The 126790-nt window shown below is 42.1% G+C and overlaps 1 protein-coding gene across 2 annotated transcripts; it reads left to right on the top strand.

Moving 5' to 3' along the window:
- Positions 1-26009: 26009 nt before the first annotated feature.
- Positions 26010-88853, top strand: CRB1 (crumbs cell polarity complex component 1). 2 transcript variants are annotated; one of them, XM_063426086.1, is made up of 12 exons: positions 26010-26245; positions 46460-46993; positions 52553-52748; positions 52840-52979; positions 62539-63477; positions 69074-69618; positions 69800-69965; positions 71367-72267; positions 72435-72479; positions 77749-77877; positions 78818-78944; positions 88397-88853. In XM_063426086.1, the coding sequence occupies exons 1-12, from the start codon at positions 26176-26178 to the stop codon at positions 88610-88612; spliced, it is 4008 nt and encodes a 1335-aa protein (XP_063282156.1). In that variant the 5' UTR covers positions 26010-26175; the 3' UTR covers positions 88613-88853. The 2 variants fall into 2 exon arrangements, with proteins under 2 accessions (XP_063282156.1, XP_063282157.1); XM_063426087.1 differs by lacking the exon at positions 72435-72479.
- Positions 88854-126790: the final 37937 nt, after the last annotated feature.

Below are 126790 nucleotides of genomic sequence, written 5' to 3'. Positions count from 1 at the left end.
GGTACCCAAGTCCTCTCCTCAGGACCATATCCCTTCCAGTCGACAAGATATTGTAACCTCCCTCGAGAGACCCGAGAGTCGATGATGGAGTTAATCTCGTATTCCTCCTGACCCTCAACCTGAACAGGACGAGGAGAGGAAACAGTAGAGGAAAATCTGTTGCAAATTAGCGGTTTCAGCAAGGAAACATGAAAGGAGTTAGGGATGCGTAAGGCAGGTGGAAGAGCTAGACGATACGCAACCGGGTTAATACGAGTCAGAACCCTGTAAGGGCCAATGTAACGGGGAGTGAATTTCATAGAGGGAACCTTTAAACGAATGTTTTTTGTACTCAACCATACCCTATCACCAGGAACAAAAACTGGAGCCGCCCTTCTGCGCTTATCAGCGTGTTTCTTGGACAACATGGAATTATGTAGGAGAATTTGTCGAGTCTGATCCCACAACTTCCTCAGATTGGCAACATGAACATCAACCGACGGTACCCCTTGGGAAGGAGATACCGAAGGAAGGATAGAAGGATGAAAGCCATAATTCATGAAAAAGGGGCTAGAACGAGTAGAATCACAAACAAGATTATTGTGTGCGAACTCCGCCCAAGGAATCAGACCGACCTAATCGTCCTGGTGTTCGGAAACAAAACTACGCAAATATTGTTCAATCTTTTGATTGGTACGTTCAGCAGCTCCGTTAGACTGAGGGTGATAGGCAGAAGAAAAATTCAATTTGATGCCTAGTTGAGAACAGAAGGATCTCCAGAAACGTGAAACAAATTGGGAACCTCTATCAGAAATAATTTCGGAAGGTATCCCATGTAAGCGAAAAATCTCTCTCGCGAATATCTCCGCCAATTCAGGAGAAGTCGGAAGTTTAGGTAAAGGCACGAAATGAGCCATCTTAGTAAACCTATCAACCACCGTGAGAATAACCGTCTGTCTTTTAGAAACAGGCAAATCCACAATAAAGTCCATAGCCAAACAGGACCATGGTTTCTCCGGAATGTCCAAGGGATGTAGTAGACCACATGGAAGCGTATGAGGTTGTTTAGTTTTAGTACAGACCTCACATGCTCCGATGAAATCCTTAATATCCTTCCGTAAAGAAGGCCACCAGAAATCTTTAGAGATCAAGGAATAAGTCCTGCGAATGCCAGGATGCCCAGCCACCTTACTCTCGTGAAAATACTGTAAGAGCTCCAGTTGGAGTTCAGGAGAAACGAAGTGTCTTGCCGCAGGAGTCTGTCTAGGTGCCTGATGTTGCAACTTCATGATCTGGGCAAGCAGCGGAGAATGGATTTTGAGACTTGTGTTAGCGATAATATTGCACTTGGGTACTATAGAGGACAAAACCGGCTCAGATAAAGCAGAAGGTTCAAATTGGCGAGACAGAGCATCGGCTTTGGAATTCTTAGAACCAGGTCTATAAGTGAGTATGTAATTGAAATGAGTGAGGAATAAAGACCAACGGGCCTGCCTTGAGGACAATCGCTTGGCCTCCCCAATATAGGACAAGTTCTTGTGGTCCGTTAAAATAGTAACAGGATGTAGGGTCCCTTCCAATAAATGTCTCCACTCCTTTAAAGCCATGATAACCGCTAGTAGTTCCCTGTCACCAATGTCATATCTGCTCTCAGGACCTGAAAGTTTTTTGGAAAAAAAACCACATGGATGTAATGGTTTATCCACACCTAACCTTTGGGACAGGATAGCACCTATACCCGTCTCTGAAGCGTCTACTTCGAGTAGGAACGGCAGAGTAGTATCAGGATGAACTAAAATTGGTGCAGAAGCAAAAAGCTCCTTGAGAGTCTTGAAAGCAAGGAGAGCTTCAGTAGACCAATTCTTAGTGTCAGCCCCCTGTCTGGTCATATTGGTGATAGGAGCAATAATTGAAGAGTATCCCTTAATGAAGCGCCTATAATAATTGGAGAATCCAATAAACCTCTGAATGGCCTTGAGACCCTTAGGTAAGGGCCAATCTAAAATGGACTGGAGTTTATCCGGATCCATCTTAAACCCTTCCCCAGAAATCACATAACCAAGAAAGTTTGTCTGGGATTGGTCAAAGCTACATTTCTCCAATTTGCAGTACAGGCCATGTTGAAGGAGCTTGCGCAAAACCCTTCTGACTTGTGCGTGGTGAGTCTCAATCTCTCTAGAATGTATAAGTATATCATCGAGGTATACAATAACACAGTCATGTTGAAATTCCCTAAGAACTTCATTGATCAGGTCTTGAAATACTGCCGGTGCATTGCAGAGACCAAAAGGCATTACTGTATATTCATAGTGTCCATATCGAGTGTTGAACGCCGTCATCCACTCGTGTCCCTGCTGAATTCTCACCAAGTTATATGCCCCTCTGAGATCTAACTTGGTGAAAATCTTGGAACCCTTTAAACGATCAAAGAGCTCGGTAATCAAAGGGATCGGATAGGCATTTCTAATGGTTATTGTGTTCAAACCTCGGTAGTCAATGCAAGGTCTTAGCGTACCATCCTTCTTTTTAACAAAAAAAAAAACAGCCCCGGCAGGGGAGGAGGATCTCCTAATGAATCCTTTGTCTAGATTTTCACGAATATACTCCTCTAGGACTAAGTTCTCTTTAGTAGACAAAGGGTATACATGACCCCTGGGAGGCATGTACCAGGAAGTAGATTAATCTTACAATCAAAGGACCTGTGTGGAGGTAAAGTATCTGCCTTTTTTTTGTCAAATACCGCCTTTAAATCCAGGTACAGGGGCGGTATTTGTACTTCTGTAGAGTCGGTAGAATTAGTTGGTGTATTAACTATGCAAAGTGGTGACACTTTCCGTAAACACCTCTCCTGACAACTCTGACCCCATGAGACTATTTCCCCTGATTCCCAATCAATAATAGGGTTATGTCTCTTTAGCCAGGAATACCCCAGGACTATGGGAACAGAAGGAGATGAAATGAGTAATAGAGATATCTCCTCCTCGTGTAAGATACCAGCAGTTAAGTTAACGGGTATGGTCTCACGAAAAATAACAGGCTCCACTAAAGGTCTACCATCTATGGCCTCAACGGCCAAGGGCGTCTCCCTTAACTGGGATGGGATAGCGTGTTTGGTAACAAAAACTTGGTCAATAAAGCTCTCAGCTATCAATGCCATAGTTTTTAGTATTCCCTTCTCCCACGTTAAAGAAACGGGTAGCAGAAGCCTGTGCTCTTTATAATTATGAGTAGAGGACAAAATAGAAACACCCAAGGCCTGTCCTCTAGAGAAACTTAGGTGCGAGCGTTTCCCGAGCGAATAGGACAAGTTAGGCGTAAGTGACCTTTGACTCCACAGTACATACACAACCCCTCCCTTCTCCTGTACTGTCTTTCCTCTTCTGAGAGGCGAGTATTGCCTATCTGCATAGGTTCTGGAAAAGGTGAGGTTTTGGTTTCAGGACTTTGAAATGATGGAGCTAGTCTAAAGGAAGGTCTAAGGTTCCTCTCTCGAGTGTTCTGTCTCTCTCTTAAGCGTTCATCAATGCGAGAAATAAAAGAAATTAAATCCTCCAAATTCTCAGCAAGCTCTCTAGTAGCTACCTCGTCAAGTATTACATCTGATAATCCGTTTAAAAACACGTCTATATAAGCCTGTTCATTCCACTTAACCTCTGCCGCCAAGGACCTGAACTCTAGTGCATACTCCACAAGTGTTCGGTTATCCTGTCTAAGGCGCAACAGTAATCTAGCTGCATTGACCTTTCTGCCAGGAGGGTCAAAAGTTCTTCTAAAAGCAGCTACAAAGGCATTATAATTATATACTAACGGATTATCATTCTCCCACAACGGATTGGCCCATCTCAGAGCTTTCTCAACGAGTAATGTGATAATAAATCCAACCTTCGCCCTATCTGTAGGATAGGATCGGGGTTGTAGTTCGAAGTGGATACTGATTTGGTTCAAAAAACCACGACACCTCTCAGGAGAACCACCATAACGTACAGGTGGGATAATTCGGGAAGAAGCACCTACAGTGGCTACCTCTAGACCTGAACTCACAGGAGAGATAGAAGTATTACGCATCTCCTCTGGTGGATTATTAGGGCGAGATAGTAACGCTTGTAGCGCTAGGGCCATCTGGTCCATTCTGTGCTCCATGGCGTCAAACCTAGGATCGGAAGGACCAAACTGACTGTTTGTACCTGCAGGATCCATTGGCCCTGTCGTAATGTCAGGATCGGGACAGGGATCCAACACGCAGAGTACAAAGAGTAGTAGATACGTATACTGGACCTTAGAATGGCTGGACTAACGTAAGGACTAAGTAGAGAATGGTCAGAGACAAGCCGAGGTCGAGGGAACGAGAAGACAGGTAAGCGAGAGACAAGCCGAGTCAAAGGGTAACAGAGAGAAGCAGGGTAATACAAACAAGCCGGATCAGAACCAAAGAGACAATCAGAATACAAGAGCACTGGGTGACTAGACTGGCTAGAACCACGACAGGGCAATGAGCAAATGCGGGAAGCTCTATTAAATACCCCGGTTCTAGGAGGTAATCACACCCCTGACGAATCCTGATTAGTGTTCAGGACTTGACTGACAGGTCGGGGTGGATTAGTCTCATGACGTCGGTTACTAAGCGTCGCGTCATAAAAGGACGTGGATCCCTCGCGGCCGGCGTGTAAGTGACCGGAGGAACCGCGAGGAACGGGAGAAACAGACCTTCTGGAAGGAAAAACGTCTAAGTCTCTCCTCTTATCAGAGGTAGAGACTACAGGTACCCTGACAGAGGGGGGGAGAGGGAGGGAGGAAATTTGAAGGGGGGGAGAGGAAGGACATTTGGGGGAGTGTGGGGGGGAGGAAGGACATTTTGGGGGGGAGAGGAAGGGAGGAAATTTGAAGGGGGAGAGGAAGGAAATTTGGGGGTGGGAGAGGAAGGAAATTTGGGGGGGAGAGGAAGGAAATTTGAGGGAGGGGAGGAATAGGTAGAAATTTGTGGGGGGGAGAGGAAGGGAGGAAATTTGAGGGAGGGGGAGAGGAAGGGAGGACATTTGAGGGAGGGGGAGAGGAAGGGAGGAAATTTGGGGGGGGAGGAAATTTGAGGGAAGGGAGGGGGGAGAGGAAAGGAGGAAATTTGAGGGGGGAGAGGAAGGAAATTTGAGGGGGGAGGGAGGAAGGACATTTGAGGGGGAGAGGGAGGGAGGAAGGAAATTGGAGGGGGGAGAGGAATGAAATTGGAGGGGGGAGAGGAAGGAAATTGGAGGGGGAGGAAGGAAATTGGAGGGGGGGAGAAGAAGGAAATTGACGGGGGTAGGGGCAGAGATTGACATCATCACACACACACACACAATGCACCCCTTGCACACAAAAAAACACACAATGCATTACACACATACACACATACACAAGCAATGCATCCCTTACACACAGCAACACACAATGCACCCCTTCCACACACTCAGTGCATCCCTTACAGACACACACACTGCATCCCATACATACACAAACTCACCTTGCAGCCCTTACACATACAAACACAGATTCACACAATGCATTCCTTACACACATCAGGACATCCCCCCCTCCCCCCCCCCCCACACACACACCCCTGTGAACAAACTCATTGGTGGTACATGAAGGTGGACCCTGGGACCCAGACCTTGAGCTGTGTAAAGGGCCCTCAAAAAATGGAGCTGCTTCCCGTTCTTCCAGAACATTGATTTTTGTGACCACAGTTACAAACCGCCTCCAGAGAGCGTGTTCTACACCAGACCAGTGGAGCCAGACGGCAGCTGAAGCCCATCATCATCCTCATCTGGTTGTAAGTAGGCAATCTAGTATATTATTCGTGGCACTAATCTCTAATTTACCTCACATTAAAGGGACACTATAGTCCCCAGAACACTGCAGCTTAATGTAGTGGTTCTGGTGTCTATAGCCTGTCCCTGCAGGCCTTTTATTGTAAACACGGCGGCACTGCAGCACTGTGTTAGTTAACATGGCAGATCATATAGGTGGGGCACTGTGATGTCACATGGGGGGCGGCAAACTTTACTTTTGCCTAATTTTTGGCAAACTTTACTTTTGCCTAACTTTTGCTTAAAATTTTGCCAAATTTTCTGATGGCAGCCCTGTGTGTAATGGTGGAGCAACAATATCACACGCTTTTCAGATCCATGTTCAAGTGGAAGAGTCGGGGCAAAAATCTTATTCACGCTACTGCCATACACAACACTGAGATCAGATCACGTCAGAACAATGGCTCAACATTTTCAACCAGTTAGAATTGACAAGAACACATTTTAATTATATATATATTTTTTAATGATTGAAGGAAAAAGATAACAAATGCAACAAATAGACAAAGTATTAATTATTATCTTTTTCATATTGTTCTGAATTTTAGGTTTCTCATATCTCAAATACTTGATTGCCTGTGAGCACCAGTGTTTGCAACCTATTGTTGTACAAATGAAACTACTGCAGTCTCTGACTGCTAGTTGAGGAGAAGCTCTATGAGTACTGGGAGAGCCTTTACGCATGCCTGGGTGAGCATATGACATACCTCTCAACATTTCAAACGGACAAAGAAAGACACTGTAATTTTAGGGCTGTGAATAGGAGTGTGGTCAAGGGCTGGACTGTTCTGCAAATTTTTAGGTGACTTAATAGCAACTTAATTTAATGTAATTTAGAACAAGATTTATAGTATCCAAGGGGGATGCACTCACGTAAGTCACCTCTTTGATGGTAACACTATGTTACAATTTCCGGAAATACAAGTTAAAGGAACACTATAGGGTCAGCAACACATACATGTATGCCTGATCCTATAGTGTTAAAATCTCCATCTAGCCCTCCTGGTCCCCATTGCCTCCCTAAATATAGTAAAATCTTACTTGTATTTCAGTCTGGTGCTGTTGCCTTTGAACTGCATCTGACCTCTGACATCATCAGAAGTGGTGGTCTGAGCCCATCGCAATGCTTCTCCATAGGATTGGCTGAGATTGTCAAGGAGGCAGATCAGGGGCAGAGCCAGCACAGCCCAAACACAGCCCTGGTCAATCAACATCTCCTCGCAGAGATGAATTTAATCAATGCATCTCTATGAGGAAAGTTTAGTGTCTGCATGCAGAGGGTGAGGACACTGAATGTTGTGATGCATACTAGGCAGGACTGCCCCAGGAAGCACCTCTAGCAGCCATCCAAGGAGTAGCCAGTGGAGTTATCACTAGGCTGAAAAGACAGTGTTTACAGCTAAAAGCCTGAAAGGGAATGATTCTACTCACTAGACCAATTACAATAAGCTGTAGTTGTTCTGGTGACTATAGTGTCCCTTTAAATACAACTTGCCCTTGAATGCGATATTTCCATACCTACAACTTAAATCCCCCTTATATCACGTGCTATTTATTACAACATGACATAGGCGACAACCTATTTAGAAAACGTCTGTCTGTCACCAGCCACCGCCAAAAAACTCTCCTCTATTTACCATGTAATCAATTCACTGGCCACCGAATACTCCTTTTTGTGCGCATGGCATAAAGACAAAGGAAACACCTTCTCGAACAATCAGTGGAGAAAGGCCTTTTTGGCTGACAGGGGGAGAACAGAGAACAGGTTGTGTTTCCTGGAACTTATGAGGAAGTTACAATATAGGGGGTACATGGTGCCAGACAGGTTAGCATGCATTTATCCACAAACAACTGATACGTGTTGGAGATGCTTGGCAGAGAGGGACACCATGTACCATACTTGGTGGACATGCGTCAAGATAAAGCAATTTTGCCAAATGGTTGAACAGAAAGTATTCCTGGTACTAAATTCAGACATGACACTTACACCAGAACTTAGCCTACTATTTATAAACATAGATGGACTCTCCAGAGCCGACTCTTGCTTGCTGTACCCTATATTGATTGCAGCTTATCTTCTCAAAGCCAGAGCATGGAAATCAACAGAAATTCCATCCAAAGGAGACCTAGTACACCAAATATCCCTAAGTTTAGATTATGGCACATAGACAGCTCTCTCCTAGGAAGCATGTTGTAGACGCTCAGGCCAAGTTGGACCAATATATACAGACTGAAACGCTTCACTGCTCAGCTGGGGCCAACAGATAATACCTCATACGAGACTGAAACATAGACGCTTCATTGTACAAAATACCGCACTGGTAAAAGCAATGGGAATAAATGAGGGAAGAAAAAAGATAACAAATGCAACAAATAGACAAATTATTAATTATTATCTTTTTCATATTGTTCTAATTTTTAGGTTTCTAATATCTGCATTTTATCCTGCAGCAAAAGACAAAAGGGCTGTATCTCATACCTATACACTACACTATCTTAGGACATTCAGCACCACATGGCAGGTCCACATATACGTTTTACCCACGTTTTCATTAATATGTTTTATATGTTTTAGCCATTACATAGATATTTTCAAATCCCTAGTTATCCCTACAACCAAAGTACACTTAAGAAAATGGAAAAAGATGTGGAGAGTTGTGGATGGCGGATGGTACAAGTCCAACACAGGAAATTATTACCACACCTTGCGCCTACTGACTGTTCTTAGAGCACATTGCATTCACACCACCCAAATCCATTAGATGTGACATTTAGAAAGATTCATACAAAGAATAACATCGTCCATCACAAATTACTATCTTAGCCACTAACAGCACTGGAGAGCACTACCCTCGTTCATGCTTCCTCGAGGCACAGGTGGCGAATTAATTAATAAATTGACAACGCAGGAAATCAAATTACTCTCACAAACTTTCTTCCCCTTGGTCGGCTGGAGTTTTGAACTAAGATGTTGTGAAACAAATTTCCACTATATAATTGTATATCTGAGAATGTACGCTCCTTTGACCTACACTTCTACTTTCCACGTGTATGCTAAACATATGGTAACTCTATCGCAAATGTATAATGATAAGGTAACTTGCAATGTAAGATTTTGATTGTACCTAATCTCAATATTGTTGAATACATTACTAAATGTCATATCCTACCATCCCATTTGCATCAATAAAAATTGCTAAGTTGGGGGCGGGGCTTGACCTCGAAGCTGTGAAGACGTGCATCACAACAGCTCCAGCTGAACGGGGCACTTTAAGCTTAATTTCACGGCCACACTGGCATTTAATCGAGGACACAAGGCTGTCAAGTGAGAGAGGGCATCGAGACAAACAGAACGACACCTCACGAGCGATAAATCGAGCCCAAATCATGAAGTGGCAGACGCCGGGGAGACGGCCGCTCCCCAGAGGCGACACCAGGCCGGGTACCCAGAGGTGAGCACTAGTTCCCCCCCCCCCCTGGACCGGTGGGGGTTATCCCGGTCCATCCCTACATAACCCCCCGGCAAAGCAACGAGCCAGCACAGGCTCCAAGGAGCCCCGAGCCCAGGGTCCCGACTGTCTCTAAAATGGTGGAGGCCCGCCGTACTGCCGACCCTTCCGACGCATGGCGGGAAACTGATACACGCCTAAGCATCATATTCGCGGCATTTTGGGAAAAGCTTGAGGCCCATATGACACCCTCGGTAACTAACAAACCGCCGCACTCACTTCCACAGAGTACACCCAGAGAGCTCGGGAAGGGCAACGCAGCAACCCCACATAAACGCAAAGCCCCGAGGGGCAAATATAAGCAGAGGTCCCTCTCAGGGCCAGTCCCAAGAAACCGCCATGAAAGATGGCAACAAGACCTAGCGACCAGGGGTAAAAAGAGGAAGCAGAGCCGCTCATCTACAAAAGCTCCAGCAATGCTGCGGAACAAGCGGCGTACCTCCTCCTTACGAAAGGCGGCATTGCGGAATATCCCTACCCGGCACAAAGCAGGACCAAAACACAAGCCTGAGGCACTGTGGGAATCCACGAAAAAGATGGAAGAATCGACCTACATACCGGCATCCCGGCACAAAGCCCTCCAATCGGCACCATGGAAGCCACTTAGAGGATTACAAACAAGGTCACAACCGCAGCAGGTGAAGGGGAAAGGGACCTCCCCAAAAGCGACCAAGGAACCGACCTACCTGCCCGTACCTAGGAGCTTTGCCATGCAGAGTGACTGCTCAAAGTGGGACTGCGCTGCACCCCTGGCTGGCATAGGCTGACCGGGGCTCCTGGACTGGGCTGTGAGTAGGGCCTTCGGTCAGCCGCTATCACAACTGGCATACAGAGCAGTGCTGAGGCCCATCACCTGTATATACTGTCGGACACTCCAATATCTAATAGGCATATCTAACACACACACACACATCTTACTGTCTATGATTATGCATTTATCCCTATGCCAAACAACCTACTAATGTCGAGAGCAGATGAATAGCAACACACCAGCATAGACTCACATTAAGACACACACGGTTACTAAATGCTAGGTTATAAACATAGGACAAACCTAGGAGAGATGCCTATATACCTCTACTAAATATAACTAATACAAAGAGTAACCACACTAGCCTGATTACCTACCTAACATTGCACACTTGCATTGCACGAATTGATACTAAACTACCACGCGCACTAACCAAGCCTGTGTACAAAGTAAAGTCGCTGTTCTAACATTAGCACATTTAGGTTATATGTTTATATGTATGGAACTGCCTGTGTTAAATCTTGCTTAACATACGACAGGTAGGACAGGCTATCTCCCTTGACGCGAGTGGTTGCATACAGCTGCTATAGCAGGGCAAGCCTTGATGCTATTCTTACTCGTATGGAGCCGACACTAACGTCATTAGCCCCAAACTGTTAAGTAGTGATTGTGCACACTTGTCTTACTCTTGTTTTAACCTGATACTGCAATCGTTAAATTGAGCTGAATAATTCTATAAAATGTGCGAATGCTCGTGCCACTTCCTCATGTAGGATACTATTACAGTACGCCGTTATAGCGCATGATTATATCTTATACCTACCAGCACATTAGAAATCAAGCGAGAATCTACACTGTCAAAACACTAACCCTAATAATTTAAAAATGTGCCTGACTAACCTATGTCACAACCTGTATTGAAAATGTTTTTTACGCTTCTCTTGATGTCGCTGTTGTGGCGCACCAGAGTCATATGTTACTATTGTGCACAACAAAAATAAAGAATTAAAAAAAAATAAAAAAAAAATTGCTAAGTTAAAAACAAAAAACAAAAAAAACTTTGAATTCATTTCAAGCAAGTCTCCCTTTAGTGAATAATCCTGTTAGTGTCACCAAAGATCTCCCTTGTAAGCATGTACACTATAATGTCAAGCTCGGCTAAAGTCACATTTTTTGATCTTCTGAGTTTTATTCCTGCAAAGAAACATTGGAGCTTTATAAAGACTTTATAGAATTTAATTACAATTGTTAGTTTTATTTATGCACAGTGTCAAAAGAAAGGGAATCCCTCTAATCTATGCTCACGGAAATTTGCCCAAACATAGATTAGAGGGATTCCCTGCTCTGGTGCATCATCTATGTTCAAGGAAATTTCCCCGAACATAGACAAGCGACCCAGAGCAGGGAATCCCTTAACTCCTCACTTTCCGAACAATTTGTTCTATGACCGGGTCGTAGGAACGGAACCCAGTCGGTAAGTGAGGAGTACCTGTACATCGAAAAGTAATTTATAGGTTGTCACGGTGGCGGTCCGGTGCCCGGGACCCAGACACTATCCGGGTGGCGGAGCAGACCGGGACCCAGTATGCCTGATGTTCAGAGTAGGAGTCACAGTGTGGAGGTGGATTAGCAGGGTCTGGTGCAGGGTAACCGCACGCCCCCTGGTGTTGAGCACCAGCGTTTCTGCAGCCACATACCAAGACCCTGAATCAGCTTAAGCGGATACCAGGAACTAGGAGCTTGGAAATTAGCAGGCCTCCCAGGAGCTGAATAGGGAGGCTCTGCAGCAAGATTGTATCCAGTACTAGAAACAAGGCAAGACTAGAGATAGACACCAAACATGAAAACAAGACAGAACTAATAGAACCCAGAACCAGAGAAGGATAGTAAGCTAAACCCAGAACATATATACAAGACATGAGGAAAACATGAACATAACATGGGCATGACTGGACAGGACTGTACATGGACTAGGTATACAAACTAAAACAAGACAAGATAAGATAGGCAAAACAAGAGGAGAAATAACTAAGTACTACATATGGAAATTATGGGGATTTAGTCACACTATATGATCATACATTGTATAAGCCTGCCAACAACGCCAATGTACCCCATATCTGGCAGGTCCTACACTGCCTAAAGTATGCTAAAACATCCCAAGACATATATAGCACTTACCTGCAAGAAAGGGCAGAAGCCTTGAGGAGCTGCCTGCAGGAACACTGAAACAGAGTGAATGATGGAAAACAAACGGGTGTAGCAACATAAAACAAACATTTAAATGAAACCTGGAGACTGGGAATCCCAGGGATGGATTACAGGAATGAACCCAGAAATCCCAGCATAAAGAAAACCAGACATAGAATAGAAAACCAAAAACCAAGAAAAACTAAACAAGAATTGTAACAAGAATACTGGATACTAGAAGCCAAGGCCAGACATCTCCACAGAACAGAGCAGGACGTGACATAGGTAAAAACAAGGGTTATAGGCGCTCTCTATAGTACAAAAGGTACGTAAGGGCTGCTGTATACAATACAAGGATTCCCAAAACCTTGTGTAATAGTGAAACAAGAAAAAGATATGGCGTATACTGAGCCCAAAATTATACGTACACAAAACTTCGAAGAGTATGGTGTAGAAAACCTCAGGATAATACAAAAAGAAAGACAATAATGGTACAGTACAATTTGATAAAGTGCAAAATAGTGAATATGGTGACTGTAGGAGAACCGCTCACATTTGGTAGAGCTATATTAGAGCTAATTTTTGAAAAAGCGTCTGGACAGGCGAAACGTGTCAAGTCGGACACACCTTAGGACATTTATATTGTTCCTATGTTTTTATGTTATTTTTTAATAAATAGTTATTAAAGTTTTGCTACCTGACATCATCATATACCAAGGTGGGGATTATACCACCCATGCTGTGAAAACTACAGCAGGCCTTGCTCTTAAAAATGTAAGTACATTACTTTTTGTAATTCCAGTTTACAGTACTTACTACACCATCAGAGTTTTTTCTGTTCTTCTACTTCTATATTCACCATTAATATCTGCATTCACATCTGGAGGACCAGCACCACTTATACCACCCTATATCCTTAGACGGGGATCATACCGTCCATGCGCAATACAGCAGAGCTCTAATATAGCTTTACCAAATGTGAGTGGTTCTCCTACAGTCACCATACCACTATTTTGCACTTTATCAAATTGTACTGTACCATTATTGTCTTTCTTTTTGTATTATCCTGAGGTTTTCTACACCATATTTTTCGAAGTTTTGTGTACGTATAATTTTGGGCGCAGTATACGCCATATCTTTTTCTTGAAAAGTAATTTATACAATTCAGTCAGCAAAGGTGATGGCTGGAAAAACTGGAAAAATGGAAACCTAATACATTTCCAGCACTGGAAATGAGCATTCAATACACAACACACAACCTAACTAGTAAATCAAGGATGCCCAAAAAGTAGATCACCAGATGTTTCAAAACTACAGCTTCCATAATGCTTTGTCATTGTAAAGGTATTCTATAGGCATGCAAAGGACCATGGGAATTGAAGTTCTACAACATCTGAGGATCTACCTTTTGGGCACCCCTGTCGTAAACTATAAAGTCACTAAACATATGTCTCTTTCAAATCCCCAGACTGCCAATCTGTGTAAGTTTCCACTTTGTATTCTATAACAATAGAAGTGATGTGACCATTAGCAGTTACCTTTATTTTTTTTTTATTTTGTATTTTTTAATTTTGAAAATGTCAACGAGTAAATTTATACAGTATATGTGAATATATTATCAACACAGGTATGCAGTGTATTCAATAGTACAATAAAGTAGTAACATAGTTATGCATCAACCTTGTAGTACCATCTATCTAGCACTGTGATTTGTGTAGTGGTGGAGCACCTCTATAATACCTTCATGGTAATGCGATATGTTTGAGGGTGCAGCATGGTTAGCGACACCAAATAAGTGTAGTAATGCCTGTTTTGTACTTTTGCAGGATCCACAGTGAGGGCCTGCATTGGAAATGCAAAGTGTAGTCAACGTGTACCTTTATGCTATATATACACGAGTATGCATTTACATAGTTAGGTATACCATAAATTTGGTAATGCACCTTCTCTCTGTTTATGAGTATAGTAACTTATTAGTATATTTATGCCGTAGACGTAGCGGTGTAGGGTATTTAGTAATACAGCCCGTATGATTGTGCAGCATCTCTGGCAGCGCAGTGTTTCTGGTAATGCAACAGCACAGTCAACGGAACAACTCTAGTAATGCGATAGCTCTGGTAGTGCAACATCTTCTGCAAATTAACCTCCCTAGTAATGCAACCTCTCTATTAATGCAACCTCCCTGGTTCCGCTACATCTCTGGAACTACTACAACTCAGGTACTGCAGCATCTCGGGTACCGCAACAACCCTGGTATTGCAGTTTCCCTCGTTCCGCAACACCTTTATAAGGTAACATCTCTAGATATGCGACATCTCCAGCAATGTAATATCTCTAGTAACATCATACTTAGTAAAGCTCTATTATGGTGGTGCCGTAATACATTGGCCTAAGATATTTAGTATCGCAGTAAATGCAGTGATGCATCGCATGCAGTTATACAACCTATACAAACATGTCACTTATTAGTAATGCTATGTTTTTAGGTGGGCGTTTGGATCTCTACGGGGTAGTCCATATGGAGCGTCCGCTAGACAGGTGGAGGGGCTTCAGGAGCTTGTCTTGTTTGTCGCTGTGTCGAAATGCATGGTCGGTGGCCGGTTTTTGTAGATCAATAGATTAAGTCAGATTACCACAGGAAGTCCCTATTAGTGATAGTGTTCTTTCTGTCCTTCTTCTCGGACGGTCTTGTTTCTGCGGCTCTGTGTGCAGGAGTCAGCTTCCTTATCTGGAAGTTGGGTGGGTTGCTCTTTGTGTGGTCAGTCCCACTGGGACTCTCCAGACATTCGGGACTCTTGGTGGTCGTGGGGATGTCCCGTGCCGGGGCCAGACCCACCTTTTGCAGGAAGGACTCCGGGTCATCCTCCGATGTCAAGACCACACTCTCTCCTTCTATTTCCGTTAGGAGTGTACCCTCCACTCCCCAACGGAATCTTATTCCCGAGTCTCTGAGTTTTTTGGCTGTAGGTGCCAGCTTCCTTTTCTCCGTGAGCACGGTGAATGGTAGGTCAGGGAATATAGCCACTTTGTGTCCTCCATGAATGATTACCCCCATTTCACGGGAACGTGCCAGTATAGATGATCTGATAGTGATATCTAGGGTCACCATAATAATGTCCCTGGGTGCTCCACTTGGGGCTGCCGCCGACTTCTGCACCCGGAATGCTGAGGAGAACCGCTGCTTGTCTTCCCCTCCCCTCACTCCCATGTGCGCTATCAGTTTGTGGGCATAGGGCAGGAGCTACTCATCGGTAATCGACTCTGGTACCCCACGGAGACGGAGGTTTTTCCGCCGGTGCCTTGCCTCAATTGTGGTCACCGATCGTCGCAGTTGCTGCACTTGAGAGGTGAGTTTGTCCAGTTGGACGTCCCTGGCCCTTCGGTTATTTTCTCCGGCCGTCTCACGGCTTTCCAGCGCCTGGACCCTTTGGTTCAGCTCCCCTACCCCAGCCTGGACTTGTTTGAGGTCCGCTCCCCATATGTTCCTCATTTCTGCGAGGAGTCTGTTAACGTCCCCTTTAGTGGAGGGTGTCTCGTCTTCCTCCATTTCAGAGAGGCAGGATGGGGTTTCAGACTGGGGGGAGGGTGTGGGATCCTCTTCGTCCTGCGAGGCCTCAGCCTCCACAAGTGTGCGGCGCGAGTCCGACGCCATCTTTGCGGCCTGTGAGTCCGTCGGCCGTGCAAATGATGTTCTGATATCTGGCTGGTGGGAACCCGCCGGTCCTTGGGCTTTCCTATTTATGCACCCCATATCTCTATAGGGGGGATGTCTGTGTTTTGGGGTGGAATCTCTGCTTTTTTTTGGCTGTTAATGTTGATTTTTTCTCAGGTCTGAGCGGAGCTCTGCAGAGAGACGTCCGCTCGGTATCGCTGTTAGCCACGCTCCCCAGTTACCTTTATTTTAACCTAGTCATCAGCAAAACACAATTGGGCATTCTACTTGGCCACTTTTTTCGGAATACCTGCACACCTGCTTTTTCATGCAAATAGCGAATCTGTCAATCATGTGGCGACGACCCAGTACATTAAAAGCATGTAGATAAGGTCAGAATGGGAGGAAATGTGATCTTATGCCTCGTTTCCACTGAGCGGATCGGTTCGGGTCGGTTCGGTACAGTACGGTACGCTACGCTGTTTTGAGTGTTTCCATTATGAAAGTGGTCCGTACCGCACCATACAGGGTCCTGCTTCAGATGTAGGGCCATAGGAAATGGTACGGTACGGTTAGGGCGGAGCTACTATACAATCCATTGACTGGATGACATGCTAGGCATTTTTTCTAAACCCCGCATGGCCCCTTAAGGTCTGACTTGCAGTGGAAACGCTCACCTGAAGAGGCTGGACCATTCTAAACCTTCCAAACTGTACCGACCCGAACCGTTCCGCTCAGTGGAAATGAGGCATAAGTGACTTAGAATCTAGAATGCTTGAGTTTGAGTATCTTATAAAAGTCGATCACCTGGGATTTTCATGAATATCATTCTTTAGAGTTCACAGAGAATAGTGTGAAAAAATGAAAAGAAAATACAGTTCTGTGGATGAAAACTCCATAACAATGACGCTATTGGTTCCAGGTAACAAGAAGGTGACATTAACTAAAATTGACACACATTACTACAGTGCTATGTAGAAGAGTATCTCTGAATGCCCAATGCAGCCTTGAAGTGAATGGGTTACAGCAGCTGAAGTCAAAACCTGGCTCTACTCCCATAATCTAAGAATAGGAAATTAAAGGCACACTCCCATCCCAAAATAAAATTCCGCTCTTTTGAGGCATACATTAACTGACTTCAGTCACAGGCAAAAAAAGTATATTCTTTACCTAAAAATGCAAATTTAAAAGGCTTACTCCAAGCACCATGCCATTTCATTGATTTGAAGTGGTCATGGTGCCTGGGGTCTGTATGTGCACCATTACACTTTAAAAACGCTGCACATACAGAGATTCACCCCTTTGCTGTCTGAGTTGGGAGACCACCTCCAGCATCGTCATTAGAAAGCCCAGAAAAAAAACATCTAATGCTAGCATGCTGACGTCAGACAGCCAGCAGCAGTATCTCCCTTCCTTTGTGCCTCTGTCCTCTCCTCAATCTGGCATCCCTCCCAGGGACGTTTTAGCCGTGAGGCAAACAAGGCATTTGCCTTGGGCGGCATTTTTCAGGGGGCAGCAAAAAAAGCTGCCCCCAAATGCCCAGGGCAAATGTCCAGGCAGGCGGGCACACACACACTAACACACACACACTAACACACACACTAACACACACACACTCACACTAAAATTCGGCGGGCGGCGCTGGCGAGGGAGCACTTTCCCCTGAGCTCTCTGCTCAGCTCCCTTGCTCGGCTCCCAGCATCACTCTGCGGCGCGCGAGGGAGCTGAGCAGACAGCTCAGGGAAAGTGCTCCCTAGCCAGCGCCGCCCGCCCAGCAACCACTGAACCCCCAGGGAAAGGCAGAATCCCCCCAGCATTCCCAAAGGTAAGGAAGCTGGGGAGGTTGAATTTAAAAAAAAAACACAAGTGGGTGTGTGAATTTTAGTGTGAGTGTGTTTGTGTGTTAGTGTGTGTGTTAGTGTGTGTGTGTTAGTGTGTGTGTGTTAGTGTGTGTGTGTGTTTGTCTGTTAGTGTGTGTGTGTGTTAGTGTGTGTGTCTGTTAGTGTGTGTGTGTCTGTTAGTGTGTGTTTGTCTGTTAGTGTGTGTGTGTTAGTGTGTGTGTGTGTGTGTTAGTGTGTGTTTGTCTGTTAGTGTGTGTGTGTGTGTGTGTGTCTGTTAGTGAGTGTGTGTGTGTCTGGGAGTGTGTCTGTTAGGGAGTGTGTTACTATGTGTGTGTCTGTGAGTGAGAGTGTATGCGTGTCTGTTAGTGAATGTGTGTGTCTGCTAGTGACTGTGTGTGTCTGTTAGTGTGTATGTCTGTTAGCTAGTGTATGCGTGTCTGTCAGTGAATGTGTGTATATTTAGAAGGCGGGGCAGGGGGGAAGGGTGGGGTGATGTGGGGGGTGGGGGGTGTGCCTGAGTTTTGTCCTGCCTAGGGCAGCACAAAACCAGGATACACCACTGATCCCTCCGGTGAGGGGGAGTGACAAAAGCCAAGGCAGATCTGGATGAGGGAGAAACAGTCAAGTTTTAGTTTAGGTTGTTTTTTTTTTTGTTTGTTTGTTTTATGGCTTTTGAGGAAAAGTACTAACACCGAAGAGTTACTCCAACAAAAAAACTGTTTACTTAAAACACTGTTTCTTTGGTTTGAGTAACCCTTTAAGAAGAGGCTTTGTTTTGTAAATGTTTAATATGTTTTGGGAATGTGATTTGTCTCCATCAAAGTAAAATACAGTGAATAAATAATTGACATTTGATGCTCTCTGTCTGAGGAGTGGCTCAATTAGCTGAAACACTGTTCCCAAAATGGTTATTTTCACCTAATATAATCATGTGCTTTACCTTGCCAAGGAGCATGTGATGTGTCACTTTGATGCTCACAATGTACCCAGCAGGCAGCAATTAGAAGCTTTCAAGCTGTTACCCGATTATAGCCTGAATCAACACAACTGAGTTTAATCATTAAAACAAAAATTGTGGAGAACTGACGTTGGAACTGCAAATCATAAAAGAAAGGTAAAGGAAGTCAAAATGGAAAATTTCTTCAAATGTCCCAAAAGTCCACATCTTTCAGTCTGATAAAAATGGGACCCTCAAGATTTTGTCGTATTTCATATGTCGTATGTTATCTATTTCATACTGTGGAAACTGACTATATTTGTTGATATGTATCTAGACTGTTGCATTAGTGTAGCGTTACTTACCTTGTCCGGGGGCCGGCCGAGGTCCTCTGTTCCCGGCGCACTGAGAGCGCCGATGGTGGCGGGTGCTGACCGCGGAATGCGGTCACGTGTCCCGCCTAGCTTTGAGAGCGCGCAGCGCGTCACGAGCACGCTTTTAAAGGGGAAGTGAGAGCCGAAAATCAAAACCGTCTCCCATTGGCCCCTGTCACCCCACACTCCCCATACACTCACACATTGGGGGCGTGGATATGACAGGGGCCAATCAAGAATAAGTTGAAGGTATTTAAACTTACCTCTCCCTTTACTCCCTGCCCTATCGTGGTTTCTGTTTCAGTTCCCTTTAGCGCTTGTTGTGTTCAGTTGTGTTCCTTCGTATTGACCATGGCTTTGTTTCTGACTATGTTATCTCTTTATCCTTATCTGTTCTGTTTGCCGGCTTGCTGTTTACTGTGTACCAGACCCCGGCTAGTCCTAGTTTACGCTGTCTCCCTGTGCCCTTGACCTCGGATCATTCCTGACTCTGTCTCCTCTCATATACGTCGAGTCCGGCCATTCTAACGTCCGGTAGACGTATCTCTCCTCTGTGTTGTCTTTTGTCGAGTTGAATCCTGCGAGTTGGGGTATATTTTCGTTACAATTAGATGTAGTTGACTATAAGGTGTAATACATTTTCCAATACATTTAGTGCCGCTATTGAAATTGTTACATCATTTGACCCTACGAAATTTGCTTTATTATTGATTATTATTATAATTGTTTATAAAGATGTTCATTGATTAAACTTTCCATATTTGAGGGACTTAGTTTGTTATGGTCCTAAACATTTGGATGAGCCATGTATTAGTGCTCTTCCAAATCAGTATTTACTATTTGTATATTAAATGTATTCTAGATAATAGGGAGCAATATACGTTAACAAATAAATGTTTTTTTTTTGGCACAGAGATCATGATGTTTGATGATTATGGATATAAAAGACACAAGCACATCCCCTTATCTTTATTCTCATCACATGATCCAAAGTTCCTACCTGAAAGTCTTTTTCAAACTACTAATCCACTTTCTTGTAGCATAGTTCCACAATCTTTGATACAGAATAATCTTCATGGATGGGTTGTCACCAGGATAAAGGAATTATTTAAGCACTAAAACAACTTTAGCTTAATAAAGTGGATTTGGTATATAGATCATGCGCCGGCAGTATCACTGCTCAGTTGTTTGGCTTTGAGTAGGAGCAAAATGACTTTGTTAATGCAGTCCTAACCATGCCTCTGTTGGCTGTGACTTACACAGCCTCCATGAAAAACACGTTTCATTTTAAAATCACTGTTTATTTACATTACAAGTTCTTATTAAATGTTCTGTTTATTGAACTTTAATCACACACACCCAGGAGGCTGCTGAAGGCTTTAGCAGGCAATTAACAGAGCACAAGACAAGAAATTCCAAATTAACACACTGTGCAACAAGGGATGCTACAAAAATTAGACTATTTTTTTAGGAAGTGTCTATAGAGGCTATGTGGGTCACATCTAGTGGAGGTGTGGCTTGTAATTTAACTCCTAAATATTACAGATCTTATCCTTGTAAAATAATAGGTTTTATTCTTGAGTTTGTTTCTTGTTCCAGACAGCAATGTGTTGATTCTTAACTCTTTCATTATATTAGACTATACCACCTCTGGTGGAAGGCTATGCTATGTGTCTACCACATATGCTGTAAAATAGTAGTCATTTGGCATTACGTGTAGTAGGCATCATTTCTCCTAAATGTCCAATTCTTCAGTTATAATTGAAACATAAAGCATTCAACAAGAAATGTTTCCCTAAGCTGTCTAAATGCATGAGAAATATAGCATATTTTAATTTCTCAAACGGTATGGACATATTACTTTTGTGAAGTTTGATATGATATTTACAAAGTTATAATGTTACAAAAGCATACTATTGTGAAGATAAGAGTGGTTTGATAACATGATATCCTAAATCTGCTATTGTCCTTCTGTCAGCTATTGTGTCTGCTGTCCGCCATTTTATTTGCTATAAATTGAATATGAACTTTTTTTTTCTGATAATTTTTACTTTTAAAGTCTCATTTTTTGCTTTAAAAACTTTGCTGGAACATTTTACAACAAAAGGGGCAACGTGTGTGGTTTGTGATGTATGTGTGAGTTGAGTCCAAATTACCATAGAACAGGAAGAGAGGGGGCCTGAATGCTAACAATCTCGAGCCGTCACTCCAATAGTCCTTAAAAGATTTGATAGGGTTCTATCTTAAAGCTCACTTACTTCATGCACATATATTTTGTAACTCTTAAACTGTAAGAATACTGACTGCAGCAGCAGAAGATACCATCTAGTCAGTGTTCCCCTATTTCTATGTCCAAAAAATTGTTAGATTTATGTTTCATGTCGGATTTTTGCATCTAAAAATGTCACCTTTATCACGGTTGCTTTGCACGGCCAATAAAACACTTTTTACTGAACCAAATCAGGTTTTTCATAAGCATGTTATTCATTGTACATCATAGCACGGGTGTATGGGAGCATATATCATTTGGTAAAAAGTAATAGAATCTGCACGGTGGTTCGCTTGCAAAGTGGAAATGTATTTAATAGATGTTATAGTGCATCTGAAAATCATCATCTCTATGCAGTTGCAGACCATTGAAAATTCAAGTGGCAGAGATAGAATTCTATTATCCATAAGATGATTCTATGTAGTTAACATGGTAATGTGTCATATAGTTACCCTTTCATTGCCTAGCAAGCCTACACAAATCAGTCTGCCTATTAATATGCTAATATATGTTTGTAGTGATATTGCATTTATTTAATTATATGTTAGCTTACAACACAGAATAGGGATTTCAATCTCTAGCTTTGTTTAATATTCATCTTTGAATTATGGGGTCATCATGGCAAGCAGATGTATTTTATACAATCTCAAAGGTACCTCTGTGATCAACTGATTTCTTGCTATAAACACGATTTGACTACTTTTCATGGGCGAAAATAAAGTATATTGTCAATTTATTAATGTAAAAAAAAATTAACATAAGACTTGAAGAGAGAAATTAGAGAAATTAGTTTGTTAGCATATCTTCCAGCATATTGACTATCAAAGATGGATGGAAGGATGGCAGGCAGGCAGGCAGCTTTGCTGCTAGGCTTGCCAGAGTCCATGGTTGTTTGTGGAAAATGCCCGGTCTGAGAATAGACCTCACACATGCTCAGAGTGCTTCTAGTACAATTGAGTGATTCACGTATGCTGGGGCCATTGGAACGTGGAAGTGAGAGGAAGGATCATGGTCAGTGCATTAAGAAGGTTTGCAATATTAAAGGATCACTATAGTGTCATGATAACAAACTCGTTTTCCTGACACTATATAACCCTTAGGTCCCCCCCCCCCCACCACCCTCAGGGCCCCCCTCCTTTGGCGCTGAAAGGGGTTAAAACCCCTTCAGTTACTTACTTTAATCCAGCGCTGGGCTCCCTTGGCGCTGGTGACCTCTCCTCCCCCGCCGAAGTCAGCTCCCAAGAGCCGCGCGCGCATTCAAACAGTCCATAGGAAAGCATTTCTGCACGCTGAATGCAATTTTCGCATCCAGCGTCGTAGAAGCGAATCTAGCGGCTGTCAGGAAGACAGCCACTAGAGGCTGGATTAACCCTGCAATGTAAACATAGCAGTTTCTTCTTCATTGAGCTGAAGTGGTCTGGGTGACTAAAGTGTCCCTTTAACTACTACTACTTTATGTTGCTGCCCTGAAGTGTATAGACATGTACATATCCAAAATTTCGTAGAGATTTTAATGCAGTGACAGATGGTTCTTTCAAATATCAATATTTATGGGTTGAATACTTACAATACAAGCAGCATCTTCTTGCAACATGACACAATGTGGGGCGTTTAAAATTTCCAGTAGCCCACTGGTCACTGACATTTGAAAAATAGCCAAGGTGGATAGAAATTCACCTCTATGGACATAGCGGGTTGGCAAGAGGAGACCAAAGTTATATCCCATGTTGTCTTTAGGTTGGGGAAGCAGGGACTCCTTTCTGCTTCCACCTCGAAACGCGTCATTACTAGGCAACAGGTGCCAACGGCATATCACTCTGCAACCACTGTACGTATAAGTGTTGAAGTTCTCTCCCTGCTAGACACAGGCAGAGGAGAATATTTTGTTAAGCAATAAAAATATATAACATGTCATAATAAAGATAAATAATATATTGAATTGCTTAAGGCAATATTTATTCAGTACTTACCTTCTTTTCAGAGTACCATGCAGCACTGCCATCAGGCGTTACACTATTAGGGTTTTTCAGTAAAGTGAAAATTCAAAGTGAATTTTAAATCTAAGGCCACAATGGTAGTGCAACGGAGCTCCCTGTACCCCGACTGTGTACTTCCGCCAAAGGACCGCTTCCTAGCTGGAACAGGGGACAAACCGCAGCACATCTGCCCACAGTCGCTTGACTGGGGCCCTGGAATCGAATGGGGAATTAGCTGTAGTCCTTTCAAGGACTTTCCCCGTTGAATCTCCTGCAAGCGGGAACAGCAGACACAGGAGCAAATCTTCTTTCCCTCCAATAACAGGACGAAACACAGTTTTGGAATGTAAGCAGGAATACCATTTTAATGGAGGCACACTGGCCTTTTATACAAGTTTCCCAACAAGGGCGACACCCGGGTGGACCTGGTTGGGTACAGGGACACAAAGTGAACAAACCAATAAAAACAGATTCATACAGTGAGACGCTCCCATACACAAACAATAGAATCCCTCCTCTGTGCTTGGGAGAGAATTGAATCAGGAACTGTCCTAATCTAACCTAATTATCTCCAAGCACAGAAAAAACATACAATTTTATGAAACCCCAAAAAGTACCTTAAAAACACACAAAACCCCATAAAAGGTTCAGGGGTTCAGGAATTTCCTGGAAGTCATAGTTTTGACCGACCGCAAGCATGGCCCCATGCCCAAAACAGTTCCAGGGAAATCAGTGCTAACAGTCGGTCAAGTTCGGTAGTCTTTTACAGGTTTCACTGCAGGGCCCGTAGTCTGTGGGCAGGAGGCTGGCAAGCAGGCTTCTCCGGGAGCTCGTGGCAAACTCGGGTTAAAAGGGGAGTTTGCCACAAGTAGTAACTTAAAGCACTGCCAAATTCCATAATTTTTTGTAGTTTACTATTATGACCCTATATGTAAAATTCACTTTGAATTCTCTCTTTAGTAAATAAACCCTTTAGTCTGTACCGTCACCCAGTGACCCATCCCCTCTTAAAGGGACACTATAGTCACCTGAACAACTTTAGCTTAATGAAGCAGTTTTGGTGTATAGAACATGCCCCTGCAGCCTCACTGCTCAATCCTCTGCCATTTAGGAGTTAAATCCCTTTGTTTATGAACCCTAGTCACACCTCCCTGCATGTGACTTGTACAGCCTTCCATAAACACTTCCTGTAAAGTGAGCCATATTTAGGCTTTCTTTATTGCAAGTTCTGTTTAATTAAGGTTTTCTTATCCCCTGCTATGTTAATAGCTTGCTAGACCCTGCAAGAGCCTCCTGTATGTGATTAAAGTTCAGTTTAGAGATTGAGATACAATTATTTAAGGTAAATTACATCTGTTTGAAAGTGAAAGCAGTTTTTATTTTTCATGCAGGCTCTGTCAATCATAGCCAGGGGAGGTGTGGCTAGGGCTGCATAAACAGAAACAAAGTGATTTAACTCCTAAATGACAGTGAATTGAGCAGTGAAATTGCAGGGGAATGATCTATACACTAAAACTGCTTTATTTAGCTAAAGTAATTTAGGTGACTATAGTGTTCCTTTAAGCTATTGGGAACACTCCTGAAGCAGGAAGCACCTACATCATGACCCCAACTCACAGGCTTCATTGTTAGTAAATCAGCTTTAGAACAGGGTGACATCTGTCACTTATTTCAATATTCTTCTGGCAACGCATTTGAGACATGCATGCCAGGGGATTACTCTTGCAACTATCGTACATGCACTGTAGTTACAGTGAAGCTTAGCTGTAGTTGTTGCATGACACAATTTTCAGCATAGGGAGCTACAATGTAGGCTCAGCCCACTATGCAGAGAACACTTAAAAATAACTGTTTGTGATATCCAGTGTTAAATAAAAATAATACACAGAAATAATATCAATAACACCCTGAACATAATTGAGACATTCCTAAATCCTATAACATTGGGGTGCAGGGTGTCTGATTTGTAGAACAGTGGAATAAATCCATTAAGGGCATGAGAGATAAGAATTGCAAACTCTGCCACATACATAACTTGATTATAAAGAATGTAGCAAACAAAACCATGATAGGCGAATCATAACTTACATAGAATTAAAAATCAGATTTTTTTAAGGGTGTATTGAATGAAAATAATTATGAAACATTTAACACCGAGTACCATTTAAGATTCATGATTAATTACTCTATATAACTGTTTATTCACTAATCACTAAAATTGCGGTAAAATTAATTTTTAAATTCTGGCTAAATTAGCCAAGATGTTGTGACTATAGCCAAGTTGGAGAATTTTTCCAAATCTGCTATTCCAGCCTAAATGTTAGATTCTGTTTTCCCTTCACTATCAAGCTCAGCCACTCAAGAACTATATTTATATGAGTAATACCCAGCAGTATGTGAGGGGAAGTGGGATTTACTAAAGTCAGTGTACCTAATAGACACAAATGGTGTGCCTGATAGGAGCTGTAGTGTACATGAGCTGCATGAAGGCCTGATGGGAGTCGTAGTACACAGCATCTAGAGAGTTTGAATGTATGCTGAGGGTCAGGGGTTAATTATCTTTGGAATTGTTGAATCCACAAGCAGATTAAACAGCAAGATGTTTATTAAATACATTGTGATCCATCCCTCCCTCCTTGTCTCAGTCCACTCCCTGCATCTGCTCACATCTCCAGCAGGTTTCCCCCCCAACACCCAGCCACTTGTACCATTCTCTGATCCCACAGTCCTGTCATATGGAGAGTGTGTCTGCCAGCACAGTCAGACATCATGTTCCATGTGCTGAATGAGGTAGGATGATAATCACACAGCCCATGAGAGGAGTACCAGGCATGGAGCTATAAAGCATTGGAAGACAATGGATACATTCCGACCGCCAGCGATTCTCAGGATTTGCCTCTGTGTTCTGATGGTCCTTCACGACAGAAGTGAGTTAGAATGCTTCCTTATTGATTCCTTGCTGTAGCAGATACATGCTCTAGTCCACATTTCCATTTATAGCACTTCTTCACAGACACAGACTGTCATGTCTGAGCTAATTTTTTTTAAAAAGTAATTATGAGTGTGTTCTATAATACAGTAAAATAACGATGTATATGTTATACGTTGTTTTGGCACAATGCATTCAGCACCTACAATACATTTTTAGAGATAGGTCACTTGTTAACTGATGTTTCCTCCTACTCTTTCACTTAGCTTAGAGATATAACATTTGAAGCACTTTATCTATTGTGGACTGTGAGGACCCCAGTGCATCTTGGAATATGTAGTTGTCAGCAATTGGAGCGCTAAAGCTACCTGTTTACCCATTAATCTCCTATGCAGTACTGTTGTGGGACAGGTCTGATGTTTGTTTCCTTTTTTTTTTTTTTAAGCCATGGCTATCACATATTTTAAACATCATTATGGTTATTATTATTGTAAACTTAATTACACTGACAATCCCCTAAAATAGGAAAATTAAAACTTAAGCACATAGAACCAAGAAATGAGGGTCCAGCTAGCCACACATTACAATGACTAAGCCTTGAGAATATTGATTTAGAAGGGAATATTTGTTTTACATTTTGATGTTAAGATCTATCTATCTATCTATCTATCTATCTATCTATCTATCTTCCCTATTTCTTTTTATCTCATGCCATTTAAATGTCTTGCCCTGACCTGGTTGTGGATGCCTTTGATCGTGGGCCCTAATATGCCCTCATTGTTTGTTGCATAAAGCTACCAGAATGACAGTATTCACATACAGTAAATATAAGTGCATATGAGGGACCAGGCATGGGTACTACCTCCTTTGCACATGCCATGGTGCCTTTTTCAGAGCTTTCTCTCACTTCACATTTAAAGTATTTGCTATTTGTTGAACGGTGCTTGATGCACCTGGAGTTTACACAGGTCCTGTTTGTCTACACAGGCCCTGTTTGTCTACACATGTTTAGTAAATTCATTGTGCAATAAGCAGCTTTAAGTTTCCACGTTGACTTCAGGGGAGTATACTTCATGAGTTGAAGTGAAGGAAATTTAAATTGATTAGAGAGGCTAAAGAGCTTCTCTTGAATTGTGTTTCTTGGGGAAGCCATCCTGGGTTCTCTCTAGTTTGGGAAACAAGAAACATTTACCCTGATTTTATCAATGATTTTATAGCGATTCCACTTTATATTAATTCTTAGTATTTGTCTTAGCCTGTGATGAAGGTGCCATTAAGAGCACTGAAATGTACATCAGGTGCAATTAGCATATTAGCACTTTATTCACTTTATTTAATGTTGGTTTGTCTTGTTAGTGTTTCTTTATTAGTGTGTCTCTATTGTTGCAAGCAGAGGGTTCATAGATGCTCTGAACCTAGTGGTATGTTATTAAAATAAGGGAGGGGGAGAATAACACCAATGGTGCAAATGATGTAACTGGCACTGACCAAAGGAGCGGACATGTCCAGAAAGGGGGCGGGTTGCCTGAATAATTGGAAGGTCAGCCTAGCATGAATGTATGTCAAGCTGCCCGCCAATCATGCGGACTGGCAAACTAAGGGTGTACTATGCAGACAGTGCTCTGAGCTTGGTGCAAATGTGTCTAATGATGCGCTCGCTCCACACTTGCAGGGAACTGTCCCCTATCACTCACTTGTTCACTCCTTACCTTCCCTTCTTTCTAGCAGGCAGCATCTCCTGATATGCAGTCGGGAGCAGAGAAAAGGTGGATGTAGTGAGTGTAGAAAAAAGGGGACATGCCACAGTGATACAGAGATCGAAGCAGCAAGAGCATTTACACAGTGTGCAGTCAGTTTTACCTTAACTAATTTCATTGTCAGCCAGTCCACACCAGTTTTGTTCTGTTACATCCCTCTTAAGTTTCCATACTTAATTCCCTTTGCACAAAGCAAGAGCACGCGAAGAGTAATATATATATATACTTATATATTTAAAAAATCAATTGGCCTACACCATCATCCGCATGGGCCTGGAACTTCAGCTCAATCAGCCCCTATTTTAATCCAGACATGACTTCAGGCACAGATGACTTTGTTAAACAGTACCTGGCTTGATGTTATAACATAGATTTGTTGAATTTATGTGTATAGTATAAACAACTGAAATTTAATACACTGTTTGTCAATAAGTCATTTAAGGTGAAGAAAAACTTTCAATTTGGGATTTTTTTCTTTTATTTCTTCCTAGCTGATAATTCTCAGGATTTTACCCAGAGCAGGATTAACCATAAGGTGACCATAGGCAGCCACTGGTGGCCCAGCGGTTAGACAGGGCCCTGGAACCAGTTCTTTGGGTCCATTAACATGTAAGCTCATTGAGCAGGGCCCTTAACCCCTCTGTTCCTGTGCGTCCATTTGTCTGGTTACAATTATGTGTCTGTTAGTCCATCCATTGTACAGCGCTACGGAATTTTGCTGGTGCTATATAAATAATAAAATAATAATTAACCATGCCTATGTGAAATATGGAGGTTCTTAATCCTTCTCTGGTTTCACCCAATAATTACAATCTCTCGCCCAACACAAGGTTAAAGTAACACCCCAAGCATGCTGTAGTTATCGTGGTGCCAGGGGGGCAGTGTTGCCTCCCCAGTGTAAGTAGTCAAACTGTTTTGTGCCGATCCCCCCTTCACACTTTTGTCAGTTTTTTTTACTATCTACATTCCATTGTCTCTTGGGATGCTTAGTTTCCATGCCAACCCTCTTTCTCCACCCCGCAGCCGCTGTAGTGGGTATGTGGTGTCAAAAATGCTCTGGTGCACTCCCAAAGTAGAAACTGTTTTAGAGCAGAAGAAAGCTCATATGCAATAGCTTCCAGCTTGTTGGCTTATGCAGTGGGGCATCCAGCAGATCCCAGGTAAGAAGTCAAACCATTCTAAAATGGTTTGGCTACTTATACTGGGGGTGCCATGGCATTTCTGGCACCAAAACCCACTGCATTACGCTGTTATGGTACCTATAGCACAATATACCATATAAAGGTTATGGTTATGGTGCTTGAAGTGTTTTTTTTTTTAACTATCATGCTTTCATCTTGCTTTTACATGTTGATTTTGTTCTCTGCATATTTTCTCCTTTCTAGATCAATGGGGCTGCTATTTTACATTGCCCAACTCTGGGATACATAAATGCAGAATGCCCCATTAATTGGAAGTGTCTGATCATGTTGCTTATGGCCATATATAAATCCAGTGGCAGCTGGTGATGTATAAGCTAGTGGGGCTCTGCTGGCTTAACCCCATGTACCCAACGCCTGACCCAATGAGATTGCACTGTTTTTTTTTTGTTTGTTTTTTAATAACACACTTATTATTAGTCCTTTCAACCAAACAGATTAGATTTTTTTTGGCAAGAAAAAATGGTGGTGAGGAGGGCACTGCCCCACCTCCTGCAATGGATCAGCCTCGACTGCACTAGTCATTTTTGTACAATCACAGTCTACAATCTGCCTATTTCTCACCCACAGGGTTTTCTAAATTGATGTTAAGCCGAGGAGAATTGAGGAAAGGACATTTTTACCATCAATTGAAAAATCCATAGTTTTAAAATGTGTCACTTTTAGGTGGATACTATCAATTTAAAAATTAATTTTCTTGATTCATACAGTAATAATTAGGAACCTTAACATTTTGTATCCAGATTGTTTAGTAATGCCCTGAATACCCTGCGGAGCAATATAGAGCAAATCATTTTGGCAATTTAGGGGTTAAGTGCAGGACAAAGAAACGCTAAGAGGGCTCTTGTAATCTGGGTCACCGTCTGTCGCTTTTATCCACGCCACAGCTCTAGATACAAGACCTGTAAAAAAATATATGTATTCAAACAAAAACATCAATTAAATATCACTGAAAATCTTAGCTAATTATTAGTAGCAATATTAGTAATGCTACTTATTAAAGTTATGTAGTAAGTCCAATTAAATGAAAATAAAAACAAATGTGTATATTTATATATATATATATATATATACATATATATATATATATATATATATATATATATTTTTTTTTGCTCTATTTTATTTTCTTCTGCAGACACCAGGCACAACACTAAAACACTCTGAATTATTACTGCAACTAAAAAAACTTAATATGTCACAACACTCTAAGCCATTAATGTGAACTCAAATCCAGAATACTTCTGCAGAGCCCAAGATTTGATCCTAAACAATTTTTTTCTATAGCTTATACAAAACCTTTTAAATCTTTACTTTAACAACAAGGCCATGATATTCCTGCAGAACCAAGGCACATTTCACAGCCATTATTGCATCCCTAAGGCTGGGATATTTTTACAGTGCCCATAGATGACACTTGAGCATTTCCAAACTCATTTGCTTCATTGAGCTGTTTGATAGCACAAATAATAAGCAAAATTAATCTAACAACTGTCTGTCTGTCTGCCCGTCCATCCCCCCTCCCGCTGCCCCCCCAATCCCTCTCTCTATGCACTATAAAATTAACAAGTAGTTAAAAACAGTTTGGTAGGCAGCCTAATATCACCATAACTACTACACCAGCATGTAGTGGTTATGGTGCTTGGACTGCGCCTTTAACAGTCCGACCAACATGATAGGGGGGATCTGTCCCTTCTCATCCCACCACAAAATTATATGGACAGGGATTTTTTTCCATTTTCCCCCACATCCATCCTTATCGCTTCCATGGTATTTTAATATTATTCTCTTTTACATCCAATGTTAACTTGATGCTTGTAATTTAAAAGGATTTTATAGTGTGTTTTTACTGTGTGTCAAGATAATGTTAAAGTGATCAGAAGTTTTACCACACAAGCATAGAATCTCCATGACAGGCTACTAATGTGTTAATATTGTGCAAGGTCGTAGTTAAAGTATTTCCCTGTATGTGCATTTATTCTTTAAAATAAATACCTATAATGACCTTGAAAAGCAATGGCGTTTCCACAATGAGGCATGCATAAAACCCTGGACAGACCTTCTTTGTAGAACAGGCTATAAGCTCAGGTAAAGACACTTCTGACTACAAAAGGAAAATGTGCTTCCATGGTCACAGGGTTTAGAGAACGATTTACTTTTGTGCTAATTATCATTTTGAGACCTGCTTGCCCATTTATCAAGTTCTCACATTTTATATAGAGGACCATAACTTGCGTATTTCTTATATTAAAGTTAAATTGCCATTTTTCTTGATATTGCACCATTGGATAAAATCACTTATTGGTTGTGTTATCCTTTTGAAAAAAAATGCTCTATTTTATTTTAAATGTATATTAAATAGCAGTTGATAGTACAGTTCACAATTATGGCGGACATGGAAGTGGAGAAGGAGAAACAGAAACATTCTTTCCTTTTGTCCAACTCCACATGCTATGTCAAACAGCAAAAAAGGGCAAAGTTTGCAGCAATAATTGTCAAGGAGCCAGAATTGAGGCACTCGTGCCAGGAAAGAAGTAAATAGTGGGACGTGAATTTCTAAATATTTATTTTATCTTATTTATACATTTATTTATTTATATATATTATTTATTAAAAAAAATTTTTTCAGACTTCATAAAAATATATCTTATCAGCTTATTTATCGGCTCTGTGATTCTGGCCTAAAAATTCCTGATAGTATGTACATCATACACATTACTTTGCTTTCTTACCCCAGTTTGAGTAGAAAATCATATGCAATCCTGGATATTGTTGACCTCTGTGTTCAAAGAGTTTTATGATATTCACTAGAGGTATAAATATTTCATAACATATGTAAAGATAACTTTTGGAATACATTTCTGACCGTATTCCAAGATTGTAAAATTTTAAGTCAGTTATGAGTCCAATTAACAGCTTCATTTAACATAAGCTCTCCTAATTTGTTCTGCTCCTTCAATTTAGTCTGAGCAACTGAATTTTCTGCCATGTCAGTTCGGATTTTGATTTAATCTCAGTGAGTTTTGGCAGCTCCCCCTGAATGCTGGAAATTCGCAGGATGCCAAAATCTAATCCCCAAATGGCCTCTTCCTTCTCAAGAGTTGTTTGGTGGATGTATCTGTTTAATGAAAATCACAATAACTCTCCTATTTTCCTTTACAACCTCAATGTTTTTTTTTGTTTTTTTTTTTAAATTCTTTATTTTTTTCGTGCAATAGGATGTACATACAGGCCTGAATTGCCACGATAGCAGGAGAGGCTTATCAACAGGTACATTATCGTGACAGGATTGAGTTGCACATTTTAGATTTTTTTTTTATAAATTCTTTATTTATTGCAAGGCAAGGCACCAAAAAGCATAACAGTAGTGAAATACAATACAAATGTACATCAATATAAGGGCATGTCGTAATGATATGGTACTTATATATGCAAGTAGTCGAAGGAACGATCAGCAGCATGAAAGTCCACCATGCATCATGATACAATAGTGAGTGCCTTTACATCTGTGGTGTCTTGCCGTTTTTTTTTTTTGTTTTTTTTTTTGTTTCATATATATTCTTCGTTGTACAGTTGACAGAATTTACATGGACATGAATGTTGCCCAAAAGATACTGTGTGGGCTTATGCAAAAGCCAAAGTGTAACCAGTTCAAGAAGAAAAAACATTGTGATACAAAGAGGCATCTATTAGTAGAGTAGTTATCTGGTGATGCAACGTTATGTTTTCGTAAGGGGTTCTGTCCAGACAAATTTCTAAACATTTTAAGTGTACAAAAAACAACAGTAAGTATGAACAAGCATATATGTACGGTCATATTTCCTTGTCGCAGCACAAGGAACAGTAAATAAAACGTAAAGGGTGTGAGGGGATGGAGCCCAGTTCAAGGATGGGGCGTGTTTCGGGGGTTCCCTACTTTGGAGTCTCCGGTGGGGTCGTGGGGGGGGGGGGGAGTAGGCGTCCCTGACCTGTAGGTTGTGTATTTTGTTGGTGTTGACTCAAATTGTGATTCTACATTTAAGAACAGCCAAGTCGTGTGATTGTACAAAGGTAGGGGAGCGAGTTGACAAGTCTTTCTGTCTAGTACATGTCTCTGATCTGGGTTGACTTTCGTCTGTGCTGGTTGTATTACTCCGTGTTCATAGCAGTCGACCGTGGGGCCATTTTCGCACCTGTCAAAACCAATCCCATAGTTCTCTTAGTACACAAGGGGTGTGTGAGCTGAGGGGCCGGGTGTGATCCATCATGTACTGATAGGGCTAATATTTACATTTTACTCTCACTTCACTTTGATTACCTTATAGGTGGGGAGGGGTAGGTTTGGTTTAAAGTGTGATATGTGGCACTTGGGTTCCAATCGTTCTGGTTCGCATTTTTAAATTGTTTGTTTAATTTTTTTAATAACCATAGATATTTCCCCTAAGTGGCGGTGGTAGGTTCCATGAGCCACATGTCCCATATTTTATCACAATGAGTTGTGGTGTCGTGAATGAGTGCTGATAAACTGTCCATGGATCTGGCTTCGTTCATTTTTTTTTTTTATGTCGGTGAGTGATGGGGTTGTGGGTGCACCCCAGTGGGAGGCTATAGCTCTCCTAGTGGCTAAGGCTAGTTTGGGCAGTAGTTTGTTATGAGCTCGTGGTGTGCCCTCTAGTGGTTTGGATAGTAGCCACAGCCACGGGTCCCTTGGGATGGTGTCGTGTAGGACTCTTGAGGCCAGGGCCACTATGTCTGTCCAGATTTGTGCGATGTATGGGCATTCCCACCACATGTGGTAGTACGTTCCTTGTTGTCCGCACCCCTTCCAGCATCTATCCGATGTGGAGAGTCCCATTTGTTTGTGTTTTAGCGGTGTGTGGTACCAGCGCATCATGGTTTTGTATGCCTGCTCTTTATGTGTTACGCATATTGTTACTGTCGCTGTGGCTTCCCATATAGCGTTCCAGTCTGTAGGGTCTGCGGGTGGTCCCAGGTCCCTTTCCCATGCTATGACATACCCTGGTGGTCGGGTCCCTGTCGTTTTGAGCAGTTGTGTGTAGGTTGTGGAGATCTGGCTTTTTTGTATGGGGGCATGTATACATGCCTGTTCGAAGGCTGTGAGGGGTGTAAGGCCGGCTTGTTTATATGAGGGGGTATCTAGGAGATTTTTGATTTGCAGGTAGCGGAAGAAGTCGTGTGTGGTGAGTGGTCTGGTTTGAGGTAAGTCTGTGAATGCAATGATTTTTTGGTTCCGAAAGAATTGATATGTTCTGACGAGGTCATTGTCTTCGTAGTGAGCGAAGTCTTTTGGGGTCATGCCCGGTATGAAGTGTTCATTTCTCAGGATTGGTGTCAAGGGCGAGGGGTTTGTTGTGAGTGCATGTTTTATAGAGAGTTTGTTCCAGAGTGTAATGGAGGTGTCAAGTGCTGGAGTGGTGGGTGGGGGTTGTGGTCTTGCTTGTTTTGGGACCCAAATATAGAGGGAGGGGAAATCTTGGCCAAATAGGTTATGTTCAAGGTCTACCCATCTTTTCAACCCTATGGGGGCGTGCAGTGCCTTGATTTGCGCAAGTTGTGCTGCATGGAAGTAATGGAGAAAGTGGGGTAGGCCAAGTCCTCCGGATCGTGTCGGGAGGTAGAGAATGTCCCTTCGTATCCTGGCTCGCTTATTGGCCCAGATGAAGCGATCTATTTGTGTTTGTAATTGTTTAAAGTATTTGGTGACTACTTGAACTGGTAGCGCCTGGTATAAGTATAAAAATCTCGGTAGGAGATTCATTTTTATACATGCTACCCTTCCTAGCCAAGAGATAGAGTGGGATTCCCATGATTTCAGGTCGGCCGTCGCTTTTAGCAGTAGAGGGGAATAGTTGAGTCGGTATGTCTGGGAGACATCTATTGGTAAGTCGACACCTAGATAGTGTATGTGTGTGGTGTTGTAGCGGAATGGGTAGTTTATTTTTAGCGTGTCTAGCTCCTCCTGGGGGATTTGTACTGGGAGTGCTTCCGTTTTGTCTAGGTTAAGGCGATAGCCTGAGACCTGTGTGTATTCATGTATGGTGTGTAGTAAGGACGGGAGTGAGTTTGTCGGGTCTGTGACGGAGAGGAGTAGGTCGTCTGCGTAGCCCGCCACTTTATATTCTTCGTCTCTGATGTGTACTACCTTTATTGTTGGGTCTAGGCGTAGGGCTTGGAGTAGGGGTTCTAATGAGAGGGCGAACAGGAGTGGGGAGAGGGGGCAGCCCTGTCTCGTCCCGTTGTAGATGCGAAAACAGGGAGGTTGAGCATTTGGGATGAGGAGGTTTGCTACCGGTGCGGAATATAAAGTGTTGAGCACGTTCAGGATTGGGTCTGGGAACCGGAATTTGTGTAGGGTGGCGAAGAGGAAAGGCCATAATAATCGGTCAAATGCCTTTTCGGCGTCTAGGGATAGGAATAGGGTGGGAATTCGTCGGTGTGAGGTCGTCCATAGGAGGTCAAAGGTCCGTCTTGTGTTGTCATACGCCTGTCTAAAGGGTATGAAACCCACTTGGTCAGGGTGTATAAGTTTATGTATGTGGGGGTTTATCCTGTCTGCAAGTAGCTTGGTTAGTAGTTTTATGTCAACGTTAAGTAAGGAGATCGGTCTGTAGTGGCTTGGGTCTAGGTGGGTTTTATTTGGTTTGGGAAGAAGGCACACGTTTGCTCTTAGGATGTCGGGAGATATGGGGTTTCCCTGTAGTATTGCGTTAAAGAGGTTGCAAAGGTGGGGGAGGAGGATGGCAGGGAAGGTTTTGTAATAGAGTCCCGTGAAGCCGTCCGGGCCCGGGCTTTTGTTGGGTTTAGTGCTTTTGATGGCTTTGGCGATTTCTTCGACGGTGACTGGTTGACCGATTTTGGATATCGTTTTTAAGGCTGGTAAGGGTATTTTCTGTAGGTATTTGTTTATGGTTTGTTTAGTCTGTTCGGGATGTAGTCGGGCGTTGGGGCTGTGGTCGTATAGTGTGGAAAAGTATTTTTGGAAGACCTCACCAATTTTAGACGGCGTATGGTGTTTGGTGCCGTCCGGTGATTGTATTGTGTCTATTTGTTTTCGGTCCGCCCTGTTTCGCAGTTTCCTGGCTAGTAGGGTGTCGGCCTTATTAGATTTTTCATAGTAGGTTTGTCTCGTCCATTGCATGGCTTTGTGTGTGTCTCTGGTCATGAAGTTCTTAATTTCGGTGCGGCATTCTGTTATTTTTGTGAGGATGTCTTGCGTGGGGTTTTGTTTGTGGCTTGCTTCTAGGGACCTAAGGTTTGTTAGGGCTGTTGCTAACTCAGCTAGTTGAGTTTTTTTCAAGTGCGATGCTAGGCTTATGATTTTCCCCCTTAGAACCGTCTTGTGGGCAGCCCATAGTATGCTTGGTGAGGGTGCCGTGGGTGTATTCAGCGTGAAGTAGTTCGTCAGTTCCGTTAGGATAGCTTCTGTTATCAACGGATTGTGTAGTAGTGTGGGGTTAAGTTTCCAGGACCATGGTTTTGCTACGTCTGGGACCTTGATTGATAGTGTGATGTCCGCGTGGTCCGACCACGTGATGTTGCCTACGTCAGCCGATTGGGTCATGTGTGTAAGGGGGGGTGATATCAGAAATAGGTCAATGCGGGAGTACGAGTTGTGGGGATGGGAGTAGAATGTGTAATCCCTAGTGGTTGGGTGGAGCAGGCGCCATACGTCTACAAGTCCCCGTCTGAGCACGAAGTCTTGTAGAAGTCTGTCTATTTTGGGTGTTGGGTTCGGAAGATTTTGGGTTCGTAGTCTGTCTACTGTCGGTGATAGTGTGGCGTTGCAGTCGCCACCTACGATTTTGAGGTGGCCTGGGGTTAAGGCTAAGTGTGCTTGGAACGTGTCCCAGAAGTTTTTATCCGGGGTGTTCGGTGCATATAGTGAGGTTATGGCGTAGCGGGTGTGTCCTGCTTGACCCGTGAGTGTGATGAATCTACCTTGTGGGTCCTTCAGTATCTGTTTGGTGTTGAGTGGGCAAGTTTTTCGCATCAGGATTGCAACTCCATTTTGTTTGGTCGTGGGGGAGTTTGCCGTGTGACATTCTCGGTAGTGTCTATTAATGAGGTGAAATGGTTTGGCCTGTGTGAAGTGGGTTTCTTGCAATAATATAATGTCTGCGTTTGCCCACCTCATTAGTTTATGTCTTTTTGCGGGGTTGTTGAGGCCCTTGCAGTTGATAGATACGCATGTCAGTTTGGTGTTCATGTTGTCCCGTTGTGTGTGGAGTGGGTCGGGGGGGGTGTATGTGTGGTTCTTGAATGGAAGTGTTGTCTGTATCTATGTTGGTTGTTATAGTTGGGGAGTCAGGTCCTTTTGTGTGCGAGGTCAGGAGTTCGCCTCTTGATAGGGGTGAGGGTTGGGTGTTTCCTGGTCTTATACCTAAGCTGCCAGGTGTGGCGGGGGCGGAGGTTGAGGGGGTGTAGGTACCTGCGTGTCGTTGCAGTCCTGTTCCTATTCCCTCGTGGGTGGTCTGCTGTCCCGATGGGGGGGGGGGAGCAGGTTCGGCCGTTATTGGGGGGTTGTCACGAGTAGGTTGTGTGAGTCGGATCGGAGGTGTCCGGAGGGGGAATAAATCTCGCCTCCCGTCCCCTTCGAGCCGTGAGTGCGTTACCTTAGTCGCGGTCATTTGTCGGGTCGCTATGTCCCAGTGGCAGAGGCGGCACTTAGGGTTCCGGGATTCTGCGGAGAAAATATGCATGTCATTAGTTGATATTACCAGTTGTGGTTTGGTATTGCCTGTGCCTAAGTAAGAGGCGGTCAGTGTGATGTAACCGCATTGCCAGGGTGACAGGGGAACAGCGCATTTTAACATTTACGCCGTGGTAGTAGGAGAACTGTGCGATATGGCGGTTAAGTCATCGCCAGGGGAGAGTGGTGCCTAGTGACCTTTGTGCCCTGGTGGTGGGGTAGCAGTGCCCTGTCCCTCCATTGTCTCAAGCACATTTTAGATTTTTAAATCTAACATAACATTGAAGTAGAAACATAGCTGTGTAATGTGTTTCCGCAGCTGAGATAACAACGCGTATGTTGGACAGAAAGCTTGTGCTCGGCTGAGGAGCCAAGGCTAGTGTTTTACGAGTGCTTAGTAGCTTAAGTGGCGTTAATATCTTTAGATGTCAAAGGGGTTCTAAAGGGTTGTGCATAATAAGATGTCTTAGGCCCTAGTGTACTCTAAGTGGTGTGGGCTGTCAGGGCTATGGACGTGTCGGTCCCGTGTTTCCTATGCCGGCTGGGTTGTGGCCTCTGTATGGGCCTCATTATGCTCCTTAAGTCATGTGGGAGGTCAATGTTAGGGGATAGCATAGTGTGTAGGCTGGAGACTGCGTCAATTCCGGAGCGCTTGTTTTGGGTTGGTGCGTCATCAATATCAGGGTGGTTTGCTGGGCCTCAGAGATTTTACACCTCTGGGTATAGTTTAAGTGGGTTCGGAGTTGTCCTGGGGTGTAGAGGCGGGGGGGAGAGATTATGGGTTCTCTGTTGTCGGGCCATAGTGACCCATGTCAGTGTCTGTTGGCTATATAGTCAACGTAAACATAAACATATATACATGAACAGGTTTTAACTAATAAAGCAAGTAATATAAAAAAAAAAAAAACGATCTGCTCAGGTTGCTTCTGTGGCACGTCCATCTGCCGGGATAAAAGGGGTGATTCTTGCTGGGTCCCAAACATGCGGCGGCTTTGTGGCCCCTATTGTGCTAGGCCCGGGAAGTGAGTCCTTCGGGAGGCCCAGTGTTGCCAGCATGGCAGCTGCTTCATCCATATCTCGGATCTCGTGGGTGATGTTTCCCTGTGTGATTTGTAGTTTCCATCTGTATGGAATGTCACCGTTTCTAAGTGCTGTTGTGAAGGGTCGCAGGAAGTGTCTCCATTTGAGTGTGTCTCCGGAGAGGTCATTGTAAAACGTCAGAGACATATTTTCGAACCCATATGGCGACATTCCTTTTAGTGCCGCCATTACTGCTGCCTTATCTTTGTTGCAGGTAAGTCGTGCCACTATGTCTCCAGTGGTGGTTACAGGTGCTTGACGTGGCTTTGGAATCCTAAAAGTCCCATCTATGTGGACGTTCTTAGCCTGTTTGGGGGTCAGTAGGGCACAGAGCAGTCTCTGCATCATGTGCGGTAATTCCCCTGCCGGGATTTCGTCCTGAACCCCTCGTACCTTGATGTTGTTTCGGCGCCGTGCATCTTCCATGAGGGCAAACCTCTGTTCAAAGGTTGTCTGCTGTTTTTGCAGACGCTGTATTTCTTTCCCCAGCAAGGTGATCTGTGTGGATTGTTGTATGGCCATTGTTTCCACGGTCTCAATGCGTCCCACCAGGCCCATGAGTTCAGAGCGCAGGGAGGCCATGTCGGCCTGCAGCGTTTTCTGGAGGCCTGCTAGTAGTTCCTTTAGGGTGGCTGTTGTCACAGGCTGGGTGTCAGCACTCTGTGGTAGTGCCTGGGTATGGTAGGGACGTGGCATGGGAGGTGACTCCCTGTCCAGAAGAGATTCACCTGAGGAATCTGAGTAGTCTGCATAGTCGGCGGCCATCTTGGGTCCGCTCGCGCCATGCGTTCGTCGCAGGAGTTCCCCAATGTTCATGCTCGTTTTGGGCTTATCCGGCTAAAGCTTCTTACTTTTGCGCCCCATAGGTAAGCCTGCCGTTGTTTTCGGGTCGCTGTGGGTGTTTTTTCGTTAGAGAGTGCTCGTTTCTACACGGAGCCCATGTAATGTGCGTCCGGTGTCACCTCAATGTTTTGAGACAATTTTGATTTCACAAAGTCGTTTTATTTTTATAGGAAATCTGTGTAATTGCATTTTCAAGCTAGATGCTCTTCCAGGACATTCCCAGGCCTCAGTTTTACATGTTTTGGTAATGCATATATCTTCTGCTGGTCTGCTCATTCTAGGAAAGTGATATGTTTTCTTGACATGCCATGCACTTGCTTGAAACGATAGGTTTGGTGACTTACTCTTCTTGTGGATATTGGTGATGTATATTCATATTTAAATAAATCAGGGCCATGTTCAACCTACTTTGGCTTAAAGGGACACTATAGTCACCAAAACAACTTTAGCTTAATGAAGCAGTTTTGGTGTATAGATCATGCCTATGCAGTCTCACTGCTCAATTCTCTACCATTTAGGAGTGAAATCACTTTGTTTAAGCAGCCTAGTCACACCTCTCTGCATGTGACTTGCACAGCCTTCCTAAACACTTCCTGTAAAGAGTCATCTGATGTTTACACTTCCTTTATTGCAAATTCTTTTTAAGTTAGAATTTCTTATCTCCTGCTCTGTTAATAGCTTTCTATACCCTGCTGGAGCCTCCTGTATGTAATTAAAGTTCAATTTGCAGAGCAGGAGATAAAAACTTTTAAAATAAGTTACATCTGATTGAAAGTGAAACCATTTCTTTTCCTGCAGGCTGTGTGAGTCACAGCCAGGGGAGGTGTGGCTAGGGCTGCATAAACAGAAACAAACGTGACTTAACTTCTAAAAGGCAAAGAATTGAGCAGTGAGACTGCAGAGGCATGATCTATACATCGCTGCCCTCAATGTCTGCTTTTGCCCAATATATTGGAGTGCTAGTCACTGCGAAATGAATAAGCATGCTGGACCTTTCAGTTATGATGTTTCTCTAGTATTAGCAAAACCAGGGTTACCGTTCACCCTCCACTTGACGAAAACATTACTGCCACTTGTTTGTGTGTGCTGGTGACTTTTTGTCCATTTTGAACTATTGATATTTAAAATTTCTCAAGGGAGATCCCTCTGTTCACAGCATAATTAATAAAGTAATGTGGTCCAAATCTATATGAAATCTGCTTTATTATGAATCCATAAAAACACAAACATAATGGATATTGTACGTGAACCTGACAAACAACCCCTAACACCTCCTCCTCATGCTTATTGTGCGGAATGTCCATACTTAATCATAGGGTTAGGATACTAGTATAGGACTACGCTATTTAATATTTATTAACTAAGCTGTGAGCAGAGGACTCTCCTTTGAGAAATGTTGTATTGTTACTGCTGACCATGGTTCTGGGTCCAAAATCAACTGTCTTTTGAGCTCGGTTGATGTACTAAAGAGTGGATTGCTGCTTTCGAACTTCCATATACAAGTGAATGTCTGCTGTTTATTCATGTTATTGATTTTTAAAAAACCTCTGGTGTTCTAGAGGCATGTGTAATCAATGTATCTCTGAGGAATAGGAGGGATAATGATGGTGATTGGATCCCAAAAGAAGGGGAGGCTTATAGAGACAATTACAAAACTAATTTTTACTCAAGACAGTGCTTACATAAACCCACAATAAAGCCCTTCCCAACACATGGGCTTGCGTCATCCTCAACCGGTAACTAATCACAAACAAACCATATGCAATTTACAATATTTCCTACTTTACAAAGCCGTAAGTGGCCATAACCTGGCTAAGGGCAAAATAAAATAAAAATAAAATGTGTTTTTTTGGCCCTAGTTAATAATTGTCCGTTCAGTGTGATATGTTGTGTTTCCCAATTTGTTTACAGGCATCCATGGAATATCTAACTGCATAGAACAAAACAGCAACATGATATGTAATGATTAGGGAATGGTCCCTAACCCTAACTGCCTCAATCTCCCTTTTTCTTCACTGATGTCAGAGTGTGGAGGAAAAAGTAAAACACTATTATCTATAAAGAAACGAACAGGTTTTAGCTATTACAGCGTAGTAATGTAACATATATTTCTATGTACTACATGGTAGAAGTAGAACATATAAAAAGTGAATTCATTGGGGTGGAGCTTTACCATCATGGCGGATAGACGTATCTGACACGAGCTCCCACACAATCCTGAAAATTAAAGTCTATTTCAGCCTTTTTATCGAGACCTGAGACGGCATTAGCAACCCACCGGGTCCTTACCACAGAGGACAAACAGTGGGGTGACCCAAGAACCGATCAAGACTCACTTTCAGCTTGGTGGATCGGATCATGTGGCCTTGCACGCATGGGGAGGGAGAAATGGTCGATCTCCCATCCCAGAGGCACCCCGAAGCTTTCAACATGAGCATTCCCTGTTATCCCCCCTTCCTTGGACCGGCGGGGTTGATCCTGGTCCATCCAGGGAAGAGGACCCCTATACTGCCAAAGTGAGGGATGGCACAAAGAGAGCAAGAAGCGACTCACCTAAGATGGCGGACACAGCACATATTGCTGGTCCCGACAACAGTACGCAAAATGCCCTGACAAAATTGGACCAGCTCTTTGAAGATTTCTGGCGCAAGCTGGAACACAGACTACACCCACATGTCCTGCAACAGCCAAATGATCTCTACCTTCGAGGAGCATCTTCACACCCCAACTGGGAAGCTCTTCCTCAGGCTGTCCATGCAGCCTCAACATGGCGGCTAAGTGTGTACCCTGCTCCACAGAGTCAAGCCGAAGTTGGGGAAATGCTAGAAGACTCAAGGAGCATCCAGAACCTAACACATGCTCGCACTAGGCCCGGACGCCCGAAATGGCACGGTATGCCTGAACACAAGGCAGCACGAGAATAGGAGCAGACACAGGCTGAGTTTCTCAGGCTGCCGAAGGCAATGAAGGTCCCATCATGGTGGCGTAAGAAGCAACGCACCTCGCATAAGTGCATAGTGGCACAGAAGTATGCCACTCAGCAGTCCCAAACAGGAAAGCATCGTAAGCAGGAGGTACCATGGGGAACTCGAAATCCAGCCAGAGATATGGCTAACCAAGCCTCGGATACCCAGCCTCGCCAATCCCTCATAGCATCGCATTTAAGCGAATAGGGGGCACCTGGGAGATTTACTCTGTTGTTTTTAGGATGGTATATCCCTCGAGTTACATATACAACCTGAGTCTGAAGCTATATAATGTTTATCGTTAAAACACAGATGACTAACCTGACTATAGACTATATGTCTTATTAACTTCATCTTGTCTTCCCCTTTACAATTTAAAAATGTGTGCTGATATACATACACTTTATTTTATGTGCTATATTATGCTATGGTTGTTTGAACAGTGTGTATCGCATATCCTATGTTATTGCTAAGCACGAAAAAAAAAATAAAGAATTTTACAATTTAAAAAAAAAAGTGAATTAATTGTAATAGAAAATATCAGCCACAGCGATTTAATGGCAGTTTGTAAACTAACTTCACAGGGTGCTACATGGAAATGCATTTCTTCATTCAGACTTTGAAAAGAGGTGCAAGTTCCTATTCTCCAAAATAAAAATTGCAAATAAAAATAAATAGCATATTACAAAAAGATACAGGGATATTTTTGACATGTCACTGCAAGATAGAGTTACAACTTTTATGCTGGCTCATTTTGTGGGAAAAGGTTAAAAATATCACACAACACCATTTTTTTCTCCTGGGAGTGTGGCACATCTTGTTTGCATGTTTATCTGGATGTAGGACAAACAGAATTGCTATCCAAAGATAGGAAAGTCTGCTGCTCTGCCTTTGTGTCGCCAGTTACTATGGCAATGATTTTGATAGGTTGCAACAGGTTTCTATGGTAACTAAATAGATAGCGAAGCTGCTAACTACATTAGTGCCCTAATATAAGGAGAAAGCCATTTTCCTGTGATTTGTATGTACCCTTTTAGAACTATGGAGTACAGACATTACTGTACATACATTAAGAGATGTATTAAAAGACCAATAATTATGTAGCATAGGTATAATAGTTTGTGCATTGAATGTAGTTTTAACGTTACATAGTTGATTTATTCTGAGATCTTGTTCCAATCAAAATGAGACAGTTCGCTAAGAGTCCAAATGAGTTAAAGGGAAACTATAGTGCCAGGAAAACAAAGCTGTTTACCTGGCACTCTAGCTCTCTACAGTGACCCCCTCCGTCGTGGCTCCCCTCCCGTTAAAAAAACCCTTCTTTCACTTACCTGATTCCAGCACGATGTCCTCTGAGCTGGTTCGTGCTCCACCTTCGCTCCTCCCTTACCGACGTCAGACGGTGGAGGAGACCTAGTGCACATTCGCGGCCATGGCCGCGCTCACATTAGTACTTCCCTTATTAAAAAGCATGTATGGGGTTTTGTTTGTATTTTGTTGACATCTCTCTATCTTTTGTGCTGTTCTGGACCCATCTGGTGTGTTTATTGTTCCACTCTTCCTTTTTATATTTCTTGCTGCCTGTCTCTATGTATGTATGTATGTATGTATGTATGTATGTATGTATCTATCAGCATCTATGTCTAACCCTGTGGAGTAGATCTCCCATAATGCTCATTATTTTGTTACCCTTCTATATATTTCTCTTCACTCCTTCCCCTTTTATCATGTTTGCCAAATTGTGTGATTGGTATAGTACAGGTCTGTGTCCATTCTGTACTGTCCTTCATGATTGCTATGCTGGGATGCAGTGCTGAGTATTAGGAAAGACGAACTATGGCATCTCATGTCCACACTTTCTGTTATAGAAGGTGCTATTACTTGGAACAGCAGAGATGGAGGGTCTGTGTGGAAAGGAGCACAAACCTTTCTTGAACTTGAGAAGGTGTTGATTTTAGAGTTACTTTGCTGAAGATGTAGATATACTAGTGATACAAAAAGATGCATAAGGACTGGATTTTCTGTCCGTGGTGCTAAATTAAGAGTTTACTTCTTTGCTCTTTAACCCCTTAAGGACGGAGGCAATTGTACAAGTTGTGTTCAAAACAAAACGTAGAAAAAAAAACCTGGAATTTGCGCTATATGTTTGTTCAACCGTAATTCACCTTTTTCATATTAAGTGTACCCACACTTATCATATATCATTTTGTTCAGAAGAAACAGGGCTTTCATTTCATGTCAAATACTTATGTTACAACCCCCGATTAGGATCTCCGTGGGTCGTCGGTCCAGGTAAGTGCAAAGCGGCGGGAGGACGGCTAGGTGTACTATGCCATCCTCCGGCATTAAGACCACCACTTTAAGGAAAGCTTAGTATGACCGCCGTCCTTAAGGGGTTAAAAAAAACAACCAACAACACTATTAAGTAATTATACCCCATATGAAAAGATGCATACATTTAATTATGGCAAAAAATAATGGGGGTTTAGTTACATTATATGATCATACACTGCATAAGCCTGCCGCAACGTCAATGTACCCCATCTTTGGCAGGTCCTACTCTAACAACCAACTGTCTACTAAATGAGCTACTCACTTGGGGAAATCCTTCCATCTCGAGTTCTCTGCAGTACAAGGCTAAATAGGGTCCTGAGACGTTGTGGCAGGCTTATGCGATTAAAGGAACACTATAGTCACCTAAATTACTTTAGCTAAATAAAGCAGTTTTAGTGTATAGATCATTCCCCTGCAATTTCACTGCTCAATTCACTGTCATTTAGGAGTTAAATCACTTTGTTTCTGTTTATGCAGCCCTAGCCACACCTCCCCTGGCTATGATTGACAGAGCCTGCATGAAAAAAAAACTGGTTTCACTTTCAAACAGATGTAATTTACCTTAAATAATTGTATCTCAAACTCTAAATTGAACTTTAATCACATACAGGAGGCTCTTGCATGGTCTAGCAAGCTATTAACATAGCAGGGGATAAGAAAATCTTAATTAAACAGAACTTGCAATAAAGAAAGCCTAAATAGGGCTCTCTTTACAGGAAGTGTTTATGGAAGGCTGTGCAAGTCACATGCAGGGAGGTGTGACTAGGGTTCATAAACAAAGGGATTTAACTCCTAAATGTCAGAGGATTGAGCAGTGAGGCTGCATGGGGCATGTTCTATACACCAAAACTGCTTCATTAAGCTAAAATTGTTCAGGTGACTATAGTGTCCCTTTAAGTGTTTTTAATAAAACTAGTAAAATCTGTCAGCACCAAAGTAGCTGTTTAGTAGATAAGGGAGTGCGCTGGATTTTCATTCTTACTGTACTTATTGGCCCCCAGCAGCACCCCACTTAAGCATGTTCATGTGAGTGCAGCCAGCCCCTTGTTTTCCCATATTCTAAAGGCTTGCAAGCATTTAAATATATATATATATATATGTATATATATATATATATAAATATGTAAATTAGCTCGGATGCATTGAGGTAATTTTTAGGAGAATGCTCTCGACAGAACATAAGGACTTATAAGATGATAAAATTATATGCTGTATAAAAACTCCACAAGCACTAATTTAACATTTTTCCTCTTCAGTATAAATCCATTTTCATATGTTTATTTGTTGTATGTTTGTTGATGGATTATAAAATCACGTAATATATTCAGCCTCTTCTATTTGCAGGATCTCTTTGTGTTGGAAAACCAGTCCACTGCCCTGTTCTGCCGTGCACGGTGGACCTGCCTTGTGAGCTTGAAGGGAACTGTTCAGAGACCATCGATCCTTGTATCTCTCATCCATGCCCATGGAATGCCACGTGCCAGGTTTCCACCATTGCCCACACCAAAGAGTGCCGCTGCCCTACAGGGTATGCTGGAAAGTTTTGTGAAATCCCAATGGAGAGATGTTCAAGGAACATGTGCGGAAATGGTGGGGATTGTTATGTTGGTGAAGAAGGGCCAACATGCTTTTGTACTATGGGATACAAAGGGACCTTCTGTGAGACGCCAGAAGATGAGTGTTTGTGGAATCCTTGTAAGAATGGGGCTGTCTGCAGATTGAAGGAAAAGAGACAAGCCTGTTACTGTGTCCCTGGGTATCAGGGGCCCTTGTGTGACATTGAGGTTGATGAATGTGTCTCCCAGCCTTGTCAACATGGAGCCACATGTCTAAACCAAATTGGGCAATACAAATGTGTGTGCCCTCGCGAATACACAGGTAACACTTCAACAGTCATACATGTTTCTTGTATCTTTGTTAATTGTAACACATATTTGTTCTGATGCATTATGAAGTTTACAGAGTTCTGAACCCTTCAACCATTATTTGAATTTAGTATGACAGAGGTTCTCTGTCCATACTAAAATAATAAATTATATTAATGTATATAATAAAACAAAGGAGATCTATGAGGGAGCATACCCTACATCATTTTATATTTCCTTGCTGATTAAATAATGCCCTTTGTTACTGTCACGTTTAACATTTGTTTATGAAGGAACACAACTGCAGATTTCTTAGACCTTGAATATTTATTAGTACAATTAGAAGATATAGTGACTTTAAGTCGAGAATAACAGGCACTGTAGCTTTAAAGAATAAACGGTTGCTTAAGTCCAGAATTACAGGCACTGTAGCTTTAAATAATAAACGGTAGCTTAAGTCCAGAATTACAGGCACTGTAGCTTTAAATAATAAACGGTTGCATTTAGCAGGTTCTGAATCATTTAGAGTCTGTTAGTTGAGTTAACAAGTTAGGTGATAAGCAATTATAGTAGTTTGTTCCATTAACATTTATCTGAAGCAAGACAGGTGCAGCTAACTTGAATAGTGGATAGGTTGAAGATAGCTGTAGCTGGGTTGGTTGATAATAGGACTTTGGTAACAGGCAATAAAGGCTTTAGATATGTAACTCTTATCACAGAGGTTAATGTTACTTAGCTTCCGGTAAAGAGAAAACAGGTTCCCAAGTTCTCCTCAGAGGCGGTTGTATCCAATGATATGTATGTAGAGAGTTCAGGCTTTAGTCGAGGATGAGGAGAGGTGAAGGGGACGTGAGTAGTCTTCCAGTCCGGTCCGGTAACAGATGGCTTTCACAGAGAAGTTTGTAGCCGGTTCGTGAGTGCGGTACGTAGTTGATTAATCCAGCGTCTATCAGCTGGTGCGGTCGCATTAAGTAAGGAGACCGTGTCATAAGGGTCTGTGGCTAAGCTCCGTGGAACCCGGAAGTAAGAGGATACCAGAATTAAGGCATGACAGTTACCAATCCTACATATGCAAACTGGAAATGATCTTTAACTCAAGTCTCAAGCCCCACTTACGTTCCCCACTGTTCTAATCCTAGTTCTTACCGGGTAGAGAAATATATTTCCCCATGATATTCTTTTCAGTTCCACCACATCAGATATAAGACCTATAAAAGCATTATGCCTTCTTTTTACATTCTGGTGGAATATGTGGGAATATCAATTCATTTAAAAAACAACAACAAACAAAGCCCGACCCATATCTCATATTTTAGTGAGCGACTGGTTTGTGCAAAAACTCTTAAGATGGAACCTCTAAAGCTCAGTTAGAAAGAGAAAGTCTTTCTATTGTCTCTTTAGAATACTTCTCTGTCCTATGTATTGTGCAAGTCATATCGTTAGCAAATATTAGCTAGCTTAATATTTTGTTATCTCACAATATAAATTGATGACGTGCACAGTTTGTGTGTAACTGACCCCTATCCCCGAGTAAGTGTGATTGTGGCTTGATTCTTGCTTGGCCATAACAGGAGAATTCAGAGCAGATGTAAGTAATGCCACATCCAACACACCAGTAATTAATGCATTTGAGATCAGTACACTTCCTTGATAATTACATTTTTTTTTTTTTTTTTTACAAAATTAAGCAAAATGTATAGATCACATTAATTAAGAAAGCCCACTACTGGAAATATACAAAAATATATTCATTTTCATGAATATATTCTTTTCTTTTTTACACTGTGGTATCCAATGTGCAAATCCACATACATGACAATTCTTTAAACCTTAGATAGCCCAAAACCTTAGATAGCCCATCTATAAATTTGCCAGAAGAAAGGTACTATCTTGACATCCCATGTGGATTCATTACTACCACCTATCCTCACACCCAATTTCCGATATCTTTAGTTTTTGAGCAAATTAAATTTGCTAACCGTATTTTTAATTTTCACCTCTATCAGCGGTATATAAAAATCTAATTCACAGGCACAGGAGGGTGATCAGCCAAAACCACAAAAAGGTGATATGAGAATGAATAGCTTTTCTTTGTGTTGAAGGTAAAAAAAAACAAAAAAAAAACAGAAAACCTTTCAAACATGTTTTTACCTAATATATGTTTTGTTTTTAATGATTTAAAATGTGTCTGTCTGTAATAATATCATATGGTAAGAGCAAACATTATCTTTGCATGTGTGTATATATATATATATATATATATATATATGTTAGGCTGCTGAAAATTCACCACAGTGTCTCGTAAACCCATGGACTTATGCACGAACACATTTCTGCTTTCCTTGTCTCTGTGTAAAATCAGCTGCTGGAAATACTCAAAGAAGTCCCACCAGTTCAGATGGATAATCAATAAGCATTCAAAAGTTTAATGCGTCGTACATCGTATTAGACATGTGCAATGCGTTTTGATCCAAATGTAAATTCAGACAAATTTTTGCAATTCGGACATTCGGATGCTCCTGAATGTTGGAATGGCTGAATTTCGGAAGTGCCAAACCGAACCGAATTGCCGAAGTTTAAAATTTCGGAAGTGCTGAAGTGCTTCGGATTTCTGAAAAGTGGCAAAACAAGAGAGGGAGGGAAAATTACGTGAATGATGACAGGAATCTAACCCTACCCCTAACCCTACCCCTAGATGTGTAAGTGGTTGTGGTGGTTAGGAGTTAGGGTTATGGGTAGGGTTAGGGTTCTGGGGTAGGGTTAGGGGTAGGGGTAGGGAATTTGCGAAGTCCCAAATTGCCGAAGTCCCGAATTACCGAGGTCCCGAATTTTGGAAGTGTCGAACTGAATTGCCGAAGTGCCGAATTTCGGAAGTGCCGAACCGAAGTTCCGAAGTCATGAATTTCGGAACTGCCAAAAGCTCCCTCATTACCGTTTCCACGGTTACTCATCTGGTTGTTAATAGCCAGCCCTTATGCTAATCAGTGCAGCCTATTTAAGCATCAAGTTCCAGTACATACTTGCCCTTGCGTGGTTTCCTGTTTCCCAGAAGACTTCTTGTTTCCTGTGAATTCCGGGTTCCTGACTCCGCTGCTCTCCGTTCTCCTGATTCCGGCTCGTCTGACTACTCACTTTGGTGCCTGACCGCTGCTTGCCTCCAGGACTTTGCTTTTGGTTTTTCTAATTTGTTGCTATTGATAATAAGGTGTTTTGCATCTACATTCTGCCTCTGTCAGCTTCCTGGTCCCTAACAACATGAAAACAAAGGGACAACTTGAGAATCTTATCTACAAGGTTAAAGCAAAACTAACATTTCATGAATTTGCTGCAGAAAAAAATGCTGACAGAAGCAGGAGTACAAGAATTTAGCTTGTAACCCTTGCTGACGGGGAAGGACCTAACCAGGGCGAAGGTTTTAACTCTTTATTTGCTTTTATGTATGACAATTCCCCTCTTCTGACACCACAGTTGAGAGTTCTAGGCAAGGTATATCCAGGTATGCTAGTTATACCTGTGGGACTTTAATTAGCTCTTAACCTCGATTCCCTTGTCATCTCACACCAAAGGGACCATCAAAGAAGACTTGTCCAGATATCTGTGGGTCACAGGATGTTATTAGATCCATGTCTCATTTTGCAATACATCAATAGGTTTATACATGTATGTCTAGGGGAATATTCACTAAGCATGGCTCAGGTAAAACAATTCATTTTCCATCAATATGTAATATATGTTTTTTTATTATATAGTCCTTGTATGCACATATATCAGAATTGCCAACTGTGCAATATTTTTTTGGCTGCAGGTAGTAGACTAATTTGCACATAGAAATAACAATGCCTACTTGTGCCAAGTCCACACTACCTTTGGTGATGTTGGATACAAGATGCAGAATTGAAACTCAGTTTGTTCCCTGGGTTGACTCTCTCCTTTTTAATATCCTAGAACAGTTATAGCTAGTTTTATCCCTATCTGACATTTGTGAACAACATCATAGAAATTGTACCCTCAAGAATGGTCCTTGTGTGATTTTTTTTTTTTTTAAATCATTTATACAATATTTAAACACAAAGCATTCATTCACGTTTCTCTTGTTTTCAAGTATTTCCTGCAGAGCACACAAAGGCAGATAGCTAGCTGTCAGTTGTGTCTAATTATCATTGCATTGTTGTTTTCAGTTGCATATTTCCATAAGGAATAGATCTATTGTCACTGCGTGCATTTACATACATCAAAAGATGCCTAAACTCCACCACCTTATAATTTCCTAAACAAAGAGACGCAGACAACCGATTGGAAGGGGAAAAAAAAGCTTTAATAAACAATAATTAAAGGCATCCAATGTTTAACTGACAAATAAATAATGATAGTAATACAGAATAACTGTTAACTATAGTGGCACACTCAGGCCTCAACTACATGCCTCACACCACAAGAGTCCTGCAGCAGAGTCCCCACTGCTCTCCCCTGATGCAGAGGCATATTGGATCCTAGGGGAGATCTTTGCCACAGCACCTCACTAAGATGCTATGTCAGGGCACCCCGACAGGCCACCAACTGAAGGGGAAACAGTCAATCGAAACCAGTCAATTGAAACCTGACTTCACTCCTGTCCTCCATCTCTTCATCACCCTGGAGCTCAGTAGAGCAGTGACACAGTCAGGCCAAAGTAAAAATTAAACTGGGCAAGTCTAAAAATTAAACTGGGCAAAGCAGCGAACTTGACTAAGTAGTCAGCGCACCTGGCAACTAACCAATCTAACTTAAAATAATTGAAAATTCAGTTGCCGCCCTGACCATCAATTCCACAGCCAAAACCAGTGCAAAAAGAGCAGAAAAAAACTGCAGAGGTAGAAAACAAATAGATGCTGGCAGGCTGGAATGGCCCCCAATAAGTTATGAAGAGTCTTCTCCCGCCTGCCACACAAAGTAACAGTTTAGTAGCACTTTCCTCTGAGGATACAGCCGCGTAATACACTATACTTCTATAATACAGTTTAGAAAGGACATTTCTGAACTGTGAGTGACAACAAATTATTTTAATAATAAGAGTTAATAAGAGTAATTATAGTTGATGCTTTAGCCATTTCCCCTCTAGAACAGCTCTATTGAGAATGGTCTGTGAAAGTAAGCAGAAAATAGGCGCTAAAATTAACAAATTAACAAATTTTTGAAATTTATTTGAGAAAAAAAGTATTTGAACACCTAGTGGATAACCCCGTACAAGTCTTTTTTTTCATTTTCTCCTATAAAGTGTGTCATTCATTTTACATTTTGTGCAAACTTTTTTTTAGAAGTATATTATGATTGTATTTGTGCTGGTATGTAAGTTTATTTTTCAAAAACATTTTTTAATATGTATTGGTAATTTAAAATCAAATTTAAATTTAAAGTTCTAAGTATATTTTTTTTCTGCACTGTACTTTTTATTAATCACCTTTTGAATTGGTTTAATTTATTGTCGTATTCTTTCTATTTAGTATTTAGTAAAAATATATTTTCACTTTTCTGTGATATAAACTAGTCTGTTGGATCATATGCCATACGTTTTCTAATTTTGTCTTTTCTCCAGGAAGAGACTGTGAGCTGGAGTTTAATGGATGTTCATTAGGCCCGTGTCTAAATGGGGCTACTTGCCACAGTTCTGGACTCTCCTTCTCGTGTTCGTGTCCTTCAAACTTCTATGGTGACTCCTGTGAGTTTAATGTAGACGAGTGTGCCAGTTATCCTTGCCTTAATGGTGGTCAATGCTTGGATGAAATCAATGGGTGAGTCTTTGAATGAGACTATAAAGAACTTGGTTGTCAGAATGTCTCATTTTCTGAATTTAATATAATTTAATAATGTGCTGTTTTGCAGATATACTTGTGATTGCAGTATGGTGGGATTCATTGGTGTTCATTGTGAGACCCCCATAGAACTGTGCTCATCACAGTCTTGCCAGAATAATGCCTCATGTGTAGAAGCTTCTGGGACTTTCTTGTGTCTCTGCCAAAAAGGTAATTGCATTGCTTGTGTTAACCAGGCATTATCCATTCGACCTGCTTGAAGTGACTTTATTGCTCAGTAGTTGAGTGAATCGATTTAAAGGATCACTATAGGGTCAGGAACACAAACATGTATTCCTGACCCTATAGTGTTAAAACCACCATCTAGGCCCCCAGGGCCCCTCATGCCTAAATAAATATAGCAAAATCTTACTGTATTCAAGCCTGAAGCTGTAACTCTGCATGCTGTTAGACTCAGAAAAAAAACTGTCTGCTGACATCATCAGAAGTGGTAGCCTGATCCAATCACAATGCTTCCCCATAGGATTGGCTGAGACTGACAAGGAGGCAGATCAGGGGCAGAGCCAGCATGATTCAAACACAGCCCTAGCCAATCAGCAGCTCCTCATAGAGATTAATTGAATCCATGAATCTCTATGAGGAAAGTTCAGTGTCTGCATGCAGAGGGAGGAGATACTGAATGTTTGGATGCATTTTAGGCAGCCATGACCCAGGAAGGATCTCGAACAGCTATCTGAGGAGTGGCCAGTGAAGTTATCACTAGGCTGTAATGTAAACACTGCATTTTCTCTGAAAAGATTGTTTACAGCAAAAAGCCTGAAGGTAATGATTCTACTCACCAGAACAAATTCAATAAGCTGTAGTTTTTCTGGTGACTATAGTGTCCCTTTAAGATTACACTGTGGATTATTCACTAGACTCCTGTATGCCATAATGCCATAGGTTGTTGAACAACGTTCTCATGTTTAGAAAACTTGCATGAGTGTATTTGTGTTTTTCTAATCCAACAATATAATAGAAAAAAAATGCTGTCTATGGAACTTTGTTTACATTTTTTTAGAGAGTAAAAGAAAAATTCAAAGTGACAAATCATCTATGAGATATTTAGTGAAATCATTTTGGTGAACCTACTCTCTTAAGCAGAGGTAAGAAACCTTTGGAACTCCAGATGTTTGTGGTCTACATCTTCCATAATTATTTTTCATGATTAAGACTGTCAGAGAGTTATGGGAGATGTAGTCCACAAATATCTGGAGTGCCTAAGGTTTCTTACCCCTGCTCTAAAGGCACTTCACAGGTACACGGACAACATTAATGTATATTAAAGCTCATGTTAAAATAACTTGCCAGGCTGGTATACCAGCTCAATAAATACAACCAATGTGTCCTGTGTGCTCTTATTTCCAAAAGGAATTAAATACCCTTACCTGAAATCATGTCTGTAGCTCTATTCCACTAACATGTGCTCACTAATTTCTAATAAGAAACACTGAGAGTCCATATGCTAATGAGGAAGCAGTAACTCAGGGATCCCTTGACTCAGTACATGTTAATGCGCATATCATAGAAAGCCATTGATTGAATTATTCCAAAACGGCTACCTTGGTCTCCATTTTGACATTTTTTTTTAATTTTTATTTCCTAATTCACGGTTTTAGTGAATAATCCCAAATGTTTAGAATATGCTTTGTTCTACATTCTGCTTAATAATTCACTGTTTAATGATTTAACCCCAATGATTAGACTCTGTTAGTAAATATGTATGAAACGCACTAAAGGTTTAACATTTTAAGTATTCAGTATTTTTTTAATTTAGCTTGAATGTGTAAAGCTGACTTGGGAACAATCTGCATTTTAACACAAGCTGCTGATGGTGTGTCTTTACAGCATCAATGTTCACCACCACCCATTCTCCAGAATAGGGGTGCCCATAGGTAGATCCCCACATGTTTTAAAACTACAGCTTCTATGATGCTTTGCAATTGTAAAGACATGCAAAGCATCATTGGAGATGTAGTTCTACAACATGTGGGGATCTACCTATGGGCACCCCTATTCTGGAGAATGGGTGGTGGTGAACATTGATGCTGTAAAGACACACCATCAGCAGCTTGTGTTAAAATGCAGATTGTTCCCAAGTCAGCTTTACACCATCTCCGGTGGTAGATGCTCTTTGCGTTCAGTCAGTTAGCATGCCACTTTATTCTTTGCTACTGCAATGTGGGATCATCATTTTTGATACAAACTATATGCTGGAGAAACTATTAATAAATCACCTTAAAAGGGATACTCTAAACACCAAACAACCTTAGCTTAATGAAGCATTTTTGGTGTATAGATCATGCACCTCAGGTCTATTTGCTAAACAAATTGCCCTTTAGGATTAAACTATGTTTATGCAGCCCTAACCACACCTCCCCTGCCTGAGGGTCGCACAACCTCCATGAAAAACTATTTAAAACAAAAAAAGTGTAAAAACTTTTACTTTAGAAGTTCTTACCTCCTATTGTATTAATTGAGATTTAATCGCACACAGGAGGCCACTGCTTGCTCTAGAGGGCAATTCATTAAATTAAACACACTGTGCAATAAGGGAAGTTAAAAAGTTTGAGCTCTTTTTGTGTGTAGGGAGGCTGTGCCAGCTAGGGGAACTGTGACTAGGGCTGCATAAACAAAGTGATTTATCTCCTAAATGGAAGAGAATTGTGCAGTGGTACTGCAGAGGCATTATTTATACAGCAAAACGAAATATTTAAGCTAAAGTTTATTCGGCATTTCAAATGCTCCTTTAAGTTCCTGGGAAGAGGAGGGAAAAATGGGTAAAGATACAATGAAAATACAACCACGTCCTGGAAAAATGAAATGCTAAGAAGAAAAAAAATCAGTAGTAGACAGGTAAATCCTGTGAAACTGAACACGTTCAGAAAGAATCTTCTAAATCCCTATCTGTACATGATTGATCATTCACTAATCTATAGTAATTAGTGAGAGAACTATCTCCCTGCACAGCTTTCGAAATATAACATACATTATACAGACAGCCTATTTGCTTTGTCAGTGAAGAAAAGAATGGTGGGCAGGTAAGAAAATTTATATAGCAGCAGCAGCAGCAGCATTGTTACCCTTGTCCTCAGTTAATATTTATGGAAAAGGACAAGGCTAACAATGCTGGTTTGGTGGATTAGTGGTTTTGTAGGGGAGGGGAAAAAAAATGAAACCTTCAGAATATATTTTGTGTATAATGCATTAACAATATGCAAAATAACAATATGCAGAAATAATAAATAAGATACATTTGAGTTTGTGCATTTTCTTTAAATCTCAGCAAATTCTGCTCAGAATAGGAAGTGACAGAATAGGCAAAACTGATATAATCCCATCCATCCTGAAAAGCAGTGGTTTATGGGCACAGAAGAGGTTTCTGGGAGGTTTAGTTTAGTTATTTGTTGACAGAGGCAGTGCCATTCACTGTGCTGAGCATTTCTGTGTCCTAGAGTTTGTAGGCATCTATTTAATAAATTATTCTTCCCCCTTTCAGGGTCTGATTTCCCGTAAAACAAATTAATATTTGTTTCATTTTAATAAACTTCATATGGAGGTGAGACACATGGAGTCTATTGCTGTCTCCTCTACATTCCTTATAAACCTCAGGTTATTTGAAAAGTAATAAAATATTGTTATAAAGAGCCACTTACTTTCCACCTATAATCCAAACAAGGACTACAAAACGGCCTAGATTGATTTATTTACTTTTTACGCATTGTAGGAAGGGGCAATTGCTGCTTTTAGTTTTGTGAGATGTTAACCCAGCCTTGGCATTATAGAGTAGGACAGTTTAGTCCACATCCTTTTGACTACGATCTTAAAGGAGAGCTGTCAAGATTTTTAATATTAAATATAGCTATCAACTACATGAAGCCATTATATTTTTGGAGATCTGATAAATAAAATTAAAAAATTCACAAATCTATCCTTGAACAGAATACAACACTCAGTCTCTTCTACATACATACAAAACTCAGACACCACACACACAACAGTAACAGAGCCCAAGGGGCCACACTCTGAGAACCTGTTTAGGACTCTGATCAATCCTAATCCAGTTTTATTTTGTGTGTGTGTGTGTGTTACTGTATGTGTGTGTGTGTGTTTCTGCACTCTTCTCTGCAATGTTTGTTTAAAATGCTTAAAATCTAGTAATGCCATCTTGTGGTGAAAAATAATATTGCTCTTTTATCTCATCTACAAAGAAAAGTACTTCTAACTAATTTATTTATTAAAGGGACGCTCCAAGCACCATGACCACTGCAGCTTATTGTACTGGTTGTGTTACTATGAGACTGTGCCTGCAAATTAATTTAGTAGTTATTTAATTCAAATTAACAATCAAGGAAAGGGACAAATATGTTCACCTTTCAATTTTCCGCTAATCTGGATTTTCCCCAGGGCCTAGTAGTTGGCTGAGATTTTATCATTCAGAATACTGTGCATATCCATAAACCCCAGTCCTTCAGGTACATGTGCTTCACTTTTCTTTTTTTTATTTCTTTTTAAAAAAAATGTTTTTATTTTTGCTGTGCATAAAATATTCATAACGGCTTGTCATGCCCCAACAGCAGTTGACAAGGGAGTCAAGATACATCTCTTATATGGGAAAGGACATTTAGTAAAGACATGCACAATTTTTAAATGGTATGGTAAAATGACAGGAAGAACACAGTGCATATCAATAAGGACAGTAGTGTAGTATGTTTGCATGCTATATGCACTGGGAATAGGCTTTTTAGAGTAGACAGCGACTATCTGTATAGGCAAACAAGCTTGGAGTAGAGACCCCCCTAAGGCCCCCAAGATAGGCTATACATGACAGATCGACAAAAGAAATGAAAAGCAAGAAAAAAAGAGGCACATTTTGCCTCGTTTTCACCGAGCGGATCGGTTCGGGTTTGGAAGGTTTAGAATGGTCCAGCCTATTCTGGTGAGCGTTTCCACTGCAAGTCAGACCTTCAGGGGCCATGCGGGGTTTAGAAAAAAAATGCTCTTCCTGTCCACCAATCAATGGATTGTATAGTAGCTCCGCCCTAACCGAACCGTACCATTTCCTATGGCCCTACATCTGAAGCAGGACCCTGAATGGTGCGGTATGGTTCGGTTGTATGGGCCACTTTCATAATGGAAACACCCAAAATAGTGAACCATACCGAACCGAACCGAACTGCTCAGTGGAAACGAGGCATTAGCTGTTTCATTAGCAGGATGCATTGCCAGGGTATCTTGTCAGAAAAAGGTAGTCCCAGACCCAGCCTTGGACTCAGCACATGCCCACTGGGGACCGTGTATAGACCGTGAGTACCGTGATAATTTAGTGTGTATGTGACAAAGGTGTCATGGCACAGACAAAGTGTTCTCTCAAACTGTATTATGACCTTACTTTGAATCTTTTAACTTGACCGTGTGGACTCCCTCCGTTCCCCACCATCCCCCTCCCCTTAAATGGGTGCGACCTCTCAGGATTGACCGCATCAACAGTGACCAACCCTTCCCTTCTCTTTTTCTCACTCTTCTTTTCCATCTCTGTATGTTGTCCTTTTAAGGCTCCTCCTTAATGTCTTCTATCCAGTGATGTATTCATGGGATTACAAGTGTACTTATTTGTCTCCTGCTGATAATGCATGCATCTAGCCCTTGCTCAACAGCCCACGATGACCTTTTCCTAGTAAAGTGATATCTATGGATGACGTTAAGGGGTCCTTTTTTATTAATTCTTTCTTTCTTTTAATAATTTAGTAAAATACCTGGCTGAGTGGATACAAGAGCGCTCTCTGAGGTTTATCTTACACTACTATTCCAATGTTTTTAATTTGGGTTTTTCTAAATATGCTGTATAATTCTGCCTCCGTTGTGATAACCTCGTAATACTGGATTTCTGTATACTGTAACTTTTTGAATTACCTTGTCAGTCAAAAATCAAGAATTGAATTAAAAAAAAGAATTCAGTAACTTGAATTTATACAACAACCTACTTCTGCAGATATTTTTTTTCATGACAAACCATTCCATTTAATCTCTATTAACTATTATATGTTCTCTAGATTTTTATGAGAAAGAACAATGCAATAATAATTTATGAGCTTAATTTTGTTTTTTAGAATTAATAAAATATGTAGTTGTACTACAGAAATACCTACCTAATCATATATGCTTATCCATGAATCCCTTGATGTTAAGTGATCCACACAGAAAACATAAGGGATAAATGCAAACATTGTGAAGTAGTTACAACTGGTGATAAATTAAAAGTCAAAAGTAATCGACTTAAATGAGCTCAAAACTCAAGAATAGAGAGCATGATGCCGTACAGTCCTTGGCTAGGGTTGAAGAGGGTATGATGTTTTAAAGATCTGGTGAAATACACAACTTCAATCTATAAAAAAAGAAAAACATCATAAAATAATAAGACACATGAAAATGCGCGTGTACCAGAGATACAAACGTTGGTGTGATACCCACAAATGGATTCAGCTGGAATACTGATCCTCTAGAAAAAAGTAGCAATGCAGAAAATCTGACCTAAATGAAATATTTTTTTTTTACATTTATTACATCAAAGAGACTAAAATAGGATACCCTCACCCCCCGTTCTTGTTGTTCACACTTACACATTTCGCCCACAGCATGGGCTTTTATCAAGTGTCACTACATCTCTAATTTCTAATTCTCATAAAACTTAACCCTAGCTCTTAATCCTAAACTCCAAATTACATAACTCATAACTCTTATGCAACTTTATGTATAACCCTAACTACCATAACTCCTTACTTTATGTTCATGTCCAATTCCCATCACCACTATTCCTAATTTCTGTAAACCTTACCTGAGACAATTTCTAATCCTACTTCCCATAACCAATCTTCTATTGTAACTGTATGAGTATAACTTAAATGACACTGCACTGAAGAAACAGGGGTACCTTTTCAATGTCAACATTCCAAATGAAGGTTGGCCTTTCTTGTTAAGTAAGTAAGGGGTGGAAGATATCAGTGCTTGTAATATGGCTGCTAGAACTTCCCTGAACGGATATCACTTGCGAGTCCTCAAGTTCTTGATGATAAAATTATGATATTTAAAAGGATAGGCTGGGAGGCTTCAAAATTGCTTAAATGCACTATCTTTATTGGAGATAAATAAAATAAAAACAATATAGCAAAAAGCTGTATAAAACACTAACGCGTTTCACCTGTTAGCAAGGCTTTTTCAATGTGTTCAACACCTTTTGGAGCCTCCCAGCCTATCCTTTTAAACATCATAATTTTAACATCAAGAACTCACAAGTGATATCCTTGGTGGGGATTATTCCACCTACGCTTCCTATACTGAGCAATATTCCTTCTGCTCCCCACTTGTGAGTATACCTCCTCTTTTTTATCCTAGTTTTATCCCAGACCATACACAGAGCACTATATTGTGTTTTTATTTCTCCTCCTATACACCGAGGATACCAGTTTTGGCACTATTTGACACCAGAACACCCTTGCCCCCCGAAGACGCCTCTGAGAGTGTATCATGATTATCATCATATACATAGATTGTACCGTCCAGGCACATATATCTGGAGCTGAATATAAGCTCCAGAAAATTGTAAGTGCAATTTTTTCTTCATTTACCAATATCAGCAATTTAACATACTACACTATGTCTGTGTCCTCTCCTCTCTCCCCTATATTTCCCTGAGCTTGAGAAGACTACCACAGGCGCTGCTTCCTGACACTACTTTTTTGTTAAGTAATGTAATAAGATACTGAGCAGAACAATCATACATGGTAATTTCATTTTCTGGCACAGAATCAAACAGTCCACTATGACTCAGTCCCTCCTACATCAATCTTAAGTATTTCATAATCATAGCACACTGCTTATGAAAAATATATTCTTTGGGAGAAAAGTGATTTAATAAAGCTGGCTCTGTCCCAGAAGTAGTGCAAAGGCTCCATACAATTCACTGGCCCTGCCCATTGCATAATGAGTTTTAAAGAGAATTAGACTAATCTTGTCTTAAGGGATTGAAGAGAATACAGCACGCCGCTACCGTTAATTCACAGACTGGCTGCATGTGTCAAAATGCACAGCTAATAATTTATTCAGGATAGATTGGTGAGGATGATCAATCCGGTTATATGGCTATACCTGTCTTCAGCTCTGGCACCTGTAGGTAAGAGATTTGTTGAATGAAATCAGGTGCTGTGTCTCACTGCTAGACAGCACCTCACCCAACAACGTGATTTGAATACGGAACTAATGCTGTTTATTGACGCTAGTTTTACTTTAGGAAAGTCACTTGGGATAAAGAGACTAAATATGTAGTAAACATTATATTTCTATATATGTGTATAGATATGTATAGTTACTAAGTTAACTAATCGAGCAGATACTTTGAAATGTATTGAAATTACAAAATGGCTGAAATTTGAAAACATATTAAAATAGGAACTGGAGTGCGAGCTAAATTGTTCATACATATATAGCTTTAAATAAAACTTTTTATCAGATGTTTTTTGGCATGCTGCCTGTTAGCAAATATAAACTACATCTATGCTAGTGTGTAGACTGTACACATAACCACAGCGCATTGCACGTAATTCCCAGCATGCACTGGGAGATATTAAAATGTGTTCCTGGGGAAAAAAACTAAAAAGTGAAATCGAGAGTTTTTCCAATTTAGCTTAAAGTTAAAATTCAATGAAATTCAATTTGAATTCTTGAAAGTTCACACGTTATTGCATGAGCTTGCAAAAAACTTTTAAGGAATTCGTATTGTTTACAGGACAGAAATGTTAACTTTTAAGGAGTTCTGGAGCAAGAGGGTTGACTTTGCTTTGAGAAACTAAAAGACTGAGACATACAAGGCCTAAACAAAAAAAAACTGAAAATATATCTGACTTGGAAAATGTTTGGCCTAAACTTTTAAATTAATTTAGAAATTTGGGAAATTCCCAAGTTAGTGGTTAATCCATGAAATGCCAAACTGTAGTAACTTTAAATCCAAATGAAAAAAAGGCAAAAACAGCTGATCTGAATGCATTGTCTGTCTTATTTATAATGACAGGTTGGGCATTTTAACCTGAATTGTGACAATTAGATTAGATTTTTTTTTTCAAATCAGAGTTTAGTGAATAATCCTGACAAACTTCAAATGTACTACATTACCAACATTTAATAGCGTCCAGTTGAAGTGGAAAGAAAAAAAATGTGATACTCTAATATGCCTGTAAATCCACACCTATAAAGCACCGACCAATTCTAGCCCCTCCTATATCTCTTCACTGATCTGCAGGTAGGCCCCTTCTTGGTCTCTCCGCTTTGCCCAAGACCTTCTCCTGTCTGCTGCTTGCACCCGTACGGCCAACTCACGCTTGCAGGACCTAGCGCGGGTGGCTCCTGTGCTTTGGAATAGCCTGCCTATGACCATCAAGCTCTCCCCTAGTCTTGGAACTGCTGCAAAGCCACTGCCGCAGAGACATACTAGGAATGGCAGATGGATCACTGTAGGATCTGGTAGACTTAGAGTTGTGGATAAAAGGCATATTGCACAGTCTGTTGCTCTACATAATTCATTTTCTGCACTTTCAGAGTGTAATGGTGATATGGAGACGGGCACTGAGGGTAGTGGTGTTGTGGAGAGAGGCATTGAGGCTAGTGGTGTTGTGGAGAGAGGCACTGAGGCTAGTGGTGTTGAAAGATGAATTTTTCATATGTATTTTTTGTCCCTTAGGTGTCCACTGTGAAGAAGACCTAAATGAGTGTGAATCAAACCCCTGTCAAAATGGGGGCACCTGTGAGAATACTCACGGCAGCTACATTTGTCACTGCAAACCCAGTGGAGACACATCCCCAAAATACTATGGTGGAAGAGATTGCAATGAACTACTTATCGGTTGTGAAGGGCAGATATGCCAAAATGGTGGGTCATGCATGCCCCAATTCATCGATGGAACTCATTCCTTCACCTGCCTTTGTCTACCTGGTTTCACAGATCCACATTGTAGGACACTGACCACATTTTCTTTCAATGGCAAGAGTATATTTCCTGTTGAAAATATAATTTATCCATCAGATGGAAGATATGTTAGTAACGTATCTCTGAGCTTCCAGACTGTCCAACCCTCTGCATTTATATTACACTTGGGAAACAGCACCTCATTTTTCAGACTATACATACAGGACGGCAAGATGTTCTTAGCTGCCTATGTCAACAGTCAGATGAAAACACTTCTGAGTTTGCCACATAAGGTTAGCGACGATCAATGGCACAGCATTGAAATCATTTTTACAGAAATTCTTACCCTGAAGCTACTGGATATCTCCTGTACTGAAAAATGTATGAACAGCTCAAGCAGATATATAAACAGTAGTACAAATGGTTTTGTGTTCCAGAAAATGTTTTTGGGAGGGGACATTTCCACACTGGAAGCTGATTTTGGGAAGGTTGTTCTGGAACAGCCTTGGTTTGTTGGCTGCATTAGGGATGTTAGGGTGGATTCCACAGTTGTTACAGCAGAAGTTTCGACGTTTAGTAATGTTGTGATTGGATGTAAGAGAAGGGACCACTGTGAGAGCAATCCTTGTCAAAACAGAGGCGAGTGTGTTAACCAATGGCTTAACTACCACTGTGATTGTTTTAGGCCTTACAAAGGGAGCAACTGTTCATCAGGTAAGACTCAACTGTAAGATCATAGATCATATTATGGTCTACAACTAAATCACAATTCACAACATTGAATGCCGCGTGTTTAACCACCATCTTCCCTATGAATACAAATACAATATGGCACTCATACTGTGTATCACAAGCTGCTATCATCACGCATGATCACTTTTTATTTAATTCATTAATATAATCTCTCTAACAGTACTGGTTACGCTAAAATAGTTTTTCAAAGAATAAACAGTGATGTATTCAGCATAGGAACACAACTTATTTAACCATGTGCGTTCCCATCTAATTCAAAGGTTCCATGCTGCTACTGGATCTTTTAACAGAACTGTTATATTTTTATTTTGTTGTAATGCTTATACAGATGATCTAAAGGGAATGTTTTATTAATGTGATCTGTAGCCTTATACAGACATATTATTATTTTATTTTTTTTAAAGAAACTGACTACAGCCTAATTCTTTTTATATGCTGCTACTTTGTTTTGCAAGCACCAATATTATAATTATTATGTATATTTTACAGCACTTAATTACTATTATTATTTAAAGCAGTATATTTTATAGCACTAAAGACAGTGACAGGCATTAAAACCAATTGACTGAGAGATGCAGTTACGTAAGTCATTGATATCCAACTCACTGCCTGCCATGTGCTATTTTTGAGCTGACACCACCATGGACAGTTCCATAGAGATACTACTATTGTACATCGAGGGACGAGGGCAATATTGGGATTAAATAGGAGATAAAGTGGTTCAGCCTTAGAGAAACAGGAAAAATATGTTTTTATTGATGGAAAAAACAAGGATAAAGTGGAAGCTTAAGGAGGTAAAATTGAACTGTGAGGAGCTGAGAGACATAGGAGGTAAGATGATGAAGAGATAGATAAAATAAGAGGGAAAAGATTGAGAGCCAGATAAAATAGAACCAAGAGACAGACATGGAAATGTACAGTAAACAAGTGAGAGCAGCCTCAGAAAGAGAAAGAAAAGGTAAAAAATTACTGTCAAACACACAGAAATAGTGCTAATATGGGGTATAAAAGAGATAAATATTGGAGGATAGGAAGTGAGAGAGAGAGATCTAGAGATGTGTAATGATAAAGACTGGTGGAAAACCAAACAATATAATAAAAAAGAGTGTAACACAGCAGAAAGTTAAAAGAGTGAGAGGTCTAGAGAGAAAGATGTAACTGGAAAAATGGCAGGAGACACACAAATAAAACTAATATTGATAAACTAGGATTAAAGGACCACTCTAGTGCCAGGAAAACACTCGTTTTCCTGGCACTAGAGTGCCCTGAGGGTGCCTCCACCCTCAGGGACCCACTCCCGCCCGGCTCTGGAAAGGGGAAAGGGGTAAAAACTTACCTTTTTCTAGCGGTGGGCGGAGAGCTCTCCTCCTCCGATCCTCCTCTTCTCCTCCCCGTCGGCTGAATGCGCACGCGCGGCAAGAGCTGCGCGCGCATTCAGCCGGTCACATAGGAAAGCATTCATAATGCTTTCCTATGGACGCTTGCGTGCTCTCACTGTGATTTTCACAGTGAGAATCACGCAAGCGCCTCTAGCGGCTGTCAGTGAGACAGCCACTAGAGGAAATAGGGGAAGGCTTAACCCATTCACAAACATAGCAGTTTCTCTGAAACTGCTATGTTTATGAAAAAATGGGTTAACCCTAGAAGGACCTGGCACCCAGACCACTTCATTAAGCTGAAGTTGTCTGGGTGCCTAGAGTGGTCCTTTAATGATAAAACCCTCCTAACTGAGCTAGCTATAACCCAACTACACAGAGTAACAAACATGGGGCAGGCTGGAGTGCCTTGTTAATTGTAACACATTATCTAAAGAGATGACATGAAGACTGAAAGACAAAGTGGGGAGAAATTTTATGATTTGGGGGTAAAATACTGAAACCGGTGAAGGAAGACAGAGAAAGAATGAAGTAGGAATATACAATGGGAGAAAAATGGGATGCACATGACGGATATAATAAAAAAAAAAAACATAAACATGGAGAGGTATTATACAAAAAGCCAAAGTGAAAAGAATTGATAAAGTGAAAAAAGACTGGTAGATCCACAGATGAAATGGAAAAAATAATAATAGACAAAAAAAAAAAAATCTAAGCAGAAAAAAGTGCAAATGGTTGCTGGGCCAAATGACATAAAACATGTCTAACATTTGGCCCCCTTTTTTTTTTCTATTTTCATGTCTGACATTTTTTTTTTTCAGCAAATGCTGGATTTTATTACTACCCAGAGGCGTAACTAGGTTCCACGGGGCCCAGTGCAAAAATTGCCCTGTGCTTCCCCCCACCCATACGTATAGACACAAAAGCAGACAAACAGATACACATGCAGACATACACACATACAGAGACACACATGACACATACAGACACAATCCATGAGGCCCCGATGCAAAACTGATCCATGCCCCCCCCACCAGAAACACACACAGACACACATACATACAGACACACATACATACAGAGACCAACCGATGGGCCCCTTAAACTTGCGACCCCGGCAATATTACCGTGTGGGTCAGGACCACAACACATACCAGCGGGCACTTTGTCGCAGGTGTCCACAGTGCGGCCGCAGTATTTACGCCACTGCACACACACATACACACACATACAGACACACACAGACACACATACATACAAACACACACACACATATATATACAAACACATACATACAGATACACATACATATAGACACACATACACACACATACAGAGACACGTACATACAAACATACATACATACAGACACACATACATGCGTATTTTACATAATTTTTTTTTAAATCTTTATTTTTGTTGTGCACAAAAGTAACAAAGAGTCTTGGTGCGCCACAACAGCGACATCAGGAAAAAGTGATAAACATTTGTAGTACAAGTGGTGGCATTCGTTTGTCAAGGCACATTTTTAGATTAATGAGATCAATATTTCAACAGCTTAGGTTCTCGTTTAGCTTAAATGGTGTAACAAGATTTAGCAAGATGCGCACTTCAGGTAGGAGTATTCAGAGGAGTGACAAAGAAGGAAAGTGCAGGGTAAGTTATAGGCATAAACAAAGACTCGTTCAACAGATTAGGTCGTCTCAGACATTTGGCATGGGTAGTCAAGATATGCTGCACTATTTCTTTTTGTGTGATATCAAGACAGGAACACGTGTAAAACAGGGCATGGTATAGTAATGATTTACAGTACATTCAGGCTAAGCCCGCACAGCTATATAGGTCAGCATAGACAGGTTTTTGATATGGTCGCAGATTATACGGTTTCATGACATTTGCTAAGGTACTACACAGTATACAGTATTTGTTAACGTATAGGTAACCAAGTGTGTCAGGTGTAAGCCATGCTAATGCAGGTACCAGGTCTTCACTAACTATTGTCCCGTGCAGCAAGATCCTACAATATAGGCAGCATAACTGATGTTGTGCCGAATTATAATATGGTAAGCTGTCCTTACACAGGGTCGGTGAGGACTTTTAGGATGCCAGTTCTCCGTCTGTCTTCCCCTAGGACCTGTTCCCCCGCGGAGCGCTCCGCGATGCCGTGGGCACTCGGGATCCAGACCAGTTCAGGAGACCCCCCACCAAAGGTCCCTGCACACGCTGTCCCCTGCACCTCCCCAGCAACACTCGCGCTGCCTGATAACACCTGGGCCCACGAGTCTCACCCAGTACAGGCCTCACACTTAGAGCCGGTGCATCTTCCCCCCCCATGGCCACCGGTATACCGGAGGGGGGTCGGTGCCCTCTAGCCCCACAGGACTCACTGCACCAGGGACATCCTTCTCCAGGCCCCCCTCAAACCCAGATGCAGAAGCCTCCACATAAAGGTAGGTAGACCTCTCCGTGCCCGCTTATCTGCACTTATCTGCTGGCGTGCTGTTCCTGGGAAGCCTTTGCCAGTGTAGGCGGTCGACTCGCAGGGGCTTCCGTTGCCGCGAAGGTCGTCACCATGTGGCCGGGATGACCCCCACCAGCCTGGGGGGGGGGAGCGGGGCCGCGCCGCCGGCAGTGCCTGTCCGCGTGGAATCGGGTTCGTGGCCCTTGCTTAACGTCCGCCCTGCCGGGCCGCTTCGTCTTTCCAGGCTCCCGGTCATGTGCGGCCGTGATTGCCTTCTTTCCGCTCCCCGGTGCCTTACAGGTGTCTTTCTGGTGCAGGGTGAGTGTGCCATCTCTTAATTACCGGGATGTCCCCTTTAGGGTGTCTCACGACAGCTTTTTAATTCGTTTTTTTAGTAGCTTGGGCCAGAGCTAAAGCTTGTGGCTGCCATCCAGCTCGGTGGCCCGGCCCCGCCCCCGTATTTTACATATTTTTTAATCTTTTTCTCACATTTGGTTTGTTCACAGCACACGAACACCATGGTATTTGCCGTTGGGCAATTTTATTAGATTTTTCATCAATAAAGTTTTTATTATTTTATTTTTCATATATGATATTTTCTTTTATCTAGATTTATAATTTTTCCTTTGCGTTTGTTACCCATCCCAGCTCCCTCCTTGGTAAACTACCTTTTCTCACTATATATAGATTATGTACAGGTGTATCAGTGGGGATTTCTTGGCAGGCCTGAGCCCTGAGTTGCGGCCGTGTGTCGATAGTTGTCTTTTTTATGTTGGAATGTAGTGCAATAATTAACATTTTAAAAATAAATATAAATACATTGTATATCAACTTGTTCCGTGATATCTGTGCGACGGGTCTTTTTTCTGCTGTGAGCCTAGAGAGCTGGGGACAGAGTGCGGAGGAATCTACAGTTTCTCACTATGTTGTGCATGTTATTTCTCGTATTGTTCCCATAGTTCCCATAATTTATTATTCCAGACTTTAGCTGTTAGTTTGTCCATTAAATAGTTATCTCTGAGTTTTGTTTTCACTAGGGATATAGGAGGTAGAGTGATGTTTGTCCATTTTTGTGCCAGCTCCCATCTTGCTGCCAAGTATGTCATGTTTAATAACTGTTGTTCATGTCTGAATAGACCGTCTGTGGGTTTAGAGAGAAGGCAGGCTCATGGATTTGGTTTCATCATCCTCTGAAAGATTTCAGAGTTTAAGTCCGTTACTGTCTTCCAGAAGTCGGTTACTTTAGAGCACTGCCACCACATGTGAATGTAGCTACCCCTATCCCCACAAAGGCGCCAACATGTGTCTGTTGGGCTCAGCTTCATATGGAACTGTTTTACTGGTGTTGTGTACCATCTATACATTGTCCTATAGCATTGTTCCTGCAATGTGATACACATTGAGGTTTTACCTGCCTCCCATGTCTCTTGCCAGTCTATTCCCTCCAGTTTTCACCAGTTTGTATTTTTAGATATATTTCTCCAATCTTTGTATAATAGTTACTCTCATCCTATTTCCATTTAGCAAGAACAGGTATCTATTTGTAGGCACTCGTTATTCCTAGACAAAACAGACCGGGGGGTGAAGGAGGGGGACAAAGAGAAAGACCAATAAAATATGTCATTAGCAGCTGTGCACTTTGGGTTAATGTGGATGAATTGTTGGTTTTTCAGCCCTATATATTTACAAATATATATTTTAACCATATTTTCTTTTCCAGAATATGAATCTGCAAGATTTGGCCTTGGAAAGCTGACATCATATGCTATATTCCCTGTTACCATTAACTGGAGTGATAATATCACCATATCTGTATTTGTGAGAACACGTCAGCCATATGGAATATTGTTAGCTTTCTGGAACTCGTCTTCTTATGATATTGTCATGTCACTTGAAGGTGGAAGAGTAATAGTGAAGACCTCCAATTACTTCATAATGAAAGGTGAAAGCATCATCAATGATGGCAATTTCCATCTGGTCTCTCTGGAAGTAACTCAGAGCACAATGGAACTTTTTGTATCATCACAGTCACAGGATTATATCTCTCTGGATACACCAAGATTGCCAGACCTAAGTGTACTTTACGTGGGAGGCCTGGAGAATGCCAGTGAGACATCCCATAGAGGAGGGTACTTCAAGGGTTGTCTTCAAGATCTTAGAATCCAAGGGATAAAGATTGGCTTCTTTTCCAGTTCTGAATTTTATAACAGAAAGGGAATCCTGAGAAATGTTACAGTGGGCTGTGCCAGTGTCAATCTCTGTGAGGTGAGAAAGATACTGGGTTGAGGGTTTCGAGGAGATAAAGAAAGGAATATTAGCGTGGTTGTATAAGATAGAAGGAAGGGAACACACGAGCAATGAGGACAACGAAACGGAAACACCGAAAAACAATAATGAATGAAGGTAAGTTAAAAGCCAATTATGAATGAATATTTTTCTTTTTCAGCCCAACCCATGCCAGAATGGAGGGGTTTGTTATTCCACCTGGGATGACTTTACCTGCACCTGTCCCCCTAACACTGCTGGGAAAGCATGTGAAGAACTAGAGTGGTGCCAGATTGCCCAGTGTCCTCCTGGTGCTCTATGCCAGCCTGTAAACGGTGGCTATGAATGTAAGTACCTGTTACGCTACAAGGGGTGATTTGGGTTGGAACTCAACTGCAGCTTGTAAACTCCCTAATTACAATAGTAAAGAAATGGAGAATCCTTAAGTATCAATACTGTAGCTTTAAGAAAAGAGAGAATCACTGGTAACTTGATTCAACCGAAGTTTTAATAAGAGTTAAACTTAAATGAATTGCATTTAGACAATAATCCAATAATAAAAATTGCAAGTAATTCAACAACACAAAGTTCAGTATTAAGTATTTCTTCAGAGATGCATTAAGTAACATTAGTTAATGAGAATAATCTTCAATAGGAACAATAATCAATTAGCTGAGAATAGTTGCAAAGCAAGAACAGTTCATAGGGAATAAGCATGATGGGAGTTGTCCTTCATGAGATTAGTAACTTGTAGCAATGAATATATTTGCAGAGCAAGAAACAGTTCATAGTGAATAAGCATGATGGGAGTTGTCCTTCATGAGATTAGTAACTTGTAGCAATGAATATATTTGCAGAGCAAGAAACAGTTCATAGTGAATAAGCATGATGGGAGTTGTCCTTCATGAGATTAGTAACTTGTAGCAATGAAAGTATTTGCAATCCAAGAAACAGTTCATAGAATAAATGATTTTCTAATCAATTAGCTGAAAGATATACTTAAGGTTTATATGGGTAGTCCTCCAATAGTCCAGACATATTGTCCACTTGTAAAGTAGCAAAGTTTCCTTTCTCCAGTAATCCTTTATGGCTTGCAGCAATCCTTGCATTTGCTCAAAGGCTGGAAGGGTTTGTCTGGTGCCAGTTTCCCAGTAGCTGAGCCTATGGAGCTTCCAGGAGGGAGCTCACACGTTAGCTCAAACAATCAATCACCAAGCACCCTCCCTCTGGCCCAGTCTCCCTAAATACTGTCAGAGCTGTGTCAGAGGGGGGTGGAGTCAGGCTCCTCACTGCTGAGAACTTAACCCTGAAGTGTTACTCCATGACAGTACCACACTGTGGACAATCCACATTACCCAGAACTTATGGTTGTAAAAGATGTGTAATGAGCAGCAAATATGGAAAAAGCTAGGTTCATGGTGGGAAATATTATGTAGTAAGCAAAGTTATTGTAAGTGGAAATGTGTGAAATGAACTTGAACTGTTCATATGTTAAAAATGCATTGTTTTTATAGTTACTGGTAAAACTAATGTTTACTTTAAAAATACACCACGTCTCCATGGAATTGAAGCCAATTAATATACAAAATGCAAAGTAACCAACATAAATAAATGTGTCAAAGAATTACTAAGCCGCCAACTAAATACCTTATATGTAAGTAGTATTATTCAACTATAGTGTGCAACGTGATAACATATATCTACAAAAGAAGAATATGATTTTTAAAAAAAATGTTTTCTTTGCCCAGGTCATGCCAAAGCCTTTTTCAGTGGAATAAGTCATGGATTGACTTACAGGAGCAACGGGATGATTGTGAGACATCTCACCAACTTGACTCTTGGATTCCGCACCAGATGTTCCGAATCAGTGCTGCTGCATGCGGAGAAAGAACCAGAAGTCATCACTATTTCCATCCAAAACTCCCAACTTGTCTTTGACCTGCAGAGTGGTAACAATGTTTATGCAGTGAGCCTATCTAGCAAACAATCAGTAAGCAACAACCAGTGGCATGATGTCACCTTCTCCATGACTGAACCAGGTTCCCAGTCCTCTAGATGGATGATGGAAATAGATGACAAAACAGACAAAATTGTCAGTTCAGCGGCTACAGGAAACCTGAACTTCCTTAAGGACGGCACAGATATTTATTTGGGAGAACACCATAATAGTTTAATAAAGAATTTCAGTGGATGTCTTAGTACAGTGGCCATTGGAGGCATACATCTACCGTACTTTGAAGACAAAGATTACCATATAGCTAAACCACAGAGAGAACAGTTTGTGAAAATTTCAGAAGCCAATGTTAGCACTGGATGCTTATCTTACAATCCCTGCGCCTCACACCCCTGTATGAATGGAGGTACCTGCCATGACTTTTATACCCAGCTAGTCTGCAATTGTCCAGCAGGAAAAACTGGGACATTTTGTGAAATAGACATAGACAAATGTCTCTCCAACCCATGCTTACACGGCAACTGCACTGACGGTGCTGGAGGCTACGTGTGTGAGTGCCATGCTGGTTACACTGGAATTAACTGTGACATAAACATCTGTAATGGTCGTCTTTGTCCTAATGGGGCCACATGCTTTGAAAGTCCTTCTGGCTTTGTCTGCCTCTGCCCACCTAACGTCACGGGTCAGTTCTGCAGGTGAGAAAATATAAGAAGCTACTGGTGTTTTGTTAGAAACAAGTTCTGTCTTTATTTACTATTACATCTTCATGCCTACAGTGTTTGTTTTTCATCTGGTAGAGTGAAAGGATTTTCCATCTATTTGTATTAACACAACCACTCCTTCATTTTATTGTCCTTCACAGTTTGTTCTCACCGTCTGAAACATCAGCTCTCAGTTTGGTAAGAATGTATGTATCACATACCTCGCTTATAATGTCTCATCATTTTTGTATCTGCACATTTTATATTTTATTCTAATCTAGAATAAATGCTTTAGATGTGCAGAAACCTGAACCTATCAATAGAACTACTGCTGTGATTTACACTAGTACTTTGGAGCGCCACATTGTGGAGTGTTCTAGCAATGTTCTAGGAACATGTAGTTTAGTGTTATACCAGTGTTGTGGGTATATGTAGCTTAGCAGTGCTAAGAAACATGTAGTTTAGTGTTAAAGCAATGTTGGAGGGGTATGTTGTTTAGTGCTATAACTTTGCTGCAGGGACTATGTTATTTAGTTCTGTAGAATGATTGCAGGGACATGTAGTGTTCTAGCATTGTTGTTGGGGGTACGTGCTGTTATATGTAGTTCAGCATTACAACATTGTTATAAGGGCATTATTGTATCCTTATTGAAACAGTATTGTAGGTGCATATACTGTAGTTTAATATTGTTATCGTGTGAGCATGTACCTTAAAGGGGCACTATAGTCACCAAAACAACTACAGCTTATTGAATTTGTTCTGGTGAGTAGAATCATTACCTTCAGGGTTTTTGCTGTAAACACTGTCTTTTCAGAGAAAATGCAGTGTTTACATTACAGCCTAGTGAAAACTCCACTGGCTGTTAGAGATCCTTCCTGGGTCATGCCTGCCTAAAATGCATCCAAACATTCAGTATCTCCTCCCTCTGCATGCAGACACTGAACTTTCCTCATAGAGTTCATTGATTCAATTCATCTCTATGAGGAGATGCTGATTGGCCAGGGCTGTGTTTGAATTGTGATGACTCTGCCCCTGATCTGCCTCTTTGTCAGTCTCAACCAATTCTACGGGGAAGCATTGTGATTGGATCAGGCCACCACTTCTGATGATGTCAAAGGTCAGAGGAAGTTCACAGGCAGAGGCAGCAGCTCCAGACTTTAATACAAGTACGATTTTACTATCTTTAGAGAGGCAAAATGAACCAGGGGGGCTAGATAGTGGTTTTAACACTATAGGGTCAGGAATACATGTTTGTGTTCCTGACCCTATAGTGCTCCTTTAAAGGGAGCACTGAAACAACTTTAACTTAAGCACTGAAACAACTTTAACTTAACAAGGTGGTTTTGCTGTATAGTTCCTGCCGGTTCCGTTTCAATGCTCAATTCTCTGTCGTTAAGTATCAAAATCACTTTTTTCATGTATAGCTACAATTCCCCTGGCTGACACTCACACGGCCTCTCTATGCACTTTCTGAAAAAGAATATAATTTGTTTTTTAATTTCACTTATTGCAATTTAGAATGTATTGTCACCTGCTCTAACCTGCTAGAGCCTGCAGGAATCTCCTGTGTGTGATTAACTTTTAATTAACAGAGCAGGATATAAGAATTTATAAAGTAAACACATTGTGCTGTAAAACTGTTTTTTTCACGGAGGCTGTGTGAGTCTTTAGTTTTTTTCTATATTTTCTCTTTAGTTTAAAACCATTTTTGAATTGTTTGACACTAACCCAGATACCCCAGTCATCTCCAGATCAGCATCTGCTTTTGAGATTACTAATCCATAAATTCCTACTTCCACATTAGTGCCATCAATTCTGCCTTCATCTTTAGATGGAATTTACTCACAAGCCAATGAAATTCTATTATGGACAAAATTGTTATATTATTATTTTGCATTTATATAATGTCAACATATGCAGCAGCGGTTTACAGTTATAGGAAGGGGATATGAAGAAGGCCATGCTCAAATGAGTTTACAATCTATGAGGATTTGAGGCACCCAGATATATATCGTTATGTGTCTTCACCAAGGACACGTACAGGGAACCATACCTGAGATCCCAAGGGACCCAGATAAGTGTCAAACTATTCGAAAATGGTTTGACTACATACTGCGGTTTGGCAATAAGGGTCTCCTAGCATCATAACTACTACAGTGTACTGTTGTGGTTATGGTTCAAAGACCGCCCAATTAAAAAAGTCAATATTATTGGTTAAAACTGTGCAAGTTCATGAGAAATGATTAGGATTAACATTGGCAAGTAATATGTGAATATTGTACATAATATTTACACTGAAATATTTTAATAGTTGGCATTTTGTTTCTCTTTGGAGATTATATGAATTTAACAAAGGTTTTGTTAAAGATTATTTACAAACTACGAAATAGAGAATTGGAGTATTTGTGTGTATAGTATGTTTCACAAAATATGAAAAAATGGTAGCTCCATTTTTATTACGGAGAGGAAAAAACAAGGTGCATGAGAGTACTGAGAACGGACAACTCAAATAACCTGCCCTTCGGTGGGTCCCCGCTCAGATCTCAAGCTGGTTTTAGCTCATGTTGTGCCATCACATAAAGAACCAGGGCCATTTGCATATTAGACTATTCCCACACAAAAGGGCGATCGTTTCAACCTTGTTAGCCATCATCAGTGAGGTATAGCATTTTTTTAAACACATTAGATTTTTTTTTTCCAAACATTTTTTTTTAACAAAGTTTAAAAAAAGGCGCTAACTCATGAGCTGCATTTATGAGTATATTTTTTTCCTTTTGATGTCTCTCAGACAAACATTGATATGAAAAATTGATGATAATAAAAAAATATTGCAAAAAAAAAAAAGGTGCTAACATTAGTATTATGCAGTAATAAATTATGCAGTAATAAACATTGAGGACAGTGAAAGTTGGAGGAGTATTTTATCAAGAAAATAAAAAAATAGAAGCTTCAGTGTGGAAATAACTAAAAAGGTTTTTAAAAATCTTAAATTACCAGAGTTTCCACTTTAAATTATTCCTTATTCACTATAGAGGGTTAAACCTAGAACACTATATCAATCTTTGAATGTATCATATTTGGATATAACTTTATAAACCTGTTTTTCCACACCTATTCACTGCGGCTTGATAAGGCATCTGTGTTATCAAAATATTGCCAATATGTTTGTTTCGTGTAGAAATTATGCTTCACTGTAAATTTCTGTGTGTTCTGTTGAGGAATCTTTTCAAGTACGCAGTCAAGTGCATCTTTTTTCCATCCTCTTTCTACGGCGGTAAACCTTAGTGCTGCATATTGCATGGCATTTTGTAAAGCAATACTCCAAGCAGCATAAACACTACACCTCTCTCTACTGGTTATGGTGCCAGGAATGCGCTGACACTCACTCGGAATAAGTAGTCAAACCATTTACGTATGGTTTCACACCTTATCTGGAGACCACCAAGGCGCAGGACATCCATCTGTGGAGGAGGAGATGATTGGCACTCAACGGACCCTAGATAAGTTGTTAAACCAGTCGCAAATGGTGTGCTTACTTACTATGGGAGGGTACCCAGGGTTATCCTGATGCCATAAGCAATACAGTGGGAGGAGCAGGGATCACACATTTTGAAAATGGATATAGAAACATGTATATAAAATGTTGTAAAATCAATAATATATAGATCTACAGTTGTAATCAAAATTATTCAAAACTCATTGAAAATCAGGTTTATTGTCAAAATGTGTGTGCAATGAAAACATAAAAGAAAAAAAATGGAAATACCTCAGCACAATGAATGCTTCAAGTGGTTTCCCCAAATTCAACCTGTCCAATCTCAAATTATTCAACCATGCTGAATGGAATCCCTCACAACAGCACAAATGGTATATACAAACAAGGAACAGGATACTAAAAGAGAGCGAAGGCACTGAATGTTCCTAGAGATACCGTTGGAAGCATAGTTCACAAGTTCAAGGTTAAAGGAACAGTGGTTACACTACCTGGATGAGCAATTAAACAAAACTGGAACTTTTCAGCCCAATGGATCTGCAGTATGTCCGGAGGAAGAAGAATGAAGCATACACTGAAAAGGACACTCTGCCTACAGTTAGGCATAGTGGTGGGTTGGTGATGCTCTGGGGCTGCTTAAAGGACCACTCTAGACACCCAGACCACTTCAGCTTAATGAAGTGGTCTGGGTGCCAGGTCCAGCTAGGGTTAACCCATTTTTTTATAAACATAGCAGTTTCAGAGAAACACTTATGTTTATTAATGGGTTAAGCCTTCCCCTATTTCCTCTAGTGGCTGTCTCACTGACAGCCGCTAGAGGCGCTTGCGTGATTCTCACTGTGAAAATCACAGTGAGAGCACGCAAGCATCCATAGGAAAGCATTGTAAATGCTTTCCTATGTGACCGGCTGAATGCGCATGCAGCTCTTGCCGCGCGTGCGCATTCAGCCGACGGGCGGAGAGGAGGCGGAGAGGAGGAGGAGAGCTCCCCGCCCAGCGCTGGAAAAAGGTAAGTTTTACCCCTTTCCCCCTTTCCAGAGCCGGGTGGGAGGGGGACCCTGAGGGTGGGGGCACCCTCAGGGCACTCTAGTGCCAGGAAAACGAGTATGTTTTCCTGGCACTAGAGTGGTCCTTTAATTTGGACTCTAGAAGTCACTATAAGTTGCATTTTCAGTTGTATTTGGGGAACCACTTGAAGCATTTGTTGTGTTGAGCGGTTTCAAATGCTTTTGTTTGATTTGTTCATTGCAAACATCTGAAAGTCTGTACATTTTGATAACAACCCTGATTTTTAAAGGGGGTTGAATACTTTTGATTACAATTGTGTCTGTGTTGTAACCCAAAGAAAAATACCTATGAATACCTATGAATTTCTAGAGAGATACAGAGGTACTTTGAAAAAAAGTTATGTTCATGCATTTATAATCATGTTACTCAATATATTTTCACAATACCTTCATGAAAGCAATGCTTGCCTTTTTCTCGAGAAATAGATGTCTAGAAGTCTAGGCCTGTCTCTCAGTCGTTGAGAATCCCTGACACTTATCTATTTCCAATAAAGCAATATGTGTATGTTTCAGTTTTTATCCATTTAGTTATGAGAAGCAATCAGTACATGTGTCTTTATGTCTATATCAAGATATATTTTGAATGTTTGTCGTACTAAAACATTTTGGCATCTAAACACCTTGTCCTACCATAGACCATTTTTTTGTCTTAACTTATTCTTTTTTTTTTATTTTGTATTCTTTATTTTTAATCGACATGAACATAATGCAATCGATCATCAATGTGTACATTCGATATATAACAGAAACTAGAAGTTTGTGAACAGTAAAAATGTACAGCTTTTGCCATAGATAACATGGTACTATTGTGCATATGTGTCTTTTGATTTATCTGGTTGTTAGGTTTTGTATAGTCTTAACTTATTCTTACTAAACTGGCTCAGTAATATCAGTCTCATCACCAATTTTTCCAGATATCACAAGTTGCCATCAACATTCTGCGGGAATGAGAAGAAAAATACCACATGTTACAATTACGGTAATTGCACAGTGGAAGGTGGGGAGCCAAGATGTACCTGCTTGCCAGGGTTTGTCGGAGAGAGGTGAGATACATTAGGTTGTCAATTAATGACTGACATCTCCAGGAGACAACTGTTTCTATAAAACATTTTCAATGTGTTAGAGTAAACTGTTTTTCTTTGAGACACCAACTTCCTTATCCTCATTTCTTATCTAGTTTATTGTGACCCATGTATCAAAATACGTACTGTGTATCTATTAAAACTGAAGTCCTGCTATTTGTCTTCCTGTCTATCTATCTATCTTTCTGTCTATCTATCTATCTATTTTTTATTTTTTTTTACAATTCCTCCTGTTTTCCCTGTATTGGTTACATTTTCTCATTTGATTCTGACGCAAATGACCGAAAATGCTTAATATTTAAATATTGTATATATTTTACAGTGCACAGATTGAACTATTTACACATATCACATCAGTTTTTTGGTACCGAAATTCTGTCAAGCTGAACTGACATATGACTAAAATTCTACCACTTCAAAAAAAGAAAATAAATATATTTGAAAAAAAATGATTCAGCCTAGCCTAATTTTCTAGGCTTTCACAAGTCTAATTCAGACTCAATACCCATCCCTGGTCAACACTTTATCCTCATATGACTGATAAACTGAGTATCATTAAAGGGAAACTATAGTCACCAAAAGAACTTTAGCTTAATGAAGCAGTTTTGATGTATAGATCATTCCTCTGCAGTCTCACTGCTCAATTCTCTGCCATTTAACAGTTACATCGCTTTGCTTATGCAGCCCTAGCCACACCTCCCAGCAAGTGACTAACATGGTCTTCCTAAACACTTCCTCTAAAGAGTCATCTAATGTTTACACTTTCTTCATGGCACATTCTGTTTAATTTAGAATGTATTAACTCCTGCTCTATTAGTAGCTTGCTAGATACTGCAGGGGGGTTTAGTTGATTATTATATAGAACAATCATTTCACCATTAAATATTTCCTAATATTCCAGGTGTGAAGTTGATGTTGACGAGTGTGAATCAGATCCCTGCTTGAATGGAGGGTTGTGCCAGAACCTACCCAATCGCTTTCACTGTATCTGTGATGTGAACTTCGCCGGGGACCGTTGTGAGATTGATGTAAGCGACTTGTCTTTCTACGTGTCGCTGCTCCTGTGGCAAAATCTCTTCCAGCTGCTCTCCTACTTGATCCTGCGCATAGATGATGAACCAGCAGTGGAGTGGGGAGAGCAAGCAGATTATGAGGAATGATGAGCCTGCTAGGCCAGTACTATCTAGTCCCAAACAATCAAGCACACACATGTACTTAATGTTTTATGTACCGTATTTACTGGAATTTAATGCGCTATCAAATCTAATGTGCACCTCAATTTTTGAAAGCTGGAAGCTGAAATTTGTTTTCGCTGGCGAATGTAATGCACATTTGTACAAGAAGATACTTCTATACAACATTGAGCATTATTATTTTTATGTTATTTTTTATAATAGTTTCTTATAACTCAACTTTCTCCTCACTAAACGTCCGAATTCCATTCCTACGACGGTCGTTTATCAAGGACCGCCCTCTTTCCAGGTTGAAATTCGTCCAGCGCATTTACTCAAATCTAGTGCGCCATTGAATCTAATGCAAATTCACATTTTGGTAACTTTATTTTGCCATAAAAAGGTGCATATTAGAATAAAGTAAATACGGTATATTTTTAAATATTGTTATATAGTGCAGTTTCTAGTTCTTGGGAAAACTTCCATTGTTATCGTTATTATTTTAACAATTTTGGCATATCCATAAGCTAAGTGCCTGATAAGCATTCTAATCCTAGTTATATAATAATTTAGTAGCTCTTGGGCACAAACTTTGTACGTGGAAAGTTAACTCAGTGACCCCTTCTACAAGTGCTAAATAGTTAACCATAGGCGTGCGCACGGGGTGTGCCTGGGCACACCCTAATCCCTGCGGCCCGCACTGTGTGCCTCCATGGGCCAGTGAGGTAGATCAAAGATCTCCCTCACCAGCCCACAGGCAGGGCGGAGGCAGGAGAGGACCCGGGGATCTCTATCCAGCATCTTTCCGGGGTTCTTCTCGCAAGGTCAGAGCGTTGCAGCGGCAACGCTCAGATCCCGCAAGAGTGAACTCTAGCCCTGCAGGCTAGAGTACACACCACTAGGATCACCAGGGATAAGGGTCCCTCTTCCCAGGCAAAAGGATCCCTCTTCCCAGCAAGGATCCCTCTTCCCAGGTAAAAGGTATGAAGGGAGGGGGGCTATTTCCTTATCTGTCTCCCTACCCCGACACACAATCCCTCCAAACAAATTCACACATACAGCAGCCACACACACACAGCACCCTTACATACACACACACACACACACACACACAGCACCCTTACACACACACACAGCACACTTCCAGAACCCTCACACACACAAACACCACCCTCACACAGCACACAGCTCACTACCAGCACCCTCACACACTCAGCACCCTCACACACTCAGCACACTAACAGCACCCTCACACACAGCACACTACCAGCACCCTCACACACACACACACACACACACACACACACACACAGCACCCTCACATACACGGCACCCTCACACACACAGCACACTAATAGCACCCTCACACACACAGTACTGTATGTATGTGTGTGTGCATATATATCTATATATATCTATACGCGGCGTGTGTGTTTGTGCTTTAGGGTGCACACCCTTATGCAATTGGCTGCGCACACCTATGTAGTTAACATTAAATACATTTTGAAAAAAACGTGAACATTTTCACAATATAAGTGGGTCTCCAAGGCACGGGTACTAAAAAAAAACAACTTATTGTGAGCAGTTGCTTATGGTCTGTGATAGTTGCTAATTCTGTGATAGTACCCACTAAAGGGTGCGGAAATGACCCAGGGACCAATATTTGGTTCCAAATCATATTAAGACCTCCTGTACTAATTAAAAACAAAAACTCATAATGGTGCCCCCTAAAGGCTTTTAACAAAGCCATGCAACTAGTAATATCTAAAAATACCCCTTACATTTGTGCAAGGTGGATCATTATTGTTGATACATTATTATTATACTGCAATCCTTGAATTTGTAACCCCTCATAACCTTGGAAAGCATATTTTTTTAATAGAAAAACACCAACATATTCTGTTGAGCTGTCCTATGAGGCCTGTGAGATTACAATCTAACAATTACAGCACTTTCATACAAAGCGCTTAGCAAGGTGACTTGTGAGTTTACAATCTAAAAGTAATAACAGGGAGATAAAACGATTAAGACAAGAGATTGTAGAGGGAGTTTAACCCCTTAAGGACCAAACTTCTGGAGTAAAAGGAAATCATGACATGTCACACATGTCATGTGTCCTTAAGGGGTTAAAGGGACACCATGGTCACCCAGACCTCCTCATTTCAATGACGTGCTCTGGGTTTAGTGGTCCTGTCCTTTTAGCCCTGCAAAATAAAACTGCAGTTTTTTTAGAAACTGCAATGTTTTAATTCCAGTGTTAAATCTAACTCTTCCTGACAGCCACTAGAGGTGCTTCTGCTACACTGACCAAGTGTAACTGACCTGGAAGCCCATAGGAAAGCATTGAATACAAAGCTTTTCCTAAGGCACTAAGAAAGCTTTCCTAAGCTTTCCTATGGCACTCACCGTGCATGCACATTAGGTTCCCAGTTCTCCTCTAGGAAGAGCATTATTTTATACCATCACAGAGGAGGCTATGCCTTCTCCATAACATCGTGTGGTGAGCAGTGCAAGGTAAGTAGAACCTTATATTTCACTGATCTATATTGCACATAGGGGAAGGTGGGGTAGAACAGGATTAACCATAAGGCGACCCTAGAGGTCAAATAAGGGTCCCGGAAAGCATAGCTTGCTTCGCACCATTTACCAGCCTAGGGCTCTATGGCATCTTAATCCTCCTCAGGGGGGCTGTATAAAACTGTGGAGAGGAGCACTATAGCTTTAGGAATACAGATTTGCACTCCTAACGCCATACTGTGCCTTTAAAGATGATGACCAGAGATTTGAGGAGATATGGCTTTATCCAACAAACAGCAGCAGTGAGATGGTAAAATGTAAACGGAAATTGACAAACTGGAAAAACTGTTGGTAAGTAATGACATAATTGGTAAGAACAGCTAAAAGTAACTAAATGTGACACTCCTACAACTTTAATGCATTTGATAGATATGATATATGCCTCATAGTTATGTTGCATTTTTTTGCGTGCTTAAATCTTTGTCGTTTTTGCACAAAATAAATAAATGTTTTGCAGAATACTGCATCATAAGCCTGCCTCCTTTGCCACAACCTTCCGTGCCAGAAAGACTTCCTTACCAAAGGTATGCACACAGTCTCAGCACCAGCAGCACTGAGTGAGCTGCTTTTAATTCACAACCTGGTTGCAGACAGAGAAACTATAAACAGGTAGTGATATCCTCACTATGTTTTTCCCTGGGTATACTCTACTCCTAATGCCTAGTACTGTCAGTGACTGAGCTGAGTGTGCATGCATTTGATAAGGACGTCTTTTTCTGGTGTTAGGGGGTGTGACTAAAGAGCCATACTTATAGTGCAGCATTCTGCAAAACATTTATTAATTTTATGTAAAAACTATAAAGATTTGAGCGTGCATAAAAATACAGCATATTACTGTCAAATGCATGAAAGTTGTATTGGTACTGGAGTGTCCCTTTAAACTGAAAAAGTCTGCTTCTTGTTATAACTATTAGATGGTAAATTACAAGATCTGTCAAATAAATGATAATCTGGTGCATTTATAGTTATGATTTGTCCTTAAGAATTGTGCACTTTGGAACAGACCATCTGGCTCTTTAACCCCGTCATTGTCAAATTGTTTAGGTAAACTAATTGCTTTTTAAAGAATTTTTAATATACAAATCTAGATTGTAGTGCAGAGTCTGTAGAGTGGAACACGTCTTATGTTACCGTCAAGACCTTTGTAAGGGTGACTTATAGTTGTTTTAATAAGTGGAGATTATGAACTAAGTCACTGATGACAGACTGATGACAGACGGTTCTAATGCAGTGATGCTACCAGTGTTCTAGCCAGCCTTATCACACCTTCTAGAAATCAGAATTCTATATTGAAATCAATGCCAAAGCAGTAAAATTAACCCTATGTCTCTCTGAGGCAGGTGTAATAATATTGTGTTTCTATGTATTCTTTCATTTTGTGTGTAATCCATTTCTTTCACATCTGTCTACATTGTCATGGCGTATCTGTTTGTATTCTCATGTTTTACATTAAAATGAATATCCATTCTTTTTTTCTGAGCAGCTTGTTCTTTTTAACTTCATGTGTTTTGTCCTTATCAATACATAGTTCCACCTCCTCAATCATCTTCTTTTCTATGGGAAATGCATGTTTGTGCGAAATATATCACTGGTAAAAAGTCTAGACATCAAAGCATTTGACGAAATAGAACAAGATCCCTGGCCGGGCTTACTCATTAGCAACAATGACGTCCTAATTTTTTTAATTTAATTTATTTAAGCATACTACAGACAAGATGTACAAAGCTGGGCGATAAACAAACACAAATAAGTCTTACTCCTTTCAGACCTTGCAATGCTGAGGTATAGAACTGGACAGTGTTAAAGAGTTAATTGTGTGGCCGTTTTTGCTCAAATTGAACATCCGATGATTTTACCATGCAAAAAACAAAACAAAAACAGGAAGATGCAATGATCACACAGGTAGTAACTTTTTATTACTGCAATGGAGACATGAAGGACCACATAGAAAGAGTTATCGTTAATTTCCTTTTAAGTTTCACTCAGTTTTTGAGTAAGGAACCAAACAGAATAGATGTGTGCCCAGTAAAGGTATATTTCTAACAGTAAAAACAAAGTGAAATATAAATACATCATCAGCACTCTCCGTCTTCTTTATGGAGAAAGAACTGCATTTATTGCACCTAAAATGGACATTTCAGTTACAAAAACATTTTATGAGACACTACAACTAGAGTATTTATTCTCACAAAAAAAAAAAAAGAAGATTGCAAATAGGGATGGGGAGAGGGAAAAGCAATATTAATCCAGGTATGTTCCATCAATCTATGTTTCATCTGTTTTAGAAATCTGTCTGTCTGTCTGTCCGTCAGTCCATCTTTGAGTCCAATTTCTATTAATTTATATGGCTTACAAAAACTAGCAAGCCTTGCTTCCAGCTGAGGTGAAAATTGTTGGGAATTGGAAGGGGGTTTCGGTTTTGAGGTCAGAGTGGCCGAACTGGAAAAATTCTCCAAGTCATCAATGCTTCCGGTTAAACTGCTTTATCCTTAGATTTGGGGTTCTCATTGGATTTCCCACGGTCCTCACTGTGGCGGATGGCCCTGTATGCAATAGTTTCTTTATACCCATAGGGAAAGGCAGTCCTACTAGCCATGGTTCCCCAGAGGTTTCCTCCACAGGAGGTTTTTTCCTTTCAAGCTTGCTGAAGGATGACATCAGTCTAGATTTAACCCACATCTTGGCTGTTTTCTGGCCAAATTTGTAATAACATTTTTTTTTTAATATTTTGGCCCGTAATTCCCCTATCTCCCTTTTAGAGACTGCAAAAATAATATTAAAGCTATTAAAATAAACTCAATAAATGTAACATTCATTTATAAAAAAAGAAAAAATGTAAAAACAAAATTCAAGACTGCTGGTTACTGCTACTATGGATGGTCTATATTTAACTTGCCTTTGTTTGCTGTCTTTTGTTTAAGAAATGGCTTATGTGCATGGAAAATAGATGTCACAAACATTTTCCACATACAAGACAGAGAACAAGTTATCAATTCAACAAGATAATTCATATTTTAATATTTTTGTTTGTGCATTACTAGTAAAGTGGATACAACATTATTAAATCAAACTTAGTAACATAGCAAAATGCATCATACAAAGTAAAATAAAAATAGGCGTATAGAGACAAACCTGTAAAATTTTCCTAAAGGTAGGAAAGGTAACTTGGAGAATTTTATCTAGCTTAGTTATTTTGGCTTTAAATTTGAAATTGACTTTGAATTCCGAATAATTATGACTAAAGTGAATAAACAATGCCAAGCTTATTTAAAAAAACAAAACAGCCTAGTATAGCTTTTCTTAAATCCCTCAGTTTTGAACCAGTCTGTGGTTTACGTACAAAGCAATTTGGTATAAACAAGTTATCTTTACGGAGGTTTGATAGTCATTACACCAGCAAAATGCTTTTGTTTACTACCCTTAGGAAAATTTAAAATACATTTCTAAAGTTAGATGGAGATCAAATTCAGGGGTAAGATGGAATGGGGAAATTGGAACGGTAGTATGGTATATACACAGGCAATGATTTGATAACAAGATCGTTAAAGAACAAGTCCACAGTCCGTGGTTAATAGCATGGTAATTGAAATAGGTGCGACTAGTTAAAACTGACATAGTGAGAAACTATAGGTTTGTGATGCTTGCTGGGGGAATATATATAGAGGAAGAATATAAAAAAATTGTATTTAAAGGGATATTATAGTCACCAAAACAACTTTAGCTTAATGATGCAGTTTTGGTGTATAGATCATGCCTCTAAGGTTTCACTGCTCAATTCTGTCATTTATGAGTTACAAAGGGGTGCACCATTCATCTTTATGGGTAATAATCAATGTTAAATAGAGATTGAAATGAATGGGGAACAGGGGATAGGAAATTCTAGTGGACTTTCCATTCTTTCCAGTAACTGTATGAAAAGTCCGAAATATATCTGATGAAGGAAAAAAAAAAACGAGAGGGATATATCTATAATAAATAGAATTCACTATGATAAAAACAATTATAAATGTAAAAAAGTCGTTTATATAAATTTCCATATTTAATTTCATACCAGTAATATTAAAAATCAGAAGTACAGTAAATAGCAGGGGGAAGGAGGGGGTTTCTATCGGAAGACAAAGATGATAAATGTCTGAAATGCGCTGAGATGTGTGAAAAAACCTGACCCAAGTATACAATATACCTGCTGTGGCCAAAATCTCAATACTTTGAAAATATTGGTGCTCAAAAGACCTGAATCAGGCCAGGCAGACCCAAGATTACTTTAAAATCTTAGAACAAACTAATTATCATCACAAGTATTCACTATCAACTATCCAGGGATTGTGCAATGGTTCAAGTAAGGAAAACACCCAGCACATTTCAGTCGTGTTTCAGCACTTCCATTTTTTTTAACTTCCCGGCAGACCAAGTCTTTGTCAAGCTCAGGTGTAAAAGTGCAACACTGAATAAAAAGCAGCAATAAAGTTGATGTGTGATCAATTAAGGGGGGGCACCCATATAAAAACCGTTACTCCAAGAACCATGAACAGTTTGATTGAAGTGGTCATGGTGCTTAGAGTCTGTATGTGGTGCAGGTCTTCCTGAAAAATCCTTCACATACTGAGATATAGCACGTTGCAGCATGAGGAGTAACTCCACCTATGGCAGCGTCATTAGCCAGACTGATGTTAAATCTAGCTAATGTTAAATCTGTGCCTATTTGGCATCTGTCTTTAACATGCATAAAATGCTGGCTACAGACTAACACTGGGTGTATGGCCACCCAAGTGCTCCCCTGCAGTGAGGGGTTTGACATCACTGGAGAAGGATCAGGCTAAACTGAGAGCTTGACCTCAGAGTGAGATTATGGGTAAGTTTATCCTCTTGTTTTTTCCTTTCTAAACAGTGTTTTAACAAAACACTTTTTGGTTGGAGAAACCCTTTACTTTATGTGGTACAGGATGCAAAGCAACGTCTAGTAAACAACACTATATTTATAATGTGATCAGCTAAGAAGAGGTTCCCTATTCAATCGTGTGATACACACCTGCATTGTTGTATAGCAACTTCAATATATACAAACTTATTAACAACTGTATCCTGGGGTATTGAAGTGTAAAATTGTAGCCATGAAGTGAATTGTCGCTTCAGTTTCAGAATATATAGACATTTTACATTAAATATAAGGATAAATATTACCAATTATCCGTACAGTGTAAAAAGAAAAGGAATATTTTCTTAGTTTATTCTAAGAATTATTTATTTATAAAATATTTTACCAGGAAAGATACATTGATTTCTCTCGTTTTCAAGTATGTCCAGGGTCCACAAAACATTGCATTAATACAATAGGGTAGAATAAAATACAAAAACAATATTAATGCACAATATATACAAAATTTAACATAGAACAGGTGGTAAATATATAATCAACCATGACAGGTGCATTCTGTTTTGAGATATGTAGAGAGGGATCTCTTAAAGGATTTTAGGCCTGGGGAAGATTTGAAAGTGTGCGGGAAGTGGATCCACAATTGCGGTATATTCTTTTTCTTTACTATAGGGCAAGAATGCATCCAAACAAACTGAGATATTATTTTTAGATTTTTGGAATGTTTAGGATTACGTATTCCTAAAAGCACCAATACCACGTCATCTCAATGAAGTGGTCTGGGTGCAGTGGCCCTTTAGTTTTAATCCTGCAATGTACAATATTGCGGTTTTGTAGAAACGTCAATGTTTCCAATGCAGGGATAAACATACCTCTAACGGCTGTGTTCCTGACAGTCACTAAAGGCGCTTCCCCTGTAAGAACCAAGTCAGACTTGGTTTTCAATCAAATGCCATTCCGAGAGAGTATTTGATTGACATGCATGTGCATTAGCCTCCCAATACTTCCCTATGGGAAAGCATTGGATTGGCTGAGATCATCGAGATCAGCTGTGAAGACCAGCGCTGCAAGATAGAAAAGATACGTAAAACTGCCTTTTTCTCCCTGTTGGTAGGGTCCGGCCACCTAAAATGGCCACCAAGGAACTATGGCATTAGGAATGCACATTCATATTTCTAACGCTATAGTGTTCTGTTAATGTTTTTTCTACACTTATATGCAACTTAGATTTTGGAATTCCATGATTTCTTTAAGTATTGGCCTGCATTTATTTAGCGTTTTGGTTAGTTTTATCATGTTTTCCAAACTGTACACGGATGGCAAGTCTCCTTTAATTTGCTCATTCTAAGGATCTCTGTTCCTTCCTAGGGTATTCATGTTGTCTAAATTAAGAAGATCTCTCTTTGAGATGTTCATTTAGATTTTCTTTATCTTCTCATTTCTCAACCCTAAAATGGATTTACCATAACTGACATAGATAATTCATTATCAATATTCACCTCTGTATGTTCTTCATTTGCAGAGAATCTCTAAGATCCATTGCTTCTACAGTTGCATCCTCAGAATCCAGGATATGGTTCTCCCGTAACGTATGATACAGACGTACAAGTGGTTTAGAGTACTCTCTTCCACGGTATCAAACCCCTAAACAAAATTATCTAAATGGCAGATAGTCAAAGATATTCTTAGAAGAAGCAAGATCAAAATCAGGATTGAACCAGTTTTACCTATGTGATTTTTCATTACTTTCATGCTACAGATATGTTTTGCTATAAAAATATACTTTAGAAATCCAATGCTAATTAAGCTATGATTGGTTCATTTGTAATATATATATATATAATTATTTTTTTTCCAGCAGCCAGATTCCTATCCCCCTGGAGTTTTCACAGCTGTGGCCTCGGTGGTTCTGGCATTTTTCTTTGCTGTCTGTGCCGGTGTTTGTATCTTCATCATAGTTTCAGGGATGAGGTCCAACCAAGGAACCTATAGCCCAAGTCGCCAGGAGAAAGAAGGTTCCCGAGTAGAGATGTGGAACATTGTCCAACCACCTCCAGTGGAGAGACTTATTTGAAAACCAACTACCTGTTTCTTCATTATCAAACATGCTTTACAAACTACTGAAGTGCTAGCCCGACCTCTGGAGCTGATGGAGCTACACAATATATGTACTACACCTCATTTTCTAAATACATATATTTTTATTTTTTATGTTTTTTAAGTCTTTAAACATGGCCAATGTGCTCTTATTTTTTCATACACGGAGGGAAGTAGGCCCTTGCTTCAATCACATGGTTAATAGTTTTTAACAATAAGGTTACTGGTGCCTTTCCTTCTGAAGTAAATAAAGTTTGTTTTCTTGACTTTAATCCATGACCAGTGATAAAATGTTTCTTAATTGCTAAAAGTATATATATATGTGAAGAATCAAAACATTAATATGGTACCAACACCATCTCACATTTCCCAATCCAGTTCATAAATTTTTTGTCTTTTTATCCTGGTTACTTTGTGTGTGTGTGCACACATGTACATATGTGAACACGTTTGCATTTTTTTTTGCACACATACACACACACAACTTTTTTAAAACAGATAGCCCGCACAAATGTATGCATACCTGCTTGTAAATAATATCACCTTACCTTGTCAGAATAACACTAGCCCTTACTCGTAGAGGGCAGATCAAAACACAAGAGAGAGAGAGACAGTACAGCAAAGTCACAAATTACCAATCTCTAGAATGGAAATGTAATTGCCGCTAGAAAGACTAAACATATGGAACCTAAATAGGTTCGAGAGACGTTGCTTACATGACAAGGTTGGGGGACAAAGAGATACACAGTAACAAGTAGCCAAGACTAGCCAGGGATCAAAATTGCGATTAAAAAGTCAAATCAACTACTAAAATCAAACAACAAAGACAAGACACAATCAAGAACATGAACCACAGTATACGGGAACCACAGCAGGCCACTGATCCTTTGGACAGGGATGACAGCAGAAGGAAGGTGTGTGGTTATGTAGGATTGACACATCCATGTAATGGTGCTTAGAATGGCGCCACTTATAGTTACTATACATTTGGCTCAGGTTCCAAATTTAGTGGGAACATCTTTGCACAAAGCATCACTCCAGAGGAAAATCAAAATATGGAACAATCAGGTAACCTAACTATCAGTACGGCTGCAGGTACACTAGAAATGGGGCTATTGCTTCCTCAGAGAAAGGAATGGAGTGAGTGTAGCTGTGAATTCAGGTCCATAATTTGGAAAAGAATGTGACATTTTTTATTGCAGCTGACTGTTAATGGCAAAGCTCCTAGCACTTGGGGAGCTCAAACTAAAAAACTTTTGTTCCCATCAGCCATAGACTTCCTACGCATCCTGGAGAGGTGAATGCTGTTGAGGGCTCCTAGCACAGGTGAAACTGACTGTTAAAGGGACAATCTATGCATCATAACAATCTATGCTCAATGCATGCAGGTTATATTGCATACAGTGATCTGGTTCCTGTCATCCTGTTCAGTGTGCCTTATAGCTTATAACTTGTTAAGAATTAATGCAGCTGTACGACTACCACCCTGGGTCCAGTAATGCAAGTGATGGAGAGAGTGCAAGCTGTGGTAAACACCTGGGGCAGTGACACACCTCTATTTATATTTTTAAATGTAAAAAAACAATTGATCTAGACCAGGTCAGAACGAAATATTATGGCATATTGAATGTGATATTTGTCCATGCTTGAGTTCTTCCCCATTTCTTACTTTGTTATAAATGCCTCCATGGCCACCATGCACATAAAGTATAATTGAACATGTCCACTTAGCATTTATCTCATCATTCATATAAATAGTAACTATTATAGGACAATCAACACAAGTATCATTATTTCACAAATTATATGGATTACTATAAAACCAAGTGCATTAAAAAATAAATACGTATTAAAATTATTAGCATTTTATATTTAATTTACAGTGCAAAATCCAAAACAGAGTGATATCCCTTTAGCTTTTTAAAACTTAGATTTTTTACTTTCTGTTATACCCACTGTATTGTTGAAACTGCTCTTTTATGCAGGGATAAAACTTCAAAATTAAAACATAGAAAACAATAACAGTGTAGACAAATGCAAAAATAGGGAGAGAGTCACTAAATCGTTAAAGTTCTAACTCACAAAGGAAGAGCCAAGAATGTGGCTCAGTGTTGTCGTCTTGGAGTCCTTTCGTAAGGGGGCCCCTTTCTTGTCCTTGCAAGTTCACTTGCTCGTAATGGCATGGTTTTATGTAAGAAAAGAAATTTGCATATAGTACAATATGCAAGAACACAGACAAAGTATTTCGAGCAATAGATCTTTTCCTGTAGGCTCCATTTGCTGAACCAGCGTCCCATTTAGGGGCGATGCTACCCTTTGGAATCACCAGAGAGATCCTCAGTATGGTGGATTTTATTCAGGTAATATATTTAAAGCCAATACATAAATAACTTTGGTTTGACAAACAATTAATAGAACAATATTAAAACTAATATAATAATAAGTATAAATATCAAAGGGAGACTTATCTTCTTCCAAAATGCATTTCACCCTTGGGGTTTCCTCAGTCAGTGATTAGCACAAGGAAAGTGATGTTTGACAGAATAGTGATAATTTCCACTATGCAGACAAAATCAAGAAGAAGAAGGAAGAAGTGCGTACAAACCAAAAGCGATACAGACCCAAAGGCTTATGCAGGTAGAAGCCTTGCTATACAGAGGAAGAGATTAAGAACGACCCCCTTTTCAAGCTTTCAGTGCAGACTAAGTCCCTAAAAGAGAAAGTTAGATCTTCTTTGAAGACCGTACTTAATAAAACAATTCTTACAAAATACATTACAAATTACAACTCTTACAAAATACAGTAAGATACTTCCATTGTATATTTAAAATATTTTCATTTTTTAATGATAGCATTGTGCATTAACATTGCCTATAATTTCACCATTAGCCTAGACAAGGTTGATTAACCTAGAATAGAAAGTATTTGTGTTAAGAACATAATCTATGCAAACACTGAGACATACTATCCCAGCAGCCTTAGTTCAGTAACTATTTCCAAAACAAAGCAATAGGGTTCATTTTGTTTACCTACAGACATAAACTCTAAACATAGATAGCGTTGTTTATCATCTAAAAAGCACATACAGACACCTCCCTGGACTGACAAGGAAGGGGGGACATGACTGCGGCTAGGATAAGGAGTCTTAAAGGAAGAGGAGATGGGAGGGGGATATATGGATACATAGTTGCTAAGATGGAAGACAGTTATAAGGACAGTGAGGGGAGGGGACTTACCAGTCAGCTCTTGGAAGTGCAGGGATCCTGACTTTCAGATTTTCAGATTTTCATCTGTCTTTCTTTGCTGACCCCTTTAAAAAAAAAATATATATATATATATAGATATTATTCTTCTGAATTTTATACTTACCTGTTCCTGAATTTCGAGAGTGATGGACGTTTCCCAGGAATCGTTGGTGGCCCTGTTGCAGGCTTACCGGGCTGCACATGGTGCAGGCTCGTTAGCAGAGGTGTTGGCCGGCATGGATGGCGTACCCGGTGAAGAGGCACGACCAGTGGAAGGTGGGCGGTGGGCCAGGCGTTCAAGGCCGCCGTCGCGACTGTCTCCCAGCCCGGTGAGAGGAGGTCGTGAAGGCGGAAGAAGCCGGCGAGCTGGAGTGGCTGGGAACATGGAGCCGAGCCTGGTGTCGTCCCCCCGAGCGATCCGGTCCCAGGTGAGGGCTGCGGCTGCGTCCGGCAGCCATTTCCAAGATGGCGATTCGGCGGGAAGATCTAGGAGCCCTCCACCTTCTCTTCCGGCGCGGGCGGAAGTGACGTCACGACGCCGGTCGCGCACGGCCGGCGCGCCGGATATGACGACAGCAGCCGGCGACGGGCAAAACCCGGAAGTGGGTGCCCGCGCCGGAAATAGGATGCCGGGCGCCCCCGGAGACCACAAGCGCCGGCGGAAGAAGGCAGCAATAGGGGTGCTGTGAGCCGGACAGCAGCCCCAAGGAGATGGGAGTCCCCAGGACAGGCCGGTTCATGGGGTGCCGCGGATCAGGCGGCAGCCCCAAGGTTGCAGTACTGCCAAGATGCCGGCGGTCGGGAGGCCGTGTCGGCTGCAGCCCCTCTGGGAGCTGGGAGGCTCCAGGGGGATTCCGTGAGGAGGAGGAGTCTGAGGAGGAGCGAGAAGGCGATGGAGGATGGCCCCTGCGCCTCCCCTCATTTGGTGAGTCAGCATGTGCAGGCGCCTGGGGTGCTGCAGGGGGTTCAGGTCAGGATAGCGAGGTGTTGCGCCTGCTGAGGATGTTAGTGGAGGGGCAAGCCAGGGGTACTGGTCTAGGGGCTCAGGGTCCAGGTAGTGCGGATAGTTTGAGGGGTCATGGGGTTGGGGTTGGTTCCTTTCTCCCAGGGTGTGAACTGGCCCCCCTAGGTTTACATGTGCCAGCGGAGGTGCAAGAGAAGATTATTCGCGGTGAGTATGTGGATCTCCTTTCTCTCGTTCCGCCAGACAAGGAGTCCGTGGACAGACCGCGACGTGGCGAACAATTGGAGGGAGAAAAGGGTAAGGCTATCCCGCGTACGTTCGGTAATTGGCTGCAAGGATTTAATATCTTTGCCAGCGTGCTAGTGCGCCATTTCCCTGAGAGGGCCCCCTCTTTATTTGGTTATTTGGACTTAATTTGGGGCGCCTACAAGGTTTATGGAGGGCAATGCTGGTTCAAATACGACCAGCAATTCCGCCAGAAGATGGCGGCGTGCCCGGGTATGGGTTTTGGGGTGCAGGACGGCAGCCTGTGGCTGCTACTTATGACCCCGTGTAGACCCTCTCCCTTTTCGGTGGCGGCCGGCGTCCCCACGGGTACGTCGGCAGGTCAGAGGAAGGGAGTCTGTTGGCTCTTCAACGAGAGCCACTGTAAGTGGTTTAGCTCCTGCAGATTCCGGCACGAGTGTGCCCACTGTGGGGGAGCCCACCCGGCTCTCCGTTGTTTCAAGAAGGGCAGACCATCTGCCTCCAAGGGCTCTGGTAGGGACGACGTTCCTCGCAGAGAGGACTCCAGTGAGCGTGGAAAAGATGCGTCCATGGCTCGTCCAGTATCCTAAGAGGGACGTTGCTAGCCTTTTGTTCGACGGTTTCACAACGGGTTTCTGGATTCGCTTTGTGCTGTCGGACGAGGGCCAGTTCGCGGACAATCTTCGGTCCACGCGGGGAAAAGAGGGTTTGTTAAAGGAAAAGTTGCAGGCGGAGATTCAACGGGGCCGCATGGCCGGCCCCTTTGATTCCCCCCCATTCCACAACCTGAGGGTGTCTCCGCTGGGTCTGGCACCCAAAAAGGATCCGGGAGCTTTTCGATTGATTCACCATCTCTCGTACCCTTCGGGGGCGTCGGTCAATGATGACATCGACAGGGATGCGTGCAGGGTACATTATGCGTCCTTCGACTCGGCATTGCTCCTCCTGCGGCGGGCCGGTCGTGGGGCGTTATTAGCAAAATCGGACATTGAATCGGCCTTTCGTTTGTTGCCGGTTCATCCGGATTGCTTTCACTTGTTGGGGTGTTTCGCTAACGGTTGCTTCTATTATGATATGTGTATGCCCATGGGCTGCGCTATCTCTTGTTATCATTTCGAACTGTTTTCTTCTTTTTTGGAGTGGGTCACGTCCAGAGTTGCGGGTTTGTGTTCGTTGACACATTACCTGGATGATTTTTTGTTTGTTGGTCCGTCGGGTTCCCAGGATTGTACAGCGTTGCTTCAGGCATTCCGGCGGGTGGCGTCAGAGTTCGGAGTTCCTGTGTCCGAACAAAAAACGGTTGTCCCGGTGTTGGTCCTTTCATTCTTGGGTATCGAAATTGATACCGAGAGTATGGTTTTCCGGCTTCCGGAAGAGAAGTTGGAAGGGTTGCTTCGGCTGGTGGACTTGGTCAAAGGTTCCAAGAAGGTTCAGTTGCGACAGATGCAGGGCCTTTTGGGGCACTTGGTTTTTGCATGTCGGGTGTTACCGATGGGTCGGGCATTTTGTCGTAGATTGTCCTTGTCCACGGTGGGGGTGAGGGAACCTTTCCATTACATTCGGATCACGAGGCGCCTTCGGGCGGATCTGGCAGTGTGGAGCTCCTTCCTCAGACGTTACAACGGGCACTCTTGCTGGTTGAGGGAGGCCACCACCAATGCTGCATTGGATCTTTTTACCGATGCCTCGGGGTCCGTTGGCTTTGGAGCGTATTTTCGGGGTCAGTGGTGCGCGGGGGAGTGGCCGGAGGAATGGCAGTCTTCCCCATTTCGAAGGAATTTGACCTTTTTGGAACTGTTTCCGATAGTGGTCGCGCTGGAACTGTGGGGTGAGGAGCTGAGAAATCACACGGTGGTCTTTCACACGGACAACATGAGTGTGGTTCATGTGATTGCCCGATCGTCCTCCTCGTCCCCACCAGTTTTGGCTCTTCTCCGTCACCTCGTGCTTCTTAGTCTTCAGTTTAATGTTTGGGTGCGGGCGCAACATGTCCCGGGTGTGCAAAATGTGGTGGCTGATGCATTGTCTCGCTTGCAGTGGGAGCGGTTTCGCGAGGCAGCGCCGGAGGCGCGGCGGACCGGTCTGTGTCCGGACTCCTTATGGAAGCTCGATTTCGAGGCCTGATGGGCTTGGTATCGGACTCCTTGGCGGAGGCTTCCTGGAAGGCATACCGGGCAGTGTGGAAACAGTGGCTGTCGGCAGCACGGGACGGGGATGTATCCACGGAAACGGGACGTTCGGAGGCGACTCTTGTGTTGCTGGATGACTTGGTCAGGAGAGGTAGGTCTTGCGCAGTAGCGGAGAAGGCGCTGGCTGCCCTGTCTTTCTTGTTTCGATTTATGGGCTGGCAGGATGTTACTAAGGAATTTGGGATCCAGAGGGTGGTGAAGGGCTGGCGACTGCGGCGTCGCCCGGATCGTCGTCGGCCGATTTCGGTGGAGATGTTGCGGCGGATTCTTTTAGTCTTGCCGCGGGTCTGTGGCTCGAATTATGTATCGAAGTTGTTTCGCGTAGCCTTCTCGGTCTGCTTTTTTGGAGCCTTTCGCATCGGCGAGTTGGTAGCCCCGAGCAAGGGGAAGGCCTCGCCTTTGGCATTGTCAGATGTGCGGTGGTCTACTTCCTCCGTTGACATTTTTGTGCGGCGCTCTAAGACGGACCAGGCGGCCCGGGGTGCCTGGGTTCGTTTAGGGGCCACGAGGGATGTCGTCTGTCCTGTCGGGGCTTTTCACGATTTTCTGGAGGTGCGCCCGGAGCGGGGAGGCCCTTTGTTGGCTCACGCGGATGGGTCTCCCCTAACACGCTATCAGTTCTCGGCAATGCTGAAGAGAGCATTGGCCGCGGGTGGTATGGAAAGTCAAGGGTTTTCGGCCCATTCCTTTCGGATTGGGGCGGCTACCCAGGCAAGTGTTTTGGGTTACTCGGCTGCGGGCATTCAACGCATTGGAAGATGGGAGTCGGGGCGTTTTAAGTCTTATGTCCGACCTCATATGCTGTAACCCTCTTCTCGTTGTAGGTGGGCGGCCCCGGTACGTGTGGATACTAGGGCATTCCTATGTGTACTGGGCAGCTAGGCGAGCTGAAGACCGGGCCTACGGACGAAATTTGGGGTTCTCAGTGGACTTGGCCCGAGTCAGGTGGAAGGGCATTAGGGGCCTCCGATGGCAGCAAGTATATCCTGAGTTCGTGGAGCTCCGTAAGTTTGTGTCAGGGCCGGTGGTGGTGGTGGTTCATGCGGGCGGGAACGACTTGGGGGTATCCAGGACTGTGGACCTTCTCCACGCGATTCGGCACGACTTGGCGAGGTGCATGGTGCTGTTTCCGGACATGACCTTGGTTTGGTCGGAGGTGGTTTCCAGGCCGTGCTGGCGCGCGCTGCCGCACTCGCGCGGTTTGGAGAAGAGCCGGCGCAAGCTGAATATTGCAGTGGGGAAATTTGTCCGGCGGCTAGGTGGGGTGGTCATCCGTCACGTGGAGCTGAAAGGAGAGAACCAGAACTTAATGAGGAGGGATGGGGTCCACTTGAATGAGATAGGGTTGGACATCCTGAACACGGGTTTGCAGAGTGGGATTGAGGCTGCGCTCTCTGCGGGGGGCGCGATGACGGCAGGAGGCGTGAGGGGAAGTCGTCATCGCGGTGGCGGGAGTCCTGGCCAGCGCAGGCAGAACTGATGGAGTTGCCGAGGAGGCTTGGGGAGTCGCAGCCTGTTGGGAGCTGATGGCGGAGGCAGGCTGCTCATGGACTCATGGTTTGTGGGGATAGACCTGTCTGTTGGGCAATCACCCCAACAGCTGACAGTATTTATGTTGCTGGCATGGAAAAATTAAATAAAGCTGTGGCCGATGCCCTTACCCAACTTTATACGGTCTCTGTGTGTCATTGGGAAAGGGGGGCACCGGGTGGGTGGTACAGTCATCTAGACAGCAGTCAAGACACCTCCCTGGACTGACAAGGAAGGGGGGACATGACTGCGGCTAGGATAAGGAGTCTTAAAGGAAGAGGAGATGGGAGGTGGATATATGGATACATAGTTGCTAAGATGGAAGACAGTTATAAGGACAGTGAGGGGAGGGGACTTACCAATCAGCTCTTGGAAGTGCAGGGATCCTGACTTTCCCGCCCTCCCGCCCTTAGGACATTTGGTTATTGAAGGAATGTGGGTTTTGTTTCTGGTGCTTGTTGTTGGTTGTCTTTTCTTGTTTTGTCACAGCACGCGGGAGTCCTGGCCAGCGCAGGCAGAACTGATGGAGTTGCCGAGGAGGCTTGGGGAGTCGCAGCCTGTTGGGAGCTGATGGCGGAGGCAGGCTGCTCATGGACTCATGGTTTGTGGGGATAGACCTGTCTGTTGGGCAATCACCCCAACAGCTGACAGTATTTATGTTGCTGGCATGGAAAAATTAAATAAAGCTGTGGCCGATGCCCGTACCCAACTTTATACGGTCTCTGTGTGTCATTGGGAAAGGGGGGCACCGGGTGGGTGGTACAGTCATCTAGACAGCAGTCATGAGATTCGACGACAACTGTGGTTAAAAACATTTTATCTTCCCAATTCTGTTAAGTCAACCAGCAGGCTCTCATTGGTAATAAACAGGCTAATGTATATTTCCCATCCTCTCACTTAGCATGATGGTCACTGATGCATGGTCATGGGTTAGAAATGAATACCACTGATACCTGGCAAAGCTGCCAGGAAATAAAAGCTTGCACGTTATTGCTATCTCTTGGCTTTAAAATTATGCAACAGAATTTGCAGCCTGGGTGTTGTGGCATTGTGTCCAATACTTGTGGCCAGCATCCCAACTATCCTGTAGCACTCATCAGGACACGAATGCAAGCACAAGTTTATAAAAAAAATAACATTATCTTGACCGCCCTTGTTTTTTATGATTGAACTAATGCATGGTAGATGTGTGGTTTCTACATTCATAGTTATTCAAACTGTTGTTTTGAGAAAGGCTGAACTTGATTGACACATGATTTTCAGCTATGTCTCAGCTTGATTATGGATTTTTTTAGATGTATACAGCGCAAACTAAAGAGAGATATTTTTACCCATTATAATAAGCAACTTTAGAATCAATAATATCTCGATATCTGCATTAAATTCACTATTTTTCTAGTAAACAAGAGCAGCTTGGCCAGGTGTTTTGTGATGACTACAGAGAAACCGGCTGTATCAATGGTTGTATTATCAGATAGCACACGCAAAACTTCCTTGTTGACTCCAAAACATAAAGAGAGAATATGAGAACTCTGAGGGGCAAAAGCTCTGAGCAGCATCACATATGGGTAAGCTCCTCCTCCCAGCTGGCAGGACAGGAATAATTAAAGAATTAACTTTCCAATAACAGCCCCCTCCCCTCTAAACCCCTCAGTCTTTTTTTCCTGTCCCAGTTGACAGACAGGGATTTGGGATCCCTTTAATACCTTTTTTTCTGGGCTCACTACCATGTTTAACATGGTTCTTCCAGGGGGAGTTCAGCCTCTCTCCCCCTGAAGAAACCAATAAAGAGGCTGCATTGGCAGCACTAACTGGTTTGAGTCTATTTTCAGCAAAAGAGACTCCACCGTGGGAACCAACTTCAACTCCTATCATCCCTAGCAACATGGACAAGATAGACCATACCTAAGGGAGTGTGGGAATCCATAATCTTACCTGGCATGGTGAATGTTTCTGCAGGCTGCAGGTTCTAGCGATGTCAGCTCAGCATCGCGTCACGGGTTTCCAAGATGGCGGCGGCATTACTTTTGTTTCTGATGGCGGGGATCTTGCACATGCGCGGTAAGTTTTTGTAGACGCGAGGGAGCCATCTAGTGATATAAAAGCATACCGCGGCTAGGAAGTTACCCAGGAAATGTAAAAAAATCAAGCGGTTTTGCTAGTCTAGCCCGTCTTTACTACTTGCATTTATCTCAAAGGTTAGTTATGCTTTAAAGCTCAAAATTGCTTTATTGAAGTAATTCATTATTTAGTTAAACTATATCTAATTTTGTAAATCTTATTTGTTTTAAGATGGCCTCCTTTCCCACTCCCTTAGAAGTGAATATAAAAGAAAAAGGTGAGTCCAGTTCATGGGGGTACAAAAAGAGTGCACTGCGGCCTGAAAGTAATAACATATGGCCTTGTCATTTCAGCCCTAGAACCTCTCAGGATTTATCTCCAAGAAAGGGGAAACAAAAAAACAATCACTGCATGGGCTGCGGTTTAAAAGCCCCAGAGGGGAAGAACCTATGCTTCCAATGTATGGAAGAAGTAGCGGAGAGGCAAACCAAAAGAAGCTCACCACAAACAGAATTTAAAAAAATGGATTTCTGACGCCATCTTTGAAGGCTTTCATTCAGCATCATTAAAAGTTATAGAGAAGCTTCTGTCTCTTCGGGATCTAGCCTAGTGCAAAATGATCCAAATTCAGAAGAAGAAGAGTATTATGAATACTGGAACAAATCTCTAGACCAGGAAGGTTGATAAACTAATCTCATTAGTTAGAAGCACCTTAAAAATTCCAGAGGATAGACAGGAAACTTTATCCTCAGATGTCTTCTTCGAAGACCTAAGGTCTGCAAGGCCTACTTTTCCACTCCATTCTACAATAAAATAATTAATACACTCTGAATAGTCCAAACCAGAAAAGAGACTCGCCCTACAAGCAAGAGTGAAAAATGTTTTACCCATTTGCATCAGAAGAAGTGAAGCGTTGGGAAACCATTCAAAAAATTGACGCAGCGGTAATTTAGTTAGCAAAGAAGACCATACCATAGATAGCATGGCAAACCTGAAAGAACCTATGGAAAAAAGAATGAACCTAAATCTGGCAAAACAATATCTGGCAATCGGGCTGGGATTACATCCAGCTGTAGCCTTAACATTATTAGCCAGAAGCGTGAGGTCTGGATTGAAAATATAGAAGAAGATAGAGGCATAAGTAGAGAAAACTTGATTGAATCCCTGAAAGACATAAAACTGGCAACGGACTTTATGTCTAAATCAGCACTAGATGTCACAAAAGCCCTAGGATAAAGCCTTGCATTATCAGTAGAGGCTAGAAGAGCACTGTGGCTTCATTCCTTGGGAGCAGACTACGCCTCCAAAGCCAGCCTTTGTGCCTTACCTTTCCAAGGGGAAAGGTTATTCGGTAAAGTCCTAGATGATGCTATTCAGAAGGCCGCTGATGGGAAGAAAGCTTTTCTACCACAGTCAAACAGAAGACCTTACAATGCACCTTTGTCAGGGTACCTGAAGTCTCTACCTCGGAGGAGGTTAGACTTTCAGATGGCCATCCTCTCAGGGGGGCTGACTCACCCAATCCTCACAGCTCTCATAGCCGTTTACACGCCGGCCGCGATAGCCCCGCCTCCTTTTATGACGCGGCGCTCAGGAGCCGACGTCATGACGGCAATCACGTCCCGACCTGTCAATCTAGTTCCGAACAACGAATCAGGGCTCGGCAGGGGCAGAGTCATCAATTAAAGAGCCAAGGTATAAAATAGGGATGTGTGTAACGGTTCATTGCCCTGTCGTGGTTCTAGCTTGTCTGGTCACTCAGTGCTCTTATTACTATTTGTCTTTTTGGTTCTGACTTGGCTTGTATTTTCGTTCCTGCTTACCTCTCGTGTCCTTTGACCTCGGCTCATCTCTCGCTTACCTGTTCTCTCGTTCCCTCGACCTCGGCTTGTCTCTGACCATTCTTTGCTTTCTCCTTACGTTAGTCCGGCCATTCTAAGGTCCGGTATACGTACCTAGCTCCTGTTTGTATTCTGCGTGTTGGATCCCTGTCCTGATCCTGACATTACGACAGGGCCAATGGATCCTGCAGGTACAAACGCTCAGATTGGTTCTCCTGACTCGAGATTTGAAGCCATGGACCATAGAATGGACCAGATGGCTCTGGCGCTGCAAGCATTGCTATCCCATCCTAGTAATCAATCAGAGGAGATGCGTACACCATCCATCTCTCTTGTTAATACAGGCCTAGAGGTAGCCACAGTGGGAGCCTCTTCCCGTGTTACTTCCCCTTTACGCTATGGCGGTTCTCCGGATACCTGTCGAGGTTTCCTACCCTACAGACAGGGCGAAGGTTGGATTCATAATCTCGTTACTCATTGACAAAGCTCTTAGATGGGCTAACCCTCTGTGGGAAAATGATAATCCATTAGTCTATAATTATAATGCATTTGTCGCTACTTTTAGGAGGACTTTTGACCCTCCAGGAAGAAAGGCCAATGCAGATAGACTACTATTACGTCTTAGACAGCATAGCCAAACCCTTGTGGATTATGCGTTAGAGTTCAGATCCTTGGCGGCAGAGGTCAAGTGGAATGAACAGGCCTATATGGACGTATTTCTGAACGGATTATCAGATGAGATCCTAGACGAGGTTGCCACAAGAGATCTTCCTGAAAATTTGGAAGAATTAATTTCATTTATTTCTCGAATAGATGAACGCATGAGACAGAGGCAGAACACTCGAGATAGAACTCATAGACCTTCCTTAAGACTAGCTCCCGCATTTCAGAATTCTGAATCTACAACTCTAGCTCTCCCAGAACCTATGCAAATAGGTAACACTCGTCTCTCAGAAAGTGAAAGACAATACAGGAGAAGGGAGGGTCTATGTATGTATTGTGGAGTAAGAGGTCACCTACGCCTAAATTGCCCTAACCGTCCAGGAAACGCTCGCACCTAAGTTTCTCAAGAGGACAGGCCTTGGGTGTTTCTATCTTGTCCTCTATATATGATTACAAGGATCATAGGCTTCTGTTACCTGTTTCTTTAGCTTGGGAAAAGGGAGTACTTAATGCTATGGCATTGATAGATTCCGGAGCAGCTGAAAGCTTTATTGACCAAGCCTTTGTCACGAACCACTCTATCCCATCTCAGCTAAGGGATACACCCTTGGCCGTTGAGGCCATAGATGGTAGACCATTATCAGACCCTGTTATTTTTCGTGAGACTATACCAGTTAAGTTAACCATTGGTATTTTACACGAGGAGGGAATATCCCTCATGCTTATCTCATCTCCTTCAGTTCCAATAGTCTTGGGGTATCCCTGGCTTAAGAAGCATAACCCTATTATTGATTGGGAACAAGGTGAGATAGTCTCCTGGGGTCAGGGTTGCCAGAGAGGTTGTTTACAGAAAATCTCACTGGTTTGCGTAGTTGACGCACCAAGTAACTATAACCAGTCTACAGATTTACGGATGCCATCTCAGTACCTGGATTTAAAGGCAGTCTTTGATAAAAAGAGGGCTGATACTTTACCCCCACACAGGTCCTTTGACTGTAAGATTAGACTCCTGCCTGGTACTATGCCTCCGAGGGGTACTGTATATCCTCTATCCACTAAGGAGAACTTAGTCTTAGAGGAATACATACGGGAGAACCTAGACAAAGGATTTATTAGGAGATCCTCTTCTCCAGCCGGGGCCGGTTTCTTTTTTGTAGATAAGAAAGACGGCACTCTACGGCCTTGCATTGATTATCGGGGCTTGAATAAGATAACAATCAGAAATGCTTATCCTATTCCCTTGATTACTGAGCTATTTGATCGTCTGAAAGGCTCCAAGATTTTTACCAAGTTAGATATGAGGGGAGCTTATAACTTTGTGAGAATTCAGCAGGGTGACGAATGGAAAACGGCTTTCAATACCCGGTATGGCCACTATGAGTATACGGTAATGCCCTTCGGGCTTTGCAATGCTCCTGCTGTATTCCAGGACCTAATTAATGAGGTCCTTAGGGAATTTCAACATGAATGTGTTATAGTTTATTTGGATGATATACTAATACACTCTAGAGAGCCTGAGACTCACCACAAACAAGTCAGAAGGGTATTGCGCAAGCTTCTACAACATGGTTTGTACTGCAAATTGGAGAAGTGTAGCTTTGACCAATCTCAGATAAACTTTCTTGGTTACGTTATTTCTGGAGACGGGTTTAGGATGGACCCGGTTAAACTCCAATCAATTTTAGATTGGCCATTGCCCAAGGGACTCAAGGCCATTCAGAGGTTTATCGGATTCTCCAATTATTATAGGTGCTTCATTAAGGGGTACTCTTCTATTATTGCTCCTATTACCAATATGACTAGACAGGGTGCTGATACCAAGACCTGGTCTCCTGAGGCGCTTGTTGCTTTCAGAACACTCAAGTAACAGTTTGCCTCAGCACCGATATTAGTTCATCCTGACACCTCTTTGCCTTTTTTACTCGAGGTAGACGCCTCAGAGACAGGTATAGGCGCTATTTTGTCCCAAAGGCTAGGTTTGAATAAACCGCTGCACCCATGTGGTTTTTTTCCAAGAAATTGTCTGGGCCTGAAAGCAGATATGATATTGGTGACAGGGAACTATTAGCGGTCATTATGGCTTTAAAGGAGTGGAGACATTTGTTGGAAGGGACTTTACACCCGGTTACTATTTTGACGGATCACAAGAATTTGTCCTATATAGGGGAAGCCAAGCGCTTGTCCGCCAGGCAGGCTCGTTGGTCTTTGTTCCTTACTCATTTCAACTACGTGCTCACTTATAGACCTGGTTCTAAGAACTCTAAGGCTGATGCATTGTCCCGCCAACATGAACCTTCTACTATGTCTGATATGGTTTTTTCTTCTGTAGTTCCCAAGTGTAATATTGTTGCCAACACGAGCATCAAGATTCACTCCCCGTTGCTTGCTGAGATCAAGAAAGTACAGCATCTGGCTCCCAGACTTGTTCCTGGGGATCGGTACTTCGTTCCTCCTGAACTCCAACTGGAACTGATGCAGTGTTTTCATAACAGTAAATTTGTGGACACCCTGGCATACGCAAGTCGTGTTCTCTGATTTCTAAAGATTTCTGGTGGCCTTCGTTACGTAAGGATGTTAAGGACTTCGTCGGGGCATGTGATGTCTGTATGAGGACTAAACAACCTCATACGCTTCCATGTGGGCTTTTGCACCCCCTAGAAATTCCCGAGAAACCATGGTCTTGTTTGGCTATGGACTTCATTGTCGATTTGCCTGTTTCTAAAAAACATACTGTTATCCTCACGGTGATTGACAGGTTTACTAAAATGGCTCATTTTGTACCCCTGCCTAAATTGCCCTCTTCTCCCAAATTGGCTGAGATTTTCGCGAGGGAGATTTTTCGTTTACATGGTATTCCTTCTGAAATTGTTTCTGATAGAGGGTCCCAATTTGTTTCCCGGTTTTGGAGGTCCTTCTGTTCTCAATTTGGCATCAAATTGAATTTTTCTTCTGCCTATCATCCCCAGTCCAACGGAGCTGCCGAACGCACCAACCAAAAGGTTGAACAATTTTTGCGTTGTTTTGTTTCTGAACACCAGGACGATTGGGTCGGTCTGATTCCTTGGGCGGAGTTTGCGCACAACAATCTCGTTTGCGACTCTACTCGTTCTAGCCCCTTTTTCATGAATTATGGCTTTCATCCTTCCGTTCTTCCGTCGGTTTCCCCTTCCCAAGGGATACCGTTGGTTGATGTTCATGTTGCCAATCTGAGGAAGTTGTGGGATCAGACTCGACGAATTCTTCTTCATAATTCCACGGTGTCCAAAGACACGCTGACAAACACAGACGGGTGGCTCCGGTTTTTCCCCCGGGTGATAGGGTATGGCTGAGTACCAGAAACATCCGCTTGAAGGTTCCTTCCATGAAATTTGCTCCTCGTTACATAGGTCCTTACAGGGTTCTGTCTCGTATAAACCCGGTTGCGTATCGTCTGGCTCTTCCACCTGCCCTGCGCATCCCGAACTCCTTTCATGTTTCCTTATTGAAACCTTTGGTTTGTAACAGGTTTTCCTCCGCTGTGTCCTACCCTCGTTCTGTCCAGGTTGAGGGTCAGGAGGAGTATGAAGTCAAGTCCATTCTCGATTCTCGGGTTTCTCGGGGGAGGGTGCAATATCTTGTTGACTGGAAAGGTCATGGTCCTGAGGAAAGGTCTTGGGTGGTCCGGGAAGATGTGCATGCCCCTCGTCTCCTCAGGGCATTTCATGCTCGTTTTCCGTCTCGCCCCGATTCCTTCCGCCCGGTGGGCGTTTCTGAGAGGGGGGGTACTGTCAGGGTACCTGAAGTCTCTACCTCGGAGGAGGTTAGACTTTCAGACGGCCGTCCTCTCAGGGGGGCTGACTCACCCAATCCTCACAGCTCTCATAGCCGTTTACACGCCGGCCGCGATAGCCCCGCCTCCTTTTATGACGCGGCGCTCAGGAGCCGACGTCATGACGGCAATCACGTCCCGACCTGTCAATCTAGTTCCGAACAACGAATCAGGGCTCGGCAGGGGCAGAGTCATCAATTAAAGAGCCAAGGTATAAAATAGGGATGTGTGTAACGGTTCATTGCCCTGTCGTGGTTCTAGCTTGTCTGGTCACTCAGTGCTCTTATTACTATTTGTCTTTTTGGTTCTGACTTGGCTTGTATTTTCGTTCCTGCTTACCTCTCGTGTCCTTTGACCTCGGCTCATCTCTCGCTTACCTGTTCTCTCGTTCCCTCGACCTCGGCTTGTCTCTGACCATTCTTTGCTTTCTCCTTACGTTAGTCCGGCCATTCTAAGGTCCGGTATACGTACCTAGCTCCTGTTTGTATTCTGCGTGTTGGATCCCTGTCCCGATCCTGACAACCTTACAGAGACAAGTATATAAAGAGAGGTCATTTCGAGAAAGTAGGTCATACAAGCCTGGAAGGGAATACGTTAGATCGTCCCAGTGGAGATTTCAATCTTCATCTTCACAGAGGCGCCAGAGGAAGAGGAACCTGCCAAAAGGGAGGCTGTCTGAAACAGTTCTTTCCGGTATGAGCAACATCTTTAAAAGACAAATGGACCCTGAGTATAATAAAATAAATTATATATTTCATCAGTGAATGGTATCAGCAGGCACAAAACAGAAAGCAAAGATCTACCTACAACTGTTGATCACACAAGAAGTCATCAAACAAGTCCCTCAAAACGAGGAATACAGGGGATTCTATTCAAATATATTTTTGACTCCCAAGCCAAATGGGAAATGGAGACTCATTCTGGACCTGAAAAGAATCAATGTATATCTCAAAAATATGTCTTTCAAGATGAAGTCCATAGCCTCCCTAAAACACGCTATTCATCAAGGTGACTGGCTAACATCGATAGATCTAAAAGACGCATACTATCAGATCCCAATACATCAATCCCACCAGAAGTTTATGAGATTTTGGATATTGGGGAAACACTATCAGTTCCAGGGCATGCCATTTGGTCTGAGCTTGGCACCGAGAATGTTTTAAAAAATGTTCATCACAGTAATTTCAATCCTGAGGAAGAGAGGGATCCAAGTATTCTACTACTTGGACGATATCCTGGTAGTAACACAGGAATACCACACAGCAGTCCTTCAGACAGAGGAAGTGATTTTCACTCTGCAAGAATTTGGGTGGCTTATAAACAAACAAAAAAGAGCAACCTCATTCCATCCAGACACATCGTGTTCCTAGGAGCAAGTATAAACACAGAAGATTCAACAATTTCTCTGTCCCGCAATTGTATTATTCAGATCAAGAACAAAATATCAGAACTAATTCTAAGAACAAGAGTACAAGCACGAATATATATGAGTGTACTAGGATCCCTCACGTCAACTATAGGTCTGGTCAGATGGGCACACTGGAAAACAAGACAGGCGCAGATGAACTTGCTCAGACAGATCAATGGATTGTAATTCCTCAAGACCTGGAAATTCAATTAAAATGGTGGATAAGTCCAATTTGAACAAAGGATTTCCCCCTAGAAGATCTGCAATGGGAAGTGACTACAACGAATGCCAGTACAAGGGCATGGGGAGCACATTACAAGAACATTGTCACACAGGGAGTATGGAACGGACAGACCAGATTTCTCCACTCCAACATCCTGGAAATTAGAGCAGTTTTCAAGGCAATTATGTAATTTGCCATTTATCTGAGAGGGAAGAGACTACTGATAAGAACAGACAACATTGTGGTTGCTGCCTACCTGAACCACCAAGGGGGCACAAAGAGCAATCTGCTACTTTCCCAGATGCAACAATTATGCAATGGGCCATGATTCATCTAAAAGATCTAAAAGTGGTATATCTACAAGGAATAGAAAATACATTAGCAGACTTCCTAAGCAGAGCAAGCATAGATCCAGGAGAATGGTCTCTGAACAGGGAAGAATTTCTACAGGTACTGAAGACATGGGTCATCCTACAAATAGATTTGATGGTCACATCGAAGAATTCACAAACCCCCAGATTATTCTCGAGATGGAAAGACAACCAAGCAGAAGCCCAGGATGCCCTATCCCAAAGGTAGGAGTTCGAGTTGGCATACATTTCCCACCATTACCACTGATCTACAAGGTACTGAGAAAAATATGGAAGGAGAATTGCACAGTGATTGCAATCATCCCATCATGGCCAAGGAGACCTTGTTTCCCGCTGCTGTTACGTATGAGCCAAAGAGCCCCAATTATACTCCCATAGAGATGGGACTTGTTTGTCCAGGGTTCAGCAGTGCACCCAGATCCACAATCACTTAAATTAGCAGCATGGTTCTTGAGAAAAACAACCTCTTCTCCAATACACTGCTAAAATCCAGGAAAAGCTCTACTTGAGCTTCCTATCATAAAGTATGGGATAAGTTTAGCTCTTGGATGCTGTAAAAGGGAATCATCTGTGATGAACCAAGTGTGGTGGATATATTGAATTTCCTTCAGGGAGACCTGGATAAAGAGCTCAGCCTAAGTACCCTTAAAGTACAAGTTTTGGCAATTTCAGCCATGACAAATACCAGATGGGCTATAAATCCTCTAATAATGAAGTGAATAATGAAATCAAAGAAGTTTGAGGATAAGACCACCTACCACACAGTTGGTGCCTTCTTGGTACTTGCCTCTATTACTAAATGCTCTAACAAAAGTACCATTTGAGCCATTCTAAAAAATGTGAATTTATTTACTTACCATGAAAACACTCTTCCTTATCGCAATAACATCGGCCAGAAGGGTATCAGAGATCCAGGCATTAAGTTCAGAAGAACCATATACAGAATTCCATCAGGATCGGGAGGTGCTGGCTACTAGACCTGACTTTCTAACGAAAGTAGTTTCTAGATTCCACATTCAGCAAGAAATTGTGCTTCCTTCATTCTTGACTAATCCAGCAAATGAAGAAGAATTAGGATGGAGTAAATTGGATGTGATAAGATGCCTAAGCATTTATTTAAAAAGATCAAAGGATTTCAGAAAATCAGAAAGGTTCTTTATCCTACCTTCAGGCAATAGGAGAGGGGAGGCAGCATCTATTGCAACTTTGAGGCGGTGGCTATCCCTTATAATCAAAAAAACTTACATTGCCCAAGGTCATCAAGCACCAAGTATCATCAAACCGCACTCAACAAGGCAACTTCATGGGTTTTAAGGACGGAGGTGCCGGTTGAGGATATTTGTAAGGCAGGTACATGGTCCTCTGCGATAACGTTTGTTAATCACTACAAACTGGATTTGTCTTCTTCAAACGATTTTCGCTTTGGGAAGGGTGTTCTTGCCTCAATGGCAGGGCGAAATGAATAAATACTTTTATTTGTCTTCAGCATCAGCCAAGGAGGCAGATCAGGAGCAGAGCCAGCACAGGCAGACTTGAATAAAGGTAAGATTTGTATATATGGGGGGACCAGGGAGGGGGTTGATTGTATTTTTAACACTATAGGGTCAGTAATATGTTTGTGTTCCTGACCCTATAGTGTTCCTTTTATGGTAACTTCTGTAGATAAATCAATTGGAAATGTGTATAAAACTATTGAACCACCTGGAAAGCCTATTAAATCAAGGCCTATGGTCACCCGTCACATTTTATTATTTTCACTTACCTTTGTCCCACTTATGAATCATAACAATCTTTCATTTAGGCTATAAAATGAAGATCTGGTTTATACATGGCCAAAATCTACTGATCCTTAGGAACCCAAATGAGGCTACAATTTAGCATTTTGCTTTTAGTTATTAAAATGAATCCAGGTTGAGCACCATTTTAATAGATTTCTTTATAATACTTTATTTCTTCATGCCATACCTACATTAAAATTAGATAATTGCAAGAGTCAATGCATTACTGAGAAAATTATCTCAACCTTTCTCCCATATAATTAGATAAACTACTGCATCTTAGTAGTACATTGCTTCATCCATTAAATGCAGAGACTTCCTCAGAAGGAGACTTAATATCTTGATTCCTCCTGCAGTTCAATAATTATGCCATATGCCTCGACAGAACAATGCATATACAATTCCCTTAGCTTTGGTATGATATGTATAAAGATCTCTACATGGGGTTTATACATAAGAATACAATGCACATTTTGAGCTTTCATTCTATCATTTGGGACTAATTATTTCTCTTTTAATTGTATTGCATTGAACTTAACTGATCCATTTCTCGTTTGTTATATGTTGTGTGCAAGAAACATTTGTAAACACTGCTTAGAACTCTATTCTGTTTTTGTGCTGGGAGTATGCTGGTTCCTGATTATAACAATAATCAAAAAATATATAGGCACTGACAGAATTACAGCATGTCTATATTGTAATGCCCAAGGTATCTAGGAGGATATATTGATAAAAAAAAAAGTTTTGTTTTTTTTATTAAGGAGCTATGGTAATAGGGTGCCCAATTTATGAAATCACCAAAATCTCCTTTACTTTAGCATCAGCGGACAGCTTCTTCCTTGTTTCCTTTGCCAAGGAAGAGGTTAACAGGCTAAGGTTTAATTCAGCAAGGCTAGATGTGCACATGTTTTTTTTCAGGAGTCTTCTTACTTCCCCCCAGTTTAGGTCTCTATGCAATCTTTTGCGTACATTTGAACTAGTAATTATGCATTTGATTTAAATGTGATGCCTATATCTTTATACACATTGTTCTCATAAAAAAAAAAAAAATATATATATATATATATATATATTTTTTTTTTAATTATCATTTTTTTGTAAATATATTTTTATTGGATATTTTTCAACATTTCGTGAAAAAAAAACTTCAGTATGGACACGCAGGTCTCATTAATCTCATGTATCAACGATCATACTGGAAAAATGATGATCTGATAGACATACATCGATTACACGTAGGTAACAATAGAACGCATATAGCATTCACATGTTGGACTCGCAGGTCCTATAGCGTATAGACACTAGTAGGCAGTACCCTCTAATACCGTATGGATACCTCATTTATGGCCCCCTTGTTATGGTAAAAATTTTGGGTCGGCTTGTCTCTCGTGGCTCGTATGGGGAGGTTTACTTTAGTGCTTTGGGAGTCTCGTAGAGTGGGTGCGGTGCCTGGTAAGGTTGTCTTCCCCCCTCTGAGCCCGGTGCCGTCAGCAGCTTACCCTGGTCACGGTTGCTAGACCCTTCAGCTACGGGGAATCACCGCTCTGGGTACCCTTCTACTCATATCCCAGTACAGGAAGGTTTCTGGGACCCAAAAAGAAATACAGCAGAAGAAGATAAGAGGGGCAGGGGATGGGCTGAGGAGAAGGAAAGGTGAGGAGGTGAGGTGAGGTGTCTGTGGTTGTCATGTCCATCAGGTGAAGTTGAAATTTCCTCAGCATATTATGTATATAATATGGTCTTATTTTTTCACAGTCCCACCAGAGGTATAGTGTGGTGCCTGCCCTCTTTAAATTAAAATTTTTAAGTAAAGTTTAGACAGTAGTTTTCTCTGGGGACACAGCTGAATGTGTGATTTTAGCCTGTTAATGAAGAAGTTAAACTTCATCAATATCACATCAGAGCCCCACGGGACAAGCTTTAGATACTAGAGTGCCCCAATTATTTGTCAAATCTCTGCAAAACAGAGGGAATGCATCAATAACCCCAATAAACTGCCTGTACCATCATATTAATAAACACTATCTGCAATACTAGAAGTGACAGACAGAGGGCGTACAATAGCTATGTGTATAGAGCAGTGGTTCCCAAACTTTTTAGGTTCAAGGCATCCTTGATATTTCAATATTTTTCCAAGGCACCCCAAGTCAAAATGTCTAGATTGTAGATCTGTACAGCGCTGCAACATTTACTAGCACTACAGTGTTGGTGTTTGAAGAGGTGCTTGTATATAGTGTTAGTGTTTTAATATAGGGGTGTGTTTGTATGTAATGTTTGTGTTTGATTGCAGGGGTGTGCTTGAACGGGGCCGGCCTGTCCATAGGAGCATTTGGGGCCATAGCCCCAGGTGGCACTTTAACAGGGGTGGCATTTTGCCGTCCCTATGCAAGGCCATCCTTAATTTTTGCGAGCTGTGCGGGCACCTGGTGGCTGACACAGCTCGCAACACAGTGGCCACCTGAGTGCTCCTTGGCAGGGGGGTGCCACCCCCCAGGAAAAGTGCCATTTATTTTTATTAAATATAATGCTGGATGCACAATATATTCAATAAAAAGTATTCCCTGGTGGTCTAGTGGGCGATATCCGATGCTAGATATCTCCTCTTGATCCACTCTATAGTAAGCTCACCCTTTATGGCTCCGGCACTCAGTGATGACTGAGGAGATTCCAAACCTGCGCTCTGAGTCATCACTGAGTGCCAGAGCCGCGAGGGAGAGCTTATCATTGAGTGGATCCGCAAGCTCCAAAAGTATTAGTTTGGGAAGCAGCCACGAGCTATAACCTGCTGCTAGGTGTGTGACAGTGACCTGACTTTTGACTATGTGTGTGCCAGAGACCTGAGTTTTTTGCATGTATGTCAGTGAGCTTGTGTGTATGTATCTATATGTGTCAGTGAACTTGTGTGTGTATGTATGCCTGTGTGTATGTGTGTCAGTAAGCATGTTTGTATGTATGTATGTCTGTGTGTATGTGTGTCAGTAAGCATGTGTGTATGTATGTCTGTGTGTATGTGTAAGTGAGCATGTGTGTATGTATGTCTGTGTGTATGTGTGTTAGTGAGATTATGTGTATGTATGTCTGTGTGTATGTTTGTCAGTTAGCTTGTGCATAGTGACCTTGTGTATGTGTGTCTGTGAACTTGTGTGTAGTAACCTTGTGAGTCAGTGAGCTTGTGTGTAGTGACCTTGTGTTTGAAAGCTTGTGTGTAGTAACCTTGTGTATGTATGTCAGTGAGCTTATATTTAGTGACCTTGTCACTGCGTATCAGTGAGCTTGTGTATATGTGTGTGTCAGTGAGCTTGTGTATAGTGACACAGACAGCCCCACAACCTGCCCCCACACTATCACCCCCACACCCTTCCCCCCACAGCCTTCCTACACACTGCCCCTCCACACTGCCACCTTCCTACCTACTGTCCCCAACATGGTCACCTTCCTACACACACTGCACCCCTATACTGTCATCTTCCTACACACTTTTCTCTCCTTCCACCCCAAAGGTAAAAGGCAGGGAGGGGGGATAAGCCCAATTTAATTTAAACTGCTCACCCCCCAGCACTACACACACTACATGCACAATACAGATACACTAGATAAAATACATCCACCACACAAACACTGCATCCACTACACAAACACAGACATTGCATCCACTACACACACTGTCTCCACTATACACACACACACTGACAATGTATTCAATACACACACTGACAATGTATTCAATACACACACTGCATACAATACACACTACATTCACGACACAAAAACAGACACAACATACAGGACACACAGACATTGCATACTGCAACCACTACACACACACACATTGCATCCACTATACACACAAAACGCATTCACTACATACAATACACACGCTGCATAACATAATGGATACTGGCGTGCTTTTGGTGGTGGAGAGGGGGGGGGGGGGCAGTATTTCATCCTTAGACCCAGGCAGCACAATGTCTTGGGCTGGAACTGTATTTAGATGTTATGTTCACTTTTAAATGCGGGTGTACATTTGTATGAAGTTTTTGTGCTTGAGTGAAGGGGTGTGTTTGTATATTATTTTGGAGTTTGAATGCGGGGGTGTGTTTCTATGTAATATTTGTGTTAGATTGCAGGAGTGTGTTTGTATGTTGTGCGCGCACACACACACACACACACACACACAGACACACACTGACACAGAATCACACTGACATATATATATATATATATATATATACACACACACACAGATGCACACCCTGACACACACACACACACATACACACACGTGATATTTTTAATAAGACACCCTCTTGTTTTCTTACCTTGTGTGTCCAGGAGGGTGGCTTGGAGTCCTGCTGCTGCTGTTGGGAGTGAGGGGTCTGGAACTCTTAGTGCTCCTTTCCCCTCATGCTGCTGCTGCTTCCTCTCCTTAACACATGACGCTGGGAGGAAGTGACAAACATTCTGCGTCAACCCTGTATGCCTGTCAGGGCACCGCGGCACACAGTTTGGGAACCGCTGTATAAAGAATCCATAGCTTGGACCAAAATAACCTTTTTCAATACTTTGATTTTCTCTGTGTTGCATCTAACACTTAAATATCACATTTAACAACTAAATGCATTTTCACGTGCCTTGAAGTCATAGCTGGATTACACATTAGGTGTTTTTAGGTGACACTTTGTCCCCACCACCTGCGTGTGATTAATTGAAGTGTGATAAAGCCCTACTGTGGGTAGAGTGGTTGCGCTGTTGTTGCTGTTACTGGCCCCACCCTGTTCAGCCTTCAAAAGTCCTGTAAGACTGACATCCACCTGTTTGCTTAAACTGCACTCTGATTATCCTGAAACTTGGTTATCCTATGTGTTTGGCAATCCTGTTGAAAAAAAGAAAAAAAAAGTGCTAATTGTACGATATGTATAAGCTATGTATGCCATGCTCAGCATTGTACGTATGTCACTTGCTTTACTTGTTATCAATTTGCATAAAAATAAAGAATAAAAAAAATAAAAAGTCTTGTATAGTTGGCATCTCTGTGGTGATGCAAAGGTGGGTACTTGACATTTCATAATTTCCTCACTTGTTGCTTGCACAGCGCTGCGGACAGACATGTGACCAGCGCTGTATTTAGCGCAAGGCTAACAAGGCATTTGCCTTGGGTGGCACTTTCCCGGGGGTTTGGCAAAACACGCCGCCGCCCCCTCCCCCCACTAAGTGCCCTGGAAAATACCTTGTTAGCCTTGACTTATGGGGGCCCAGGAGTTGGCCGGCTGTCCACCCGTATGGCCCCCCCCCCCCCAGCCCAGCAGCCCCACTGGACCCCAGATAAAAAATCTACCCAGCTCTCCCTAAGGTAGGGAGGCTGGGTAGATTTAAACTAAAATAAAAGTAAAAAACAATCATTTGTAAATGTTGGGGGGAAATGTGTGTGTGTTTGTCAGTGTGTGTCAGTGTGTTTGTCTTTCAGTGAATGTGTTGTTATTTCTGTCAGTGTGTCTGAGTGAGTGTATCGGTCAGTGAGTTTGTCTGTCAATGAATGTGTGTGTCTGTCTGTCAGGGTGTGTTTGTATGTCAGTGTGTGTCAGTGAGTGCGTGTATGTGTGTCTGTCTGTCAGTGAATGTGTGTTTATATCTGTCGGTGAGTCTGAGTGAGTGAGTGTGTCGGTCAGTGAGTTTGTCAGTGAATGCGAGTTTCTGTAAGTGAATTTGTGAGTGTGTCTGTCAGTGAATGTGTGTGTATGTCTATCAGTGTGTGCCTGTGAGTGTGTGTGTATGTCTGTCAATGTGTGTTTGTCAGTCAATGTGTGTCTGTCAGTGAATGTGTGCGTGTCTTCCAGTGCGTGCGTGTGTTAGTGCGTGTCGAGTGATTGTGTGTATTTGTCAGATTGTGTCAAATCAGTAATTGTGTGTGTGACGGAGCTCCCTGTACCCCTGGTTGGGTACCTCCGCCAAGGCCCGCATCCTAGCTGGAACAGGGGACAAACCGCAGCACATCTGCCCACAGTCGCTGTGGCTTTACTGGGGCCCTGGAACCGCTCCTTCCTGGAGCCAAATGGGGAATTTGCTCTAGACACCCCCAGGCACTGGACAACACTCAGTCCTGGGAGCTCCAGTCCTTACAAGGACTTTCCCCATTGAATCCCCTGAAAGCTGAAATAGCAGACACAGGAGTAAATCTTCTTTCCCTCCAATAACAGGATGACACACAGTTTTGGAGTGCAAGCTGGAATCAGTTTTTAATGGGGTACACCCACATGGACCTGATGGTGGACTGATTTACAACGTCACAGGCCAATAACAATAAGGTTTTCAAGGCACAACACTCCCACACACAACACACAATCCCTTCCCTCTGCCTGGAAGATAATTGGATCAGTAACTGTACTGATTCTAATCAAATTATCTCCAAGCACAGAAAAAAACAAAACATACTTTTTCTATAAAGTCCCAAAAGTACCCCAAAACACATAACATCACCTTATAGCCATGATCTGGGTGACCAACATATCCAAAAATCACCCAGATCAGTTCAGGGGTTCAGGAATTTCCTGGAAGTGTTATTTTGACTGACCGCAGGCATGGTCCCATAACCGAAAATACTTCTATAGAATCGCGGCTAAGTGCCGCTGGAGGACAGACCGGGAACTGCAAAGTCTTCAGGCCGAAAATAGTTGCATAGAATCGTGGCTTAGTGCCACTGGGGAACTGACCCGAACCCGCAAAGTTTTCATGCCGAAAATAGTTCCAGGGCATTCGTGGCTAAGTCCCCCTGGATTCTATTGGCGGTTTTGGTCCATGCGAACAAGATGGCCGCCACCTCAAGGTCGTCCATAGGAATTGCGGCCACCCAGACGAACACTTAGACCACTGTGGTGGAAATTGCAACAATGTAACAATTAAGCTTAACAAGCTCCAGGGTGGTCTCCGGTTTGTGCGGCTGCTCAGTTACCGAACCATATAATTCAAATAGACAAACGCAAACTTTTATATCACAGTTTACAGGGTCCATAGTCTGTGGGCAGGAGGCTGGCAAGCAGGCCTCTCCAAGAACTCGTGGCAAACTCACTTGAAAAGGGGAGTTTGTCACAGTGCGTGTCTGTCAGATTATGTCAAATCAGTGAGCATGTGTGTCTGCCAGTGAGTGCATTTTTACCTATCTCCATTGTAATATACCATATCTAACTCATCTATGGCACACCCTTCCTTTCTTTACTCTTTTTCTATTGCTATAGGATTTTTTGTGAGAATTTCCCTAATTTTGTAATGCTGCCTCTGGATTTTGTTATCTAGCACTGTTCCATTTCCTCCTTTTTTGTATTGCAGTCTGTAGGTTAGGGTGTAAATTCTTTCACTAGGTTATCTGTTAATGTTATATATGGTGAACATTTATTAAAAGGCTGTGTGTGTAGAGTGGTAGTTTGTGTAGGGTGACTGTGTGTTGTGTAGGTGTGCGGTGGCTTGAGATGCTATAGCGATGTATGTGTTATAACTGTGTCTGGCTGGCTGTGTGTGATGTATGGATAGCTGTAAATGATGTGTGTGTGGCAAGGTGTAGGTAGCTTGTAGTCTGCACCTCTGGTGCATGCAGATCACCATACATACTCTTACCAATCATCACATAAACTGCTCTGTACCTGGTGGAGGAACAGGCCAGCAGCTCCCTCGCAGCAATGAGGGGTGCAGGGCAAATCAAGCAGTTCAAAAAAGCTTGGAGGCCCCCTAAGAGCCGGTGCTCGAGCAACATAAAGGTGTCCCTGGGCACTACCCGTGTGCACTTTTATGGTAATGATTAATTGTGTAGCTCTCTGTAATGACAAAGCTAATAAATGGTGCTTCCTATGCTTCTATAAGGAGATCCTGAAATCCTGAAAGTGTTGGTGTGTAAAGATTGGCAATTTTTGATATTTTGTATGTTTATCATCAGGCATATTGTGTGCTGTATGTGTACCGGGGAACACTGGTGACCAGGGCTGGACTGGGAATACAAAGCATCCCTGGAAAAAAAATGTATGGCAGCCTATATATATATATATATATATATATATATATATATATATATATATATATATATATAATCTATGGGCTGGCATACATATACATACATGCACGGGAATATATAATTATTTATTATCTTTTTATTGTCCTGATGAATGTCCAATAGTGTTTTATTTTTCTGTTTTTTGGTATTGGTCGATCCTGAGTGCTGGTATGGATTAAAAAGTGTGTGTATGCATATATGTATATTATTAGGTATGTTCCTTTTTCTAATTCAAAATATTTGGTTGTTCAGGGTAAAACGTTTAATTATTGTCAGGGTACCTGAGGCCTCTACCTCTAAGGGAGGTAGAGACTTGGTGGTTTATCCGTCCAGGCGAGCTGTTTCCTCCGTTCCTCGCGGTTCATCCAGTCACTTAAACACCGGCCGCGAGGAATCCACGTCCTTTTCTAGCAGGACGCTCAATACATGACGTCATGACGCTATCACGAGCGACCTGTCATTCAAGTGTCCGATATCCAATCGGTACTTGTCAGAGGCGTGCTTACCATCCGGAGCCAGGGTATTTAAGCTTACTTCTCTCTTCAGCTCATTGCCCTGTCGTGGTTCTAGCTTGTCTAGTCACTCAGTGCTCTGGTATTCTAGTTTGCTCTATTTGGTTTTGACTCGGCTTGTTGTACTTCCCTGCTTCTCTGTTATCCCTTGACCCGGCTTGCTCCTCGTTTATCTGTCTTCTCGTTCCCTCGACCTCGGCTTGTCTCTGACTATTCTCTATTACTCTCGGTACGTTAGTCCGGCCATTCTAAGGCCCGGTATACGTACCTTTCCACTCTTTGTACTCTGCGTGTTGGATCCCTGTCCCGATCCTGACATTACGACAGGGCAAATGGATCCTGCAGGTACAAACAGTCAGCTTGGTTCTTCGGATCCCAGGTTTGACGCCATGGAGCATAGGATGGATCAGATGGCTTTGGCACTACAGTCACTTTTGTCTCGTGCTAGTAATCCACCTGAGGAGACACGTACTCCTTCTATTTCTCCTGCAGTCTCAGGTCTAGAGGTAGCCACTGTAGGTGCTTCTTCCCGTATTACCCCACCAGTACGTTATGGCGGGTTACCGGAGAAGTGTCGTGGCTTTCTGAACCAGATTAGCATCCATTTCGAATTACAACCCCGCTCTTATCCTACAGATAGAGCAAAGGTTGGATTTATTATTACTCTACTCATTGAAAAAGCTTTGAGATGGGCCAATCCTTTATGGGAGAATGATAATCCACTAGTCTATAATTATAATGCCTTTGTAGCTGCGTTTAGAAGAACTTTTGACCCTCCTGGTAGAAAGGTCAATGCAGCTAGATTACTGTTGCGCCTTAGACAGGACAATCGAACACTTGTGGATTATGCACTAGAGTTCAGGTCCTTGGCGGCAGAAGTTAAGTGGAACGAACAGGCTTATATAGATGTGTTTCTGAATGGGTTATCAGATGTAATTCTTGACGAGGTCGCTACTAGAGAACTCCCTGAAAATTTGGAGGATTTAATTTCTTTTATATCTCGTATTGATGAACGCTTAAGAGAGAGGCAGAACACTCGAGATAGGACCCGTAGACCCTCCTTTAAACTAGCGCCTACCTTTCAAAATTCTGAATTCGAGGACTTACGTATTCCTGAACCTATGCAGATAGGCAGTACTCATCTCACAGAGAGGGAGAGACAGTACAGGAGAAGGGAGGGTTTATGTATGTATTGTGGAGTCAGAGGTCATTTACGCCTAAATTGTCCCAATCGTTCGGGAAACGCTCGCACCTAAGTTCCTCTAGAGGACAGGCCTTGGGTGTTTCTACTTTGTCCTCTATTCACAACTACAAAGAGCTCAGGCTTCTGTTACCCGTTTCTTTAAAGTGGGAGAAGGGAGTAGTTAAGACTATGGCACTAATCGATTCTGGAGCTGCTGAGAGCTTTATAGATCAGGGTTTTGCTGCCAAGCATGCTATTCCATCCCAGTTAAAAGAGACACCACTGGCTGTTGAGGCCATCGATGGTAGACCGTTACTTGAGCCTGTTATTTTCCATGAGACCATACCGATTAACTTAACTGTTGGCATCCTACATAGAGAGGACATATCCTTACTGCTCATTTCTTCTCCGTCTATTCCCATAGTTCTGGGGTACTCCTGGTTGAGGAGACATAACCCTATTATTAATTGGGAGTCAGGGGAGATAGTTTCGTGGGGACAGAATTGTCAAGAGAAATGCTTGCGGAAGGTCTCACCTCTCGGCTTAACCAACACATCGGCTAACTCTGACAATCCTACAGAGACACAAATTCCGTCTCAGTATCTAGATTTAAAGGCTGTATTTGACAAAAAGAAAGCCGATACCTTACCCCCACACAGGTCCTTTGATTGCAAAATTAACCTACTCCCTGGTACCATGCCGCCCAGAGGTCATGTATACCCGTTATCTACGAAAGAGAACTCAGTTCTAGAGGAGTATATTCACGAAAATTTAGACAAGGGATTCATTAGGAGGTCCTCCTCTCCTGCCGGGGCTGGATTTTTTTTTGTTAAAAAGAAGGATGGTTCTTTGAGACCTTGTATTGATTATCGAGGCCTAAATAAGATAACCATTAAAAATGCCTACCCGATTCCCTTGATTACCGAACTCTTCGATCGTTTGAAGGGCTCTACAATTTTCACCAAGTTAGACCTCAGAGGGGCATATAACTTGGTGAGAATCCAGCAGGGACATGAGTGGATGACGGCATTCAATACTCGATATGGTCACTATGAATATACTGTTATGCCTTTTGGGTTATGCAATGCACCAGCTGTATTCCAGGATCTGATAAATGAGGTTCTTAGGGAATTTCAGCAAGATTGCGTCATTGTATACCTAGATGATATACTCATTCATTCTAGTGAGATTGAGACTCATCACAAGCAAGTCAGGAGGGTTTTGCACAAGCTTCTCCAGCATGGCTTGTACTGCAAGTTGGAGAAATGTAGCTTTGATCAAACCCAGGTAACCTTTCTCGGCTATGTGATCTCTGGGGAGGGATTTAAGATGGATCCGGATAAGCTCCAATCCATTCTAGAGTGGCCTTTACCCAAAGGTCTTAAAGCCGTACAGAGATTTATTGGTTTTTCTAATTATTATAGGCGCTTTATTAAGGGCTATTCTTCCATTATCGCACCTATCACTAACATGACCAAACAGGGGGCTGATACTAAGAATTGGACTACTGAAGCTCTCCGTGCGTTCAAAACTCTCAAGGAGCTTTTCGCTTCCGCTCCAATTTTAGTTCACCCCGACACTTCTCTGCCTTTTCTACTTGAGGTAGACGCATCAGAGACTGGTTTAGGTGCTGTCCTATCTCAAAGGTTGGGTGTTGATAAACCATTACATCCATGTGGATTTTTCTCTAAAAAATTGACCGGTACTGAAAGCAGATATGACATTGGTGACAGAGAATTACTAGCGGTTATCAAGGCTTTGAAAGAGTGGAGACATTTATTGGAAGGTACATTACATCCTGTTACCATTCTGACAGACCACAAAAATTTGTCTTATATCGGAGAGGCCAAGCGTTTGTCCTCCAGGCAGGCTCGTTGGTCGTTGTTTCTTACCCATTTCAATTACGTTCTGACTTACAGACCTGGGTCAAAGAATTCTAAAGCCGATGCGCTATCTCGCCAATATGAGCCCTCTGCTTCAGTTGAACCACTTTTGTCCTCCATTGTACCCAAATGCAATATTATTGCTAATACCAGTCTCAAAATTCATTCTCCGCTACTTGACCAGATCTTGAAGTCACAACATCTAGCTCCCGGAAACACTCCTGAGGGAAGAAACTTTGTTCCTCCTGAACTTCAACTGGAGCTCTTACAATGTTTTCACGAGAGTAAAATAGCTGGTCATCCTGGTATTCGCAAGACATACTCTCTGATATCCAAGGATTTCTGGTGGCCTTCACTTCGAAAAGATATTGAGGAGTTCGTCGCAGCTTGTGAGACTTGTGCCAAGACTAAACTACCTCATGCATCTCCATGTGGCCTGTTACACCCCTTGGACATTCCTGAAAAACCTTGGTCCTGTTTGTCCATAGACTTTATCGTTGATTTGCCTGCTTCCAAGAGACAGACTGTTATTCTCACGGTGGTGGATAGATTTACTAAGATGGCCCATTTCGTGCCATTACCTAAACTTCCGACTTCTCCTGAATTGGCGGAGATTTTTGCGAGAGAGGTTTTTCGCCTACATGGGATTCCTTCGGAGATTGTTTCTGATAGAGGTTCTCAATTTGTCTCACGTTTCTGGAGATCCTTTTGTTCTCAAATGGGTATCAAATTGAACTTCTCCTCTGCCTATCACCCTCAGTCTAACGGAGCTGCTGAACGTACCAATCAAAAGATCGAACAGTATCTGCGTTGCTTTGTTTCCGAACACCAGGACGATTGGGTCGGTCTGATTCCTTGGGCGGAGTTCGCACACAATAACCTTGTTTGCGATTCAACTCGCTCTAGCCCTTTCTTCATGAACTATGGCTTTCATCCTTCGATTTTTCCTTCGGTTTCCTCTTCTCAGGGGATACCGTCGGTTGATGATCATGTCGCCAACCTGAAGAAATTATGGGATCAGACTCGGCAAATTCTGTTACATAGTTCCTCGCTGTTCAAGAAACACGCTGACAAGCATAGAAGAGCGGCTCCTGTTTTTGTTCCTGGGGATAGGGTATGGTTGAGTACTAAGAATATTCGCCTAAAAGTTCCATCTATGAAATTTGCTCCTCGCTACATAGGCCCTTACAGGGTTCTCACTCGTATCAATCCGGTTGCGTATCGCCTTGCTCTGCCACCTGCCTTACGCATTCCTAACTCTTTTCATGTCTCCTTGTTGAAACCTCTTATTTGCAACAAATTCTCCTCTAAGGTCTCCTCGCCTCGTCCTGTTCAGGTGGAGGGTCGGGAGGAGTACGAGGTCAGCTCCATCATTGATTCCAGAATTTCAAGGGGAAAATTGCAATATCTGGTCAACTGGAGGGGATATGGTCCTGAGGAGAGGAGTTGGGTACCTCAGGAGGACGTTCATGCTTCTCGCCTTCGCAGAGCATTTCACCTCCGCTTCCCATCTCGCCCCGGTTCCTTCCGCCCGGTGGGCGTATCTGAGAGGGGGGGTACTGTCAGGGTACCTGAGGCCTCTACCTCTAAGGGAGGTAGAGACTTGGTGGTTTATCCGTCCAGGCGAGCTGTTTCCTCCGTTCCTCGCGGTTCATCCAGTCACTTAAACACCGGCCGCGAGGAATCCACGTCCTTTTCTAGCAGGACGCTCAATACATGACGTCATGACGCTATCACGAGCGACCTGTCATTCAAGTGTCCGATATCCAATCGGTACTTGTCAGAGGCGTGCTTACCATCCGGAGCCAGGGTATTTAAGCTTACTTCTCTCTTCAGCTCATTGCCCTGTCGTGGTTCTAGCTTGTCTAGTCACTCAGTGCTCTGGTATTCTAGTTTGCTCTATTTGGTTTTGACTCGGCTTGTTGTACTTCCCTGCTTCTCTGTTATCCCTTGACCCGGCTTGCTCCTCGTTTATCTGTCTTCTCGTTCCCTCGACCTCGGCTTGTCTCTGACTATTCTCTATTACTCTCGGTACGTTAGTCCGGCCATTCTAAGGCCCGGTATACGTACCTTTCCACTCTTTGTACTCTGCGTGTTGGATCCCTGTCCCGATCCTGACAATTATACAGTAAGCATACTCACATGCAGACACAGACAATCTCTCTGAATCATTAATACAGCTCACTGATACACTGGCTCACAGACAGACAATCTCATTAATGCACATAAGCTCACTGACAAAAAAAAACACAAGCTCACGGACAAGAAAAACACAAGCTCACTGATACACACAAATATGCTCACTCTCAGACGCTCTCACTGACACAAGCAGACAAACTTACTGGTACACACACACACACAAACTTAGTACAAACTCTAACACTCACACAAGCTTACTACAGACAAACTCATTGGTATACACAAGCTCACTACAGACAAGTTCTATGACACACATACACATGCTCACTCCAGACAAGCTCACTGACGCACACATGCTCCCTCCAGACAAGCTCACTGAGACACACACACACACACACACACACATGCTCACTACAGAAAAGCTCACACACACAAAATCACTGCCATGGGTTGAAGCCTGTGTCCATTTTCTGACCTCTTCCTTCCAGGTCAGCAGCGTGTGTGGGGGCGGAGCTTGATCGTGGGAGGCTGGACTTGAGTCCAGCAGAGAATAGAGGCACCAATTGCTGAAGATTCAGGAGAGAGACTCAGAACTCCCTCCGGCCCCCTGGCAGCCTAAATGGGCTGCACCAGCACCTACCTCCAGCTCCAGACCCACCCTCCCTTCTTTCATTCGAACTGACACAGGCTGTTACAGTCCAAGAGAAAATTATTTAAATTACACATCAGGGCTTCCTGCCAGCCCCAGGTGCCAGTCCGACCCTGGTGGTGGCTCATTGAGGACGCCTCTATTTTAATTTCTCTTCCCTTTGGGGATCAGCGTTGCTGTCAATAACCCTAATTCAACCACAAATGTAACAAAGTGTTACCCCAACCACCATGACTATTTCAGTGATCTGAAGTGGTTTATTGGTAGGAGTCTGGATGTGCAGCCTTTCTGCTTGAAATGCACATCCAGAGTTATTTTTAATTGTGTGCTGTGGGTTAGTTGCTGTTACAGGTTGCCGAACATCAATTATATGCATATTTTACATCTGTCCTGGCTTCCTAATGTCAATTCTGTGCATATTTAACATCTGCAAGGGGAGGATAGTTCTCCCCTACCACCCACCCTGTGACATAATAGACATAATGTTTGTATAAGTGTTGGAGTAACAATTTAAAATTATGGGAGTCCTGGGTTAGTCCATGATGGTCTAGAGATTTGTCCCTTAGAGGCATAGATCTCTCTTGTGTGTCCTTTCTGGATCTCTATACTACGTAAACATGTGAAAACAATCGCATTATAATACAGGCCCCACTGGGCCAACCATTAAGTTTTTTTTTCTGTTCTGACCATTAACAGTCATTCAGTTGACAGTTCAGCTCATCCAAATATTGTCCATGAAACAAAAAAAAAAAAAAAAAATAGGCGGAGCAGTAAAAAAAAATAAAAAATCTAGTTTATGGGTATGGGGGGAGGCAACAGAACATTGGTGGTAACATAACCATTACATCATGCTGTAGTGGTTATGGTGCTTAGAGTTTTCTTTAATTCGCTGGCAAGAGTAGAAAAGAAGGTGGAAAGGTGGGGACTAACTTTTTCTTCTCCACGTAGAACACAACCCTTGAGTCCCAGTAATGAGCTGCCAGTCACTCAGCCTTTGGGACAACTCCAGAAAGTGTCCATGTGCAATGTACCGGTCACAAAATACAATTACACTGGCAAATATGATGCAGCCAGATCTGATTGCCTCTGTTACCTATATAATTCCCATAGGCTGCATTGTGTTTAGATTTGGGAATGTGCTCATACTTACGTAGACTTTTCCACTTCTATACACAAGACCTGTGGGTTTAATGTCTATAATTATAAGTAGCTGCTGTGTTCATCCTCGTCTCACTGACAGATAGTGTATCTCACAATGACAGAGCTCCAGCAGCTAAACCCATGGAGTCTAAAATACCATCTTCAGGATGTGGGAATGTAATCTCAACAAACAGTCCTTCCCTCGATGTCTCTGGGACATCTAGTCACTGTCGCAAACATGCTGGAAGCTGTGAATCACAAATAGTCATCTATGTTCCATGTACACAACTTGTGATAAGGATTTCATTTAAACTCAAATTCATTATCAAATCAAGTGAGTGAGTAATAAGGCGCACTAATGTATAAAAGCAAAAGTTAAAAGGTCTACAATATATAGAAAGTATGATGTTATATGAACGGAACATTGGGACAAGTAGAGTGGGGGGGAGGTTATACAGAACAATGGTGGGAATTTTAGGTAGAAGCCAATGTAGATATTGATGGATCTTTAAGGGAATACTAGTCTGTACAAATAAGAAATACATTTTAGATAAGATTAAATTTTAGATTAAAAAAATCGTTATTAATAAGTTACCTAAGATTTCTCAGAATAGCCCTGTCCCTGGTCACACCCCAGTCACATGCTTAAAAGTGTCCCTTTTTGTCCATTTGAAATGTTAGGAGGTATGCTAAAAATTACTATTATACCATCCACCTGAGCACTGTGAATTCAGCTTTAATTTAGTGGTTTTGGTGCAAAGAGTCTGTGACCATCTTCCCCTCCTGACACTTTCAGGGCAGGCATTTTCCTGCAGTTTGGCTAAAGCATAAATGGACCGCGTTAGCCCATCTAACTTTGCACAGCAATGATAAGCTATCCATGGTGAGGGCTGATTAGCCCAGTTTCTTCATTCTATCTTTCCAAGACAAAATTAGGTTCATGCATCAGAGGGTCTGGATTGACGGTGCTAGGAGAGTCTTGCGTTTGACCAGCTGCTCCAAAGGACCTAGACACAAATTGGATGGACAGATCCCATAGGATCTTTCTACCATAACCACTACAATAAGCTGTATTTGTTACGTTAGTGTGTTCCTTTATGGCCAACCCTTAATAAATGTATAGGTTAATATGTTAATAATGATTTAACTGATGTTTTTTTTTTTTTTTTTTTAATTCTTTATTTTTCTTGTGCATTATATTACAAAACAGAGTATTCTGTAACGCCACAACAGCGGTTACAGGCATTTCAGCGACATACATGGTCATGGCAAAGATAAACAGCACATTTTATTTTTATAAGTAGGTATAACGCGCTAGGAACAATGTTAAACTAAGACACCTGGTAAAAGCTTGTTTGTGACACTCTTCTATTTTGTTGAGTCACGAGTGGTTCGACATGTTTAACCCCTTAAGGACCAAACTTCTGGAATAAAAGGGAATCATGACATGTCACACATGTCATGTGTCCTTAAGGGGTTAAATTGTGAAACATAATATATTGTCAACTCGCTCAAAAATAGGTAATTATAGGCAAACAATGCTTGATTGGTTAAGATATGCATATAAGACATCTTAGCGTGATTACACCCATTCTGCCGGGTTATCAAGAGTGGCATGTTTATGATGCGAATCTAGCTAAATAAATTATGTCAGTGCAGCAATAGCTAAACTCAGAAGCTTAGGAAGCCTGAGAGAGTTATCAGGTTGTTAGTGCCATTGAGGATAAGTGATTGGGCTACAGCACATATTGTATGCGATTAAATTTACCGATTAAAGTAAAGAGAATAGTATAGCAAGTGTTGCTATGGAGGTTGCCTTTAGCTTAATGAGCCAATGCCCTTAGAGGGCCATTAGTTTACTGGAGTCCAGCAAGCTGGAGCCGAGCGCCCCAACGACCCTCAGCCACAGCCCGCTCTGATCCAGTGGTTCCCGGAGTACCAAGCCACCTAAGTGGACAATAGCTAATATGCCTGGCTAGACAAGCTATGCGTATCAGTAGCAGAGTATGAGGCATGGTAGGGTGCCTTAAAGTGAGTATGAGTTAGACTAAGTATGCAAGCGGGGTACAATACACGCTTGTGGGACATGAGTATGCGAAAGGAAAGGAAAACAGTTAAATCGCCGGGTAATCAGGCTTGTCAGCATGGAAATAGCAGGTGACAGGCTATACGGGAACATGTCTAGTGGGCGTAATAAGACATTATAATATTGTGCAAAGAATATTCTGAAAAATGCAAAACCAAACAGAAATGAATAAACAATGAAGAGCTCTTAAAAGTTCGATGT

Source organism: Pelobates fuscus, chromosome 7 (assembly GCF_036172605.1).
Source record: "Pelobates fuscus isolate aPelFus1 chromosome 7, aPelFus1.pri, whole genome shotgun sequence".
In the NCBI taxonomy this organism is placed as follows: domain Eukaryota; kingdom Metazoa; phylum Chordata; class Amphibia; order Anura; family Pelobatidae; genus Pelobates; species Pelobates fuscus.
This window is presented reverse-complemented; position numbering and strand designations above follow the sequence as displayed.

Excerpts from the sequence above, each read along its gene's own strand:
- CRB1 (XM_063426086.1), top strand. The coding sequence starts at position 26,176 with ATGGATACATTCCGACCGCCAGCGATTCTCAGGATTTGCCTCTGTGTT. Across the intron at positions 63,478-69,073 it reads AGGGAGCAACTGTTCATCAG|AATATGAATCTGCAAGATTT; the intron begins GTAAGACTCAAC and ends TTTCTTTTCCAG. Across the intron at positions 77,878-78,817 it reads CCAGGGTTTGTCGGAGAGAG|GTGTGAAGTTGATGTTGACG; the intron begins GTGAGATACATT and ends CTAATATTCCAG.